The 121,896-nt window shown below is 50.9% G+C and overlaps 1 protein-coding gene across 3 annotated transcripts; it reads left to right on the forward strand.

The window, feature by feature from the left end:
* The first annotated feature begins 9,052 nt into the window (after window positions 1-9,052).
* Window positions 9,053-120,906, forward strand: GALNT9 (polypeptide N-acetylgalactosaminyltransferase 9). Of its 3 annotated transcripts, XR_007514888.1 has the most exons (12): window positions 9,053-9,333; window positions 31,949-32,129; window positions 52,463-52,629; window positions 53,681-53,855; window positions 57,101-57,298; window positions 69,564-69,681; window positions 100,717-100,902; window positions 106,871-107,008; window positions 108,007-108,102; window positions 108,691-108,858; window positions 119,560-119,647; window positions 120,862-120,906. XR_007514888.1 is itself a non-coding variant. In XM_049865881.1 (11 exons), exons 1-11 carry the CDS (start codon window positions 9,093-9,095, stop codon window positions 109,348-109,350), a joined length of 1,815 nt encoding a protein of 604 aa, XP_049721838.1. In that variant the 5' UTR covers window positions 9,053-9,092; the 3' UTR covers window positions 109,351-109,614. The 3 variants fall into 3 exon arrangements, 2 of the variants coding, with proteins under 2 accessions (XP_049721838.1, XP_049721839.1); XM_049865881.1 differs by lacking the exons at window positions 119,560-119,647; window positions 120,862-120,906 and adding an exon at window positions 109,204-109,614; XM_049865882.1 differs by lacking the exons at window positions 31,949-32,129; window positions 119,560-119,647; window positions 120,862-120,906 and adding an exon at window positions 109,204-109,614 and having other exon boundaries at window positions 9,272-9,333.
* The last annotated feature ends 990 nt before the right edge of the window (window positions 120,907-121,896 follow it).

Consider the following 121,896-nt stretch of genomic DNA (forward strand, 5'->3'; position numbering starts at 1 on the left):
AGCCTCGGCTTTGGAGTCATGCACCCCATCCTGCCAGTCGGGGGCCCCGGTGTTCTGGAGGAGTGGGGAGGAGTCTCCTGGGTGAGCCCTGCCTGACTGCAGATTCATGAGCTAAATGAGCGGGGGCTGCTGTTTGAGGTTGCTGTTGGCACTGGTCTCACAATTAACCAGGTCTGAGCATTTGTGCTGCAGAACAAGCTATCAGCATCAAAAGGGCGCAGGCCAGTAAGAAGCAAGAAAGCTAATCTTCAATATAATAAAAGAAAAGGTTTGTTTTAGGATCGTTCTACAGCTGCAGAGGCAGTTTAGGGCACAGGCGAAAGCTGGATTCTGGGCCTGAATCCCGGCTCCATTTCCTCACATCTGTGTGACTTTAGGCAAATTCCTTAACCTCTCTGTGCCTCTTGTCCTCGTTACACACGGGCATAACACAGCCTCATGGTGGCTAGGAGGGTTAAGCGAAGCACATTTGTACAGTACTCAGCACAGTGGCTGGTGTGTGGTAAATACTGTTGAAGTGCCTGGTGAATAAACGTAAAGTTAAAACCAAAGCCTCACGATGAGGTTTTGTTCTACGCAGGAGACCAGCAGGGACAGGCACTGGGACCTGATGACAACCACTCCTTGGGGGGACAAGGACATTCCCACAGTCACCACATTCTACAACCTTTCTAGAATGTTCTGCAGAGAAAAGATTGCAGAAACTGACACCCAGAGTCTTCATTCTGATTAATGTTCCCCCACCCCCACCGCTCTACCCAATTCTCTTCTCTCCCCTCCCCCCCCACTCTCTCTTCCCCTCTCCTGCCACCTTTCTCCTTCTCTTCTTCCTCCTCCTCCCCTCCCCTTCCTTTCTGTCCCTTCCTTCTCCTTCCTCCTCACTCTCACCCTCCCTACCTGGTTCTCCTTCTCCACTCCCCTCCCCCGCCCCTCCCCCCCATTCTCATTGGAACTCTCCATTGCTGCCCAGGGAGGGGGGAGGCAGGTGCTTGGTCGGTCTGAAGACCTGAACTTCCCTTGCCCCTCCTCTTTCGTGCAATGGGAGCCTTGTCATCTGCCTGGGGACTGATGTACCTGTCTGCAGAGCGAATGGTCCGCGGGCCTACCAGCTGTCACGGGACATGGAGAGTGGAACTGTGGCTGGTGAACAGACTGACACGAACATCTCTGCTGCCTTTTCAGAGGCCCCTAACATCCAATCTGTTCCCAGCTGCTTGGGTCTAAGCTGGGGGAAGTGCTGGGGGTTAATAGCCTGCACTCTGTCTCCCAGAGTGAACAGGAAGATGTCTATGGGTTTCTGCTGCTCAGTGCTCAGCATTTGGAGGTCAGTGACTCCGTCAGCACTGGCCTGCACAGCCCGCCCTGCCTCAGTGACTCTGCCAGCACTGGCCTGCACAGCCCGCCCTGCCCCAAGCCCCTCCAGCTAGGAATGTCCCCAAAGGAGGTGTCCCTTCCTGGTCACAGGCTGATGCCTACTCTCTCAGCATCTTGGCTCAGGGAAGGGAAGCCAGTGTCCAACAAAGAGGACCTCCAAGCAGCCAACAAACACGTGGAGAGATGCTCAAGATCACTGGTCCTCAGAGAGAAGCAAATCAAAACTATGATGAGATGGCATGATGAGATGGCATCTTACCCTGGCTAAAATGCCACTGGTCAGAAAACTACAAATGCTGGTGAGGTTGTGGGGAGACAGGAACCCTTATCCACATTGGTGGCATTATAAAATGGTACAACCACTGTGGAAAATGGTATGGCGCTTTCTCACAAAGCTGGAAATAGAGATACCTTATGATCCAGTGGCCCGCTCCTGGCTATAGACCCTAAAGATATAAGAGCAGTAACATGAATAGACGTATGCACACCTACATTCATTGTAGCATAGTTCACAACAGCAAAAAGATGGAAACAACCTAAGTGCCCATCAATGGACCAATGATAAACAAAATATGGAATACTATGCAGTTATACACAATAATGATGAATTCCCAAAACGTCTTGATAACACGGATGAATCTGGAGGACATGCTGAGTGAAATAAGTCAATCACAAAAGGACAAATATTGCCATGATCTCACTTTTTAAAAAAAGATAAGAATAGGTATACACACAGAGACCAATGTTCTTGGGTGGTTACCAGGGATGGGAGGGAGAAGGAGGGGAAATCACTTTCTAGATAGTGCTGTTGTTGTTTGGTGTCGTCGAGTCAGTTCTGACGTACAACTGAATGAAATATTGTCTGGTCTTGTGCCATCCTCACAATTGTTGCTATGTTTGAGCCATTGTTTCAGCCACTGTGCCAATCCATCTCATTGAGGGTCTCCCTCTTTTTCACTAACCCCCTACTTTACCAAGCATCATGTCCTTCTCCAGGAACTGGTCCCTCCTGATTACAGGTGAAAACACATGAGACAAAGCCTCACCATCCTCCCTTCTAAGGATCATTCTGACTGTACCTTTTCCAAGGCAGATCTGTCCATTCTTCTGGCAGCACATGGTATATTCAATATTCTTTGCCAACACCATAATTCCGTTCTAGATAGTAGATGCTCGTTATTTTTGGTGATGGGAAAAGCAATGCCAAATACAGGTGAAGTCAACACAACCTGACCAAGGTAAATGATGGCACTAAGAAGTGCACAAAAATAAGGGGCATTTTTAGTAAGTGCTATAATGTATACAATTTTGTAACCACAATAATAACCAAAAAGTTTGTGTGTGGTTACACAGGTAGATATGTATGCACGCATGTGTATAGGAAGGCAGGTGTGAGCAGATGCGTGTGCGCGTACAGGTGTATTGTAGGCACGTGCACATACATGCTTGTGTGTGCTGTATACTTAGTCATATATACAATAAAGCACCTAGGAGGCACAGTTACAGACACTCCCTAGACATAACCAAACACCTCGCGGGACCGGTTTACGTGGTTTGAAGGCTCGCGGAACAACTCAGTCAATGGGCACAACATAGCTCATGAAGGTAATGTTCTACCTCCTAGTTTGGTGAGCAGCGTCCGGGGTCTTAAAAGCCATTTGAGATACGACTATTGGTCTCTGCTTGTCTGGAACAAAAGAGAAAGAAGGAAACCAAAGATTCAAAGAAGAAACTACTCTACAGGACTAATAGCCCACATGAACCATGTCCTCGTTTATCCTGAGACCAGAAGAGCCAGATGGTGCCTGGCTACCACTACCGACTGTCCTGATCAGGGACACATTAGATGGTCTCGCAGAGAATGGAAGGAAAATGTAGAACAAACTCAAATTCTTAAAAAGAGCCAGATTTACTGGACCAGGAGAGACTAGAGAAACCCCCAAGACTGTCACCCTGAGATACCCTTTAAACTTGAAGATACCCTTTAAACTGAAACCACTCCTGGAGGTCACCTTTCAGCTAAATAACAAATTGGATCATAAAATAAACAATATCACTAGTGAGTACTGAGGTCTTTAAAAAAAAAAGCCATCTATATGAGACTATATGGTCAACATTTACCCTAAAGCAAAGATGAGAAGGTAAAGGGGCAGGGAGCTAGATTAACAGAAATGGAACAACCAGAATGAAAACGGAATGTTGACACATTGTGAAAAATGTAACAGATGTCACTGAATAATATATATACCCAAACCCAAAACAAACCCACTGCTGTCGAGTCAATTCCGACTCATAGCGACCCTATAGGACAGAGTAGAACCGCCCCATAGAGTTTCCAAGGGGTACCTGGTGGATTTGAACTGCCGATCTTTTGGTTAGCAGCCATAGCACTTAACCACTACGCCACCAGGGTTTCCGAACAATATATACAGAAATTGTTAAATGTGAACCTAATTTGCCATGTAAACTTTCACCAAAAACCAGTAAAATATTATATATATATAAAAGATCCAACCTCATCAGTGAATTTAGACTAAACTGAAGCTCACCCCTTAGTCATTCTTTGGTTTCGTCTTCTGTAAAATGGTTGCATTCCATTCCAGTCTGAAATACATCATGCACGGCTACCCTGAGGAGCATATGTTTGGGGGTGTGGTGAGTCTGGAATAAAATCCTGGTTTCTGGAAGGTTGCGGTGTCGATCCTGAATGTAGACGCATCTCCAGCTCTCCGCCTCCCAAGTACATGGCAGAGCATCACTCCCACCCCCTCTGCTTGAGCTTAAGAGACCAGTAAGTTGAGAGTGGAAATAGCAAGTATCACTTCTAGGCTGGGCACGTAATAGCCAGTATGAGCCTTCCACCTCCACCCGTCAGTCTGTTGTAGTGTGATGGCTTGTGTGTTGCTGTGATGCTGGAAGCTATGCCACTGGTATTCCAAACACCTGCACGACCACTCATGGACAGGTTTCAGTGGAGCTTCTAGACTAAGACAGGCTGGGAAGAAAGGCCTGGAGATCTACTTCCAAAAATCAGCCATTGAAAATCCTCTGATCACAACAGAACATTGTGTACATAGTGCTGGAAGGTGAGCCCCCTAGGTTGGGAGGCATTCAAAATACACAGCGGCTGCAACAATGGACTTGAGTACGCCGATCGTGAAGATGGCACATTCTGTTGTACGTGGGGTCTCCATGAGTCGGAGGCAACTCCACAGTAGCTAACAACAAGCGCACGAGACCCTCCCAAGATCTCCCTTTGGCACAGCACCTGGCACCATTCGAGGTGGTGGCTGCTCCATCAGTCTAGGCCCCAGAGTGACTGCAGTCGGACAGCCCGGCACAGAACACTGTGGGCACGCAGTCTGTGCACGAAATAACCCTGCACTGTAGACGCCATTCGGACGTGGAGGTGGTTTGTTACCACCACACCACTCAGCCTGCCCTGACTGACAGACGTAGACGTCACAGCACGGCATGCCGCATGCCCAGGCTGAACTTCCATGACGTAGAAGAAACCCCTTCTCTGACTCTTGAGCTTCTGTTTGTGTTTCCAGAACAAAGCAAGGCCCAGCTCAGGGTGAATTCTGATCAGATCTGTGTGGTCTCTCAAGTCTAAACTCCCAACAGAATTTGACTTCATTGACATTGAAGAACCCAGCATTCCCCTCGACGGCAGTGGTGGTTCAGTGGTGGAATTCCTGGCTTCCACGTGGGGGACCTGAGTTTAATCCCCGGCCGGTGCACCTCAGTCGAGCCACCACCCGTCTGTCATAGAGACTTGCGTGTTGATGCTGAACAGGTTTCAGATCACAACGGTCCAATCCACGACCAGGCGGCGTTTTGTTCCACTGAGCACGGGGCCACCATGAGTCGGGGCTGACTCGGTGTCAGCTAACGACAGCTTTCCCCTTAACAGGAGTCATCTTGAATTTCTGCTCCTCTGCCTTCTCATGGCCTCTGTCGACACGGTGCCCGATTCCTCAGGGCTTTCCAGCAAACGACCACATGCGAACATGGCTTGGCAGGGATGTCTGACCTCCTCCAACTTCACAAGGGGGAAGGAGAGTCAAGATCAACAGCCCAAGGCTGATACCTATGAGGCCGAGGTCAGACATGTGTCCACCCATCAACCTTTTTACCAAGTTTTTTTTTTTTTTACACCAGCTCTCTCCCCCATGGCACCCTCTCCTTCTCCGTTGGGTTCCATAATTCATTGCAATGGCCACATAGAACCCACAGACAATACTCATGACTATGGGGTTTATTAGGGAAGTAGCAGGTTACAATTCAGGTTCAGGAAGGACTCAGAATACTGTTCTTTGATCAGGACAGCCTCTTCTCAGCTGCACACACAGGCAGGCCTCTCTCTGGCCCTTGGGCCCTCGGCCCCCTGGGCCTCTTGGGCTGGTCTGGCCCCTGCCCTGCTCAGGCAGGTGTCACAAAGCTCTTTAGCTCCGTCATCCACCAATAAGCCTGAAGGTGCTCAGCTCTCACTCCGTGGGTGGGGAAGCCCACCTGGCCATCTCCTGCTGGTCTCCTGGTTCTGCTGTCTCAGCTGCCGCCATTTCTCTGCCACTGCTTCTCACCATCTTGCCGTCTTCTGTGTTGCAGCTCTCTCCGTCTCCTGAGTCTAGAAGGCTCTTAGCACAGGGACCCTGGGTCCAAAGGACACTCTCTACACCAAGCTCTACTTTCTTGATTTTAGTGAGGTCCCTCTTTCTGCCTCTGGGATGGCTCATGTTAAGCCTAGCAGATGGCAAAACTGACCAACTCCCTCACCAGGGTTCTATGCATCTCATTTGCATGGTCTTATCTCCACAGGGTTCCATGCGCCTTATTTACATTATTGGCAAGCTATCCAGTCCCCTGGGTGAGCCACAAGCATCTCATTTGAATAGTTTCACCCAGTCATTTGGTGGGAGTTACAAAAACTGGCTAGAAGGGTAATATTAAGTAATTCACTGCACCACACCACAATACTCCGTAGGCTCTCCCAATGCCTCCTAGGGAATTTCTGCAGTATGGGCAAGGATTTGCTCTCCATCAATAAATCAGCACTTGACCACAGGCATGTCCATGATTCTAAAGCGGGCGCCTCCCAGGGAGCCATTGGGAGGCCAGGGTTTGATCATCACAGAGGGACAACGGTGGTGGACAGGCATGTGTGTAGTATGCACACGTGGATCCTTAAGCATTGATGTCCCCAATAAGGTTTGCATCTCCATCCATGGGTGCTGCCTCACACCTCATGTTATTTGAGTATATCTAACAACTCACAATTGAGCATTCGGTGTACTGTAAAAATCAAATGACCACTCAGCCCCTGGGTGGTACAAAGAGTTGCATGTTCAGCAACTAACCAAAAGTTTGATGGTTACGGCCCACCCAGAGGTGTCTCAGAAGAAAGGCCCAGCAATCTGCTTCAGAAGACGCAGCCACTGTAAACCCTGTGGAGCACAGTTCTACTCTGACACGCATGGGGGTGCCATGAGTGGGAGTAGATGCGACAGAAAACTGGTTTACTCCCCCAAGGTTTCTCATGTCCCATGTGCTCGTATTTCAAATGAAATTTAGCTAAATATTGGTGCACGCTTAGATGGATGTATCATTTCCTACTAGATTTTAGAATGCAACAAAATGTATTTACATGAACAAAATAATGTTTTCTCCTGGAAAACCACTTTAACATCGCTTTCAATAAACATATAATGAAAAGTGCTTGGTTTTTTCCTTGAGCGACAGTGGCTAATAAATTTGATTCTGGAGCCCAACTGTCTGGGCTTGAATCCCAGATCCATGTCCTACCATCCATGTGACCTTGAGCAAAGGGCTCACCTGCTCTGTGCCTCTGTCTCCTCACAAGTAAAGCTGCGATGATATGAGTTTGTGTTTAATGTGGTTGCTGTTAGCACTGATGGGTCCATAGCCATAAGGGACATAGAACGGTGTTAGCACTGAATAACTGTTAGCTATTTGCATTATTATTCCAAAAGCTGTTTTCCTAAAATTGGGAAACAGCTTACAACCTGGCATTTTGTAAACAGAAAAATACAATATTTCTTAAGGAGAGAGATAGGAGTGGCTCTTTCTTTATCAAAAACAGACCCGTGTTGACCAGACTTGCTGCATCCTAAGGACCACCTGGAGCTGTGATTAAGCCAGCCTTCCTAGGACAAGTGACTCTTACAGGAAACACTAGATAGACAGCTGCCTGGGGCCCCAGTGGCTGGGTCTTTCCTGGTATGGTCTTCTGAAGTTCTTGTGACAGATGGCCTGAGAAAGCAAAGGAAGGGCCTTGCCTTATTCATATCTGTACATTCCAGCAAATGTTTATTAAGCATGAGCCATACGCAGGGCATTGTTTCAGGCGCGGGCTCATGGATGAACAGCACAGACGGAAACCTCTGCCTTTTTGGTGCTTAACCTGCAGGACTCAAAAGTCAGCAGTCACACTGGTCTCTCTTCTGTCTGGACACCAGTAAGCTCACCTATAAAATGCCATTTGGGGGCTAGGTCAGAGATTGGAGCAGTGGTTTTATTCAAGCCATACATCTCACCTAAAGTTCTCAGAATCAGTGACTCTAGGCTGTTGCATCCACGGCCCCTCTTTCTCCTCCTGGCAGGTGTCCAGGGCCCAGCCTGGTGGTTCTCTGAGATTGGATTGAATCTCAAGCTCACTCACCCCCAGCCCAGAGAGGGGGAAGGAGAGCGAGGCCCAGAGGAGATACAGCTTGGCTTCGAGAAGGGAGAGGTGGGCAGGAGACCACAAGGGGGGCTCCGATCCAGCCCCTGGCCTGACTCTGTCGCCCCCCTCTTACAGAGCCCCCCCCCGCCAATTCACGCAGACAACACAGCCTTGGCCAGGGCCCCGCCTCCCTCTAGTCAGGTTCAGGCTTCATTCTAACTGGCGGGGGCGGGGGGCCTGGGATCATGGGACCCTCGGCGTGCAGGGAAGGGGCGGAGAGGGGGATGGGGGCGGTCTGACCCGGCCGCGCCCTCCTGCGCTTGGCCGAGGTCCGCCCAGCCCTCCCGCGCAGGTTCCGACAGCTGTCCCCGCCCCGGCCTCGCCGGGGGGCTACCTGGGAGCCCCCAACCCCCGCGCCCCAGCCGGCGGGCGGGCGGGGCTGCGCGGCTGGGCGGTCCCTGAGGTGGAGGCTGCAGGGGGGCGGGGACGTGGGCTCGCCGCGTGCATGCTGATGAGTTTGGAGACCGCGTCACTCCGTACCGGCGCCGTGGCTGCGGGGCGGGCTGGAGCGGACAGCGGCAGCCGGAGCGCCCAGCCGGCCAGCCCGGCGCCTCCCTCGCGGTCTCCAGCGGTGCCCTGTGCTTCCGGCTCCTCCAGGCCCGCTCCCGCCGCTCCCCGAGACGCGGCCGCGCCCCCTCCCTCTGCGGAGGATGCCGGCCACCCCCCGCGCCCGCAGCCCGGAGCAGCCCCCGAGCGCTGGGAGACAGGGCAGCGGCGGCCGGGCGCGCTGAGCCGGGCCGGGGCCGCGCCAAGGGCGCGCGGAGCGCGGGTGGTGCTGAAGGGGACAGCTCCCGCCGCCCCGGGCGCCCGGTGGCGTGCTGGCTCTTCGCCCCCGCTGTCTCCGGCGGCCCCGCGACGAGGCCGGTGCTGGCTCATGGTCCCCGAAGTGGCGAGCCGGGCGGAGGCTCCTGCAGCCGCCGGGCCCACGGGGATGCCCCGCGGGTGAGGCAGCCCCCAGCTCCCAGCCGCGTTCATGGCGGTGGCCAGGAAGATCAAAACTTTGCTGACGGTCAACATCCTGGTTTTCGTGGGCATCATCCTCTTCTCCGTGTACTGCCGCCTGCAGGACCGCTCCGAGGAGCTAGTGCAGATCGTGCGCAGCGCCGACCGCCGGGTGCGCAGCCGGCACGCAAAGGTGGGCGCGCTGGTGGACCGGGAGGCCATCCTGCAACGGCTTGACCACCTGGAGGAGGTGGTCTACAACCAGCTGAATGGTGAGACCCACAGCGGTCCGCGCAGGACAAAGGGGCAGGCAGGGAGTGGGAGGAAGATTGTCCCCGGTGCTGGAGACACTCCACTTGGAGTCACTGGAACCGTGTTGAAGGGAAGCCCCTTGGGTGGAAGCGCCTTCTCTGTTACTTTGGGAGGAATGGGTAGGGGGCAGATAGAAAAGAGAAGGGCTCTTTGAGGGATCCAGGGCTTGACCTGGATGACCCATCATTCATTCTTTCCTTATCCAGTGGATACTTGAGAACATCCCTCCCCATTCCTCACCCTCGATGTCGCCAAACCTACTCTCTGAGACAACTTGAAAGAACTTCTCCAGAGCTCTGAGGACCCGCTCTAAGACCAGGCAATGCCCAGGTGTGAGGACGAGGGGCCAGTGGTACTTCTCCAGTAGTTGCAGGTGCCACGGCTTCAACTGGAGTTGCTCCCCTCCCCCCTGAAGTGGAGAGAGAATGGTTGCTGATATTGTGTCCTCAGCCTCTAAGGCTCCAGGTCATTAACCAATGCCATGGAGAAAGGATGCTGGCCTACAGCCACTCGGGTCTAGAGGGCTCCCGCCATGGGGACAGCCAGGGCCTGCTCTGCAAAGTTTTGTTGTGCGAGAAGTGTGAAGCCATGTGCTGGTGACTGTGGACAAATGCAGTGAAGGGCTTAGCCAAGGGTCTGACAGGAATCAATCACCAATGGACTTCAAGGGTAGTGTGACTGGGGCCTCGAGTCCTTGGAGGCATCTGCAGAAAGTCCAGCTCCTCAGCGGTGGGTGCTGGTGTGCGTCAGCCAGAGCCTGGGACCACAAGGGTCAGGGCCAGGAGCTGCAGCTGGGGGCTGGAGCACTCTTCCACTTTGGAGGCAGCAAGACAGGAAGAGGCAGCTATTGGAGAAGCACCACTGGCCTAGGCTTGCACTGCGCGGAGGTCCTGAGGAAGGAGGGGGAAAGTTTGTGTGCATTTACAAAATTAGTGGGATTTTTCTTTCTTGTCTGTGCCGACAGCCCTGGTTTCTGCATCGGCAGCACCAGCAAACCTCCTCCAGGAAGTATCAGTAACAGGCTCCAGTAGGGGGTGTGGGAGCTGGGCTATGCAGACAGCTCCTCAGGGTCTGCAGTCCTGCTGGGGTGTGTGTCAGGGCCCCTGAAGACAGGAGGGCAGTCATGGGGTCCCTGCCAGGAGGGGACATCATGGCAGGCCTTGGGCAGCAGCTCCCAGCCTGCGCCAGGCTGGGCTGCCCTGTGAGGACCTCCAAAGCCTTTGTTTAGTCTGCAGCACTGCTCCCTGCGCGGAGAGCAACCTCCTGGCCTCCCGGGCACCTCCTTGTCACCCACAGAACTCCCGATCTTCCCTGGAGATGCTGCTGACGAGCTTTATGGCTTTTCTGATCTCTTCTGGGCTGAAGCCACAGGGGAGAAAAGTTGAGTTCAAGTGGCTGCTTGGCCGTTCCGGTGGCGATTCGTTGCCTGGAAGGTGGCATGCCCTGTAATAGCACAGTGCTTTATGGAGGTGCATTTGCCACGGTGTTATGGTCTGTTTTATGGGGAGGACCCGAGGATTATATAAAAACGCTGGCAGCACGCGGGGTTGTGTAACCTCACAGCGGCCAGCTTTGGCTCTGTGAGGCCTTTCCTTGCCTCGCCCTTCAAGGTGAGAAGGAGCCAGGACCTTTGCTCTACCTCCCCGACACAACGGGGAGATAAGGGAGCTGTGCAAAAAGTGGGACACCCCCACCTGTCCCCTCTGTCTCCCTTCTGCTCTTCTGTCCTCTCTCCTCCTGGCTTCTTCCTCCTACCCCTCCCCCTTCCTTCTCTTCTCCTGCCCTCCTTCCTGGCCTTTTTCCTTTCCTTCCTTCTCTTTCTTCTCCATCCCCCCTTTCTAAGCTCCCTCCCCCTGCCTGTATCCTCCTCCTCCCTCCTCTCCATCCGCTGCTCTCTCTCTCTGTGGCTGTGTCTGTCCTCTTCCTCTTCCTTGCGCCCTCTCTGCCCTCTTCTGATGAGGCTGTACCACATCCCCTCTGTATTCCATGTGCCCAACATAGTGTGGAACCTGGTAGTCATTCACACTTGTCCCTGAACATGACAAGAGACACACAAAACCAATGCACATCCAGGTTGGCCCCCAAGGAGAGGGTAGTGCAGAAGTGGGGTTGGCATCTGTTCACACAGAACCGTCTGAAAACTGTACCCCCTCCAAATCTGTGCAGATCTCTTGTTGAAAGGTGCTAAGAAAAGCAGAGGGAGGCTTCCTGGAGGGGCAAGCCCTATCCCCCATGGCCTGTCCCCTCTCCCCATGGCCCAGTTCCCATGGCCTGCCCCCCATGGCCTGACTCTCTCCCCACGACCTGCTCTATCTTAGATCTGAAAAATGCAAAATTGATTCCTGGGAGTTTCCACCAGATACTAATTCTGCCGAGTTTAGAAAGGAGAGGGAGAAATCCAAAACTAAATTGATTTATCACTTGTGTTTTCTCTGCCCTGCCTGCCTCCTGGGCATATCCATCCTTTTTTGAAGGGCCTGGTGGGAAGAGCAGGGTGTCCCTGGAGGGGGAGAAGCCACATCCAGCTCTGAGAAGGCGAGACAGGGAGGTGCGCGGGTTGCGGGTTACGGGAGTGAGCCGGAGCAGGCAACACCCCGTGCCCTTTCTTCAGCTGGCCCAGTGACCTTTATTGGCGATGTCTTACTGACCTTGGCAAAGGACCATTAAGTGGCATGTGAGATTCAAATGCATAGGGCCTGGGGGTAGAGGGAGCGTGAAGCCAGTGTTCTGGTTGGACGTTCTTGCAGGAAGTACGGTGCAGTCACATCCTGTGTGGCCTGAGTGTGAGCCCCGAAATTCAGTGCTCAGGGCAAGACGAAAATGTTTATAGACGAAGTCATCCTTCTGAAAATCTCTTAAATTGCACACAGTGTTCAGCATTCTTATGAATACTCGGTTTGAGAACCAGTGAGCTAGACCAAAGGAGAAAGGAAAGAAATGTCTCCTGTGGATGTCTGGGTATTCGCAACCTCTGCCTTTATGAAGACTATCCAGTCCTTAGTGATGGGGGGGGGGGGTGCAGGAGCTTCTGAGGTGCTCCTGCTTGCTTGCAGAGTTTACCTCTCTGTGTTCCAATATTAAGCCTCTACAGATTTAAAACATGCTCATCCATTTTTGCTGTCCCATCATTAAACAGGTATAGGTAAGCACCTAGTATTAGGGTCTGGCACATCAAAAACAAACTAAAAAAACCAGTTAACTCTGACTTATGGTGACCCCATGTGTAACAGAGTAGAACTGTGCTCCATAGGGTCTTTGACGGCTGGTTTTTCAGGAGACTGCCAGGCCCTTCGTCCAAGGCACCTCTGGGTAGACTCTAACCTCCAGCCTTCTGATTAGCAGCCGAGTATGTTAACCATTTTTGCTTAGGGACTGGATCAGTCTAAATCTCCTCGATCAGCAGAGGGAAGAACTTGGCCCTCTCTGGCAGGCCCATTCTCCTCATGCCTTTGCCATGTCCTGAGGACCCCTCAGGAGGAATGAGCCCATGGAGCTGGGGGAGGGAAGGCGGGTTTGGTTTTGGCTTTGTGTTTGTTTGTTTTTTGAAGAAGGCTGTTTCTAAAGTCAGTGCATACATGCATAGCCCCCCTAACTGGACCACACAGCACAAGCTCACACAGCACCATGTTACCTTCAGAACGTCAGTGCTGTATGGGCTCTCGCTTTACAGGTGGGAAGGCCGGGAGGCAGCGAGACAGAATGACCTGGCCTACACCGTCTGGGAAGTCAGTAGTTGCCGCAGCTTAAAGCAGTACTTGCTTTAGAATGATTTACATTTCCACCGTTGTTGAAAAACCAAGAAGGTCCAATGGTAGAATAATGGGTGCTGACCAGCACATTCCCAGGGGTGCAGGCAGCCTTCTGGTACCTCTGCAAACACCAGTCCCCCTTGTTCCTCCCCCGGGGTGCTGGCTCCAAATCCTAGGCTGAAACTGCTCTCTCCCCAACTCCAGAAACTCACATACAACTTCCATAGTTTTCTCCTATTTATGCACAATGCCTGTACTGTTCTTTCCACTGAGGGTGAGAACGTTAGTTTGTTTTGTCATGGCTATGACCTCCAAGACAGTGAAATAGTCAGAGCTCCATAAATACTTTTTGAATGAACAAATGAGTGGACTTTCCTCTAAACAATTCACCACTTTTGCTTAAATGAATTTATCTTAGAGGAAGACTGTGTATCACCACCATGCCCATAAGTAGAAAGTGACTATACAGATGAAGGTAATGGAGTCCAGTGAGACACTGTTGCCACTGGACGGCCCTGAGCCCATAGCCTGCTCTTCCCTCATCAAAAAGGGAGACTAACAAGTGCAAGGGGCGTGTGGGAGCCCTATTAGTGCCAGACTAAGACCATCTACTTGAAGAAGTCAGAAGGCTGAAACAGACTTGAAAAGGGAACGTGTTTCTCATGGTGTGATTTGGTGTTGTTTTTAGTGCTGTGTCCATTACCCACCCCAAGTCACCTCTGCACGCTGGTCCTATCAGATCCCATACTCTGGGAAAACCTGGTTTGAGGGGGTGTCACTGTTGGGGGACTTCGGGGATAGGGTAGGAGGAATCGGGGGAATGAGTTGTCAGGTTACTACAAGGGGTGCACGTCCCCAAGCCTGCCCCGACCAGATGGGTTCTTAGGTATCTGATCAGGAGGCCGAAATCCAACCCGTAGTCTCAGCTCCATCAGTTATGAACAAGCAAGATTCCTGCTGATCTAGGACTGAAGTCCCAGAGGGAGGTGAGAAAGGAGGGAACGGGGAAAGAATAACACACTTTCCCAAAAGGTGCCTTGGACCCAAAAGGGCAAACATCTAGGTATGAAGATGTGTTCCTGCACCCGAGTGGAAAGTAATGATGTTTGCTTGAGTGTTAGGCAGACATCACAGCTGAGAGGCAAATGTGGGGTCCCAAAGGAATCTATCCAAAGATTCCTCACCCCAAATGGGCAGTAGGCCCCTGGTCTCTCCACCCCATGAACAGCCTCTTGCTCACTCAAGTTTTCAAACACGGCCCTGGAACATAAGTTCCAAGAGGACAGCGAACTTGTTCCTCCTGCTTGTCACCTCCAGCACAGAAGGGATGCCTGTCAACACTGTTTCAGTGGATAAAGGGTTGGGTGAAGTGTGAAGTGTGTTGTGGAGAAGGGAATAGCTGTCTGAGAAGAGGGTCCCAGCATTCCTAGAAGGCGTCTGGTTGCTCTGATGGCTCCATCTTTGAGCATTTATTGGCCTACACTGTGTGCCTGTCCTGGTGTCTTCATCCCCACGAGCCTCCTGTGTGTGGATAAGACATTAGTTTCTAGAAAAGGGATTCCAAGTTCCCATTACACATAAGCAATTCCATTTTGGAAATGCGTTCAAATATTCTACTAGTTAGTGAATGTGATTTCCTCCAGAAAGCTTCGCCCAGTAATTTGTAAGTTTCATTTCCAAAAATGGCCCACCGCTGGCTTCAGGGGCTTTCCAGCTTGAGTCTAGCACTTGTTACCCTTTCCTGTATTACTTTATGAGTTATAACATCCCTACATTGCTATTCAAAACAGTCAGCATTGTGGGGGCCAGAAAAAATGACCATGATCCATTCAACACTTTAATGGTGCATCCTGAAGTCTTGTTTTAAAATGCCGTCCACATTTATGCAAGTGAAAGCTGGACAATGAATAAGAAAGACCGAAGAAGAATTGATGCCTTTGCATTGTGGTGTTCGCGAAGAATAGTGAATATACCGTGGACTGCCAAAAGAATGAACAAATCTGTCTTGGAGGAAGTACAACCAGGATGCTCCTTAGAAGCGAGGATGGCGAGACTGTGTCTTACATACTTTGGACATGTTGTCAGGAGGGATCAGTCCCTGGAGAAGGACATCATGCTTGGCAGAGTACGGGGTCAGCGGAAAAGAGGAAGACCCTCAACGAAGTGGATTGACACAACAATGAGCTCAAGCATAACAATGATTGTAAGGATGGCGCAGGACCGGGCAGTGTTTCATTCCGTGGTGCGCAGGGTCGCTGTGAGTCAGAACCGACTCTACGGCACCTAACGACAACATCCCCAGTATCAGATTCATCAGCTTCACAGCTCACTCATTGTACTCATTTACTACAAAGAGTGAGAAAATAATGAACATCCCCAATGGGAGCACAGTCTCTCCCACCAGTGGTGAGGGCGGGTCGGGGGCTGTGTTGCAGTGATTCCCTCGTCTGTCTTCTCCATTGTCCTGTGTCCGTGGCCCTCAGAGGCGCCTGTGGTTACGTTTTGTTCCCACTGAGAAGAGGAAGAGCTTTCTGGTTTTGTATCTTTCCTCTCCTCTTTAAGGTGCTCCTATCTGTATCTTCTCTCCTCTTTAAGGTGCTCCTATTTGTATGTTTCCTCTCCTCTTTAAGTGTGCTCCTATTTGTGTCTTTCCTCTCCTCTTTAAGCATGCTCCTATTTGTATCTTTTCTCTCCTCTCTAAGTGTGCTCCTATTTGTATCTTCCCTCCTCTTTAAGTGTGCTCCTATTTGTGTCTTTCCTCTCCTCTTTAAGCGTGCTCCTACCCCGACTTCTTCTTGTGAGACCCTTTAGACCACAGATCTATAAGAACGTGTGGATCCGTCCTTCATGTGCAGACCTGGACAATGGACAGTTGCGGTGTGGGGTGAGATGCAGTGACACCGCACCCCTTGACAAAGGCCTCTCACGTCATTCCCATTGGTGGGGAGCCGGCCTCCAGGCCTGCCTTTGTCCTCAGCTTGTGTACAGGTCTAGTGGGCCAGCATTTCTGGGAATAATTCATGCCGGCAGTGACTCCGGCTTGCGGGGGCCAGTGATTGCATTTACAATTCAGCTCAGCAATCTGCATATTTCAGAGGCTGGGAACTATTTTCTGAAAGGACAGTAGATCCTTCACTGGCTGGAAATGCGACAAAAACACATCTCTATAAATTTCCATATCAGATGTCCCACTGAAGACATCCCAGGATAGGATCCAAGTCTGAAGCTCATTCTGGGCAGCATCTTCGTTCTGCTCTCACAAAGCACAGGCACCTTTGTGGGGGGAGGAGATGGAGAAGCCCGTGGCTGCGGGAAGGAGAGGTGAGGCAGGCCCATGGCTGGATGGTCCCGTGATACGCCCTCAGGGAGCCCATTTCCCTCGTGAACCCCCGTAGGTAGACCGTCTTTCCAACCACACCACTGGGTGATTGGGTGGTTGTCAGTGTCAGCTCAAGTCTGACAATCTTCCCCATTAATTGCCACCCACAGAAAGTAGGAACTCATTTCTGGGTTCTTTAAAAGGTACTTAAGAACTGCATTATCTCACAGTGTGGTAGTGAGAGGGGGGCAGAGCAATATGGACTGTCGCAGGCCCTGGTCTCCAAGAGTTCTTGCTTCTTATTCTGGGTCCTCCTGCTGGTTATTCCTGCTGGGGCTGGGGGCAGCAGGGGTGTCTCTCACACCCTCAGGTCATTCCCACCATTTGGACCCAGGAGGGGGCGTATTACAAAGATGGGGTTGGAAGGAGGAGGGAGGAAGCTGCCTCTTCCTTAGGCACAGTCTGCCTCCTCCTGGGAGGGTTTCTGGTGGGAGCTCAGTGACTGGGACCGGGGCCCTTCCTGGGCTGGGATGAATGTCCATGGGCTCGACATTCACAGAAGGAAGGTCCCTCTCCACCCCATTTATCCAGGGGTCCCTCCGTTCCTGAGGATGCTCTTGATACTGTATCATGGAGGGTTCCTCATGAATGCGGCAGATAAGCTCCTGCCTCTGGGGCTGATGCCAGTGAGGAGGACAAGTGGCAAAAACAGGGTCATTTCAGATGAGACGCATGCTGGGAGAACAACAGTGATGGAGGGTAACAGGGGTCAGGGCGATCTTCAGATGGGAATCAGGCTCCTCTCTGACAATATTTGGACAGAGCCTTGGATGGAGAGAGGAGCCAGCTATGAGAAGGCTGAAGGACAGCATGCAGGTGGGGGCAGCAGGCATCCTCACAGCAGGACAGAGTCCCAGGTTCTGGAGAGGGGGCTCAGGGAGAGTGTCGGGGGAGATGGCCTTGGGGGTTGGCAGGACAAAATGCTCTTAGCCCGGGGGCCCTGGACAAGGCATTGAGTATCCTGTAGGTGTTGGGATGTAGTTGTAGGTTCTTGAGCAGGGCTGTCTGATGCATGCATCTGTATCCCAGGAACAGTCATATTCCATTTATGGTGGGAACAGCAATGTGTCTCTGTCAGTCCTTAAAGCCCGTTCATGATTCCACTCGGACCTGTTATTGTTAGTTGTCATCCACTTGGTTCTGACTCATGGCGGCCCCATGCACAACAGAATGAAACATTGCCTAGTCCTGCGCCATCTTCATGATCACTGGTGTGCTCGAGTCCATTGCTGCAGCCACTGTGTATTCTGAGTGCCTTCCAACCTAGTGGGCTCATCTTCTAGCACCGTGTTGGACAACGTTCTATTGTGATTCATAGGGTTTTCAATGGCCGATTTTCGGAAGTAGATTGCCAGGCCTTCCTTCTGGGTGGGGCCTCTGGGTGGACTCAAACCTCCAACCTTACGGTCAGCAGCTGCATCCATTCACCATTTGCACCACCCAGGGATTCTGTATCTCTTCTTGGGAGCCAGGAAACCTTCTGAAGGTGCACTCTCATCAGCAAAAGGTACACCCTAGCCTGACCCATCACAGGTGAGGAGGGCAGGGCCACCCTACTGGGCAGGCCCAGTCATGACCCTCCCTCTAGGGTGGGGCGGAGGCGGGGCCTGCTCACCACTAGCGTATAGAAGAGGGTGGATATCTGGACAAAATTGGGGATCTGCCTGGGAATTAGAAGCGCATGCGGCACAGCTTTGGGGTTGGCAGCCCAGGTGACTGCTGTGGGCTTGATGCCATAAATAAGCCTACTAAAGCCACATGGGAGACAGGTCACAGTGCAAATTCCCAGCATCCATCCCAGTAGGTCTGGGTGGGGCCCGGGAAGCTGCTTTTACCAGGCTCCCTGTGTGGCCCTAAAGTTGAAGGCCTTTAAGCTCAGCAGGGGTCCAAGTACAGTATCACATACATCAGCTGGATGTCAGGTTTGTATGCCTGGTGGTCTGCGGTCACAGGGCTGGGGCTTGGACCCAAAAGGCCCAGGCAGAGGGGCCTGTGACTATGTGCAGCCCTGCCTCCCTGCTCTAAGAAAGCTCCCCCTCACCACCACCTTGCCTGTCTTTCTGGGTCAGTCACCTGGGCCCTGCCCCCACTGGGACACCCTGACCGTGCCCGCCTGGCCTCAGCTCCTGCCCAGGGGGACCTGCTTAGATGCCTTGTTAAGTCAAGAAGCCAACTATGAATGTTCTTTAAAATGCCATCCAGGTATTGGCTGCCTGCCAGGGAAGTAATGAGATGGACGAGGTGCCAGGCTGTGGCAAGTCTTGGCCCTGGACATTTGTGAAGTGTTGTTGGTTGTCCCAGTAACTGTGGGTGCCCTGCATTAAGCAGAGTGGGCCCCAGTGAAACCTGCCTCCCACCTGCAGGCCCCCCAAATGGACGTGTGTTCAAGGGGAGCCAGTAAGTGATCGTCTGGGCTTGAAGGCCACCTCTATGGGTCACTCACAGGCAGAGCTGCACACGTGAGTGGATATAGGGGCTGGGAGAAGTCTCTCTGATTCTCACTTTCCCCAGGGAGGCAGGAAACGGGGTCAGCAGTGGAGGCTGAGAATTACAAATCGCTTTTCTTGTATTGCTCCTTCTTATACAGTCAGCTTCAAATGGATTTCTTGAAGTCATACGTTTAGTTATCTAGGGCCTGTGCTTCATTTTAGAATGTGGGATATCACAAAATGGGTGTTGTAAACAGGGACATTAGATCTGGGTGGGCTGAGGACCCCGGTCTGTGACATGGAGCTGATGGTCAGTGTGTGCCGGGGAGGGGGGCCCCTGCAGAGCCGGAGGGAGAGGCGGCTGGGTGAGGGAGGCACACTCACACATCCAGTCTGAATGGTGACCTACGAAGTCGATCATCTGTGTAGCTCCATCCTACCAATGAGGGGACAGGGCTGAGTGAAGCCAGGCACTCGGGGATGGCACAGGTAGAAGCTGGACCCAGGCATGTCCGAGCCAGGGTAACCCTGCATCTGGACACCGTCTTGTACCACCTCTCGAAGAAACCTGTGGGATCAGTGGCTGCAGCATTACACGCCACCTTGAACAGCTCTTATTTTTAGCAGAGTTCCTCAGTCAAACCACCCAACATGCAGCCCCAGCCTAAACCTCAGCAAGCCTTCATTTAATTTTGAGTAAGAAAATAGCAGAATGAAACAGGGTTTGACAAGGGGCTATTTCCACAGTATTTTGAGAAAATTGTGAAAAACGCCTGTTAATAGTCCACATGCCTGAGCACTTAGCAGTGGACACCTGGGGACACAGATACACTTAGCTTAATTGGTAGGAATAGAGCACCGCGGTTGAAGCGATGGGCTTTGGAGCCAGACTGCTGGGGTCAGAAACTGCCTACCCTGGTATCGCTGTGGTCAGTTTACTCCTCTGCCTGCAGTTTCTTCATCTGTGAAATGGGGACATTATAGCACTTATTTCTTGGGGCTACTGTGAGGATTAAGTGAAGGCAGTGCTGGCCCATGGTCAGTGCTCAGCAATAATGACTGAGTGGGCTTTGGTAAACAACAACCCACGTCGTCTGCCCCGAAGGCAGCAAGTTGTCACTGATGCAGGAAACCCAAAGGAGCACAGAGGGCTGTTTGGACAGGGGACGAGAAAGGCTCCGTGGACGAAGAGCCATTGGAGCTGCACATTGTGGTGGACAGGTCAGAGTCCAGATCCCACCTGAGTGGCCTTGGCAAGTCACTCCCCCTCTGAGACACATCAAAGCACAGTGAGGCTAGTCTGTGAAGGCAAGTCACTCCCCCTCTGAGACACATCAAAGCACAGCATGGCTAGTCTGCAAAGGCCTAGGTGCCTCCCATGGGACAAGTGTCCCAGGGGATGCCAGAGTCAGGGTTTGGGCAAGGAACTGAGCCTGATGGAGCCATGGAACACATCTGCCATCAGAGGACACCATACGGCGTGGGGAGGGGCTGGGGACGCAGCCATTCTGCCCTGCAGCAGCCTCACAAGGTGGGGGCCCAAGTGACAGGGCACCCAACTGTCCCATCCTTGCTCCCCAGCAATAATGAGAACCAAATATGGGGCAGGCAGCATTTATTACTGCAGGAGCAGGCTTCGTGATATCACGTGCACACACACACATACACACACCCCGTCTGCTTCACAGAGTGAAAGAAAGAAAAGCCAGGAAATCCATTTTGCCGGAGATTTCCAGCCATTTCTTATCTCCCTGGCTTTGGCCCCATAAATATTCATATTAGTTGAACACAAGTATTATGTATGAAGATTTATCAAACATTGTTAGTCTCAGTGAGAATATATTTTACAGGTATTGCCATGTCCTGCAAAATATTCATGACTTCATAGTTTCAGAAGGGTAGTCAGTCTTTTTGCTATTGACAATATGTTATTAGTTTGGGTCCCCAGGGAATCTTAAAAGACCTGCCCGTAATGAAATTAGCTGTTGTATTTGGAGTGAGTGGATAAAATTGAAGCTGGGAGAGAGAGATATTATCTGCAAAGGCAAACCAGGGTCTCTCTTTTTATCTTTGCTCTGTAATTATCAGAATTAATAGCCAGCCATGTTAAATCGGTCTAAATTTTTATAGGGTGAAGAAAGGGAGGGACAAGGGAACTGGCAGGATTTTCTGCTTGCTACTGTTCCCACCCTTCTCTCTCCACCCAACACCCCCCATGACACAGAGCACCAAGGTCACAGGCACAGGAAGGACGCTGTACCTGGAGCCCTGGTAGGTAATTTCTCCACTGCAAACAGAATGGATTCCACTTGCTGAACAAAGGTTAGGAGTGCAGGACTGATAGTATTTGGGGGACCCAGGGGTAGGGGGAAGACCCACCATCCAACAGCAGCTCCCCTAGTTTGTGTTGGTTGTTTCTCTTAGTTCTTGTTCATAGTGTCTTGTTACATTCAACTATGTGCTAGTCATTATTGGTTTGTAGCCATAATCTGAGGCCTTGGATGAAGGTACTTTCTTCCAGGGAGGATTTGCATTTGCTTCTCCCAGCTCCTGGGGGTGCTGTCAGAGTAGTCCACACTAACCCAAGTTCTTGGTGTGAGGATCACTCAGGCCAGGCCACTGGCTGCAAATCCACACATGGGGGGCGGTGGTCCCTGGTGGCTCACTCTTGCTCCAAGGACACAGCCCTTTGGAGCCCCACTTTTGGAGGAAGAGTTTCCTGTTTGACTCCTTTGATTTCTTTCCCTTAAAAATTTCAGATTTGCAGTAGTCAGAACACTTTCTTGGGATAAAAGCAACTCATCTCTCCAGGTTTCCATTTTTCCTTTGCTTTTGGTTTAGTAATTTCTTGCCATTTTATCAGATATTTATTGCTTTTTAAAAGTTGATGTTGTTGTTGTTTTTTAAAAACCTAACACTGTCAGTTCTCAGTGGGTGGTGGGTTGGCTGACAAACCTAGCCTGCCATTATGGGAAACCCAGGCTGGCTCTGAGTCCCCTTCTTGTGGCTGACTGTTCCCAGGGAGGGTGCACGTCCTGAAAGACAGGAGCATGGGGAGGCCAGAATTCCAAAGATGGGGGAAAGCTGCGTTTGAGCTGTTTAAGCTTTAGCTCACGTCCCCGATTGACTTTGCTTGTGAGGACAGCATCCCACCCATCCTTCCGGAAGGCTCCTCCACTTTGCCTCTTCCTCTCAGATTAGCTTGTGACCGGCAGCCTCTCCATTTGGGCTGTCTCTTTTCTCGGAATATTGGCTTAAGTTGCTGTGACAGATGGAAATCACCGACTCAGAGAGAAGCTGGGAGCTGGAAAGCCACACTTCCTTCCAAGTTGAAAAATCGCAGCCGCCCACACATCCAGGTACTATGTGCTGGGAGGGTGGTGGGCTGACCAAGTGTGAAATGGCTCTTCTGGGGCAGGGGAGTTTGAAGGGATTGCACAGTCCCTGGCAGCTTGTTGGCTTCCTGCAGGGCTCTTGGCTCCCAGCTGAGCTCTTCTCAGGGGGTGCCGCTCCATGGCAAAGGGAGCCTGGCTTTTCTCCTCCTTCTTATACTCACCCGTTTGCTTTTCCAGGGGGAGAACTCAGGGTCCCTGACAACCAGGGCCTCTATGTGACTCTGTTCCCCTACCAGGGAGGACTAAAGTCAACAAAGTGATTAAAAAAAAAAAAAACCAACTAAAGTGGATAAACTGCAGCGTGGTTAATTTTTTCATGTAGCATGAAATCCAGAGGACTGGTAGAAGTCCTCAAGGGCACCATTGGACTTCCAGCTCCCTGCTCCTGCTGTGAGGCATTCAACCTCATGCTCACACAATGCCTGCATTACCCCCAGGCTTTGAGCCCTGGTTCCAGGTAGGAAAAAAGGAAAGGACTATGGATAAAAGGCAGAAGACACATACTAACTGAGCCTGTCTCTTTTAAATACATTTCCCAGAAACCCCACCCAGCAAATTCCTCTTAAATCCCATCGGCCGGATCTTGCTCTCCTGCCACCTCAGGCTGAGCTTGTTGTCTTCCAGAACTTACGAATGTTCACAGTTGTTCAAGGGCTAGGGAGGACCACAAACTTGTATTGTGTTTGAACAAATATACATTAAACCAAAAAGAAAAAACAGCTGTCACAGATTCAGCCCAGACTCATGGTGACCCCATGTTTGTCAGAGCAGAACTCTGCTCCATAGGGTTTTCAGTGGCTGATTTTTCAAGAGTAGATTACCAGACTTTTCTTCCAAGGAGCCTCTGGGTGGACTCAAACCTCCGACATTTCAGTTAGAGCTGAGCGCTTAATCTTTTGCAACACCCATTGGGAGCCGGCTTGTTATCGAACCTTACCTCTCCTGATTAACACAAACACAATACAGACCCAATATGTTTGTTAGCTTAATGCTGTTTTCTTTTCCAAAACATGCATTCATTGCCTATATCTAAAGCTACAAATCTTTACTGCTACTGCTGCCTTTTCTTGAAAGTTTGGAAGTTCTGGCATCTCTGGACCTGAAAGCCTGTCTGCCCCCATTTCCCCCAGTCTCCACCACTCCCTATTGCCCACCTCTGGTCACAGACTGACAGTTTCAATGTATCACTGCACTTCTGTTGTCATTTTTCTCAGGGTGTGTTCCGAGGAAAACGTCTGGGAAAAGGAATCCAAATCACTCATCACGTTTGAGTTACCTTTCCTTGACGTTCTGCTCCCAACCTCTGAGTCAGTCTCCTTCGTGTAAATAGTATCTCACGCCCACTCTCTGATATAGCTGATTCCTCCCCTGTGATGTCTCCCAAATTATCTCTTGTAATTAGAAAAGTGCCTTCCCTCAGGTCATGGGAAAGAACTTCAGATGATTATTCCATAAAAGCAGAATTACTGTGGGCATTAGGCGGCCTTTCGCATAAGTGAGCGATCTTTCCCAATTACAGCAATGATGATGAATTTGCAGAGGGGAGGGAGCCGTGGGTACAGCCTGACTCAAGTGGAGCTGCTTTCCTCACTCCAGTCAGATCACTGTCTCTTCTTCCACCGAAGAGGGCACTCAAAGAGGTTGGCACTCAAATGATCTGGAAGAAGTGGTGTCCCTGATGGATCCTCTATAGACACGGGTGGTGGGGGATGGACCTTCTATAGACAGGAGCTGGTGAGGGATGGACATTCTATAAGCAGGGGTGGTGAAGGATGGACCTTCTATGGACGGGGGTGGTGGGTATGGATCTTTTATGGACAGGGGTGGTGAGGGATGGACCTTCTATAGACAGGGGTGGTGGGTATGGATCTTCTATAGACGGGGTGGTGAGGGATGGATCTTCTATAGGCAGGGGTGGTGGGTATGGATCTTCTATAGACGGGGTGGTGAGGGACAGAACTTCTATAGACAGGGGTGGTGGGGGATGGACCTTCTAGAGATGGGGTGGTGAGGGATGGACCTTCTATAGACAGGAGCTGGTGGGGATGGACCTTCTATAGACAGGTGTGGTGGGGGATGGACCTTCTATAGACAGGGGTGGTGAAGGATGGACCTTCTATAGACAGGGGTGGTGGGTATGGATCTTCTATAGACAGGGGTGGTGAGGGATGGACCTTCTATAGACAGGGGTGATGGGGATGGACCTTCTATAGACAGGGGTGGTGAGGGATGGACCTTCTATAGACAGGAGCTGGTGGGGATGGACCTTCTATAGACAGGGATGGTGAAGGATGGACCTTCTATAGACAGGGGTGGTGGGTATGGATCTTCTATAGACAGGGGTGGTGGGTATGGATCTTCTATAGACAGGGGTGGTGGGTATGGATCTTCTATAGACAGGGGTGGTGAAGGATGGACCTTCTATAGACAGGAGCTGGTGGGGATGGACCTTCTATAGACAGGGGTGGTGAAGGATGGACCTTCTATAGACAGGGGTGGTGGGTATGGATCTTCTATAGACAGGGGTGGTGGGTATGGATCTTCTATAGACAGGGGTGGTGAAGGATGGACCTTCTATAGATAGGAGCTGGTGGGGATGGACCTTCTATAGACAGGGATGGTGAAGGATGGACCTTCTATAGACAGGGGTGGTGGGTATGGATCTTCTATAGACAGGGGTGGTGAGGGATGGACCTTCTATAGACAGGGGTGGTGAAGGATGGACCTTCTATAGATAGGAGCTGGTGGGGATGGACCTTCTATAGACAGGGGTGGTGAGGGATGGACCTTCTATAGACAGGAGCTGGTGGGGATGGACCTTCTATAGACAGGGATGGTGAAGGATGGACCTTCTATAGACAGGGGTGGTGGGTATGGATCTTCTATAGACGGGTGGTGGGTATGGATCTTCTATAGACAGGGGTGGTGGGTATGGATCTTCTATAGACAGGGGTGGTGGGGGATGGACCTTCTATAGACAGGGGTGGTGGGGGATGGACCTTCTATAGACAGGAGCTGGTGGGAATGGACCTTCCATAGATGGTGGTGGTGAGAGATGGATCTTCTATAGACAGGGGATGGTGGGGTATGGAAATATTTCCTTTATTTTGAGAGTACATCCTTCCTATTTTTTTTAATAGTGAAATGTTTTTTTGTTTTATGAAATAGTACTGATAGGAAATAGTTTAATCATTGTAATATGTAATTATTAAATTACTTATTTAATTAGCATCCTTGCTTGGCAAAATAAGTTAGTGGCTTTTATTTGTTTTTGTTAGTTTCCACTGAGTCGGCTCTGGTTCTTTGCCATCCTCACGATTGTTGGTATGTTTGGGTACTTGGTTGCGGCTATTGCATCAATCCATCTCATTGAGGGTTTCCCTCGTTTTTGCCGACCCTCTGCTGTACCAAACATGATGTCCTTTCTAGCGATTGGTGTGTCCTGATAATTTGCCAAAGTAACCATGCCGAAGTCTTGCCATCCTCTCTCTAAGGAACATTCTGGTCATAATTCTTCTAAGACCAATTTGTTTGGTATAGTCAATATCCTTTGCCAACAGCACCCATGTGAAAGTCTCTGTGAGGTGTTTTGAAGTTTAGAGCACAGTTGTTAGGAGGGAGGGATGGTTTCACCATTTGCTGACTCTGTGGCCATGGGCAGGTTGTGGAACCTTGTGGAGCCTCAGTTTCCTCATCTGTTAAATGGAGTAATAGTACCTGGCTTAGACACTGATTGTGGTGATTAAAGGAGCCAACAACAACAGCCACAACAGCACATGCGGTCAGTGCAACAAAAGTCAGGGGCCATGACCAGTCCGAGACCTTCCGAGGTCTGTAGGGTCATGGGTGGAGGTCACGGGTAGAGGTCACGGGTGGAGGTCACTGGCCGCAGTGTGTGCAGGGAAGAGGTGCCGGTCAGCCATTTCAAAGGCTGAGCTCATGCATGCAAATGTCCCATCGTTCTAAAGCTGCACTCCATTTGAGGATGAAGTGACAAGCTTACTGACTCCCAGGAAGTCAAGGATTTCAAATAAGAGGAGTGATTCGTCTTTACTTCACCAAGGGAGCCCTGTGCGCTTGGAACAGATGACCCTGTGAGGCCAGACTGGTCCCTGGCCATTGGGTGTGGATGTCTCAGATGGAGACAGACCCGCTGTGGTCACGGTATGTGGCTTGGACGATGTGTGCCTCACGCACGTGATTCCTCCTGCTGTCCAGAGCATCAGTTTCCCGGGACAAGGCAGATGGAGGCACATGCTATCCCTGCAGGCAGATGCTCAGGAAAGCTGGGGCCCCAGGTGATTGCAAGGCCAAGGCAAACTCCCCCAGCCCCACTTGCCAAGGTCTCCTTCCTCTCACGGCCACTGGAGGCGTGGCAGATTTGGTCCACTTAGTGAAATATGGCCTCAGAACTGTGTGGGCACGGCAGGGCTGTCTTTATATCTTTACAAGTTTTTCTCTTTCCATTTGTCCTCAGTTCCCAGTGGGATCAAGTAGTCCCACTTCTTTAGAAGGGAGTCTTTGTGGGAAAAGATAGGGGCCAGGGTGGGATGAGACAAGAGGTAGGAAGATGAGAGCCCCAGGTCTTACGGGGGAGCCCGACATGCAAAATCAAATCTTTGGTTTCAGTCGGTGGAGCTGTAACAGATCTTCCAGCTTCAGGGCCCACAGCACACAGCTCTGACCCTGCTCCCCTCCCGGCGTCAGCTCCTTAGGACTGCCCCAGCCTTCAAGGGACAGGTGGTGGCCCTGGGCCAGGGGCGAGGGCATCCCTGCACAGCCCCCCTCCCAGCCCACTCCTGCGTCTTCTCACCACCCTCCCTGCTCCACAGGAGACGCGCCTCAGGTCCAGCCCAAAGCTCTCCAGGGGGCCCTGGACCTGCAGCACCAGCACCACCTAGGAGCTTTCTCGAAAACCGGTTCTCCCGCACAGCCCTGGCCTGGCTGAGGCAGAAGCTCAGGGTGGGACAGGCCTCTGTTTTAACAAGTAACATAGCTCAGACGTGAGAACGAACCACTGCTCTGAGGGAAGAGATCCCTGGGTGTGAAACAATTCATGTGCTCAGGTGCTCACAGAAAGGTTGGAGGTTCAAGTCCACCCACAAGTGCCCAAAAAACCAGCCACTGGAAACCCTATGGAGCACGGTTCTGCTCAGACATATGTGGGGCACCAGGAGTCGGGGTCAACTCCACAGCAGATGGCGTTTTGGTGGAAGGGAAGATGTTTGTCATAGAGCCTCCCCCACACCAGGGTCTAATGTCAGCAGGTCTCTGGTGCAGCCCCAATCTGACTAGGGGGCTGCTCGCTGCCACTTCCTCTGTTGCCCCCATTCAATCATTCCCCACTCACTCACTCATCTGCTCACCTTTACCCCAGGTGCTGTTTCGGGGCTGGAAGAATGACAGTGAGCAAAGCAGACGAGGCTCCTGGGACAATGGCTTCAGGGAGGGCAGGGCTCACCCATACGTCCATGCATGTGCTAAAATGGTGGCGTATTTTGCTAAGTGACTCAGATCACAGAAGGGAAGAGTCTCTGAGCTGCAAATCTAGAAGCTTCCATTCTACCTCTGCCTTTCCCATGGACCAGCAGGGAGATGGTGGTGAGATGCTCCCTGCTCTGACCTCCATCTTCACCTGTAAATGGGCCCCACCTTCACAGAGTCACGGAGAGCGCTCGATGGGGACATGGCCAGAGCTCTTCAACCATTCCGCACAGTTGCTTCTGTCTGCTCCTTCACCAGCACCACACTGCCTTCACCTCTGTGGCTTCCCGGTGCATCTCGGAGCTGGGTCCTGGTCCTCCTACTGCACTCACCAGCACAGCGCTGGTTATTCTGGGTCGCTGGCCTTTGCACACATGCTGTAGAATCAGTTTGCTGATATCCACAAAGTAGCTTGCTGGGATTTTGATCAGGGTTCCGTTGAACCTGTAGACCAAGTTGGGAAGAACTGGCATCTTAATAGCACCAAGGGTTCCTATCCGTGAGCGTGGAATAGCTCTGCGTTTCCGCGTTGGCTGTTGGTCACAGGCTGGTCTTTGCTCCTGGAGCCTGCTCACATTTCTGCATTCCTTCTGGTGCTGCCCATGTGCCCCTCAGCAACCGCGGGTGGAGTCCTTCCCACCATTCAAGCTCTCTGGCTTCTCCTTCTGCCACATCACCACTGCTCCTGCCAAAGAGACTTCTCTGCTTTTAAGGGCTCACGTGGTCAGATGGGTCCCCTGTATAATCCTGTACAATCTCCCTACCTTAAGGTCCACAACCGTAATGCCATTCAGCCATGTAAGGTACCACAAGCGCAGGCTCCAGGGATTAGAAAGTGCACGGCTCCGGGGGGCCATTCTGCCTAGCACATAAAGTAACATCAGTTTCCAACAGTAAATAATATTTATACAATCATAATCTGGTAAGTGTTGGTTCATTTTTTCATTTTAGAATCAAACCATAGACAAATCCTATGGAAAGCTTAGTTCCAGTCACTGAACAAAATGTAGAGGCTGTAAGTGGCCTCTGACCATATAAAGGCAGTGGTGCCACAAGGCAGGGAGGGGCCAAGGGCACTATTTCTCATTTCACATGGTAGGGAGGCAACAGATGATAGCCAAAGTTGGTGTTTCCAGAAATAGAGCCTTATGTGTTTATTTTAAACTCACAAAGGTAACCACCAGAATAACCCCAAATAATAAAACAGTAGGGAAAATTGAGGGAAGAAGGCGAGGGGGAAGGGACGTAGGTGGTGCTGAAAATGTAGGAAAGGCCTTGTCTTTCATGCCCAGAAGCTGACGGGGACTGTTGCTGACGAAGCAGAACTAGATCTACGAGCTTATCACTCACATGTGTGGACAAAATGAAAAGAGCTAGAACCAGAAATCAGTTCCTCTGCAGAGTGGGCTTCGCAGGAGGAAGAAACAGCAGCTTGCTGGACTGTTTGGATTTTCAGCATATGCACAGTTGACTTTTACAGGTGAGACGGTTAAGTGAAAAATGCCCAGCGAGTTTCCAGAGCATGGCTGCGGCCGGGTCCTAAAATCCCGATCTGCTCCTCCCCTGCAGTCTCCCCTTGGGTCTGAAGCCCAGCACCAGTGCTGGCCACTCACTCTGGACTGTCCCCAACCACGCTCTGGCAGGATCCACTCCGGGGGGCCCCAAGCCACGCCTCTGCACTCCTCCTGAGCCTGGAAGTCCCCACGCTTCTGCCTCTGGGAGACGCCTATTTACAGACGCTTCAAGGTGGAAAATGCAAGTGTAATACAGATGTTCAAAGCGGGGCAGTTGTGTTTTCTGCAATATTAAATAAAATAAGAAGTGGAAGTGACTGCCATGTCAGTTTTCGTTTCTACACCAAGGGTGTGTCCTTCGATCCTACATAAATACCAGCGCCGTGTTTGCCCATTTAAGACAGAATCCCAGAAAACGCACAGGGAGCCTCCGCGCCTTGGTGCTGGTGAGCTGAAAGCCCACTGGGCTGATTGAGGATGGAAGACCTGCTCTGCAGCTGCAGCCCTTGGCTGGGATCGTCTGAAAGCACCAGTCCTTCCCGCCCCAGAGCAGGAATCCTATGGACCCTCTCTGGTGGGTCCTGAGGACGGGGTGGGCATTGCGAGGGCAGAACCTCCCCTCGGTGTGGGGGATTTGTGTAACGTCAATTCTGGATATTTCCCATCGTTGGCATTTCTGGTGGTCTGAGATAGAGCCTGGGCTCTTCGGGGCAGTGGTGATGCAGTGGTAGAATTCTCACCTTCCATGTGGAAGACCGGAAACCCTGGTGGCATAGTGGTTAAGTGCTACAGCTGCTAACCAAGAGGTCGGCAGTTCAGATCCGCCAGGTGCTCCTTGGAAACTCTATTGGGCAGTTCTACTCTGTCCTATAGGGTCGCTATGAGTCGGCATCGACTTGATGGCAGTGGGTCTGGTTTGGTTTTTGGATGTGGAAGACCCAGGTTCGAATCCTGACCAACGCATTTCATGTGCAGCCGCCACCCATCACGGAAGCTTATGTGTTGCTCTGATGCTAAACAGATTTCAGAGGAGCTCCCAGACTAAGATGAACTAGGAAAAAGGCCTGGTGGTCTCCTTCTGAAATCAGCCAATGAAAACCCTGTGAATCACGACAGAACATCGTCTGCTAAAGTGCTGGAAGACGAGCCCCTAGGTTGGAAGGCTGCAACAGTGGCTGCAAGAATAGACTGCAGCTCTCCAACAATTGTGAGGGTGGTACAGGACCAGGCAGTGTTTTGTCCTGTTGTACACGGGTCGCCATGAGTCAGAACCAACCCCACGGCAGCTAACGACAACAGAGATAGAACCAGAGACCTGTCCACCAATAAAAGGCACGCTGGGGACAAGAGTCCTGTCTCACCTTTTTCAGCTTAAAGCACTGTTCCCTGGGGCTCCACTCCGGAAGACAAGACGCCCCCAGAGCCTCCTTCTCAGAGGGAGCGTGGTTGATGCTGCTGTCTCCACCTGGAATGCAGTCCCGATGTCTGATTCCTCTCCTGGCACTGCAGGTCCAACAGCACAGCACCCGGCGGCCCTCCTCTGGCCCTGCGTGTACTCACGCGCTCCCCGGCTCCACCGCCCCTGATCAAGATGGCGGACCTCTTGGCCAATCAGAAAGTTCCATGGGCTCCATTCCAGTCAGTGCCACCCCCACCCTCAGAGCTAGCCCCCATTCTCACCCCTGGCACTTTGGGTTACTTTTGTCTGTTCTTGAACTTTATACAGACAGAATCTGTCTTAGTCTCCCAGTGCTGTTGTAACACAGACTCCACAGTGGGCAGCTTTAAAGAATAGAAATTTATCATCTCACAGTTATGGAGGCTCAAAGTCCAAATCAGGGTCTCTGCAGCATTGACTCCAGGTGATCCTTGGTTCCTTGGCTTGCAGCTGACCCTCACGTGGTACCGTGGTACCGTCTTTCCTGTGTCTGTGTCAACTCTGCTCTTTCTATGCCTCAGGAGGGATTAGGTTCAGGACCCACCCTACTCTGTTCTGACCTCATTCACATAACAAAGAAAACCCATGTTTCCAAAATAGAAAAAAACCCACTGCAGCTGAGTTGATTCCAACCCTACAGGACAGAGTAGAACTGCCCCATAGAGTTTCAAAGGAGCACCTGGTGGGTTCGAACTGCCAATCTTTGGGTTAGCAGCCCAACCGTTAACCACTACGCCACCAGGGTTTCCCCTTGCTTCCAGTCAAAGTCATATTTACAGGTACAGGGGTTAGGATTTCAACACATATTTTCAATCCATAACAGACTCATACAGTGTGTTTTCTTTTGAGATTGGCGTCTCTGGCTCAACGTAAGGCGTCTGAGATTCACCCACATGGTCGCATGTCAATAGTTTGTTCCTTTTCGTGGCCGGGTAGCATCCCGTTATATGGACGGACAGCTAGTCTGAGTCGTAAAGGTTGCCACAGTGGCGTGGCTGAGGATGGGGAGCAACTGCTCTGCACTGATTTTTTTTAAAAGAACAGAATGTGCTGAGCTTGCACCAGAAGGAAAGGGTTGGGGGGGGCCAGGGAGGGAGGAGCCAGCAAGCTGGACAGAGGCTGGCGGGTGGCGAGGACACCAGTGGTCCTGGGACCTGCCTGAATGCCCTTTTCTCGTTTCCTGCCAGGCCTCGCCAAGCCGATAGGTCTGGTGGAAGGGCCGGGGGGCCTGGGCCAGGGTGGCATGGCTGCCACGCTGCGGGACGACAGCCAGGAGACAGAGGGCAAATATGAGGAGTACGGCTACAACGCCCAGCTCAGCGACCGCATCTCCCTGGACAGGAGCATCCCCGACTACAGGCCCAAAAAGTGAGTACACAGCGGGTGTCACACCACAGGCTGAGGCTCTGGGACAAAGAAGTTCACACTCCTCCTGTGAGGGAGACTCCTAAGGAAGGGGGCCCTGGGCACAGCGAGCTTCTCCCTCCCTGGTCCCCACTTGCCTCGTGGCGTGGGCAGTTGCAGGATGAGGCGTCCCCCTGCTGACTGATGTAGCAGTGTGCAGCACCTGTGGAGCTGGGCTCCCCAGCAGAAGCTCAGTGTTGCCACTGACACACAAATGCCCTCACGTGATAGGCGTCGGCTCTCCTAAGGCTCGGTCCCAGGTGCTTTCCGTTAGCTCATACTGCAGTGGTGGGCGTGCTCACCATGTTGCTGTTGTTAAAAAACAAAAACAAACAAACCTGTTGCTGTCCAGTGGATTCTGACTCATAGCGACCCTACCAGGCTGAGTAGAACTGCCCCATAGAGTTTCCAAGGAGCGTATGGTGGATTCAAACTGCTGACCTTTTGGTTAGCAGCCATAGCTCTTAACTGCTACACCACCAGGGTTTCCTTGTTGTAGGTGCTGTCAAGTAGGTTCCAGCTCATAGTGCCCCCATGTACAACAGAACAAAACACTGCCTGGTCCTGTGCCACACTCACAATCATTGTTATGCTTGAGCCCACTGTTGCAGCCACTTTGTCAATCCATCTCCTTGAGGGTCTTTCTGACAACCTTCTCCAGGGACTGATCCTTCCTGATAACATGTCCAAAGTAAGTGAGACAAAGTCTTGCCATCCTTGTTTCTAAGGAGCATTCTGATTGTACTTCTTCCAAGACAGATTTGTTCGTTCTTCTGGCAGTTCATGGTATGTTCAATATTCTTTGCCGACACCACAATTCAAAGGCGTCAATTCTTCTTTGGTCTTCCTTATTCACTGTCCAGCTTTCACATGCATATGAGGGGATTGAAAATACCATGGGTTGGGTCAGGCGCACCTTAGTGTTCAGGGTGACATCTTTGCTTTTCAACACTTTAAAGAGGTCCTTTGCAGCAGATTTGCCCAGTGCAATACGTTGTTTGATTTCCTGACTGCTGCTTCTATGGGTGTTGGTTGTGGATCCAAGTAAAATGAAATCCTTCACAACTTCAATCTTTTCTCTCTTTATCATGATGTTGTTTATTGGTCCAGCTGTGAGGATTTTTGTGTTCTTTATGTTGAGGTGTAATCCACACTGAAGGGTGTGGTCTTCAAGCTTTGTCAGTAAGTACTTCAAGTCCTCTTCACTCCTCAGAAAAGTGACAAGTCTGGTCCCTCATGGCTGAGGTGTCTGGGGCCTCGTTGTCACCACTTAGGGTTGAACCCTGGTCTCTGATAATAGGATATTATATTTTTATATTTGTATTTACAGGGTGTATATAAATTCATATTGTATGATTATATTTATATTTATGTACTCACTAATTAATTAATTGTTAATAATAAATTAACCACTGCACCACCAGGGCTGCAATTAATAAATTATGTATTTATAAAAATATATTTAAATGTAATTATACATACAATAATTGTTGTTGTTAGTTGTGTGGAGTCGATGCCCACTCACAGGGTCATGCGTGCAGAGTAGAACAGCCCCATAGGGTTTTCAAGGCTGTGCCTTTTTGAAAGCAGATCACCAGGCCTGTCTTCTGAGGTGCCTCAAGGTGGCTCTGAACTGCTGATCTTTTGGCTAGTAGTCCAGTGCTTAGCCATTTGTGCCGCCCCCCCAAAAAAACAAACCCATTACCATCGAGTCAATTCTGACTCATAGTGACCCTACAGGACAGAGCAGAACTGCCCCATAGGGTTTCCAAGGAGCGCCTGATAGATTTGAACGGCCAACCTTTTGGCTAACAGCTGTAGCACTCAACCACTACACCTAGGGTTTCCTTATGCCACCCAGGACCTATAATTATACATGATATGGTTATGCATAATTATAAAGGAGCCCCGGTGGCACAATGGTTAAGTGCTAGGCTGTTACCTAAAAGGTTGGCGGTTCAAAGCCGCCCAATGGCTCTGAGAGAGAAAGACCTGGCGATCTGCTCCTGTAAAGATCATAGCTTAGGAAACCCTATGGGGCAGTTCTACTGTGTCACACGGGGTGGCTATGAGTCGGAATCGACTCAACGGCATACAGCAACTCTCAACTCTCACGGGCTGAGACCTCTTGGTAAATGAGCCTCAGAAGGGCTCCAAGCCTCACTGTAGCTCAGTCCTGACTTGGCCAGGACCTCCTCAGGGTCCTGACTTGCCCCGTCCAGAGTCCCCGTCTATCTTATGAGGATTAGAGGTCATGCAGAGGCAATGCCCAGGAGCCTCTAGAAGATTCTATAGAGAAACACAAATGATGGATTTAGTGTAGAAATGAGTGCCCAAGACCTGGGTTTTTTCTTCATGACAACAGTGCTGTGTACTGAAACACGCAGGGAAGGGCAGACAGCCACCCTCTTACTACTTCTGATCCTCTCCTCACAGACCCAAGCTGCTTCTGGGTCATAGTAAGGAGTGCTGTGACCAGCAGAGGCTGGCCTGGGCAGGTAGGAGACGTCTGGGGCCACACATTTGCCAACTCTGCTGTGGTGTTTCCATTATCACCATGGCTGCCTGGAGGCTCAGAGACAGGAGCAGAGCCCAAACTCAGCAGCTATACTAATCCTGATGCTTAACTTTAGGCCATCCTCCTGAGTTCAGGATACCCTGAGGGCACATGTTAAAAAATGTACAGTTCCCATTTCTCTCTCATTTTCCATCTGGGAATCCAACCCCTCCCCCCTCCCCCCAATTCATTTCCAGCCCGGGCAGCAGGGCAGAACACATAACCTATCTAAGCCAATCAGAACATGACAATCCACAAGCCCCAGGATTGGTTCAGGTGTTATCACATGATCTAAACCAGTCCGATTAGAGCGAGTTTTAGAATTAACTTGTGGCCATCAGTGTAAGAAATCAGGCTCTTTCCCACAAAGTGAAACTGCAAGGTTGGGAGTCTGGGGCAGCTGCAGCCATTCTATCATCAAGAGGGGAGAGCATGAAGCTCCCAGGGCCCATTTGTGAAACCTGAGAAAGAAAGAACTCAGTGTAGTAGTGGCAGAGGTGAGAGGTAGAGGGAACTGAGCCCCAGTGCCACAGTATGACACCTGGATCCAGTTGTTCCTGAAGCCAGCCCATCTGTGCTTTGCGATAAATTAGTGTTATTTGTTTTTTTTGATTTATGTATATAACAGAGCCCTGGGGACATAGTGGTTAAGAGCTCAGCTGCTAACCAAAAGGTTGGCAGTTCAAATCCACCAGCTACTCCTTGGAAACACTATGGGGCAGTTCTACTCTGTCCTACGGGGACATCATGAGTCGGAACTGGCTCAACAGCACCTAAAAACAACAACAAATATATATTTTTCTCAAGCAGATTTAGACCGGATCTCCTGCTTCTCAAAGCTGAAAGAGTAAAAGTCCACCTGATTCACTTAACGTGTCACAGCACAACCTCTTTACCCAGGTGCCCCATCCACCTGGGGCCTTGCTGGGCTGGCTTTGCCTGTGTGGCCAGAGTCCACCTTGGGGAAGCAGCTCCACCCTCCTTCCCTCACACTGCAAGTGCCCCCCTCCTCCTTAAGAAACCCCAATCTGCCAAAATAAAAACTGACAAAAGAGATCAACTCTGGTTGTCATTTTAATGTTAAAAAAGAATACCTTTTAAATAACCAATGTTTAAAATAGGCCTTAATGGATAGTGACCTGACTTACAGACACTCTGACTTGAAGGGGTACAGCTCTCTCCTCCCCGAATTAGCAAATGCGGGTTGTGTTTACTTATTTGCACATTTACCTATGTCCCCTTTCTTCTGACAAAGCACACGAGGCAGTTTTGACGTCAGCGACACACACAATATGGACAATAAGCTAGGATAGGAAAGAGGCCTTTCTGCTCCCTCCCACACCAGCGGAGTGGACCAATGGAGTGGCTCACGGACTTCATTCCTGTGTGGGGACAGCCTCAGGTGCATATTGTTTAGAACACGGAGCCCAGCTAGGCACTGGGTCCTCGTTCCTCATCCCAGGGACAGCTTTCAGTAAAGGAAGTCAGGCTGAGAAACCAGCAGTTCCGCAGGGGGACAACAGAACAGTGTGGCCAGCAGGTTGCCATGGTGCCAGCATCTCTCCCTGTAGAGTGCCTCCTACAGGTCAGATGCCTAATTCCCACAACAAGCCTTTGAGTGAGGACCACTATTGTACCCACTTTACAGAGGAGGAAACGGAGGCAGGGAAGGGTTTAAGTTTCTGGATTGAGGTCACGCAGTGAGTATGTAGCAGAGGTGGGATTCAAACCCAGGCATCCAGAGAAACACGACCACAGGAAAGAGCACTGAGCCAGTCATTCTAAAGGAAAGTGGGAGAGGAGGCTCCTCTCTCCTAAGAGATGGCGGAGGGCTGGGGGGCTGGGTGGTCTGCCTGCGGGTGCTGCACCCAGAGTCTCTCCTCTGCCTTGGACCAGCTCTTGTCCCACTTTATCCCTCCTGCAAGCTTCAAGAATTAGCAGCTCTTTCTCCCTCTGCCACCACCCACTCTCCACGCACACCTCCCTCTCCAGGCTCCATGATGAGCACATGCAGCCTCCTTCTTCCTCACTGAAACATCCACACAAACACTTTGGAGCATTTTGCTTCAGAAACAGATGGCGTGATTGAAGAAGTGGCAAAGAGTGAGTGAGTTCTATTCATTAGAAGCCTCAGCATCTCCAGGCCACAGGGGTACCTGGCACACCTACGCTGTGTGGGGGTCTCCTTGTGGGCATCTCCTCCCCCTCAGGTATCCAGTGTCCTGGGAGACAAAACGACATCTGCATAGACTCTCATGATGCTGACCCTCCTGGTGGCTGAGTGGTAGGACAAAACCCAGTTTAAACTGGTCTCAGCAAAAAGAGGATGTTGGCTTGGGAAACTGAAAAGTATATGACTGCGTGTGTGTGCATGTGTGTATGTGTGTGCATGTGTGTATGTGTGTGCGTGCATGCCTGTGAACGTGTGTGTGTGTGCATGTGTGAGCATGTGCGTGTAAGCATGTGTATGTACTCCACCAGTGGGCAGCCCCATCCGCTCTCCACCCGCAGTCCTCACTCCCCTTCCATCAGATGCGTTATTGATTTCTCTTTGTCTAGAGGTAGATAGCTTTTCTAATTAAGCAGTGGCTTTAATTATGCCACAACGCACATAACATCGATCTTGATTATTAAGACTGGCCCATGGGATGTGAGAGGAAGGCTGGCAAATCCAAATTAAACAGGATCATAAAAATGAATGACCTTATCTGAGAACCACCCTACATTCCACTGCAGTAATTTCCCCCTTGTTACATGTTTGCAAAGTCTTCATGCATATTCATTGTTGAAGCTGCCAACAGCTTGGCTGTCAGCTCTAACAAGGGGGGATTTAGTGGATGGTGGATATGAGGAGGTGGGAACAGGTACCTTGTGCCCAATTCAGGCTCTGGAAGTAGGTGATCCATCTAACCCCTCTAGGGTAGGGTCTGGGATGTGGAGGCAGGTGTCTCAATGAGGATAGGAAAACAAGGCTGTCAGCAGCTTCCTCCACGGGACAGGTGCCTTTCCCTACCAGGTGTGGAGGTGACAGCCAGCAAAGCCCTTTCCTGGCTGGGCAGTAAATTCCTCACCGTGGACGCCCTTCCCACCCACCTGGCCCCACCTCTGAGCCCGGGAAGGAAGGAAGAGACTCCAGGAGGTAGGAAGAGGCCCCAGGCGAGCCACCTTTGCTCTGAGATGGTCACCAGAGGGGAGGAGCTCCCACTGGCCTGTGGGCATCGTTAAAAGTGGTCTCCTGGCCCTCCCCAACGGCCTCTCAAAGCCAGGCTCACCCTGGCAGCAGTGGAAGGTTAGTGAGAGCCAGAGAGAGGGGCTGAGGCCACCTGCCCTGAGGGTGACTCAGATGTGGCTTCAGTGGGATTTGTGGGGCAGAGCCCACTTAATACGGCCCTGCAGGGACACAGACCCCAAGTCCCATATAAAGGTGCCTTGCTCCGTCAGCTTGGCGTCCAGCTCCAGTCACATGGCCACTCCCAGTGTCCACCAAGCATACCTCTGGGGAGAGATGTTTGTACTGCCAGGTGCAGTGTGGGGGTCTGTGTGTATCTCCTGAGTCCACAGGGATTTGGGTCTCTGCCTGTGGGTTACCTGCGCACAATCTTCACTTGTGAACATGTACCCTATGCAAATGCAAATGCCTCAGCAGGCCATCACTGTCTCAGTCTGAGGACAGTGTCTCCATTGGCGTGTGCCTGGCACAAATGTGCACACATAACCTGTGGTTATATGTGTATGCAAGTATCACATGCTTGTGTGTACATGTTTATGTGTGTGCGTGCACATGTGTGGCTGTATGTGTGCGTGTGTGCATGCATGTGGGTGTATGTCCATGCATGTGCATGGTTGTATGTGTGTGTGCATGAGTGTAGGTGTGTGTGCCTGTGTGTGGGTGTACATCCATGCATGTGCACGTGTGTGGCTGTGTGTACATGTGCATGTGTGTACACGAGTGTAGATGTGTGTGTGGGTGTTCCACGCATGTGCACAAGTGAGGCGGTGTGTAGATGTGCTTGTGTGTACATGAGTGTGTGCATGTAGGTCTATGTCCATGCATGTGCACGTGTGTGGGTATGGCTGTATGTGTGTGTACCTGAGTGTAGATGTGAGTGTGCGTGTGGGTGTGTGTTCATGCATGTGCACATGTGTGCACGGCTGTATGTGTGTGTACCTGAGTGTAGATGTATGTGTGCATGTGAGTGTGTGTTCATGCATGTGCACACATGTGCACTGGATGAATGGATGGACTCAGTCATGGAAAGACAGGGGCATGGAGCAGAAGGCTTGGCATCTCGTCTGTGTTTGCATCCTCCCCAAGTCCACATGCTGGTGTCCCTGGGGCTGGCTCTGCCTCCATGTGTGCCCCCAGCATCCTGCCTTTGCCCTCCACTGCCCAAGCCAGCAGGAAGCCCAGAACTGCCAGAGTCCTTGCTCATGCCAAATTCTGAGCTTGCCCTGGTGTTCCCAAGAGCAGGAGCATGTCGCACACACAGGCAGATGCTGCTACCAGGGGACATCTGTAGAGCATGTGAGGCAGGCACCACCGTGATGTGCCTTCCAGGAACCTCTCTGTGAGCACTTCCCAGAAGCATTGTTCACAGCCTCGAAGGCCTGGAGAGCCGCTGGTCTCCTCTGCAGGAGATCTGTGTGCGTCCTGTCATCACAAAGCCGCGCCTGTTCTCCCGGAGGGACCTGCCACTCCATCCCCTTCCCAGTGGCACAAAGGGCATGGCCATAAATCTCCATTAGTGTCTATCACTGAGGCCCTGTTTCCCGTTGGAGGCGGTGGGGATACCACCTACCATGCATTCTGAGACCTTGGAAGTGGCCCTGAGAGCCCGCTAACAGCATCTGCTCTCTCTCAGAAATGTGTTTGTGGTCAAGGCTGTCCTGTCCCCCTTTGGCTCTGTGTGGGGAATGAAAGTCCTAGGCAGATCTCTCTGCCCCCTGTACCTGGCCCAGCTCCCTCTCCAGGAGCACAAACCGAACCTGAGCTAACCTTTTCTGCCCTGGCTGTAACATGTGTGCATTAATCAGCTGGTCTGCAGGAAGCACAAGCGATGCGCCCACCACTGTGTGGGGACACCGTGTGTCCACGGAAAAGACAGAGAGGCCAGGCTTTGGGGAACGCACCTGTGCCAGCTACTGTTGCTGCTTAACAAATTAGCCCAGAATCCAGCAGCAGTTTGGGCACTTAGTGATCATGGACTCAGAGGGCCAGGAATTTGGACATGGTGCAGAAGGTACGGCTTCCCTCTGCAGGACTGTCTGGCCCTTGGCTGGGGAGGAGGACCAGCAGGAGCACACAACAGCTGAGGGGCTGGGCAGCTGGGCCGGAACCGTCTCGGGGTATCTTCACTTACGTGTCTGGCAGATGGGGCTACCCTGGCTGGCTGCTTGGTGGGAGCTGTCCACAGTGCTCACGCGTGGCCTCTTCATGTGCTCCCAGACCATGGTGGGCCAGCCCAGGCCCTTCTGCCTTCCCACCCGCCCGTCACAGGCTGGACACACTGCTCGATGAGCTGTGCTCTTGTTAAACTTTAACTCTTTCCAAATGCCATAAGCTTGGTTTATTTTGTCTGACAAAAATGGTGCTATTTAAGCTGGTAGAAGAACCCCGTGGTTCCACTTAACCTGAGTTATTCCAGGACTACAGTGTAACAGCTGGTTTTCACTTCCTCTGTCCCACTGAAGTCCTTTCCTTCCTTTCCACTGAAGACCCCTACCTGCCGGGAGGCCACTTCCTCCCAGAGCAGGAGCATAGGTCACCTGGCTGTCAGCTGGGAGCCAGGCCGGGCATCAGGGGAGGGGAGTGCCGTGTGGCATCGAAACAGAACAACAAATTCTGGGACAGAGGGAAGCCGGGCAGAGAACTTCACAGCAGCACTTGAGATAATAAGAACTGGGCATGGCCGTGATGTCCACCACGAGGAAAATAACATGTTTACACAGCCAATCACCATACGACAGGGAAGAAACCCCAGGATCCTAATTTTGTCCGTGAAGTTGTCAATGATTTCATTCTGCTTGGATCAGCAATCAACACCCATGGGAGCAGCAATCTGCGGCAAGAGACCTCTTTGAAGAAAAGATGTCGCCTTGATGACTAAGGTGCACCTGACCCAAACCATGGTCTTTCCAATCACCTTATGCGCATGCAAAAGCTGGACAATGAAAAACAAGACAGAAGAAGAAATAATGCCTTTGAATTGTAGTGCTGGCAAAGAATATTGACTATACTGTGGACTTCCAGGGAAACAAACAAATTAGTCTTTGAAGAAATACAACCAGAATGCTCCTTAGAAGTGAGGATGGTGAGACTTCAACTTGCTTACTTTGGACACGTCACCAGGAAAGACCAATTGCTATAAAAAGGACATCATGTTTGATAAAGTAGAGGGTCAGCAAAATGAGGGAAACCCTGAGTGACATGGACTGAAACAGCAGTTGCAACAGTGGACATAAACATACCAACAGTCACGAAGATGGTGCAGGACCAGCCAGCATTTTGTCCCGTTGTACATAAGGTCCCAACGAGTCGGAGCCGACGCGATGGCGACTAACAACAACGGGTGAAAAGGGCAAAATGCTAAAGAATGCATGAATTACGCTTCCAGTTACGTCGACTTCAGGACCCCGTGGGGGGCACAAACACTAAGCACTGGGCCACTAACCAAAACGCTGGCTTTTCGAATCCACCCAGAGGGGCCTCGGAAGAAAGGTCTATTGACCTGCTTTCAAAAACCAGCTATTGAAAACCCTGTGGAGCACAGCTCTGCTCTGACACACGTAGGGTTGCCATGAATCAGTCAACCCAAGGGCAGCTGGTTTGGTTTTTTTGGTTCATACCAGTTTTAGAAATACACAACATGGAGTAGCATGTTACTGGGAATGCAAACGTGTGCTAAAACTGCAAAGAAAAGCACAGGAATTATGACACAGTTCAGGGTAACAACTACTGCAGAAGGAGGCAAGAAGATGGGGTTGGTGCCACACACACTGGGCGTTGGGGTAATGATAACGTTCTTTTCTATTGTGGCAAAATACATATAACTGAACATTTGCCATTTCAATCATTTTAACACAAGTCGGTGACATTTGTGTTCACCATGTTGTACGATCTCCACCACTATCTGTTCCCGAGTTTTTCCTGATATTCTTTTTCTTAAACAGAGTTTTAGGTACAAGGATTTTTATTGCTTCATTCATCTTGCTACCTTACATATGTGTGAGAAATCTGCCTTTCTACCTACTCAATATTCAATAAAAATAATTTTTAAAAAAATCGAGAAGGGAATTATGTTATATATAAAAGATTATACGCATGCAAATTAGTGCTGGGCAAAACCACACCGTATACACTGCACTATTTCCAATGTAGACAACAGTCCGTGAGCTGCAAGTGTCCATAATGAGTGTAACTTGTTAAACGTGCATTAAAGGAAGAGAGCAGGACCCAGTACTACCCTTTGGAAAGCAGAGGAAGAGAAGGAAGGAGATGCACAGTCTCTGAGACCTGACCAGGGTGCGCCTGCAGCCCTGTGTGGTGGCGACAGCCTGTGACTGCTCTCAGCATCCGCCAGCAGGCCATGGCTAAGTCAGCTGGGACGCTTTATGGGGCACAATCTTTCACAGTGGACAAGGAGTTGGGCAGGGCCGTGCTTCCTGTGTCCCCTCTAGGAGAAGACTCTCCCCATTTCTTCCAGTGTCTGGTAGCGCTGGTGTTTGTGGGTGCTCCATGGCTCCTAGATGCACCCTCACATGCCTGCCTTTCCCTTGTCCGTGACTCTGTCTCCCCTGTCAAGAAGAGGGGGTGGCCCTTTATCAGACACCACTCAGAAGGAACCAGGCCCCTCCCTACTCTGGTATGACTTTGTTAACTGATGATATCTGCAAAGAAAAACCCTATTTCCAAATAGGGTCATGTTCACAGGTACAGGGGTTAGAAATTCCATGAACCTCTTTGGGAGACACAATTCCATCCATAACACATATGATTAAAAAATCAAATACTGCAAAGAAGGTACAAGGAAAGGTGGCCCCTCTCAGCACTCCTGATGTTCCCTGCACTGACCTGCGGGGTTCAGCTTTACCTTGACTCACACGAGCCCCCAAGCGTGGCCCCCACACACCCCTGGGAGTCCCAACCTCCACTTCCCTGCAGTTTGATATACCTTCCAGCCTCTTTCTGCTGGATCTCCTGCCACTCCAGGGACCCTCAGGACAGAACCTGAGGTAACCCTAATGGCACTTGCTGGTGAGTGGCCACACTGGGTCCCCATGAACATGCCTGAGTGATTAATGGGGATGGCATGGGGATGGCCCCCTACGAGCCTCTGTCCTGCTCAGTGCCCCTCACCACTAGCCTCTCAGGGGAGTCAGGCTCTGTCTCCTCATCTCACTCAAACTGCCCACAAGTGGACACCTGAAGCCATTCCCTGCATCCGGAGGGGAGAGCGGTCTCCCTCAGCCCCTCCCCACAAGGAAGACAATCGTGTTACTGAACCCGGGAAGGTGGGTCCTTGTCTGGCACACTCAGACTTGCCAGTGATCTGGACACTGGTCTTTGAGAAACAGAAAGTAACTGTACACAATGCAGTAAAGGGAAGAAGTTCCTTGAATCCGACTCCCCGAGCTACAGGGAAGCAGGACTTACATGTGATTCAGGTACCAAGATGGTGGCCGCTCAGGGGTGCTGAGGAGGGAAAAATTCTAGGAGCCAGCCGGGAAACAGGAGCTGACGTGGTTCTTGTAGGACCTCTTGCTTTGGAACAGGATCCGGGTGATGATTTTTCTGCTTCATGCCACCTGTTGCTGTGTCCGCTGTTGAGGCCAATCAGCGGCCACAGCTGGCCCTTCTGTGCATGTGGGGTGGGCCAAATCTGGCTTGGGCTAGTTTAAGGATGGTTGGAAATTTACTGGCATTCGTAGGGTCAGGTTATAGTAGGGGTGCATCCACAGCCCACTCTCTCAAGAAGATCCTCTTCCTGTCTCCAACCCCTCTCGGACCGTAGCCCTCCAGTTTGAGAAGTCTCCTCTTGATTTCTGCGTGGGGTCTAATACCTCTTTTTGGATTATGAGTAGTTGGCTGCATCTTCTGAGGCTGGAGTGTCTGAGGTGGCTTTTTCACTCATATGTTTGGCATCTGGCCTGGGATGGCTGGAAAGCTAGTGCTCACCCCACATTTCTCCATGTGGGCTCTTCATGTGGCTTGGGCTTCCTCACAACATGGCGGTCTCAGGGCAATCAGACTTCCTACACGATGGCTGGCTTCCCCCAGAACTGGTGTTCCTAGAGACTGGGTCAGTGTTTCAAGACTTTTTATAACCTGTCCTCGGAGTCCCAGGACACCACATCTGCTGCATTCTTTTGCTCAAACAAGCCACTAAGGCCAGATTCCAAAGGAGAGAATTAGACTCCTCCTCTCAGTGAAGGGCCAGCAAAGAACTTACGGCCATCTTTAATGTATTTCCAGAAGTTAGCTATGAGGATGATGAAGGGATTTTCTGCCATAAGTTCTCTAAGAAGGGGACAGTTTGTTTTTTACTTGGAGCAGGAAAACGGATTAGGCTTCCTCTGCAGTAGAGGGACTCTACTGTCCTGGTGAGAGGAAGCTATTCTGAGATCAAAAAGGGGGAGGCTGTATAAATGAAAATAACTTGGTCAATGATTTAAATGCTTTTTTACTTCAAGAAACTTGGTACTGTAGTCAGCCATTACCCAGACACACCTTGATGTTACCATTCACTGTGGGGAAACCCCATGCATGGGAGATGAGGGTAGTTTCCTTCTCATGGAGTTGTTTCTTCCTTTCTCTCTCCTTCCGCCTCAGTATACATGCCGTTCCCTTGGGCTCTCTACCTCTGGGCTTTATCTGGTGTCCTTGCAGGGCAGTGGTGGTTCCACGGTAGAATTCTCACCTCCCATGCAGGAGACCCGGGTTTAATTCCTGGCCTATACGCCTCACTCCAGCCACCACCCATCTGTCAGTGGAAGCTTGCGTGTTGCTATGATGCAGTGGACAGACTAGGAAGAAAAGCCTGGTGATCTATTCCCCAAAATCAGCCACTGAAAACCCTGTGGATCACAACGGCCTGACCTGCAACCAATCATGGGGATGGCACAGCACCGGGCAGTGCTTCATTCCATTGTGCAGATTGGGCCCAGTCAGTGACAGCTAACAGGGCACACACTAACCTGCCTGCTGGTTATTCCCTACAAGCCACCTGGCTGTTCCACCATCTGGTCCAGGCTCTGTGAGGCTCTAGAGATTCTGCACTTGCCTTTGCTTTCAAGAGGGGTCCTTCATGATCCTGTTTCAGAGAGATGCTGGCTTTGGCTTGCTTTTCAGCCCACTGGTCCCATCCATGACAACGCAGTTTCTGTCACTCAGATCCAGAATTAGAACTGCTTGTTGTGTGCCAAGCTTTGTATTCGTCTATCCATATTTCACAATTGTCTTGACTATAATCAATGGGCTATTCTTACAAAACGTCTGCACAGCGCTGCATCCTATAACAGATGTGACCCTAAATGGGGCATGTTCTTGTGGGAAGAACTGAGTGAGCGCAATCTCAGGAGACAGTGTTACTTCACATGAAGGATTTCTTCCAGACCATGGCTCCTGAGGCAGAGACAGAAACACGGAGAAATTGCCCAGAGAATACCACCAGTCCAGATGGCCCATTCATGTAATCCAGGCACTCAGAACTAAGTGTGTAAAGTCGATGGAGCTGAAATTACCCAGATAACTGGCTTAATGTGGCATATACATATTTCTAGCTCCTCACAGGTTGGCCGTGTGCTGAGGAGGAAGACCAACCTGCTTTGTCAGAAAGCCTGAGGTTGAATTCCTGTACTGACTGCCTAAGACCAGCCCCTGTGTGCTCATCACAGACTGTTTGCCATGATCCCTGCCCTGGGGCACACAGCAGCAGCCACAGAACTGGCCACCAAGCAGTGTAACTGGACACCTGCTTTCTTTTCAGTCCCTTCTGGTGTCTGAGCAGAAACCACACCTGTCCCACCAGCCCCTGCACACCCCTCTGCCTTCGTGCTTGTCACAGCTCCTGGCTGAGGCCAAGCCCTCCGCTGGGCACTGGGACCCGTCCCCACTCTCCTACTCAAGGATGCCACTCAAACAACCTCTCCTCTGCCTCCAGCGCCATCTCAGCTACAAATGTGACGTAACCTCTCTCACTTACAAATAATCTTTGGGTCCCATGGCCCGTTCTAGCCACCACCCATTTCTCTGATCTGCCTGGAAATAGCTGTCTTTGGCCACCATCCCCCCATGCCTGTCTCCCTTTCTCTTTGTTGTCTCCGCTTGGGTTCCATGTCCACCATGCCACTGCAATTGTCCTTGTTAAGGTCACCAGTGACCCTCACTGACCAACCTCAGTGGCAGATCCTCTGCTGGAGTCTCACGGCCACTCACCAGCATTTGCTGCAGGTCAGCCCTCCCTCCTCTGGACGCCCTTTCCTAACTTGGCTGCCTGACCCCACGCTCTTGGTTTTCTTCCCACCTCACAGGCCATTCCCTCCTGGTCTCTCTCCTTGTTCAGATGTCTCAGTGTTGGCACACCCCAGGGATCAATCTTTGTACCTCTTTTCTTTACGTCTACACTCATTCTAGGAGCCCTAGTCGCACACTGGTTAAGTGCTCGGCTGCTAACCAGAAAGTTGGCGGTTCAAACTCACTTAGCAGCTCTGTTGGAGAAAGACCTGGAGATCTGCTTCCATGAAGATCGCAGACTAGAAACCCTGTGGGGCAGTTCTACTCTGTCCTACAGGGTCGCTATGAGTTGGAATCGACTTGACAGCAATGGGTTTGGTTTGGTTTTTGTTTCTGATGACTAATGGGAGCCCTGGTGGCAGAGTGGTTCACAGCTCGGCTGCTAGCCAAAAGGTCAGCAGTTCAAATCCACCATCTACTCCTTGGAAACCTTATGGGGCAATTCGACCCTGTCACATAGGATCGCTATGTGTCGACTCAATAGCAACAGGTTTGGTTTTTGGGATCTTGTCTGGTGAAGTGTCTGTTCAAACCCAAGGATTTTAAAATTGGATTGTTTTCATATTTATTTTTATCAGATATATGCTTTGAAAATATTCTCTCCCAGTCAATAATACGTCTTTTCATTTTCTTACCAGTGTTTGCCACTTGCTGCCTGGTGAGCAGTGAGTGTAGTAATACAGAGATAAACGTTGTTCTTGGTGTCGTTAGCCGCCATCAAGCTGGCTCCAACACGGCTACCCTATTTATAACAGAATGAAACGTTGCCCGGTCCTGCACCATCTTCGTGATGATCCACGGGGTTTTCAGTGGCTGATTTTTGGAAGTGGATTGACAGGCCTTTCCTCTTAGTCTTCCTTAGTCTGGAAGCTGCACTGAAACTTGTCCACCATGGGTGATCCTGCTGGTATTTGAAACATCGGTAGCATAGCTTCCAGCGTCAAGGCAACGTTCACGCCACCATAGTATGACACTCTGACAGATGGATGGTGGAGGGAAAAATACTTAATGCTCCTGAGTGTTTGTGGTTACCCGCATGATCTCACTTATGCTTTACACAATCCTATAAGGCAGGGACAATTACGACCCCATCGTACAGGGGAGAACTCAGGCTCAGGAGGCCTATCTCTCCCACTGATGTGGGGGGACCTGGATTTGGAAGCAGATCTGGCTGACTCGTGCTGTTTTCCTGCCCCAATGGGCATTTGTTGACCATTGGTCTCCCACCACCCATTCATTCTACTCCTAGTTCTTGGTCCTGTGGTCTTGGTGATGTCTTACTCCCATAATTCCACAGTCAGGAATGACATAATCCAAGTACAAGCCAATCAGTGCCTCCCATTTCCCTTGGCCACAGTGATTGGTTCAGGGAAGGGCACATCATCCAATCAGAGCTAGTGATGCAGTGAGAAGCAGCATGTCCTAGACAGAGACTTGTTCTTCCTGGACTTGAGCCCTGAAGGGTCTACATGGGATGAGGACAGAGTGCCCGTGAGATTAAACCCAATCCGTAAGACATGGAGCCGAGAGGAGAAGAAAGAGGCTCATCTTCTGCTGACGTGATTGGAACCCTGATCAAACCGGGCCTGAAATCAAATACACCCCTGGACTTTTCATGTATGTAAGCAAAAAACAAACAAACCCTTTCTGTGGAGGCCAGTTTGGGATGCCCTTTCAATCACTCACAGCAGAGACTAGGGGCTTATCTGGAAGATCTAATGCTCTACTAGCTCCTGGGAGCCTCGTGCTCTCCCCCAGTGGTCAGTAGCCCAGGGAGCTCCATGTCTGTCTCATGGACCACAGTGACCGTGAGCTGCAGAAAACACAACTTTGGGTCAATGGAGGCAGCGTTTTTATAAAGCGGGTGCCGCTGAGGCCAGTAAATCAAAGGTGATCAATATCTGGGTATGACCAGATGACCCGGAACTAACGTCTAAATCAAATGGAAGGTCGTGATGGTGCTGCAAGGAGGGTGAGGAGTGAGGCTTCTCTGCCCCTCCCGGAATCGGGGAGGCCCCAGCTTTCCTCTGCGCTGCCATAAATAAGTACGCGGGGACTCCAAGAGTGTGAAGTGGCCCAGGCTGCCCCACCCGCTCCCTCTGCCAATGCTCTGGGGACATCGGGCAGGGCTCAGGTGCTGCTCTCACAGAAGGTGGGAAGTGGACAGTCCTCGACCACTGCCAGCACCTTGCCACCAAGATGGGGAGAGCCTTAGCCTGACCCCAATCACACATCCCACCCCACCCTGGGTCGCCTCCTCGTGGATTCTCCCTGGAGCAGTTGTCCCCCAAAGCACTCTCTACCCCATCACCCACTTCATCAACATCACAGCCCTTATCCCTCTCTGAAATGACCTTATTTGTTGGTTTGCTTGCTTATTATCTATGCTCTTTCACAAAACGGGAACTGTGAGAGCAGGCTCTGTCTTGCAGACCTCTCTTCCACCTTGTGGACCCTTCTCTGTCTGTCTTGCAGACCCTCCTCTGTCTTGTGGACCCTTCTTCCATCTTGGTGGATGCCTCCAACATCTTATAGAGCCTTCTTCTGTCTCATAGACCCCTCCTTCATCTTGAAAACCCCTCCCCTGTCTTGTGAACCCCTCCTCCGTCTTGTGGAATGCTCCTCTGTCTTGTAGATATGGAGTCTCTAGCACTTGGAGCAATGCCTTATGATTGCATATCTCCTAGAGATATCTGTTGGTTGTCGAATGACTTCTTGACCACAGGTAGCAAGGATTTGTTCTTGGTAGGTGGTGGTGCTTTAGAACAGGGCAGTAGCACAGTGACCAAGCCCAAGAGGTCCCTTGTCCCCTCACCCAGGAAAAGCGGGAGAAAAAAGGGATGGAACTCCATCGATGCCTGAAACAGCCACTAGCTTCATCAGCAAGACGTTGGGTTCGTGTTAGCTGTCGGGGTGGCTGCGTGGTTAGGGCCGGGAGCTGGTTACGGCAGTGCTGGAGGGAGTATTGAATCTCATTCACCCTTTCATTTATCAAATACTTATTAGGCACCTAGTGTATGCCAGGCATTGCACCAGGGTCTTGGATGCGGCAGTGAGCAAGATAAATAGGGACTGTCCCCCTCCACCCTCTGTGATAGCAGCTTGTGCTCTGGATGGGGGAGAGAGGCCCTGAAGAAGCCAGCAGGTAAAGGAGGCGATGTGTGAGGGAGAGGAGTTGGTGGGAGAAGACGCAGCCCCCTGCCCAGGGCTCCAGGAGCAGCTCCCTCTGTGACCCTTTCCTCTCCTGCACACAGCTGCTCCTGCAGTCGGTTCTGAAGTTCGGGTCTGAGGTGTGTTTCATCCCCTTGGGTTTTTCTCTTTCTGTTTTACACACTCTGCAAGCTCGTGAAAATCGTGCACCCAACTCTTCTCCACAGACAAGCGGAGCGAAGTCCCCACATCAGCAAACATCTCTCCGACGGCTGAACTCCTCCAGCCTGCTTGCCGCGTCAGCACAGGGACAGATGCTGTGTGCAGTCCCACACTGACGGGTCTTGGTGGCCCGAATCCAAGGGGGAAGTGTGCGCTGGGGCTGCAGGATGGAGGGCCCTTTCCTTAGTGGGCGTGGAGGGGGGCGGGGCGGCAGAGGGCTTGGCTGAAATCCTAGCCCCACTAGTTAAGGGGAAAGTTACCTGCCTGGGCCTCAGGGTCCTCGTCTTTAAAATGGGAATAATAACTGGTTGCCTTTAGGGTTTCTGTGAGGGTTAAATGAGTTGATACGTGCAGAGCACGTGACGAGTGCAATGTAACCGTTAATAATAATTGTAATTCAAAGGTCCGTAGGTGGCACAACAGGAGCCCTGGTGGCGCAGTGGTTAAAGTGCTCGGCTGCTAACCGAAAGGTCGGCGGTTTCAACCCACCTGTTGTTCCGAGGGAGGAAGATGTGGCAGCTAGCTTCTGTAAAGATTCCAGCCTTGGAAACCCTATGGGAGTGTTCTACTCTGTCCTGTAGGGTCTCCAGGAGTTGGAAGTGGCTCTATGGCAATGGGTTTGATCTTGTTTGGTTTAGGTGGCACGAAGAGTTTACCCTTGGCTGCTAACCTAAAAAAGGCTGGCAGTTCAAACCCACCCAGAGGTCCCACAGAAGAAAGATCCGCTGATCTGTTTCCGTAAAGATCACAGTCAAGAAAACCTTGTGAAGCACAGTTAGACCCTGACACACATGGGGTCACCACGAGTCTGAATTCACTCGGCGGCAATGGGTCCGTATTAGGCTGTGATGAGAGACTGTCGCCTCTAAACAGGACGGGCTGCATAATTCATAGGACCCAGTGCAAACTGAAAACGCGGAGCCCCTTGTTCAAAAGACGGGGGAAAGTGCTGCTAAAGGTACTCAGATACAAAGCTGTTTACCTTCTCTCGCCTTTCCCCCTGCTCACTCCCACTCTCTGTGGTCCCACTGGACTTTACTTATACAACACCAGGTCAGAGATAAAGTACAGTGAAACCTGAGAAAGCCGGAACCCCTGTAAGGTGGAAACCTGTCAGAGACAGAAAGCACACAGTTTCCACTAATAGAAAGCGACAGAAGACTGCACTCTGTCAAAAGAGAGACCCAGTAAAACAAGGCAGTCCCGTAGAGCTCCGGGTCCCACAGGTCCACTGCAGAGCATTAAGAATCCCGAGACAGTGGGTGTGGGCCTGTGACCCCACTGGTCACTCCGTGTGAGGCCGGCCTGGAGGAAAGGTCCCTGCTCTCTAAAACGTGCAAATACGTGATCACTTTCTGTAAATGTTCTACGGCACGTGAACAAAATATATTTTCCCCAAAGGAATTAGGGGATACATCTGGTAATTCCTTCATGATCCTACTGTTTAGGGCTGCCAGATTCTGAAAATGAGGCTTACTCGTCGTTTCATCCAGCTGTCCTTAAGTTTCTAGCCCTTTTTCTTTACATTCTTAGCTTCAGGTCGCTTTATGCGTAAAGGCTGATAACTTTTCTCCATCTAAAGAGCCCTCTGTATCAAGTTTAACACGTTAACGTGAAGTTCCACCTTATGGTATTTATGCTGCACTCCTGGTTTTTGGTGGTGGCCTTTGCCTGCTATCGCTTTTCCCATTTCATTATTTTAAAGCTTTCTTTATCACCATATTTTAACCATGCTTATTTTAAAAACACAAATAGCAAAACTGTGTGTGTGGGTGGTGAGTTTTTGTGGTGTGGTGCATGTGTGTGGTGTGTGTGTCTGTGTTGTGTGGTATGTGTGTCTGTGTGTGTGTGGTGTAGAGATGTGTGTGGTGTGTGTGTCTGTTGTGTGGTGTGTGTGTCTGTGTGAGTGTGTGTGGTGTACAGATGTGTGTGTCTGTGTGTATGAGAGTGTGTGTGGTGTTGGAATGTGTGTGCATGTGTGTTTTAATTAAATGGCATCTGCCATTTCAAAAGAAAGTTTAGTTCATTTCCATTCACTGTAGCAACTGAGACTCGATCCCTTCTATCTTGCTTTATCTTATTATTTCCTTGAAGTTTTGTTTCCTCTTTTTCTCTCTATTTTTGGTGGTTTTATCGAGTTGCTATTGGTTTCCCTTTCCCCCTTGTGAATTTACTACATCATACTAATACTACCTGTGCCTTCCTCCGACTCAGGAGCAAATACACGTTTCTTAACGGCCTTTTGAAAAGACAACACTGATCATCACCCCCAGGCCCTCTCCACTTCCCACACCGCAGTTCTCAGGTGTATTCCTTTTCCTGCCCCACCCTGCACCCGCTCCTCTCAGTTCTAGGTCGCTGAGGCCTAGGAGGCACTGCTGGCTCTGGTGAGCTCTCCTATTTGAGTTCCCTCATCTGATGGGTGTGTCCCATGTTTCTGAGCAGCCCACCCTGCCTGCTTGGATCTGACTCCAGGTGATGATGCCGGAGGGCACAGAACAGGAGGCAGGGGCTGAGGGAACCGCCCCCCACTGCACCTCGGGTAGGCGGTCTCACTCCCTTGCAGCTTTCACCAGCCATCTGGAAGCCTGGGGGAAACGCTCCATGCAGTGCCCACAGGACTGTAACGCCTCACCCACGCAAGCCTGTCTGCCCTCCTGGCAGGGAGAGAGCCAGGCTGGCACAGCACGTGGAAGACCAGCTTCCAAAACGAGTGCAACAGCTTAGTTTTCTCTCACTGCTCTTGTGGTTCCCTTTTCACTTGTGGTGGGATGAAGGCTGCACGGGTCAGCCTCTTTCAGGGGCTCCCATACCCCTCACGTCCTAGCCTGACCCCGGCCCCTCCTGTCCCAACAGGTGCAGACAGATGACCTACTCTGAGAGCCTGCCCCAGATCTCCGTGGTCTTCATCTTTGTCAACGAAGCCCTCTCGGTCATCCTGCGCTCAGTGCACAGCGTGGTCAACCACACCCCCTCTCAGCTCCTCAAGGAAGTCATCCTGGTGGACGACAACAGTGACAACGGTGAGAGCGGCTGGGGCTGGGGGCTGGACACCAGGGCAGGGAGAACTGCTGGTTTAAACCTTCCTGAGGCCCCTCAGGAGCCCCGGTGGCACAATGGCTAAGAGCTCTGCTGTTAACCAAAAGGTCAGCAGTTTGAGTCCACCAGCCGCTCCTTGGAAACCCTATGGAGTTCTATTCTGTCCTACAGGGTCACTATGAGTTGGAATTGACTCAACAGCAGTGGGTTTTTACGGGAGGCCCCTTGTGGCATCCCTGGATGGTGCAGAAAGTAAACACACTCAGCTGCTAACCGAAACATTGGAGGTTCAAGTGCACCCAGAAATACCTCAGAAGAAAGGCCCGGCAATCTGCTTCTGTAAAGACTGTTATTGCTGTTCAGTGCCATCGAGTCGATTCCAACTCACAGCGACCCTACAGGACAGAGCAGAACTGCCCCATAAGGTTTCCAAGGAATGGCTGGTGGATTCGAACCGCTGAATTTTTGGTGAGCAGCCGAGCTCAACTGCTGCGCCACCAGGGCCAAGAAAAGCCTGTGGAGCAGTTCTACTCTGTAACACATGGGGGCACCATGAGTCAGGTCAACTCAGCAGCAGCTGGTGAGCCCCTCATTGCCATCCCCCGGACCCGTCTCCTCCCGCCCCCTCCCTCTGTTTTTGGAACGCCTGTTGGCTCCAGTCTCAGGACTCAGCCTTCTCTTCCTGCACCTGTAACTCTCCGCCCCCTCACCTGCCCAACGACCCACAGATGCTCCCACAAGTGCCCACACTTGTCCCCTCCCTGGGTCTCTGCAGCGCTGCTGCTCTCTGAGTCCATCCTGTGCGTGTGTGTTCTTGCTTGTTGCCTCTCCCTCAAGAACATGGACTTCCTGAGGGCCAGGGTCTTGTCTCTGCGGCTCCTGGGCCTTGAACCATGTCCAGCCTCACTAGGTCCCCCGGGGGACATTTATGGGGTACCAACCTGGGCCCTGCACACACATGCCCACGTGCCTACCTGCCCACGGTGACCTGGCAGAGGCCGGCTCGCTGAGATGCTGCTCTGCCTCTCTCCCCAGTTGAGCTCAAGTTCAACCTGGACCAGTACGTCCACAAGAGGTATCCTGGCCTTGTAAAGATCGTCCGCAACAGCAAGCGCGAAGGCCTGATCCGAGCCCGGCTGCAGGGCTGGAAGGCAGCCACCGCCCCTGTCGTCGGCTTCTTCGACGCCCACGTGGAGTTCAACACAGGCTGGTGAGGGCCAGGGTGGGCTGGGGGCACAACCGGTATCCCTGGCGGGTGGGGGTCTACAAGTGCCTGCTTTGTGGGATCCAGGGAAAAAGGATGGGGAAGCATGAGTAGGGCCCCTTCAGGGGTTCCTTGGAGGTTCTAGGACAGAGAGGGTAGCCTCGGAGACCAGGAGTCATTGAGTCCACTCCCTAAGTGTAGAGAGCCTTCACGGGGCAGGGCTTCTGGCGTCCTGGACAGCACTGTGCAGAAGTTCTGATGTGCACATTTGAGAACTGACCTGCCCCCTGTCCTGTTCCCAGGAGAATTTGCATTGGCTGCTGATCACAGAGGCTGCGGCCAGAGGACATCCGTGTGAGGGGACTTCAGGTGGGGGGTCACATTCGGGTGGTGAGAGGTCACTGCGTAGACATACGGTCTACACGGCCCTGGTCCTCACTTGGGGAGCTCTGAGTGCCCCAGGGGCCTTAGCACTTTGGCTCGAGTTGGAAGCCTCTTCTCATCCTTATGGAAGATTCTAGATCAATGGTCCACGTGTTTCCTGTCCCCTGCCATGCTCGGGGAGAAGTAGGCTGGAATAGGACACCTGGAGGAGGGTGTGTCGGGGGGTGACTCAGAGGAGCCCTCTCCAGCAGAGGGCCCAGCCTCGTCCTGGGGTTGCCCCAAGCGGCGGGGGGCTTGTCACCCCCGAAACCAAAAGTACAGTCCACAGACCTCGGCGCTGGCTGGGACGCAGAGCCCTCGTGAGTCAGAAGTGGGGGCGGGAATCGTGTTTTATGAGCTCCCCCGCCCAGGGCTCTTAGCCACCCTTTAGTCAGGGAAGCCCTGCCCGACTCTGGGGGACAGCATCCTTCTCTGAGGCAGCGAGTGTCGCCTTAAGGGCAGGGTCACTAGTCCATCAAGCGTCGACTGACCCAGTGGTTCCCTGGTGTTGCCTGGGTGCTGCTGCGGAGCAGCTGTTCTCACAGCAGGAGCAGCCCAGGGAGCAGAGGGTGCATCCATGGAACAGCGGGGGTTTGGCTCCAAGTCCCCTGAAAGCAGCTCCCTGGGCGGGCTCTTAAATGCTTCCTCAACGTCCTCCTGGGAGCTCCACCTGGGAATATCCCCTGAGCCTGTGCTCCATGCTAGGAGAGAAGGGCACAGTCCTTCGAGGTGGGCAGGGTGTTATCACACTGAATCCCTCCACACAAATCCTATCCGGATGTGGCGTCACTGAGCAGCCTGCAGAAACAGCGCGTGGCGCAGGGATGCAAGCTCCATTTCCTGTCCGTGGAGGGGGATACTATGGAGCCCACATCCCAGGGCTGCTGTGAGGGTTCACAGAGTCCATGTGCGTAAAGCATGGTACACATGCATGTCGAATAACTAAGTCACCAGAATTACACAGCAGGAAGCCAGGAATGGCGGGGGTGGGGCACAGGAAGCGAGCGTCCTAGAAGACGCTGCTCGTCTTGGGCAAAAGCTGTGAGGGCTGAGAGCCAAGAGTGTGTCCTGAGGGTTGGCTGCATCCAGGCCACATCTGATTGGTCTTCTCTGACTCCCCACTCTCACGAGGCAGCTCTTATTTCCTGCGACACCTGTCACCCCAATATATCACATCACTTATATATTATCGCCTACCCCTGCCCAGGGCCACCGCACACTGTTGTCTAGGCTGTGCACTGCACAGCTGTACTTGGCAGCCTGTCTGTCCCTCCCAGAGATCTGGAGGGCGTCTGGGAGAGCCATGAGCCTGTCATGTCAGATACAATTTTAAGCTGGTGTGACTTCAGTTTTCACTACTGGAGACCGAGTTATCCGTCTGCAAATAGCCCTCCCCTCCCCAAGCTGTTGCCACAAAAGATTCCACCTTCTCAGCAGACGTAGCATCTGCAGAGAGTGTCTCGTCTCTGAAGTACTTTGCTGACATTAATTAATTAATCCTCCTCGCCAGGCTGAAAGGCAGGTAAATAGCAGCGCTCTGGTTTGGAAGGAGGGAGCGTGAGGTCGGGTGTGTGGCTCCTGCCACGCAGGAGCCCAGGATGCGCCTCCCCAGGTGTCCCTGCCTGGGCCTGTCCCCCTCCCCAGGTCTGCTCTGGGCGGCCCACAGGTCTTCCCCACCTTGCTGTAGCATTTGTGCCACCCAGCCCCATGTGGGGAATGCCCATGCCCCCCAGGAATTCCAGCCAGGCGGTGGGGTGTGTGTGGCACCTCATCCTTGCAGTGACAAGGGACGCCCCTGGGAGGCCCTGCACAGAGAAACAAGTCAGCAGTGTGAGCTGATACCCCCTCGAGGGCACCAAGTTGGCACGGACTCCTGGTGACGCCATGTGTGTCAGAGCAGAGCCGCACTCCACAGGGTTTTCAGTGGCTCAGTTTTCAGAAGATCGTCAGGCCTTTCTCCTGAGGTGCCTCTGGATGGGCTCCAACATTTCAGTTAGCAGCCGAGCGTGTTAACCATCTGCACCACCCAGGGGCTCTGAGGTCGCGGTCACAGTAGAAAGTCCATACCCTCTGGTCACTACGTGATCTGCCCTCACTTTTCTCGCTGGCCTCACCGCCTACCAGTCCTTCATTTCTCTGCTCCAGCCACCTGGCCTCCGGGCTGTTCCCCAGATTCATGCCCAGGGTCTCTTCCTGAAAGCCCACCTCAGCTGCCCACCTGCTTCTCCTACCTGTCCCTCCGGTCTCCACTCAGTGCAGCCTACACTGTGAGCCTACTGAAAACTGCAACTCCTAAGCACCCTTGGAGCCCTGCTGGCGCAGTGGTTAAGAGTTCGGCTGCTAAACAAAAGATCAGCAGTTCAAATCCACCAGCCGCTCCTTGGAAACCCTACTCTATCCTATAGGGTCGCTGTGAGTTGGAATCGACTCAACAGCAGTAGGTTTTTTAAGCGCGCTTACCTCGTGCTCTTTATTTCCCCCAATATCTACCACCTTCTAACGCGTTACATCACTTACGCAGTATTGTGCACCCCCCAGCAGGGGCGCCACATACTGTTGTCTATTTTGTGCACTGGACAAGTTTCACGAAGACAGAGTTCTCGCCTCTTTTCCTCCCTGCTCCATTGCAGTGCCTGCAACAGGGCCAGCAAGTAGTTGGCACTCAATAAATACTTCTGAGGACCCGAGGGAAGTGGGACTTCTGGAGGCTGAGCCGCTGGGCTGGGCTCACAGCAGCTGGCGTCAGAGCTGGTCTCACATCCGGGATGGGTCCTCCCTGGCGGGTGGGGTCCCGGGCTCAGCCCCCTGACACCCCGTGTGCCCTGCAGGGCAGAGCCCGCGCTGACCAGGATCCGGGAGGACCGTCGACGCATCATTCTGCCAGCCATCGACAACATCAAGTACAACACGTTTGAGGTGCAGCAGTACGCCAACGCGGCCCACGGGTACAACTGGGGGCTCTGGTGCATGTACATCGTCCCACCCCAGGACTGGCTGGACCGCGGTGATGAGTCGGCACCCATCAGGTGAGTGGGGCACCCGCAGGGCCACAGACGGGCGCAGCATGGGGCACAAGGGCTGGAGCCAGGGTGTCCCCCTGCAGAAGGCTACAGCCCGCGTGGCAGCTGAGCCGCCCAGAAATGGAGCTAAAACCACAGTGGTGCAGGCCACACGGGGGGCTGCCCAGGAGTGAGGTGGGATATGTGGTGAGGTGAAGAGGGCCCAGCAGTGCTGGTTCTGACGTGGGACTGGACAGCATGAACAGACCAGCTGGGGATGAGCAAGAGAGATGGAGACGGTGGGTGGTGGTGGGGGGGGGGGCTCACAGAAAGAAAGGGGGATAGAGAGAGGGGAGAGAGAGAGAGGGGCGAGGCGGGGGGAGAGACAGAGAGAGGTGAGGCGGGGGGGAGACAGAGGGATGAGGCAGGGGAGAGACAGAGAGGGGGAGAGGGATGGAGGGAGAGTCAGGGGACAGAAAGAGGGTGGGAGGGGGGAGGCAGGAGAGATAGAGGAGAAGAGAGACAGGGGAAGGGGGAGTGGGGACAACACAGAGGAACAGAGATGGAGGGGGGAGCATGAGCAGACAGAGGGAGGGGGAGTGGGGACAACACAGAGGCAACGACAAGAAAAGTCAGAAACGTGGGCAGAGAGCAGAGGGCTGGAGACAGTGAGACTGACAATGGTGAGTGCTAAGACAGAAGCCACGGCCCCAACAGCTTGTCCTGCAAAGCTGTTTTCCAAACATAAAAATCGAAATATTTCACATTTTTAAAAATACACAATTCTAGCATCTTTTGAGAAATTGCAAGGTCTGGCAGCCCTGGGTCCATGTGCTCACGGGCAACACTGGCTGGAGCTGAGAACAGCTTCCTCTTTAGACAGGACGCGTGGGCTCCAGTTTGCTGCAGTCCCCACCACTCGCCGTAGTCTCCCTGACACTGCAGCATCATACTTGCACTGTTATTTTCTTATCCCTGGCTTGCTTTATTCATTCCCACCGTCAGCTGGGCTCCTGCAGTCATCTCAGCTTCCGAGACCTCCCTAGTCTTCGAATTAAAATCTGAGAAATCAACACATCAAGACCCAGCCCCCCCTTTACTTTCTTCTGGGGATCCAGCAGGATGGAGGCTTTTTTCCCTCTTTCCTAGAATGAATGTGCGTGTCCTGAATCTGCTGACCCCTGGAACCTTTCCCAACACTGCCAGGTCTCCCCAGTGGCCTTATTGGGGTTGGTGCCACCCAGTGTGGTAACTCATGATGTCACCCCCACTCCATGGACCTTCTCCCGTACCAGGCCATACAGAATCCTTAGTCATGTTTTTCGTACTAATGTTTTTTTTTCCTCCTTTTCCTTTAATTACCACATCATTCTCAAAAAAATTATTGATATAGGTTCACAAATACTAACTGCCACAATATTGCAACTAAAACACCAGAAAAATTGACAAAGTCAGCAACTATAAAAACACAGGCAGCAACGAAAGCAACAGCTCGTGCTTACAGCCTTTGCAGACGAAAACGTGATTGGAAGCGTCGTTGTAATTAGGCAACAAGGACGGCTCTGACCATACGCGTTAGAAGGTTCAAAAAGTAAATCAACATAGAGTTTTAGCCTTGTAGGTACACTGACACATGTAAGCTTTGCTATGTAAAATATTTTTGTTATTATAACTAACTACAGGAATACTTTTATCAAAAAATAACCAATTGCTGCTGAAACACTGCACAAAAACTTTATAGACAGTCATTTTGGCGTTACCCCCTCTGACGGTGTCACCCAGTACAGTTTGCACCCCCTGTACCCCACTAGTGACATAGGTATCCCCACGGTGATTTTGAATTCCAAGGGCTTGGGCTGGGACCCCCTCGCTGACTTATCTGCACAGAGTGCTGGTCCTGCTGACACACCCCTGAGAGAAGCTTTTTCCTCACGAGTGCCTGAGACCGGTCCGGGCAGGAGGGTGTCTCACCTGGGAAGCCTGTGTCCAGCCTGGGGCTGCCCCATGGGGCTCACGGCCTGCGTGCACACCTGCCCTGCCTGACAGAACTCCATGCGGTGATAAACCCGCGTCCGAGGGTCTGGATGCTCAGCAGTGAGGGTAGTGGGCTTTGGCAATGAAGTTTCTTGTCTCACACTTTACAGATTTATTTCTAGGAGGCACAAAGCACTGCCCTGACAGGTTTGCTCAAGCACATAAGACTAAGGAGAGGCCCCCAGCTGAAAGGGGCAGCTCCCCCAGGGCCTCGCTCTGGCCCTCAGGGACGGGGCTCCGGAAGCTTTCGAGAGGCAGCTGCATGGCAGTCAGCTTGAGGGAACAGGTGCTGGACCTTCCCGGGCTTTGCAGTCATACTGTGGTCCAGAGCTCATCCGTTTTGAAGAGGCAGAGCGATGGGTCCCCGGGGCCCACTGGGGGCAGGCAGCAGTGGTTCGTGGGCTATTTTTCTTCATTCAGAATGCACTTGATAATCCCCAATTAGCGGCAAAGCAGATGCCTAGTGCGCAACATGTGAGGCGTCGGTGAAATGCAGACTCACAGTGGGAGGCGCCCCCACACCTTTCACAGGCTCCAGATACCCGAGCTGTGACGTGAACGCGGGTCCCCTAACCCAACGTCTTGTCGGGCTTGTTGGGCAGCGGTTCCTGGACTTGCCCCTTATTGGCATCAGTGGGGAGCCTTAAAAAGCCCTGATGCCAACAACCCCACTGAAAAACAGGCCAAAGACTTGAACAGATACTTCAGCACGGAAGACAGACAAAGGGCCGCCAAGTTCATGAAAAGGTGCTCAGCACGGTTAGTCATCAGGAAAAGGCACAGAAATCACAATGAGGTACTAAAACTAGTCCCTCTGAGTGGCGTCTTATAAAGAGAAGTACAGACACACACACGGGAAGGACAGATGCCATGTGAGGATGGAGATGAACCTACAAGGCCAGGGATGCCAAGTACTGCCAGCAGCTGGAAGAGAAGGAAGGGCCCTCCCTTAGAGCCAGCACCCCGATTTTGGACTTCTGGCCCCCAGCACTGGGTGAGAGTGGGTTTCTGCTGCTTAAAAGCTGCTTAGAGCCACTCAATTATGGTGACTTGTTCTAGTGCCCCAGGAAACTCACCCACAGGGCAGCCAAAAATGACAAATGTCAAGTGCAGGCCCCTCCGGCGAGCCCTCCAAGGCCGGGAGACCGGGTCTGCTGGGGCATCTGGACAGAAGGTGGGGCCGAGCAGCACCTCCCTCCCTGGGGACAGAGCCAAGGGCAGCCATCTGAGAACAGACCACATTGGGAGGTGGGACAGCTCCCAAGGTCGACTCTGAGTCTAAAACTTGCAGAGACTCCTCGTGTCCACAAAGCTTAGCTAACCATGGCCAGCCCCCAGATGCATGTCCTTGATATGCCTGAGTGCAGCTCCCCTGGGAAGTCGAAGGCCAGAAAGTCCACCAGGGGGACTGTGTGGGTCTGGTGGTGACAGGGCTGATGCGATGGTTTAGCATTGCTCTGGAAAGGTCCCTGGGAATCAGGGGGAGAGGGAGCCAGCCATCAGCCCCACGAAGACCTCACCAGGATGCAGAGGAGGCCTTCTCTACACTGACAGTGCTAGCCCACCCCAATGCTTGTGGGTTTCTCAAGGAGGGGCTCCGCGGACCCCCAGCCACTCTTCCTGGGGAGATGAACAAGGGCTCTCGTATCTCCCGTTTTGAGTCAATCCTGTACCCATCGCCTGCGCGCAGACGACCATCAAGTCTCCCAGGAAAAGGCTGCATCTGTGACACAAATCTGCTTGATTTGCTTGTACCATATACATATTCTTAAATATGAACTAATGTTTAAATATGAGGAGATGTCACGTGAAAATGATTTACTGTATCTCCCTGTCAATGGGGAGAAAACCAGGCTCGCGTCCCTGCGTGGTCAGTTTTACCTGGAGCTGAGCTGCTGCCAGGACGTGCCACAGCCGCCACCACTCCCCAAGGACCCCCATACGCAGCCGTCTGTCAGCTGTGTGTCACTGGTCTCCCCTCAATGCAGAGAACAATTTCCCAGACCCAATTCTTCATTGAAAACGGGAGACCAGAACTAGACAGAGTGGACTGAGTATTTTCAAGAAAACGGAGAGACGTCTTAATTCCTTCATGCTCAGCATGTCACATGAGCTCATGTCCTGGGTCTGCTGGCCCCTGGAGATATTTAAGTTTGCAGAATCCCCACTGAAGGGTCTCAGAGTCATGGGCAAATGCCCAGTTATGAGATCACTCTTCTAGTGCTGTAGGATCCACATGGAGCCCCTCGAATGAAGGGAAAGCCAGGCCCCCTTGTGGAAGGACCCTCTAAACAGCCAAAATGTCTTCTACTCACCTTCCTCCTAGCCATCCACATGGGCACCAGCGTTTATCATTTATCAGCACCATTGTGCCCTGGGGAGGGGAACAACCAGACTTTCTGGGGATTGCTGGACACTGGCTCTGAACCAACGCCAATTCCCAGAGACCCAAAGCGATACTTGGTCCACCAGTCAGAGGTGGGGCACGTGGGCCAGGGCCTCGCAGAGTCTGGGCTCGGATCCACCTCCGTTGGGCCAAGTGGGTCCCAAGCCCACCCTGTGGTTACCCCTGAGTTCCAAATGGATAACTGGAAGAGAATACTGGAACAGGCTATTCTGCAACTGGGAGAATCACCAAAAGGGAGATGAGTGGGCCCGGTGGGGCTCCGTGAGGTACCTGCAGGCAGAGAAAGTCAGGCACACCTGAGCACAGAGGAGCACCCTGCCTGGCTCCCAGGTGGCAGAGCGTAGGGACGGGCTGCTGTCATTTTCTGATGGGCCCAGGAAGGCTGACCGCACAGACTGAGCCAAGGCAGCAAGCGGTGATACAGACCTTTCCCCGAGAAGAAGCTAATTAAATCCTTAGCGAGACGGACTGCCCCACGTTTAACTGGTGCTGCGTGGCCACGTCTGGAAAGTTCTTCCCATCGAGAGTACAGCAATGGCAAATCCTTCAAAATAAACATTTGCACCCAGCCTCACTGCGTCGAGGCCTCTTCACAACCCTCTAACCTAATTCCCTCATTGTACAGACTATGAGAAGCTAAACCCTGGGTAGAAAATTGCTTGACAAAGATCAGTCCCCGGGTCAGTGCAAGGTGGCTGGAAATTGCTCTTTGATTTCTTATCTGCGCCTCCAGCCTTGGCAGCAGCAGTAGCCTTGAGTGACAGTGGGTTTACCTGGAGGGCAGACAGAAGGAACCACTGTCCTTCCCTTGAAGGACGCAGCTTGAGTGTTGAGGTCCAGCTGGGGAAATTATTCCACACCGGGAGATGCTGACACTTGAAGATTTACTTTAGGAAATCTTCTTGCCATTCATTATACTCGGAGGCATAAGGAAGAAAAAAACAAGAAGAAATGACAAGGCTTCGGCTTCTGGGCGGAAAGTATTTCACTGCTGGCAGGAAGGAGAAAGATGTCTTCCCTTTCTGCGTCTGATGTTTGGAGAAGGAACACTGACGGGGTTGGTTCTAGGTTATGCCCGGTACTGGCTCTGTCCTGGCTGTGGTCCAGTGTCAGGTCTGCAGGGGTCTGTGGCATGTGGTCACCTCTCGGGAGGTGCTAGAACCATTGGGGTCCCCTCAGGGACCTGGCTGGCGTGCAGGATTTCATTTGAAATGGAAATACTCTGGTGTTTTGAAGGAAGCCAAATTGGACAAGAAGGATCCGTGCCTGTCCACTGACCCTCCAGCTCCATGTTGCACACACCGTGGAGCAGGGTGAGGGGGCACCCCTCCTCCAGGCCCCCACCCCTGCCCTGGGCCCTCTGGGCGATTAGCTGTAGCTGGTGTGTCCTAACCCAGACGCAGCTGCTGGCTGGCTCGGAGACCAGCAGCCCCACGAGAAGTGTTTGGCTCCTGCCCCCAACAGGAGTTCAGAGCCGATATCTCTGATGGGCTGGGTGAGCACTGCTGAGTATGCTAGGCTTCATGGTAGGGCAGGAATACCATCAAGTCAACTCCAACATTTTATGTTTATAAAAAACGCCGTTGCCGCTGCTGTCGGTCACTCCTGACTCCCTGAGACGCTGTGCACAACAGAAGGAAACGTTGCCTGGTCCTGCCCTTCCTCAGGACAGGCTGTGGATCACATCCTGATCCACAGGGTTTTCACTGGCTGACTTTCAGGGTAGATCAGCAGGCCTTTCTTCCTAGTCTGTCTTAGTCCTGACACTTTGCTGAAACCCGTTCAGCATCACAGCACCCCGTGAGTCTCCACTGACAGCAGAGTGCAGTGGCTGGGAATGGAACCGGTGTCTCCCTCACAGAAGGTGAGAACCCTGCCACTGAGCCACCAATGTCCCCGTGTAAAACTTACATTAGGTAAATATATACCAATATCTATATATCTATACACAATATATACACAGTAAATATCCAGTGTAACTATGTGTGCCTTCACACACACAACACACACTTATGCTCACACACTCACTCACTCCCAGGCTTGTGCCCACACGTACTCACACACACATATCTGTTTCTCTAGTTGTGGTGGTACAATAGGGACGCTTTACTCTCTGACTTTGCCACCTAACGTTTTCTGAGCATCACTTCCAGTGGCTGTGCCTGGCCTCCAGCATCATAATGCTTAAAATGACTACGTAATGTTCCGCCAAGGGACAGCTCAAAATCCACCTGGCCATTTCTACATGGAGGGACACTGGGCTCATTTCCCTTTTTGCCACTATAACTCCTGTTGAATTCAGTTTTCTGCAAAAGGCTTTTGGGTCAGTTTCCCCAAGAAAAATGCCAGCAGTGGAGTTAGGGGGCAGAATAATAATAGCAGACAGTTCCCGTGCTCGGACCCTCTCACAGGCCCTCTGCACACATTAACACTAAATTCTCGCAGCAGCCATTCGAGGGAGGCACTGTTGTGATGCTCGCAGGGCAGAGGCTCAGAGAGGTTAAGCCAGGTGTCCAAGGCCACACAGCTAGTGAGTAGCAGGGTGTCACACTACAGAGTCTGGCTCTAAAATCCCACTGTCCATCATTAAACTGAACGGCCTCTCGCAGGGAACTCAACGATTCCTGGCCCTTTATTCTCAGTTTCAGGAACCCTGGTGGTGCAACAGTTAAGTGCTCACCTGCTAACCGAAATGTTGGCGGTTTGAACCCACCCAGCAACTCCACTGGAGAAGGACCTGGTGATCTGCTCCCGTAAAGATTATAGCCTAGAAAACCCTATGGGGCATTTCTGCTCTGTCGCATGGTGTCACCACAGGTTGAAAATCAACTTGAGAGCACCCAACAACAACAACATTCGTGGATTCGAACTTCTCCAAGAGAGCCACACAAGTTAACACTGCCTCAACACTGGGCCGTTTCACAACCTTGCCTGGTATTCAGTGTGGGCCACGGTGGGAAAATGGCCCAGTGCGATCCCCAGGGAGGCTGGGTCTCCCTGTGCTCTTGTATGCCCGCTGCCTGCACCTGCCGTCATCCGATTCGAATTGGACAAATGGCCTGATGGTGTTGTCGAGATGCATTCTTCTTTCAGATCCCAGGCACACTCAAGTGTTGTACACCTTGTCAGTCTACCACAGCTTAAGGGAAATGCCTAGGATCCTCACTTTTATCCATTTCCCAATTTATATTGTCTCTAGGAAGTACCTGAGCACTCACATTCACACACACACACACACACACACACTCACTCACTCACTCACACTCACACATACTCACACACAGACACACACCCTTAGGTGCAAAACAAAAAAACCAAACCCGTTGGTGTCGAGTCAGTTCCGACTCATAGCAACCCTATAGGACAGACCAGAACCGTCCCACAGAGTTTCCAAGGCTATAATCTTTACAGAGTTGGACTGCCCCATCTTTCTCCTGAGGAGCGGCTGGTGGGTTGAAACCACCCACCTTTCAGTTAGCAGCTAAGCACTTAACCACTGCATCACCAGGGCTCCTCTGTTAGGTGCGAGGGGCCTCGAATTGTTAAGCAGAGCTCCTCCCTGGCACGTCCAGGACCAGAAAATGCAATCTGCAACTCGAAGGCTGCGATTCCGGCAGCGTTGCCTGTAGGGTCTGGGGAGGGTTTTGACTCTGGGCCTGTGTACACCGCACACACCCACTGTCTGGCATGGAAGGTGATCTGTGGGTGTGTGTAGGTACCTGCTGGGCCATTCAGAGCCAGGTACTGCTGGTCGTGTCTCCCTGAGGGCCCTGGAGGGGGCCCAGGTACAGGACTCAGAAATCTCTTGTTCTTCTTGAAGGTGGTGCAGGCCCCCTCAGTCCTCAGTGCCAGGGATCACTTAATGAGCACTGGAACAGACACCCACATTTCAAAATGCAAGTCTTCCACATATGGAGGTGCTGGTGGCTGGAAGGATGCCTGGGGTTTGCTTTAAAACCTTCCAGAAAAAGTGAAATTAGGAGGGTAAGGATGCTGATGGTTACTGGCCCTGAGTGGTGGGTGCGTGCTGTTCTCTCTACTCTCGTGCATGTTTGGAAATTCCTGTAACTGAAAGTCAGTGAGTACAGAAAAGCAGGAGAGGGTGCGTTCCTGGGATACAGCAAGCGTCAGCAAACTATGGCCCATGAGCATGTTTCTGTAAATAAAGCTTTATTGGCACACAACCACGCCCATTTGTTTACAGACTGTGGCTGCTTCTGCCTGCAACAGCTGAGGTGAGTAGCTGCAATGGAGCGGCATAGCTGCAAAGCCTAAAATATTTGCCATTTGGCTCTTTCCAGAAAAAGCTTGCTGACTCCTGCTATGGGGGCCTATTTATATGATCTCCTTGGGAATGGAATGTCAGTCTGAAACTGAATTTTCAGATAAGTATCTCATCATTAAATACCGAGCCTTATTTTTTGGATAAAAAAAAAAAAATGTAGATCATATTGCATGTTTTTCTGCCTTTTTAGAAACAATTTTAAAATAACTTAAAATGTCAGTCTCCAAGGGTCAGTGCCAGAGTGGACACAGGCAGATGGGGGGTCCGCTCAGCTCAGATGACACATGGGCAGGTGTTAGCTCAGTTAGGCAGTGGGGGGAGATGCCCAGTGGGACGTCTGGGTCCATCCGCATAGGCGGAATCACAGACTGTGTGGGTTTTGCGTCTGGCATCCTCCCTTAGCGTGACGTTTCCAGGTTCACCGTGTGTCAGGGCTTCATTCCTTGCTGTGGCTGAATAAAGCCCCACTGTATGGCTATGTTTTGTTTGTCCCTTCATCTGTTGGTGGACATTTGGGTTGTTTCCATTTTTAATGGATCCTTTTAAAGCATTAAAGCGATGACATCAAGGGTGATGGAAACATTTGGGGCGGATGATGACACGGTTACACTACATGACGAACAGAGTCAACGCCATTGAACTGTACATGTGGGGAACGCTGGGATGGTCAATGTTCGGTCACACACATCTACCACAATAAAAAAACGCAGACAAAAAACTACTTCACTAGTACCACAGATAACACAACGCCACGGTTACAAATAAACCCCCAAACCAGGTGCCATCAAGTCAGCCCCGATGCACGGCGACCCTACATGTGTCACCGGGGTTTCAGTGGCTGATTTTCTCAGAAGCGGATCACCAGGTTTTTCTTTCAGACGCCTCTGGGTGGATTTGAACCATTAACCTCTCAGTTAGTAGCCAAGCACTTCACCTCTGTGCTACCCAGGAACTATGGTTACAAATGTAGGCTCTGAGTTCAGATGAATTCTGGAATCTCCTCTGTCACTTACCAACCATGAGATCTGTGGCAAGTAGATTAACTTCTCCATTAAAAACAAAAAACTAAACAATAACACTGACAACAGGAGCCTGACTGAACTTGAAGGGCCCAGGAGACAAGTGCCAGAAGCTTGGGGCATTGGGAGAGGCAGCTCTACAGAGCAGGACCTCGCGATCAGGGCCTGTGCCATGACCACTGTTCCCCCTTATGCTTAGAGCAGGACCTCGGGACCAGGGCCTATGCCATGGACCACCGTCCCCCCTCATGCTCAGAGCAAGACCTCGGGATCAGGGCCTGTGCTGTAACCACTGTTCCCCCTCATGCTTAGAGCAGGACCTTGGGACCAGGGCCCATGCCATGGACCACCGTCCCTCCTCATGCTCAGAGCAAGACCTCGGGATCAGGGCCTGTGCCGTGACCACCGTTCCCCCTCATGCTTAGAGCAGGACCTCGGGACCAGGGCCCATGCCATGGACCACCGTCCCTCCTCATGCTCAGAGCGAGACCTCGGGACCAGGGCCTGTGCCGTGACCACCGTTCCCCCTCATGCTTAGAGCAGGACCTTGGGACTAGGGCCCATGCCATGGACCACCGTCCCTCCTCATGCTCAGAGCAAGACCTCGGGATCAGGGCCTGTGCTGTAACCACTGTTCCCCCTCATGCTCAGAGCAAGACCTCGGGATCAGGGCCTGTGCCGTGACCACCGTCCCCCCTCATGCTTAGAGCAGGACCTCGGGACCAGGACCCGTGCCGTGACCACCGTCCCCCCTCATGCTTAGAGCAGGACCTCGGGACCAGGACCCGTGCCGTGACCACTGTCCCTCCCATGCTCAGAACAGGCCAGATGTTAATACTGTCCCTGTGATGACAAGGGCCCCCCACCCCGGAACCTGAGAACCCCTGGGCCACAGTGTCCCTCAGCCCTCGCTGTTTCTGTCATCACAGTAGGAATTTTTCATGCAAATAAATTCACCGCCAGCTGATTGTGCTACCGTTACCTTACAAGCTTATTTTAAGTTTATCTTGGAACTCTGAGCAATAATAAAAAAAATCAGTGCCAGCTGTAATAGATTTGGCAGGGAATGCCACACTTCAGTTCATCTGCGAGCACCCTGAGATCTTTTTTAAGGAAATGAGAGAGATACCCGTTGTATGTTGATGAACTACAACTTAACCAGTACAGTGCTTGCTGTTAAAAACCAAAAATGGTATTAAAATTTCGTCACTGTGTGGTTTGTGGCCAGAATCTAATGACAGAACGAACTGGATCTTTGCAGAAATACAAGGGTGATCACTTTTTAATGTGCGTGTTATTCTCAGACAATTGACGGGCATTTGCTTCTGACCTCCCAGTCACTGGAGCAGAAATACTGCTTTTAAATTATGATTGAGACCAATTTTGGGCTGTTGTTTTTATTGAAGACAGATTTAAAACCTGGAGGAGGGGTGGGAGAGCTTCTCAAGGAGGGGCACGGCTTCAACCTTCATTCCCAGGCCTCCTGGGCTGCCTGGGTGGTTGGAAACCACGTGAAGCTTTGCTAATTACTGCTGAGCTCTGAAGGCCTTGGAAGAAACTAAACCCCACCGTAGGAGTGAATCGTCTCTGTTTTGAATCACAGCCTTTTATCAGAGCTTAGAAGCTCCTGCTTTCCTACAGCACAGATGGCGTCTGCATCTTGCGGGAGTCACGCTTTTCCTTTCTTCATCTTTTTTATTTCTCCACAGCACCTAGTAGGCATCAGCACATCCTGAACCCGGGAATGAACGAGGGAGTGAGTGAATGAATGAGTGAGGGCTGTGAACGATGACACCGCCCGTTTACTCCCTGCCCCTCTGTCTCCTCCAGGCGAGCTTTCCTACCGCTGCCCTCTGAAATGACTTCCTGGGGAACTCATGCTTGGGTGGACTTTTAATGTACATTAGAAAAAAATATAACTAGCACATTGACTCATGACTTCACAGATACAACGGCCTGGGACAAGGCCGAATTTACTGATATGTCTTAAAGGTTTAGATACGATTACAGAAGTGACTACAGACATGATAGCACTGCCGCAGGCCACTGTGTACAGTTGCTCAGGCTGTGCACTCCACAACTTCAGGGGTGTCATCCAGAGAGCCTGATGTGAATGGGATTCCACAGAGTTGAGCAGTGCACAACCTACACAGCTGCCCCTGCAGCCCCAACTGCAGATACAGCACATAGGACCAAACAATGCAGGAGGCAAGCAGGTGACTCAAGCTTGGGGAATGGTGTTCAACCCAACAACCCATGGGGTGCACTGATGTGTTTTCAACCCCACACTAAGCTGCCTGAACTGATGCTCGCTGGTCGCCTGTGGCAGTTACTCAACGAGCATTTGCACTCTGGTCACGCTGGGTGATTTTCCAGGCTCAGAGGGAGGGAGAGGGACACCTGAGGCAGCCCCTCTTGTGTCCCTGGGCATAGGGACTGACTGGGGCCGACCACACGAGGGGTGAGATGGGGGTCGGTGGAGAGAAGCTGAGGGTGCTTGGGCCCCTTTGCCTGCTGCGTGCTCATCTGCCATCTCTGTTCCCCCAGGACCCCCGCCATGATCGGCTGCTCGTTCGTGGTGGACCGGGAGTATTTCGGGGACATCGGCCTGCTGGACCCAGGCATGGAGGTGTACGGTGGGGAGAACATTGAGCTGGGCATGCGGGTGAGTGGGGCTGTGATGGAGTTCGTACCTGGTGGGGTCGCACCAGGGGCTGCCCCTGGCTTGGTGGCACCAACCTCCCTCAAGAATGGCTTTAAGGAGGACTTGTTGCTGGATCGCAAGCTGTCAAGGATGAGGCAGTCCCCAAACTGAGAGCCGATGTTAGCAACTTTTACAGCAACACAGCTGACACACTGAATGTAATAACTAAATGCAGGCCTTTTCTGTGAGTTTATTGTATTTTCCGGACTTCACCTTTGTGGATTATACAAAGGACTATTTGGTGGAACCAGGTGTAAGTTATCCACAGGCAGGGTGGCTTAGTGAGTTTTGCCTGAGTGTGTGAACAGCTGTCTCCAGGGGAACCTCTGGCTGATCCTGGAGTGGGTCCGGAGGGTGAGACAGTTGAGCTGCAATGGCTTCGGGAGCAGGAATTAACCACTCTTCCTAATGGGCTGTGTTTGGGATGAGGCTGCTAGTGGCTTTGACCTGAGGGGTCGTGAGAACTCCCATGTCGTCACCTCTGACCCCACTCCTGACCCGCGTGGACAGGAGCCTGCAGAGGCGTCCTGGCCCCTCTCTTCAGGGGCGGCAGGGTGGGCTGTGAACTTGTGGAGACCTGAGCTGCCCACCCAACCACCACAGGAAATAAAGCAAGAGGAGGTCAGTTTGTGTACTGACTTCCCGGTCTGTAAAACATCACTGGGCAGGAGCTCACAGTTAGCCATGATGCTGAGCTGAGGCCCCCAGTACACCCGGGGGAGGACCGCTGGGCTGGTTACAGGGCTGGGGCAGGGGGAGGTGAGAGGCAGGGTCCTGAACTAGCTGGGGAGTGCCGTGCAGGAGGCAGCAGGGCCCCGAGGTGAGAGACGTCTTCTGGGAGCATCTCTGGGCTGTCCTTGTGGTGGAAAGCCATAGCACAAGGAAAATCGAGGCCAAAATTATTCTTGAGTCCATTTTCTGAAAGTGCGATGATTTAGCTGAAAGTGGAGCAAAACAGCCCCGCCACCAGGTTTCCACGGTGGGAGGCTTAGCTTGGAGGACTCTGTGCCAGCCATGGAGCCCTAAAGACACTGATGGCTGATTCATTCTTTTTTTATTGTGTTTACTGAGCACCTATACGCCCCAGGGCTGTGCTGGGTAGTGGGATATGGTGGTGAGCAAGACAGCGCCTGCCTTGTGGGACTGCGTGACGACTTAAAAGGCAAAGGCACGCATTAGGGCTCAGATGGCTTTGGGGACAAGGTGAAGGATCTCATGTGTGCATGAACTTGGCAGGCCAAGGGGGCACTGGATGCCCCGTGAGTGCTCCTGAGGGGGGAACTGCCATGGGGGTGGCAGGATTGAGACCTCAGTGTCAGCCGTTGGCCTGTCAGGTCAGCCCTGTTACTATCTACCTGCATGTGCAGGCCCATATCAGCTGTCACCCGTCAGGACGGCCCAGAGGTCAGCCCTGTTACTATCTACCTGCATGTGCAGGCCCATATCAGCTGTCACCCGTCAGGACGGCCCAGAGGTCAGCCCTGTTACTATCCTCATTTCAGAGATGTGGAAACTAAGGCACAGATCCAAACAGGGTCACGTTCCTCGTACCAGGGTCAGGATGTGAACATATCTTTTGGGGGCACAACCCCTCCACGACAGCATCCTCCTGGGTAAGTGGACTGAGTACTACCCCACATTCCTTTTCTCCTGCTGGCCCCAGGGTCTGTGCTCGGCCCGGGGTCTGCGCGGGGCCGGGGTCTGCGCGCGGCCCCAGGGTCTGTGCTCGGCCCTGGGTTTGTGCGGGGCCCGGGGTCTGTGCGTGGTCCGGGGTCTGCGCTCGGCCGGGGGTCTGCACGTGGCCCGGGGTCTGCGTGTGGCCCGGGGTCTGTGCGTGGCCCTGGGGCCTGTGCACAGGGCCATGAAAACAACAGCAACAATAACTAACTCCTGCGGCCACTGCCCTGAGTGTGGCGTCTTGTTTCACCTGCATAAGGACCCCATTGCCACCCCAACTGTACCAATGAGGAAACTGAGGCACCAGGAGGTCCCTGACTGTCCCACCCACACAGCCATTAGTGGAAGCACTGGCATTCAGACCCAGGTTTCCTGACCCCAAAGCCTGCGGTACTTCCACGTATGGACCCTGACTCCCTGGAGCACAGCAAACATCTGGAACAGTCTAGTCTAAGGCACCGGCCCTCCTGAAGCCCGAGTCTGCTCACCGCTGGTCTCCCCAGTAGACTGTGCCCTCCCTGAGTCCAGAAGACTATGAGCTCTGCTATGCACAGGTGCCTAGTGAACACGGGCGGCATGAGAGCACGCAGTAACCCCTCCCCTGGGGCTCCCCAGCACAGCTGGTGCCACCTCTGTGGGGCTTTTCTGTGGTGCTCCAGGACCCTCCCCCACCAGCAGGCTGTGTCTACGCCAGCATGTGAGGTCACTAGGAAACCCAAGGCACAAAGGCGAAGCCGGAAGATCAGTGAAGGCAGCAGGTTATAATGTGTGCTCTCTTCTCCTCGAGGCACAGCTCCTCGTTTAGATCAGGAAAATGCAGATACAGCTGGACAGTGAATCCAGCAGGAAGGCATGCAGGGTGAGCCTGAACTGTCCAGAAATCCAGAGCGAGGACGTGCATGCACCCGGGAACTTGGTTCAGCGCACCACGTGGTACGGAGCCGGGACCTCAGCCCTCGCCGAGCAAAACCCACTGAAGGTCTACTGTGTGCCGAACCAAAAGCCATACCTACTGATGGCCTACTATGAGCCAAACCAAAAGCCATACCTACTGATGGCCTACTATGAGCCAAACCCAAAGCCAAACCCATTGCCATCGAGTCAATTCCAACTCACAGCGATTCTACAGGACAGAGTAGAGCTGTCCCATAGGGTTTCCAAGGAGCAGCTGGTGGATTTGAACTGCCAACCTCTTGGTCAACAGCCGAGCTCTTAACCACTGTGCCACCAGGGCACCTACGGTATGCCAGGCACTTACAAGTCCTGTGTCAAGTTCTCTGGGAGCCATCTGGCTTAGTGGGCTCCCCTCTGCATAGCCAGAAATTAGGACCAGCTAGGGCCAGGGGGGTCCCTGGTGGTACAAGCAATTAACATGCTCTGCTGCTAACCAAAAGGTAGGAGGTGGTTCAAACCCACCCAGAGGTACCTCAGAAGAAAGGCCTGGCAACCTATTTTCAAAAAATCAGCCATTGGAAATCCTGTGAAGCTTCAAATGGGCACCAAACACATGACAAGACTCTCAGTGTCCTCAGCCGTCAGAGAGATGAAATCAGAGCCACAACGAGGTACTGCGTCAGCTCAGCTGCTCACCAAAAGGTCGGCAGTTAGAATTGCCAGCCACTCCTTGGAAACCCTATGGGGCAGTTCTGTTCTGTTCTGTTCTGTCCTGTAGGGTCGCTATGAGTCGGAATCAACTCGACAGCAACGGGTGTGGTATGGTATAGTATACAATGGCTAAGATTAAAAAAAAAGAGAAAATAACAAATCTTAGCAAGGATGTAGGAAATTGGAACCCTTATCTGTTGCTGGTGGGAATGCAAAATGGTACCGCTGTGGTGGAAGACAGTGGGGTGGTTCCTCAAAAAACTAAAAATAGAACCATATGACCCAGCAATTCCACTTTTAGGTATAAACCCAAAAGACATGAAAGCTGAGACTCAGAGGCCTGTACACCAGTGTCCCCTGGAGCACTATTCAAATAGCCAACAGGTGAAAACAAGCCCGTCGGCAGAGGAATGGATAACCGAAGCGTGGTACAGACATGCAATGCAATCCTGATCAGCCAACAGGGGAAATGAAGCCTTGACACTGGCTATGTGGATGGAGCTGGGAGCCGTTACGCTGAGTGAAATACAAACCCACTGCCACTGAGTGAATTCCAGCTCACAGTGACCAATCGCAAAAGGACAAATATTATATAAACTCACTTATATAAAAAGACAAGAAAAGGCAAATGTATAGGGAACGAAGTTTATTAGTGGTTACTAGGGGCGCGAGGGAGGGAGAAAGGGAGCTAATGATAGAAACGTCACATTGATTAAGGGTAGGGCCGCACAGCTGATGATTATAACTGCTGTCAGTAAGTTGTACACCTGCAAAAAGTTGAACTGGCAAAAAATAAACAAACAGATAATCAGGTTATCCCTAAAACAACTCCTTTTCTGCTTTAGAAGTGACACTAATATAGGTTTATCCTAAAAGCTTGCATGCAAAACAAGCTAATAAAAAGATCTGACTTTTAAAAAAACAAAAAGAAAACCCTGTGGAGCACAGCTCTACTCTGACAACCATGGGGTCACCGTGAGTTGGGGTTGACTGGCAACTGGTTTTCTCCCACCCCTCTAGTCCCTTATCCAGCTTTATTGTTCTTCTTTTTTTTACAGACTTTATTTTTTTAGAGCAGTTTTAAGTTTACAGAAAAACTATGCAGAAAATACAGATCCACCTGCCCACTGTTACACTGTTTTTACTATTGATACCTGTGTGATATATTTGTTGGTAATTGAAAACCATTGCCGATACATTGTTACTGACTAGCTTTACTGTTCTCTGCAGCACTGCTGACATACATGTGTCTGTGTGTGGTGGTTTTCTGTCTCTGGGAAGGTGGGGACTGTGCCTGTTCTGTTCACTGACTGCTAGCCAGTGACTGGGGCTTAGTCAGCGCTCAGTAAGTACCTGTTGGCGGAAGAGCTGATGAAACAGTCGGAGGGTTCTCTAGTCAAACTGTGTTGATGTGAACGTTTGGGGTTTTTGAGTGTTTCATTTCCTTTTCTTTTTTGCCTGTGGGTGTTTATTCACAGAAAAGATTATTTAAGACCAGTTTTTTTAAATTTATATATAATTTATTAAAGTTACATGTTTCAAAATCTGTTCTAAGCCTTTAAGTGAAGCTTAGAAATGCTATTATTATGGTCACAAATCTAATAAAATGAGAACAATCGTCTCCTCTCTGATTAATTCACGTTGAGCAGATTAAATGCCATAAACAACCTGTTGCATTTACACCTTTAATTAAATTCCCTTGAACCTTTTTCAATGTTACTTATAAATGTAAGATATTTTCTTTTTAAGCAGTTCGAATGCCTGATATCATGGCAAAAATGCCTACAAGTGCTTTAAAAAGTCTGGTATAGATAATAAATTAAACTTACACCAAATCGCAAATTCTCTTAAGCATTTCAGGATTATTTGCAAATTATGAAATTCTCTAACACTGTCTAATTTAAAATCACAAATTTAGAATCAATTCCTCAAATTTTAAATGGAATCAGGAGGTTAATCGGACAGATTCTCTTAACGTCCGACTTCTCTAAACGTTTTGACCATTAAATACCAAACCTTTCTGAATCATCCCTGAACTTCTAAGATAAAAGTATCAGTTCTGTGTTTCATGTACCTCTTCACCCCCACAGTGGAGTCCAACCCTCCCAGGTGCAGTTGTATATATGCAGAAACAAATACCAAGACAGTACATTATAAACAAGCAAGAGGAGCGAACACAGGAGACTACAGGCAGGGAGGCAGGCAGAAGCGGATAAATGCCCCGCAGAATCTCCTGAAGGGGACCGTGGGCCTAATGGGACAGTTCTCCAGCAGGGTCTCCATACGCACTGGGACCCACATGGCCGAGAGGTGGGAAAGGAGCAAAACTGTGGCCCCTCAGACCTATGCTGTAGGATGGCAACCCACACTGACCATCCTGCTTTAAACTGTAGTTGTCTTGTGCCGTTGAGTCGATTCTGACTAATGACAACCCTATGTGTTACAAAGAAGAACTGTGCTCCACAGGGTTTTCTTGGCTGTAATCTTTCTGAAGCAGATGGCCAGGCCTTTCTCCCTTGGCACCATTGGGTGGGTTCGAATCACCCACGTTTCATTTCCAGCCGAGTGCAAACTGTATGCGCCACCAGGAACCTCGGTCTAGACTTGTTGTTAGATGCCGTCAAGTTGGTTCTGACTCATAGCGACCTTATGTACAACAGAACAAAACACTACCTGGACCTGCACTACCTTCACAATCGTTGTCATGCTTGAGCCCGTTGTTGCAGCCACTGTGTGAATCCATCTCGTTGAGGGTCTTCCTCTTTTTTGCTGACCCTCTACTTCATCAAGCATGATGTTCTTCTCCAGGGACTGATCCCTCCTGACAACAGGTCCAAAGTACGTGAGTAGTAATCGTAGTTTCACATTCCTTGCTTCTAAGGAGCACTCTGGCTGTACTTCTTCCAAGACAGATTTGTTCATTCTTCTGGCAGTCCATGGTATATTCAATATTCTTCACCAACACGATTCAAAGGCGTCAATTCTTCTTCGGTCTTCCTTATTCGTCATCTAGCTTTTGCAAGCATATGAGATGATTGAAAATACCATGGCTTGGGTCAGGCTCACCTTAGTCTTCAAGGTGATATCTTTGCTTTTTAACATATTAAAGGGGTCTTTTGCAGCAAATTTGCCCAACACAATGTGTCATCTGATTTCTTGACTGCTATTTCCATGGGTGTTGATTGTGGATCCGAGTAAAATGAAACCCTTGACAACTTCAATCTTTTCTCCATTTATCATGATGTTGCTTATTGGTCCAGTTGTGAGGATTTTTCTTTTCTTTATGTTGAGATGTAATCCATACTGAAGCCTATAATCTTCGGTCTTCGTCAGTAAGTACTTCAAGTCCTCTTCACTTTCAGCAAGCAAGGTTGTGTCATCTACATATCGCAGGTTGTTAATGAGTCTTCCTCCAATCCTGATGCCCCATTCTTCTTCATATAGCTCAGCTTCTCAAATTATTTGCTCAACATACAGATTGAATAAGTATGGTGAAAGGATACAACCTTGACACACATCTTTCCTGACTTTAAACCATGCAGTTTCCCCTTGTTCTGTTCGAATGACTGCCACTTGATCTATGTACGGGTTCCTTATGAGCATAATTAAGTGTTCTGGAATTCCCATTCTTCGCAATGTTATCCATAATTTGTTAGGATCCTCATATTCGAATGCCTTTGCATAGTCAATAAAACATAAGTAAACATCTTTCTGGTATTCTCTGCTTTCAGCCAGGATCCGTCTGACTTCCCTCATTTCAAGTCCTCTTCCAAATTCACCTTGAATTTCTGGCAATTCCCTGTTGATGTACGGCTGCAGCTGCTTTCGAATGATCTTAGCAAAATTTTACTTGCATGTGATATTAATGATATTGTTCAGTAATTTCTGCGTTTAGTTGGATCACCTTTTTGGGGAACAGGCATAAATATGATCTCTTCCAGTCGGCTGGCCGGGTAGCTGTTTTCCAAATTTCTTGGCATTGATGAGTGAGTACTTCCAGCGCTGCATCCATTTGTTGAAACATCTCAATTGACATTCCATCAATTCCTGGAGTCTTATTTTTCTCCAATGCCTTCAGGAACTTGGACCTCTTCCTTCAGTACCATCGGTTCCTGATCATAAGCTACTTCCTGAAATGTTTGAAAGTTGACCAGTCCTTTTTGGTATAGTGACTCTGTGTATTCCTTCCATCTTCTTTTGATGCTTCCCGCGTCATTTAGTACTTTCCCTGTAGAATCCTTCAATGTTGCAACTCAAGGCTTGAATCTTTTTTCAGTTCTTTCAGCTTGAGAAGTGCTGAGCGTGCTCTTTCATTTCCTTTTCTAACTCCAGGTCTTTGCACATGTCATTATAATACTTTGTCTTCTCAAGCTGCCCTTTGAAATCTTCTGTCCAGCTCTTTTATTTCATCATTTCTTCTGTTCACTTGATGTTCAAGAGCAACTTTCAAAGTCTCTTCTGACATCCATTTTGGTCTTTTCTTTCTTTCCTGCCTTTTAAAAGATCTCTTGCTTTCTTCACACATGATGTCCTTAATGTCATTCCAGAACTCATCTGGTCTTTGGTCATTAGTGTTCAATATGTCAAATCTATTCTTGAGATAGATTCTAAATTCAGGTGGGATATACTCAAGGTCGTACTTCAGCTCTCGTCAAATTTTTCTAATTTTCTTTAGCTTCAACTTGAACTTGCATATAAGCAAGTTCAACAGTCCGCCACAGTCTGCCCTGGCCTTGTTCTGACTGATGATATTGAGCTTTTCTATCATCTCTTTCCACAGATGTAGTTGATTTGATTCTTCTGTATTCCATCTGGTAAGGTCCATATGTATAGTCACCATTTATATTGTTGAAAAAAGGCATTTGTAATGAAGAAGTCGTTTGTCCTGGAAATTTCTATCATGCAATCTCTGGCATCGTTTCTATCACCAAGGCCATATTTTCCAATTACCAATCCTGCTTATTTGTTTCTAACTTTCAAATTCCAACCATCAGTAATTATCAGTGCATTCTGATTGTATGTTCAATCAATTTCAGACTGCTGAAGTTGGTGAAAATCTTCAATTTCTTCATTTTTGTCCTCAGTGGTTGGTGGATAAAACTGAATAACAGCCATATTAATTGGTCATCCTCGTAGGCACATGGATATTATCCTATCACTGACAGAGCTGGACTTCAGGATAGATCTTCAAATGTTCTTTTTGGAGATAAACATGATGCCATTCCTCTTCAAGCTGTCATTCCCGGGATAGTAGACCATATGACTATCTGATTCAAAATGGCCAATACCAGTCCGCTTCAGCTCACTAAAGCCTAAGATATCGATGTTTATGTGTTCCATTTCATTTTTGATAATTTTCAATTTTCCTAGATTCATACTTGGCACATTCCATGTTCCAATTATTAATGGATGTTTGCAGCTATTTCTTCTCATTTTGAGCCATGCCACATCAACAAATGAAGGTCCCTAAAGCTTGACTCCATCCACGTCATTTGGTCCACTCTACTTTGAGGAGGCAGCTCTTCCCCAGTTGGGTTCTGAGTGCCTTCCAACCTGCAAGGGCTCATCTTCTGGCACTGTATCAGACAATGTTCCACAGCTATTCATAAGGTTTTCACTGGCTAATTCTTTTTTAGAAGTAGACCACCTGGTCCTTCTTTACAATCTAGTCTTCTTCTTACCTAGACTTGGATGAGGCTTATTTCCAGCACCCCTCCCTCAGTGTTCTCAGCAGAGGAACCATTTAATATCAAGCACAGTGATAGAGGTTGCACATCCTGGAGTGAGGCTGTTCTAGACATCCAAAGGGAATTTTACTGTCTCTAGAGAGCTCTGTCCAACCCTGCTCCAGGGCAGAGGACAGGAGGAGTGGTGTATTTCTCCTCTTCTCTCACCTTGGGCAGGTGCTGCCCTAGGCTGCTGCCTCCTGAGCCTGACTGGCTTCTTAGCCCTTTCAGGAGCTATTAACCATTCCCTGCATCACAATCCCTCTCTCAGTCAGAGAAGGCATCTCTCCATCCTCTGGGACCAGAGCAGCCTTGAGCTCAGTGAGAAGGAAGAGCAGAAACATCCAGCAGAGAAAGGACTTCGAGAAAATTCCATGGTGGTTGTGGTAGGTGCCTTCAAGTCACCTCTGACTCATGGCATCCCATGTGCAACAGAAGGAAATGTTGGCCGGTCCTGTTTGTCTTCATTATCACTGGTGTGCTCAAGTCCATTGCTGTGGACACTGTGTACTTTGAGTGCCTTCCAACCTAGGGGACTCATCTTCCGGCCTATATAGGACAATGCTCTATTGTGATCCATAGGGTCTTCACGGGCTGATTTTTAGATGTAGATCCCTGGTCTTTCTTCCTAGTCTGTCTTAGTCTGGAAGCTCTGCTGAGACCTGTTCACCATGGGTGACCCTGCTTGAATTTGAAATATTGGTAGCATAGCTCCCATGTCACGGCAACACACGAGCCACCACAGTACAACAGACAGATGTTTCCAATAGAGCGTTTGGAAAAATTAAGATTTGCAGTGGATAACAGATAAGACACGAGAAAAAGAAAAACTGCAGAAGGAAATGAAAGCTGTACAATACAGAAATGCAATCACAGTGCACTATGTAATATTTACATAGTCTTACTAATGTCAACATTGGTTACTGATTGAACAAAAATCAAGAGAGAACCAAATTTGGGATGCTGGGGAAGGTAAAGAGGACTGATATCAACCACATAAATCATTACCCATCATAAAAGGAAGTAAACAGATAATCTCTAAGATTGAGGCATCCTGAAATGAGTGTAGCACGTAATTTAGGCGTATGAGGAAACTGTCGGAGGTGCAGTTAAAAGGGTTCAAGGTAAACTGTGAAACCTTGGAAATTGGGGGTGAGGAGAGGTGGGCAGGGGCTTTCCTCATGTCGTTTGGTTTTCTTCGCTTCTGTTAACCATGTGTGTATAATGTTGGACACTTATTTTTCTTAAAAATATATCAAGTTGCTGTTTGGAACTTGAAGAAAAGCACAGAGGGAAGGAGAGAAGGAAAGAGGGGAAAGGAAGGAAGGGAGGACAGGGGTGCTAGTGGGTGTGTACCCATGTTGTAGAGACCACAGAGCCTGGCACATCCCTCACACACAGCGGTGACCCACGCCCTTTGCTGAGTGCTGCCCCCTGCTCCCCCACCCCCATCCCAGCCCCCTACCCCCACCCCAGCCCCCGCCCCGTCCCAGCCCCCCCGCCCCCGTCCCAGCCCCCCCGCCCCGTCCCAGCCCCCCCGCCCCGTCCCAGCCCCCCCGCCCCCGTCCCAGCCCCCCCGCCCCGTCCCAGCCCCCCCGCCCCGTCCCAGCCCCCCCGCCCCCGTCCCAGCTCCCCCACCCCCATCCCAGCTCCAGCTTGACCTCCCCACTCCCGCTGTTCTTGATCTGCCATTAGCACAGGTGACCTGTGTAGCCTTTCTGACTTTCTGATCGATGTTACCCGATTAGAGGATCATTCTGTGGTCTCGGGGTGAATTTACATTTGTGTGGTTGTAGAAATGCCTACAGCTCATCCCCTAATGAGGAAACTCCTGCAGCCAATTAAGTGAAAATGAATCCGTCTAGGTCGAGATGAAACCTGGCAGTGAAAGTCCTGCTTAGAAAGCCCTCTGAAGGACAGAAATTGGAATTTTGCTTCTCTCTCTGAAAGCCTTCAGACTCACTGCCCCTAAATGGTGTCATAGGAAAATCCTCTCCCATAGGAAGGCAATTACTGTGCCTTCCATACCCCTGACTTGGAAGGAATGCTTTAGTATTCCAACACTGGGGCCCTGGGTGGCGTCTCTTTTCCAGCTCCCCCAAGAGTGCATTTATACAAGATCTTGTTGATACATCCAGCCTTGCCAGAGGAAGAGAAATGACGTCCTTCCTCCCTGCAGGGGATAGTGAGGTGTCCCCATGGCTGCCCCACTGCCCATACTGGGGACAGGGAATCCCAGCAAGATCTAACATGGGAGGGACAGAAAGGAAGCGGTCCCCAGGCTGATCCTAGACCTTCCTTTCAGCGGTGGGCTGAAGGGAGAGGGTGGCGGAGGACTGTGAAGTGCTGCTTTGTTTTGTAGTGCTGGCTTCAGGGAGAGCTTGCTCTAGCCCTCCTGAGGCCACAAGTGGAGACTTCAGAGCCCAAAGACAAGGCTACCACCCGATGGTGAGCCTCCTCACTTGCCCAGCCAACACCTGCTCAGCCTGAGCAGATGAACTAAGCCGCCAAGTTGTGAGGAGCTATTGCTTGGGAGAGGGAAAAAGCCTTCTACTTCAACGTCTTTGTGGAGGATGCCCTGCTCGCTGCACACGTGGGTCTTTCGAAGACCCCTTGAGATGTGCATTTGGAGCCGCCTCTCCGTCTGGGGGGGGCTCGTGAAAGCCCCTGCCTCTCTCTGAGCCTCAGTTTCCCCGTCTGTCACTGAGAAGCATGACAGGACTTAACTTACAGGGCTGTTTGAGAATTAATGAGATGGAAAGCTGGAACGTAATATAGATAGCTGCCGTTGACTGTAACTCATAGAGACCCCATAAACAGAACAAAACGTTCCCTAGTCCTGCACCATCCTCAGGATCAACAGCACATTCAACTCCATTGTCGTGGTTGTCGTGCCAGTCCGTCTCACCGAGGACCTCCCGGGGCCTTGCCAGCCCTCTACTTCACCAATCACGAAGTCCTCCTCCAGCGACTGATCCCTCCTGATGACATGTCCAAAGCAAGCACGTCAGATAACGTTCTGTTGTGATCTGTAGGGTTTACATAGGCTAGTTTTCAGAAGTAGATTGCCAGGCCTTTCTTCCTAGTCTTAGTCTGGAAGTTCTCCTGAAACATGTGTACCATGGGGGAGCCTGCTGGTTTTGAAAAACCAATACTGCTGAACCCAGAAAGGTCGGTTCTTGTCTGGTGTGTTCAGGCTTGCCGATTATCTAGACACCAGTCTTTGAGAAAGAGAAAGTAACTTTATTGCAATGGGCAGAGCAAGGAGCTGGAGGAAGTTCCTCAGATCTGACTCCCTGAGCTACCAGGAAGCAGGGCTTCTATGTGATTTGGGTAGCAAGGTGGTGACCATGAAGGCGCACTGGGGAGGGAAGGTTCTAGAAGGCAGCCAGGATACAGGAGGTGACGTGGTTCTTGTCGGACCTCTTGCTGTGGAATAGGGTCCAGATGCTGGTTTTCCTTGTGATTCATTTCACCTGTTGCCGCTTCTGCTTTGAAGTCAATTAGTGTTCACAGCTGGCCCTTCTGCGCATGTGGGGTGGGCCAAATCTGGCTTGGGCTGGTTTAAGGACTAATGTAAATTTACTGGCTCCCAGCAACATGCAAGCCACCACAGTACAACAAACTGGCAGACGAGTGGTGGGGTCTATAACACGGATGCCGTAAATGCTCATTATTATTATGTGTAGATATTACATACCATTTTCCTTCCTTTGTAAGAAACTTTTTGTTATAAGCACATTGGAGATAAATAGGACAAAATAAAAATCACCCACAATTCTGTCTCTGCCAATGCTGAGATGTACATCCTTCCAGAGCTTTCCTGCCCATATCCACACGTGTGTGTACATGTATGTGCATATAGGCATACATAATACATAGGCATATTTTGTTGTCTTCATGCATTTCTTGCTAAGCTGGGGCCCCCCTGCATCCTTTCTATAACCTGCCCTGCCTGTTACTGGGTTGAGGACACCTTCTCAGGACTGTAAATGCCCTCCGCCCACACACTGGATGGCAGCACAGTATCCAACTGCAGTGTGGCCCCTGGAGCCCTGTTGTTGGGCCCTGAGACCATTTCAGAGGCCCTCTCGAACACCACGCTGAAATGAATCCTCTTGTACCTGAACCTTTCCTCATGCTTCAGTCAGTTCTTCAGGACAAATTTCTAGAAATGGAATTGCTGTATCTGAGGAAATACGTTTTTATGGCTTTTGATAAAATTTGCCAAATCCATCTCTCTTCTCCAAAAACAAAAGGCTGTGCCTCACTTGTGGTTCATGCAGGAGGCAGTTTCCCAGGCCCTGCAATGCGTGGGGTCCCATCAAATATGACTTTTACTTTTTGCAAATATGTCAGACGCAAAGGAGATGTCTTTGTTGGGTGAGTTTGCATTTCTCCAGTTGCCAACAAGCTCGAACGACTTCCTGTGTGTGTTAGCCATATGCTCTTCTTCCTCTGCCAACTCTTCCTTGTGCCGTTCCTGTCTTCTGGTTGGTTGTAAGAGCTCTTTATGCATCGGGGGTGTTAACTCCTTGTCGCATGATGCTGCAGCGTTCCCTGTGTGTCACGTGGCTCTCGCTGTTGGACACTGGGTGTTTTATACACAGCAATTATTTTAACATAAGTGTATCTATCTTTTTTCTTTGTTGTCATCCTTAGAAAGGCGTATCTGACCAACTATTTGACTGTTCAAATATCTTCTGATGGTTTTACAGCTCTTTTTTCACATTAAATATATATATATATTTAAGCAAGGTAGCGATCTTTATATTGTTAGTAAACTAAGTTCTCACACCATTCTCCGAGTATCTCATCCTTCTTCACTATTGAGAAATGCCACTTTTACTATATCCTAAGTGCCTATACAGGAGTAAGACGTGGCAGTCTGCTTCCGTAAAGATTACAGCCTTGGAAACCCTATGGGGCAGTTCTAGTCTGTCCTACAGGGTCTCTATGAGTTGGAATTGACTTGACAGCAACAGGTTTATATATACATGGAGCCCTGGTGGCGCAGTGTTTAAGAGCTTGGTTGCTAACCAAAAGGTCAGCAGTTCGAATCCATCAGCCGCTTCTCGGAAACTGTGTGGGGAAGTTCTAGGACTCAACTTGATGGCAGTGTATTTGGTTTTGTTTTATATATAATACATATACACAAATATATGTATCTGTATCTATTTGAGCTTTCTACTTTCAGCCATCACCTCACTGCTTTAGAAAATACCTTAATGTCTAGTAATTGCATAATTCCCCAGTATTACTTGAGAGTTTTCTTGGCTATTCTCTTGCTTTTACTCTTCTGTAAGAACTTTAGAAACATTTAACCAAAATTCTGGGCGGGGGCTATTCCATTTGCACATGGGTAGAGTTTATATAATGTCACACTGCAGCAAGACACAGAGTGGACTGTGCTAGGTGTTGGGCTGCTCAACGCCTCTCACCACAGGCTGTGATGTTTCGTGGGTTCTTTTCCCTTTATCTTCTTGGTCTTGGCATACAGCATCATCTAAGACTTCAGGCCTTCTTACAAATCCGGAAAATGCCGTTTCTCTGTACGTACCTTCACGCCACCTGGAAATTCCATTAAGTATCTGAGGGAGTTTCTCAGTCCTCTAGGTCCGTGAATATCTCTTCCGTATTTCCCACCTCTTTACTGTTGTGTGATGTGTTTCTGGGCAGGTTCCTTGGTTCTGTATTACCAATAACTAATTCTCCCTTCAGCTGTGTCCACATGGCTCTTTAAGCCACTTATTTAGCTTTGGTTTTTAACTGTATTGACTCTGTTGTATATTATATGAAACTTATTTTGAAAGGTACTTTTCATATCTATTTGTTCTCAAAGAACTGTCTATTCTGATTCATAACTCCCTGTTCTCGTTTGATGACTGCTTTTCCCTCCTTCTTTCATCTTGAAGATTCTTAACACGCTCCTTTTATTTATTTTTTTAATTGAACTTTAGATGAAGGTTTACAGAACAAACTAGTTTCTCATCAGTTAGTATACACATTGTTGTGTGACACTGGTTAACAATCCCATGACATGTCAACACTCTCCCTTCTTAACCCTGGGTTCCCTATTATCAGCTTTCCTGTTCCCTCCTACTTTCCATTCCCCACCCCAGTGCTGGTGCGCCCCTTTAGTCTTGTTTTGTTCCATGGGCCTGTTCAATCTTGGGCTGAAGGGTGAACCTCAGGAGTGGCCTCATTACTGAGCTGAAAGGGTGTCTGGGGGCCATACTCTCAGGGTTTCTCCAGTCTCCGTCAGGCCAGCAAGTCTGGTCTTTCTTTCTGAGTCAGAATTTTGTTCTACATTTTTCTCCAGCTCTGTCCAGGACGTCTATAGTGATCCCTGTCAGCAGTCAGTGGCGGTAGCCAGGCACCATCTCATTGTACTGGACTCAGTCTGGTAGAGGCCGTAACACGCTCCTTTTAAAGTCTTTTCCAACTTTTTTTTCTCTTTCCTTGGGTTTAAATTCACCTCTGATTGGATTGGATGGCTATCCTCACAGAATTGAATTTTGTGTGCTTTTCGTGACAGATTACCCAATAAGCAAGGTATAAAAAAAAAATATATATATATATATTTTTGCATGGGTTTAATTGTGTTTACTTACTAATCTGTAGCATACAGTTAAGCCCGTGTGCACCTGATGTGGTGAAACCCATGTGAAACAGTGCACTACAGGTTAGTAAGTGAACACAATTAGGCCCGTGTGTACTGTGTTTACTGCAAGGTGGCGTGTACTGTGCTTACTGGTCAGTCCACCCCCGTGTGCTTTGTAATTTCTTTTTGGGAGCTCATTTTTCAGGGGGTTGTATTTTCCCTCCACTCTCACCCATCCCTCCTGGAAGGGAACTTTCGGATGATCTCATCCAGCTTCTCGGGATCCTTGGCTCAGAATTTAGCACCTTACCTTTCACCCTAAGATGTCCCGGCTCCACTTCTCAAGCATCGGCCCAGTCCCAGGTGCTGCGTGTCTTGGCTTCCTCTCTCCACAGATTGTTCTGGCTGCAGCCCCAGGGATCAATCGGAGCTGGTTCAGCTTCTATCAACAGTTCAGGGCGCCTGGTCCCAGCCCAGGATTTGTGCAAGGATCTCAGCTATACGTCCCATTTCTGCCCCCTACTCCCCAGTGGGGATGAGATGCCTGTGCCTCATAGCTCAGCCCACTCCCCACAGAGGGTCTCTGCTCGTCCAGAACCCCAGAGAACGTCAGCTTCTTGTCTAGTACGGCTACGTGCTCTCAGCTTTAAATTAGTCTGTCACTTTTATACACTTGGAGCAGACTAGGCATCTTCTTTCTCACTTCAAATGTCAAGTCCACCCTCCTGGCTACAGGGGGTTTGTGCTCTGTGGAAATCATGACCTAAATCTGCCTTTCCAAGGCCTCAGTTGAGGACAGAACCACACTGCAGAAAAAAAAAAACGACAACGACGACGTGGTTCTGCCATCAAGTAGGTGCTCAAGGAGCAAAGCTTCAGAGCGAAGTTCATGCTGGGAGGTAGTAAGGAGCCCTGGTGGTGCAGCGATTAAGCACTCAGCTGCTAACGGAAAGGTCAGCAGTTCGAATCCACCAGCTGTTCCCTGGGAAAAAGAGGTGGCGATCTGCTCCCGTAAAGATTACAGTCTAGGAAAGCCTATGGAGTAGTTCTACTCTGTCCTATAGGGCTTCTCCGGGTGGGTATTAGTGGAGAGGTGGGTGGGCTAAGGGGGTGAGGAGCCCAGAGCACTTTGTAGAGTGGTTGTCAAATGTCAGCAGACCTCAGAGTCCCTGGGGGTGGGGGAAGGGGGCTTGTTAAAATGCAGATTGCTGGGCCCCACCCCCAGAGCTGATTTCGCAGGTCTGAAGTGGGGCCTGAGAACTTGCATTTCTAACAAGTTCCAGGTGAGGCTGCTGATGCTGCTGGTCCCTGGCCCACACTTTGACAGCCACTCATTTACAAGAAAAGAAAAAAAATTCATTTGTTTGAGATGTTCCCAATATTCCGTGAAGCAAACGGGAGGCTCTGAAAGGAAAGCTTGCTCAGAAGTTTCTGTGGCTCCAAGAACAGAAACACGGGAACAGCTGTTTTTGTAGCACACCGTGTGTACATACAGGCTCAAACAGTCCAGGAAGAGATGTTTTCTTGTCAAAAATTTATGAATTGAGCCCAACGGAGCCCTGGGAAATGGGATTTGCCTTTCCAAAGCTAAATCCAGTCAAACTCTGCCTCTGAGAGCAATGGCTCTTGCAGAGTGAGGCTTGATGAGACAGGAGGGCGGCATCAGCCTTGCTCCTTGGAGGAGTTATTGTTTACTGAAATTGGCCTGGGCTGGGCTGCGATGGGGAGGGACGGGGAGCAGGTCATCAATCTTTTTTTAAATCAGGTTCAGATGTGGGATCTCTAAAAATAACACGCACAGCTTTCTCCAAAGTGAACAGGAAGCCTGTCTTTTTGTTAAAGGTGGAAAAGGAAGATGCTGGTTGGATGCTTCTTGGTTTTGTACCAAGATACCTGCGTGTCTGTCTGCACTCTGGTCCAGACAGTCTTCGGCTGGAGACCTGAGCTAGGAATACTGGTCTTCCTTGCCTCTCAGTTTGCTTTCTGCGTCTTGATTATAAGGCGTCACAGTGCCCAGATAGTCATATTGTTGTTGTACAGGCTATGATGATGGATGGATACATCCATGAGTGGATGGCGGGTGGGTGGATTGGCGGATGAATGAATGGATGGATGGATGGATAGGTGGATGGCTATCTGGGTGTGTGGGTGGATAGGTGGAAAGATGGATGGATAGGTAGGTGGATCTGGTGTGTGAGCAGGTGGCTGGAGGAGGGCAGGATCATCTGATCAGTTATTGGATCAGGGATTGATCATTACCAAGGGAAAAGGAGAAAGGCAGACTTAGGGAAAGCCTGGCCATAACTTGAGGAGTGAAGCCCCATCCTCACTATTTTCAAGATGAAACTGACCTTTCCATGCTCAGTGGATCCAACTCCAGAAACAAACATGCAGAGTCCATCTCACACCTAAACCTGTGAGTCAAGCGTGAACCAAACGATCTCCAAATTGTCCTCACCATTTCCAAGGGCAGGTGACCCCCAAAGACCCAGAAAGATGCTTGCTCGCCTCATGAGTCACTGGCACCAGGTCTTTTTTAATAGCCCTAACCTCAGAGCAAGGAGTCCAGCTGGCACAGTGGTTAAGCGCTGAAAGGTAGGCAGTTTGAACCTACCAGCTGCTCCTCGGGAGAACGATGTGGCAGTCTGCTTCTGTAAACATCATAGTCTAGGACGCATCCCCTTCAGGCCTCTCACAGGCTGGCTCTCTCACCTTCCTTTTCCTGCTGTCTGTCTCTCTCCATCTCTGCCTCTCTGATTCTCTCCCGATCTTCTCTCTCCTTGTTTCTCCTCTCTCTATCAAGAACGGCAGAGCCACTGTGTGTTCATTGAGCCCCATGTCTTCCCTTCATGTTCCCAGCCACCTTCCTGTTGGGTGTGGGGGAGTCCTGGATGATGGAGGGGAGTGGGTGTGCTGTGCGTCCCTTGCAGACCTGGCCCATAAACCCTTGCACCCTCTCCTCCACCAGGAGTTCAGGTCCTAGGAGAACACAGAGCCACTGGGTAGAAGGTGCCTGCTGACCGCTTTGCGCTGTGATGTGAGCACTAACTTGCATTGTGCTAATCCAGGGAAATGACTGATTATTAGAACAAGTGGCCCCTCACGACAGACATGGCAAAGGGACTGCCCTTCAACACAGGTCTCAGGCTCAGGAGGAATGGGCATTCTCCTCAGAGGAGCTTGTTGCATGCTCCCCATCAAGGAGCCTGCCCAGGAAACAGCTGCCATCTAGGTCTTCCTGGGCCTGGCCTGCTTCATGGGGGTGCAGTAGGAGCGTGAGCCTGGCCTCCACTGGGATCAGGGCTGTGCAGCGGCAGATGGGCTGATAGAATCCCAGCACAGTGTGTGAACAAGTGTCTTTGTCACTGGAAGCTCTGCTGTGTCACCTGCAAACTGCATGCGGAAGAGCCCAGGACCCCTGGCAGGATGCTGATGATATCTAATTACTGCTGCTCTGCCCAAGTGGCCAAGGAGCCGCTGCCAAGCCTGACTCAAGGCTGAAACTTCAAAAGGCCTAAGTGTGGCACTTCCTCCCAAGGTGCAGTGTTTACGCAGGCAGGACAGAGAACTCTGACAAGCCAATTAGAGCCAGTCCAGCCAGGTGCTCAGAAGTAGCTGCATCTCCACTCTCAGTCTCACGCTAACTTCATGTCCACCAGAGTCTTTCCCCCACTCAGCCCTGGAGGAATAACGGGCGACCTCTGTGAGATGATGGTGTGGAGGTGGGAGTCTATCCCCATCCTGCTGACACAGATCTAGACCCCCTGAGGCCACAGAGCCCCTCTTTTCTGCTCACTTTCCAGCCCCGACCTCTGGTAGGAGCAGCACAGCACCCCCTGCAATCTGCCTGAGGTCCCTGCAGCCCCAGGGCCCACCATCTGCAAGAACCACTCTTGTGGATGTTTGCACCAGAAACCCCAGAATCCAGCCTCCCTTTTCCAAATGCCTTTCAGGGCAATCCTCAAGCCACCAGCCACAGACTCAAACTGCTCCATAGGAGGTTGTTGCCATTAGTAGCCATCGAGTTGGCTCCAGCTCAGGGCAACCCCAGTCCTGCGCCATCTTCACGATCCTTGATATGCGCAAGTCCACTGTTGTGTTTTTCTGAGTGCCTTTCAATCTAGGGGGCTCATCTTCCAGCACTATATCAGACAGTGTTCTGTTGTGATCTGTAGGGTTTTCATTGGCTGGTTTTCTGAAGTAGATGACCAGGCCTTTGTCCCTAGTCTGTCCTAGTCTGGAAAGTCCACTGAAACCTGTCCACCAGGGGTGACCCTGCTGGTATTTGAAATACTGCTGGCACAGCTTCCCACATCACAGTGAAACACAAGCTTCTGCACTATGACAGACTGACAGATGGGGGCGGGGGGTTGTGGTGGGAGGTAGTGTCAGCTTTCACCACGGGGCCATGGGGGCCAGAACCTCCCTCTCCAAGGCAGGGCTCGGGCTTGGCTGAGCAGGGTCCCTGAGAGTGCAGCAAATGAAGGAAGGACATGCAGGCATTTGGAGAGGGGTCTGAAGTCCCAATTGCGCCCGCGTCTCCTTGGGGTCATTACTTTGCAGGGGACCGCTTGGTGCCCAGGAAGACAGAAGGGTTATGAGCAGCCCAGGCGCGTTGGGGATGGCTCCATGCCTTGCCCTGCAGGGAGGCTGTGTGACAAAATTAAATGAACTCAGAGCCAGGAGACCTCCTCCATAAAAATGATGTACCACCACATCCGTTCCCGCTGCCTCACAGACGGCGGGCAGCGCCATGCGGCCCATAATTGTTTTCCACTCTCCGGCTCATTCCGCAGGAGGCACCGGCTTTTTAATAGCGGAGGCACTCTAGAAAAATGTCGTTTTGATCATCGCGGCAGCATGGAAAAATAGGGCGAGAGCAGGAGAAATGGTGACTGGTTCCAGGATCAACATGGACGCACACAGCTGTGAAGGGGAGGGTGAGCTGCTGGGCTGGGCTCTGGAGGGCACCACGGGGTCCCAGGCACAAGTCAGTGTGGCATTGGGGTGCAAGGGTGCCTCCAAATCTACACCCCCTTACAAAGAACAGGCCACACAGGGTAGTATTAATGTGTAGACCTTTGTTTTATTTTTGGGCTATAAAAGCAAAGCATTCTCTATTAAAATTCAAATACTGCAGGAATAGAGCATAGGAGGGAGTCCTGTGGTGCAAATGGCCAGACACTCAGCTGCTAACTGAAAGGCTGGAGGGTTCAAGTCCACCCAGAGACACCTTGGAAGAAAGGCCTGGCAATCTACTTCCAAAAACATCAGTCACTGAAGACCCTGTGGGACACAGTTCTACTCTGACACATATGAGGTCACCGTGAGTCGGGGTCAACTCAACGGCCCCTGGTTTGGTTTGATTTTTTAGCTCATAGGAAACAAGCTTCTCTCAACCTGCTAACCTTGCACCAGTACCGACTTCGTGCTGAGGGGGATTATCTCAGGTGTGTTAACATCCAGGTCTTGTCTGTAAAGTCAGGCAGCTTGGAACCCCACCCTTCAGAGTCAGCAGTTTCCCATCCTTGGCTCTGCCGGGCCACACTGACTTGCTGGAGCAGGGGTCTGGGTGGAGCCTCCCTGCTCACTGAGAGTCCCAGGGCCTCCACTCTTGGTCCACGGTCACGCACAGTCCTGAACTCCCACGAGCAGCCCACACTGGAGGCAGCCCCCGGACCCGATCCTCTCCAGCAGCTGCCTGTCCCAACCGACACCCGTTCCTCTCCCTTCCTGTTTGCTGTTTCTGTCTGGGTGGCAATTAACCTTTGATTGAGATAATTAGTGACTGAGACATGGGGTGGGTGTGGCAGCAACACTGAGATCCTGTGACTTCCACTCGACAACACCTCCACAGCTCTGAGTGAAGAACCAACTTCAGGGCTTGGCTAGATGGTTGGGGCTCTGAGCCCCACAGTCTTGGGTTCCACCTGCCCACCATGTAGCACCTGGTGCGTGATGCTGACTGTGTGCTACCCACCTCGCACAGACGATTCCAGTGCTTAGTCCACAGAGCAGGGGTGAATTTAGATCTGACAGCTTCAGCAGCTCCTTCAAACACCACGGAGGCACCCTCCCCTTTTCTTCACCCAAGACTCCCAATCCTGCCAGGGCTCCTTATTGGGACCCAGGCCCCAGGCCGGCAGGGATGGGCCCCAGGGGCATGACAGGATGGCTGGTCTTCCTATCACTGACCTCCCCAGTTAGTGACAGCCCCTTGGCTTTCAATCCACTTCACTCAAGTCTTTCTAGAACTTCCTAGAACTCAGATATTACTAAGGCGACCATATGACTTGTCCAAACCAGGACACTTTGGAGAGTTAGGGGAGATGCTGTTAATAGTTACCCCAGACAAGGGGCGTGAACTATGGCTGTCCTGGGCAGGTGGGGACGCAGGCACCCTAGACCTCACCAGTCTTCACTAGGATCTGCCACATGTAGGGAAGCCCAGGAGCGAGGGTCACGACCAATCGCATTTGCTGAAACAACCTGTATCATTTAGCTCTTGGCTGCGTAACAAACCACTCTAAAACGTTGTGGCTTAAAACCACCATTTACTTGGCCCACGATTCTGTGGGTAGGTCACATGGGCTGAGCTGAGCTGGGTGGCTCTGGTCTCTGCTGGGCTCATCGGACCTCTGGGACCAGCTGCTGGGTTGGCTGTGGGTTGGCTGGTCTGGAGGGCAGGCTCAGGTGGGAAGGCTCATCTCTGTTCCATGTGGTCTTTCATCCTCCAGCAACTCACCCAGGCCTGTCCTCATGTTACAGGGAAGAAAGCAGAAGTGAACAAGGTCTCCCAGGGCCAGACTCAGACCTGGCCTGGGCCTGTTCTGCCCCATTCTGTCAGTCCCAGCAAATCACAGACCAGCCCAGATTCAAGGGATAGGGGAATAGCCTGCACCTCTGATGAAGAACCTGCAAAGACACCTGGCAGGTCCCAGCTCAGCCCAGGGGTCCCCAGGCTGTTCCCTCAGCCTTAGCTACCACTCGCTCATGCCAAAGAGTTCCATGCCAGTCTCTGGAGATCTTCCACCAGATTTTCTGTGGGGGCTCCAGAAGGGAAGAGCCCCCTAGGAACTGGACCCACGCCTTTGGCTCCTGCAGGAGGGTTTTGCTCTGAGTCCTGATCCTGAGAGTCTGGGGTGTTGGTCTTCTCCAGCCTGTGGAACAGAGAATTTACTGCCAATATTTGCCTGGAATTTATAGGGGGGTTAAACTGTTTCCTTTAAAGCTGCGATTCTAGAGCCTTTTAAATTCTTGCTTGTGCATAAGCATCAATCTCCCAGGGAACGCAGCAGGAAATAATTCTGCCAGTCAGATAATGTATTGGTCCCTCGTATCAAAATACGTAAAAAATTACAAGGTCATTAACTCTCATGTACGAGAGAAAAATGCCCCTGGAGCAGGGCTGCTACATGTAGATCCAATCGCCTGGCCTGCAGCGGGAATGCTGCCTGGAGACCGGCCACTCTGAGGATCTGCTGGGTTGAGTGTGCTGCCATGCTGCTCCTGCCGTTTTGCCAGGAGTTGAACAGTAGGGATGCTTGTGGAGTGAGCAGGAATCCCACTTCATAATTCTTGAGCTAATGGTACCCCTAAACACCCAAGCTGGCTGCACGTGGGCCACCCAGTAGGTTAGGGAATATTCCAGACCCTCCACTTGAGCCTCAGGCATCTGGGGCCCTAGCTCCTGAGATGGAGCATTGCTATGGTGCTCCAGCCCCTCTCACATCAACGCCAACCCGAACTCCTGCTGTCTGGGAATGTTTGCCCTTGTCTCCCCACTGAGGAGGAGAACGGGGGTAACTTTGGTTCCCTCTGGAGATGAGGGTGTGGACCCAAGAGCCACGATGCCGGTGGATGTGTTTTACCAAAGAAGGGGGTGAGATTCTAAAGATAGGCTAAAGGGAAAAATCCCTTACCTCATCCTCAGATCTCAGCATACAGGCTTGTGTCTCACGATCCTCATACACACTAAAGCTGGAAGAAAGACCCCTGGACCAGGCCCAGGAAGACCCTCAGACCTCTCCAACTGTGCCGTCCAATGCAGTAACTACTAGCCACACGTGGCTGTGCAAGATTAAATGCAAGTAAATAAAATGAAAACTTCAGCCCCTTGGTGGCACTAACCACGTTTCAAGTGCTCAATGACTATGTGTGGCCACGGCTACCATATTGGACAGAACAGATCTAGAACATTCCATCATTGCAGAAAGTTCTGTAGGACTGTGCTGGTCTGTAAGATCGCTATCAAATTCCCAAAAGTGATTCCTTCATTTGACCATTTGTCAAGCGCCCACTCTATGCCAGGTGTGGGTCTGGCCCTGGGGATTGGGCTGTGAAGGAAAGTGAAAAAACCTCGCCCTCCTGGAGCTTACATGCTAGTGGGGGTAAGAGACAATGTGGAATACATGAGTAATTTATGTCAGAGGTTGTTGTTGTTATTGCTGTTGGCGGCTGTCGAGTTGGCCTCTGACTCACGATGACCCTATGCACAATGGGACAAAACACTTCCCTGTCCTGCACCATCCCCATGATTGGTTGTGGGTTGGATGGTTGTGACCCACAGGGCCTTCACTGGCTGATTTTCGGAAGTAGATCACCAGGCCTTCATTCCTAGTCCATCTCAGTCTGGAAGCTCCGCTGTAGCCTGTTTACCATCATAGCAACACGTAAGCCTCCATGGACAGACAGGTGGTGGCTGCGCGTGCATTGGCCAGGAATCAAACCTGTGTCTCCCTTTTGGAAGGTGAGAACTCTGCCACTGAGCCACCAGTGCCTCATGTCACTCATGGCTGTTAGGCTACTTTACTTGCATCAAGTGTTTCCCAAAGCAAAGGCTAAGTTATCTTTGCTTGTTCTCAGTATTGCTTGACCCGGGACAGGGATCGGTGCTGGATTCAGCTCTCATGAGAGACCTAAATGCCAAGACCTCAGCAGGAGAAGGTTGAAGAGGGCCTCCAGATCAAAGGGCAGGATTTGGGTTTGGGTTTCTCCCTGCCCATCTCCTGATAATGTCCCTCCTCCAGTGTCCCTGTGCACCCCTAGAGTCTATCAGGTAGTGACAGAAAGCCCAGCCCTAACTCTTGGGACTAACGGGGAGCAGATTAGCTCAGGTCACTGGAAAATCCAGTGACAGCCAGTAGGCAAGGCTGGTCCCAGGCGTGGTCCAGGACCTGCTTTCTTCCCCCAGAGTCTGAGTCAGCTTCTACGATGGTAGCTCCACCCTCAGCCAGGCTGCCCCATCGTGAAAACAAGATGGCAGATAGCACCCGACTTCCACCCAGGGAGGAGACAGTGGGAAAGAGCCAGCTCCTCTTCCAGGGATACAGAAGGTCTATGGAAGTAAATTTCTCCCCAGATGCCACTGAACCCGAGGTCCTTCACAGTCCCCCTGAGGGTCTTGGAGTCCTGCTGAGCTGGCCAGAGCTCTGTGCCTGGGGAGGGAAGGGCCAGGGGTGACTGCACAGGGAAAGGGAGACTTGGGCTGGCAGCCTGCCGTGTCAATCTGTCTCAGCAAGCCGAGAGATGGAATGAACAACTTCCCTTTCACGTCCAGGGAGTATGACTTGCTCAAAACATGATTTGTTGTCCTAGCCATGGGTTGTGTCAGGAGATGCCATAAACAGCTGGGAGATATCTCCCAGCTCCTTGCCTCCTGTGGGGGACTGGGCGTTCTGAAGGCTGAGAGGAGGACAGAGGGAGGATGCAGGACCCACGTCACGTTCCCCAGAAATGAGAGGTTTGGCTCCTGTTGTGGGCTGAGTGGTGGCCCCCCAAAGATCCGTCCCCTGGGAACCTGTGAACATGACCTTGTTTGGAATCCTGAGACGAGGTCATCCTGTCTGAGGGTGGGCTCTGCATCCAACAATGAGTGTCCTTACAAGAGGAAGGAGAGGGAGGTTTGATCTGCTACACAGAGGGAAGTCATGTAAGTACAGAGACAGAGAAGGAGTGACTCGGTCACAGCCCAGGATGCCTGGGATCACCAGAAACTGGGAGAGGCAAGGAAGGATCCCCTTCTAGGGCCCCCAGAGAGAGCATGGTCTTGTGGACACCCTGATATCCGACTTCTGGCCTCCAGGGCTGAGAGAGTGAGTCTATTGTTTCAGGCCGCCCAGTGTGTGGGACTTTGTTCTGGCAGTTCTGGAACAGTCTGACAGCCTCTGATAATGTGCGCTATAGAGGCCCACCTCCTATGCCTCCCCACAAACCCAGGGTTCTAGAAATCAGGGTTGGAGCCCCAAGTACAGCAGTCACCACCCCATGGCCACTGTCAAGAAAGACCAGTGTTTGATGAAGCAGGCAGGACCGAAATTAGGCATGTTGTTGTTGTTAGGTGTCATCAAGTCAGCTCTGACTCATAGTCACCCTTTGTACAACAGAACAAAACATTGCTTGGTCCTGAGCCATCCTCGCAATCCTTGCTATGTTTGAGTCCATTGTTGCAGCCACTGTGTCAATCTACCTCATTGAGAATCTGCCTCTTTTTCACTGACCTTCTACTTTACCAAGCATGATGTCCTTCTCTAGGGACTGATCCCTCCTGACAAGTCCAAAGTATGTGAGATGAAGTCTCACGATCCTTGCTTCTAATGAGCATTCTAGCTGTACTTCTTCCAAGATGTGGTAGTCCATGGTATAGTCAATATTCTTCACCAACATCATAATTCAAAGGCATCAGTTCTTCTTCAGTCTTCCTTATTCATTGTCCAGCTTTCACATGCGTATATGAGGTGACTGAGAACACCTCGGAGTGGGTCAGGTGCACCTTAGTCCTTAAAGTGACGTCTTTCCTTTTTAACACTTTAAAGAGACCTTTTGCAGCAGATTTGCCCAGTGCAATGCATCATCTGATTTCTTGACTGCTGGGCGTTGATTGTGGACCCAAGTAAAATGAAATCCTTAATAACTTCAATCTTTTCCCCGTCCATCAGGCTGTTATTACTGGTCCAGTTGTGAGAATTGTTGTTTTATGTTGAGGTATAATCCATACTGAAGGCTATAGTCTTTGATCTTCATCAGTAATAGCTTCAAGTCCTCTTCACTTTCAGCAAGCAAGGTTGTGTCATCTGCATAACACAGGCTGTTAAATGAGACTTCCTCCAATCCTTCTTCATATAGTCCAGTTTCTCTGATTATTTGCTCAGCATACAGATTGAATAGGTATGGTGAAAGGATACAACTATGCTGCGCACCTTTCCTGACTTTAAGTCATGCAGTATCTGCCTCTTGGTCTAAGTACAGGTTCCTCATGAGCACAATTAAGTGTTCCAGAATTCTCATTCTTTGAAATGTTACCCGTAATTTGTTCTTAGGATTCACACAATCCAATGCCTTTGCATAGTCAATAAAACACAGGTAAACATCTTTCTGTTGTTCTCTGCTTTCAGCCAGGATCCGTCTGACATCAGCAATGATATTCCTTGTTTCACATCCTCTTCTGAATCCAGTTTGAATTTCTGGCAGTTCCTTGTCGATATACTGCTGCAGACGCTTTTGAATAATCTTCAGCAAAATTTTTCTTGCATGTGTTATTAATGATATTGTTTGATAATTTCCTCATACTGTTGCATCATCTTCCTGGGGAATAGGCATAAATATGGATCTCTTCCAGTCGGTTGGCCAGGTAGCTGTCTTCCCAATTTCTTGGCATAGATGAGTAGGCACCTCCAGCGCTGCATTCATTTGTTGAAATATCTTAATTGGTATTCCGTCAATTCCTGGAGCCTTGTTTTTTCCCAATGCCTTCAGTGCAGATTGGACTTCTTCCTTCAATACCGTCAGTTTTTAATCATATGCTACCTCCTGAAATGACTGGACATCGACCAATTCTTTTTGGTAAAATGACCCTGTATTCCTCCCATCTTCTTTTGATGCCACCTACGTTGTTCAATATTTTGCCCATAGAATCCTTCAATACTGCAAATCGAGGCTTGAATTTTTTCTTCAATTCTTTCCAACTGAGAAATGTTGAACATGTTCTTCCTTTTGGCTTTTTAACTCCAGGTCTTTGCACATTTCATTATAGTACTTTACTTTGTCTTCTCAAGCCATCCTTTGAAATCTTCTGTTCAGCTCTTTTACCTCATCATTTCTTCCATTTGCTTTAGCTACTCTGCATTCAAGAGCAAGTTTCAGAGTCTCTTCTAACACCATTTTGGTCTTTTCTTTCTTTCCTGTCTTTTCAGTGACCTCTTGCTTTCTTCATGTATGATATCCTTAATGTCATCCCACAACTCATCTAGTCTTTGGTCATTAGTGTTCAATATATCAAATCCATTTTTGAGATGGTCTCTAAATTCAGGTGGGATATACTCAAGGTCATATTTGGTTCTTGTGGACTTGTTTTAATTTTCTTCAGCTTCAACTTGAACTTGCATATGAGCAATGATGGTCTGTTCTGCAATCAGTCGCTGGCTTTGTTCTGACTGATGATACTGAGTTCTTCTATCATCTCTTTTCACTGATGTAGTCAGTTTGCTTCCTGTGTTTTCCATCAGGTGAGGTCCACACAATTTATGTTGTTGAAAAAAGGTATTTGCAATGAATAAGTCGTTGGTCTTACAAAATTCTATCATGCGATTTCAGGCTTAGTTTCTATCACTAAGGCCATATTTTCCAACAACCAATCCTTCTTTGTTTCCGACTTTTGTATTCCAATCACCAGTAATTATCAGTGTATCTCAATTGCATGTTTGATTTCAGACTACAGAAGTTCGTAAAAATTTTCAATTTCTTTATCTTTGGCATTAATGGTTGGTGCGTAAATTTGAACAATAGTCGTATTAACTGGTCATCCTTGTAGGTGTATGGCTATTATCCTATCACTAATAGAGCTGTACTTCAGGATAGATCTTGAAATGTTCTTTTTGACGATGAACATGACACCATTCCTCTTCAAGCTGTCATTCCTGGCATGGTAGACCATATATGATCGTCTGATTCATAATGGCTAATACCAGTCCATTTCAGCTTACTAATGCCTAGGATATCAATGTTTATGAGTTCCGTTTCATTTTTCGCAACTTCCAATTTTCCTAGATTCATACTTTGTACATTCCACGTTCCTATTATTAATGGATGTTTGCAGCTGTTTCTTCTCATTGTGAGTTGTACCACCTCAGCAAATGAAGGTCCTGAAAGTTTGACTCCATCCGTGTCATTAAGGTTGACTCTACTTTCAGGAGGCAGCTCTTCTCCAGTCAAATTCTGAGTGTGTTCCAACCTGAGGGGCTCATCTTCTGGCACTATATCAGACAATGTTCTGCTGCTATTCATAAGGTTTTCACTGGTCAATTTTTTCAGAGGGAGACCTCCAGGTCCTTCTTCCTAGTTGTAGTCTGGAAGCTCCCCTGAAACCTGTCTACTCTGGGTGACCCTGCTGGTATTTCAAATACTGGCGGCATGGCTTCCAGCATCACAGTAACACATACAAGCCATCATAGTACAACAAATGGACAGATGAGTGGTGGGTTCTTGGGCATAGGGAAAGACTTTCTGGCTATGAAGAATACCCAGCAAGAGACCAGAGAGCCCCAAGAGTGTAAAATTCATTTTCCAATAGCAGGAAACCACCTGTGATATTTGTCAGGAAGATTGTGGTTTAACGTACTCAGTGCCTGTGAAGTTACGGCCAAACATCATCCCAAGTAAAGTTTTAAATGTTTACTGCACCATTGTTCTTTTTTTTTTTATAATAATTTTTATTGAGCTTTAAGTGAACGCTTACAAATCAAGTCAGTCTGTCACATATAAGCTTATATACACCTTACTCCTTACTCCCACTTACTCTCCCCCTAATGAGTCAGCCCTTCCAGTCTCTCCTTTCGTGACAATTTTGCCAGTTTCTAACCCTCTCTACCCTCCTATCTCCCCTGCAGACAGGAGATGCCAACACAGTCTCAAGTGTCCACCTGTTACAAGTAGCTCAGTCTTCGTCAGCATCTCTCTCCAACCCATTGTCCAGTCCCTTCCATGTCTGATGAGTTGTCTTCAGGAATGGTTCCTGTCCTGGGCCAACAGAAGGTTTGGGGACCATGACCGCCAGGATTCCTCTAGTCTCAGTCAGACCATTAAGTCTGGTCTCTTTATGCACCGTTATTCTTAATAGTGAAAAAACTAAATAGAGGAAAATCCAAGTGTCTAATAACTGGGCAATAATTAAGGAAATTAATGCTCATCTATTAGTAATAAAAAATTACCACTATTAACTATTTGACACCATGGATTCTCGTTTCTGAGCTGATCTGTGTTTGTAGCAGGTGTACTGTGGTTCGCTACAAAAGATGGCAGTTCCAGAGGACAGGGTCTGCAAGAGGAAGGGCAATAGTGCAGCACTGACATGGAGAGGCTTTGGGATAAGACAGGCTGGTCAGACCCAGCTCTGCTTCAACCATGCTGTGTGACCTTGGGCAACTGGCTTAACCTTCCTGACCCTCAGTTTCTTCCTCTGAAAAGTGGGGAAAATGATGCTTGCGGTACGTGCCTAACCCTGGGTTGTGGTGGGGAACTAGTGAGATGAGGCAGGTAGCACATGGTTGGTACACTTACTGGGCTCCCAAAATGTCTAAATTAGGAGGAATTTAGGGGCAAAGAGCTGATTGGAAGGGAAGGATTGAACCACGTTTATCAGACCCACTTGTTCTCGGTGAAACTAACCTGGTGGATCACACTAGCACTTTTTCAGTGGGAGGGGAGGGGGAGGAAGGGGGTGGGATGGCAGGTATGGATGGAGTAACAAAAACCATGCATAGTAAGGTTAAGTATTGTTTACGTGGCACAGTATAGAGGTAAGTATGTAGAAAAGGACAGGATGGTGCAAAATTTATTTCCACTGTGGGTGGTGGTTCAGAAGGTTAGGAGACTTCTCTGGAGTTTTATTGCAGAGGGAGCAAGCTGTGTAGACTGGGATTGCACGTTTATTTGGGGTGGCTCGAAGCTATGTTTGTATAACAAATGTACTTTTTTCCCTTTGATTGTAAGTTTATTTAGAGCCATTTGGAGAGTGTTTGCATAGCAAACACTCATTTTTTAAATCAGATGTTAGGTTTGTTCGGGATGGCTGGAGGTAGTAGAGTGGCTGGTGATGGAGATGAACCCTTTCTGGCTCTCCCGCCACCCTGCAGAGAGGGGCTGCTCAGTGGGGTAGATGGGGTGGCTATGGTGGGAACTCTCTTCCCCTGAAACGTGTCCACAGGAACTAAAGCCACCAGGAACTCCCTACACCACTTCCAGAACAGGGTACCAGGGAAGGTGGAACAAGGGATGGTTTCCTGGTCACTTATTGGTATCTCCAAAGACAGCCCTTCTCCTTGTGTCCGTGGCTCCCTGGTGGGCAGGCCAGGTCCCTGGGTGCCCCCTGCCAGCCACTTCTCCCCATAGGTGTGGCAGTGCGGTGGCAGCATGGAGGTGCTGCCCTGCTCCCGCGTGGCCCACATTGAGCGCACCAAGAAGCCCTACAACAATGATATCGATTACTACGCAAAGCGCAACGCCCTTCGGGCAGCGGAGGTGTGGATGGATGACTTTAAGTCCCACGTGTACATGGCCTGGAACATCCCCATGACTGTGAGTCATGCTGGGGGCTGGGGGGGGCAGGTAAGGGAGGCTGGGGGGCTGGAGGGACCCAGCTGGACCTCTGGGTGGGAATCACGAGAGGCGAGTAATGAGGGTCGATCGGCCAGGGTGGACACTGCCCCCAGGGACAGTCTCAGGGTCACATTCCAGGGACAGCCTCAGGGTCACCCTTAGGGACAGCCTTGGGGCATCACCCTTGGAAACACCCTTGAGCACAGCCTGGTAGTCACACCCCAGAAGCAGCCTCAGGGTCACCCTTAGGGCCAGCCTCAGGCCTGCTTGCCTATTGGGCCCCTTGGGAAAGCACTCCATTACCCACTGACCCAGCTGCCCGTGGTCACAGGGAGTGTGGTTTATCACTGCCCACATCACGGTTCTTGTTCTCTGTCTACACAAGGTGCGGAGGGCTTCCAAACATGTCTGCTGGGACATAATCCTTGAATATCAGGGTCGCTGTTGACTAAAACACCTTCCCTCCACCAATGAGAATGCCATTAAACACTCTCGACCATCATCAGCACAGACTCGGGGGGTGCTGCAGCTGTGGGCTGAGGGGGTTGTGGGGTGGCCATAAAGTGACAACAGCCTCCTTCACTGAGTGTCAACTCCATACACATGGCCCCCTCTACGCTGAGAGTGTAAACTCTACACGCATGTCCCCTCTAGGCTGAGCGTGTAAACTCCACACACACGTTCCCTCTAGGCTGAGAGTGTAAACTCCACACACGTGGCCCCCTCTCTAGGCTGAGTGTGTAAACGCCAAACACACACCCCCTCTAGGCTGACAGTGTAAACTCCACACACACGGCCCCCTGTAGGCTGACAGTGTAAACTCCACACACACGAACCCTTCCAGGCTGAGCGTGTAAACTCCACACACACAGCCCCCTCTAGGCTGAGTGTGTAAACTCCACACACATGGTCCCCTCTAGGCTGAGAGTGTAAACTCCACACACACAGCCCCCTCTAGGCTGAGAGTGTAAACTCCACACACGGCCCCCTCTAGGCTGAGAGTGTAAACTCCACACACACTTCCCCTCTAGGCTGACAGTGTAAACTCCACACACATGGCCCCCTCTAGGCTGAGAGTATAAACCCCACACACATGGCCCCCTCTAGGCTGAGAGTGTAAACTCCACACACACGGCCCCCTCTAGGCTGAGAGTGTAAACCCCACACACACTCCCCCTCTAGGCTGAGAGTGTAAACCCCACACACACTCCCCCTCTAGGCTGAGAGTGTAAACTCCACACACACGGCCCCCTCTAGGCTGAGAGTATAAACTCCACACACACTAGCTGCACCATCATAGCCACAGTAACTATAATCATGAGGATGGTGAGCTAATGTGCACAGAGCACTCACAACGATCCTATTGCTTCCCCCCTTAATGACAGGGAAACTGAGGCACAGAATGGTCAAGTAAACCACCCAAGGACACACAGCTGATAAGTGGCAGGCAAGACATAACTAGCTGCTCTGAGGAATCCCATACCGAGAAAGGTCTTTTGGTGGCTGATTTTTGGAAGTAGATCCCCCTTTTTCAAGGCACTTGTGGGTGGACTCCAACCTCCAACCTTTAGCAGCTGAGAAAGGTGACCATCTTCACCACCTGGGAACTCCATCAACGCATGGAGATTTGATTTATAATAAAAAGGTTATGTAAACAATTACTGTTAGGTACCGTTGGGTTGGTTCTGACTCATGGCAACCCTACGTACAACAGAATGCAAACAGTTCCTATTCTTGTTATGTGCAGTAGACTCTGATGTTTTGGACAAACTATCCGTGCAGCCTCCTACATGATGTCACTGCCCACGAGTAGTTCATGCCCCAGCCTTTGAATAGCAATGTCTGCAGGGACCTGGCTGGACCCTTCGCTTGTACCACTCCACTGAGCAGGAAGGTCAGGGACAGCCACTAAAACCCTCCCTCCTCCACCCCCCAGAAGGCTCTGCTGGCAGTGTGGAGCCAAACTGGTAAGGAAAGCCTACCGAAGTGTGCACTCATATGTTAGGACGAAAAAAGGGCACATCGCCCCTTGTAAAACCTTGCTTTCCATCAAATGAACCAACTCGGAAAATGTGCAACATGACAACGTACCTGCCAATACCTGAAGGGTGCTTAGGGTATCACAGCAGCCAAGCATGTTGTCAATGTGTGGAGGACTTATCGGCCTGAGCCACGTGGCTTAGCCAGGCTGCAGGCCTGTGAACATCCTTCCATGTGTTGATTTTACTCAGGTACTATTGAAAGCCCTTCACACCTACTGAGCTATTCAGTCCTCATAACAAGGAGATTTCTATTACTATCGTCCCACACTGCAGGTCAGGACACTGAGGCATCAAGAGGTTAAGGCCACACATGATGAGTGGTGGGATTCGATTCCACACAGTTATCCCACATCACTGCCCTCCGCCACCCAGCTCTGCTGCCAACTGTGCAGAACAAGGGCCCAGATCAAAGTTGTGGTGGGAGCTGTTGTCACACCACACCTCATGTCCCCAAAGGGCTTGGTGCCTGTTACAGGGGGGTGGGGGTCCCAAGGCCACTCTTAGGTTTGACAAGCTCCTAGGAGAACTCACAGGCCTCAGAAATGCCATTATGCTAACAGTTATGGTTCACTACAGGAAAAGATGCTCACAGTTATGGTTCATTACAGGAAAAAGTGCTCAAGGTTATGGTTCACTACAGGAAAAGGTGCTCACAGTTACGGTTCATTACAGGAAAAGGTGCTCACGGTTTTGGTTCACTACAGGAAAAGGTGCTCACAGTTATGGTTCACTACAGGAAAAGGTGCTCACAGTTATGGTTCACTACAGGAAAAGATGCTCACAGTTACAGTTTATTACAGGAAAAGGTGCTCACGGTTATGGTTCATTACAGGAAAAGATGCTCACAGTTACAGTTTATTACAGGAAAAGGTGCTCACAGTTATGGTTCATTACAGGAAAAGGTGCTCACAGTTACAGTTTATTACAGGAAAAGGTGCTCACAGTTACGGTTCACTGCAGGAAAAGGTGCTCACAGTTACGGTTCACTGCAGGAAAAGGTGCTCACAGTTACGGTTCATTACAGGAAAAAGTGCTCAAGGTTATGGTTCACTACAGGAAAAGGTGCTCACAGTTACGGTTCATTACAGGCAAAGGTGCTCACAGTTACATTTTATTACAGAAAAAGGTGCTCACAGTTATGGTTCATTACAGGAAAAGGTGCTCACAGTTACAGTTTATTACAGGAAAAGGTGCTCACAGTTATGGTTCACTACAGGAAAAGGTGCTCACAGTTACGGTTCATTACAGGAAAAGGTGCTCACAGTTACGGTTTATTACAGGAAAAGGTGCTCATGGTTATGGTTCATTACAGGAAGAGGTGCTCACAGTTATGGTTTACTACAGGAAAAGGTGCTCACAGTTATGGTTCATTACTGGAAAAGATGCTCACGGTTATGGTTCGCTGCAGGAAAAGGTGCTCACAGTTACAGTTTATTACAGGAAAAGGTGCTCACGGTTACGGTTCACTACAGGAAAAGGTGCTCACGGTTGTGGTTCACTACAGGAAAAGGTGCTCACGGTTGTGGTTCATTACAGGAAAAGGTGCACACAGTTACAGTTTATTACAGGAAAAGGTGCTCACAGTTACGGTTCACTGCAGGAAAAGGTGCTCACAGTTACGGTTCACTGCAGGAAAAGGTGCTCACAGTTACGGTTCATTACAGGAAAAAGTGCTCAAGGTTATGGTTCACTACAGGAAAAGGTGCTCACAGTTATGGTTCATTACAGGCAAAGGTGCTCACAGTTACATTTTATTACAGAAAAAGGTGCTCACAGTTATGGTTCATTACAGGAAAAGGTGCTCACAGTTACAGTTTATTACAGGAAAAGGTGCTCACAGTTACGGTTCACTACAGGAAAAGGTGCTCACAGTTACGGTTCATTACAGGAAAAGGTGCTCACAGTTACGGTTCATTACAGGAAAAGGTGCTCATGGTTATGGTTCATTACAGGAAGAGGTGCTCACAGTTATGGTTTACTACAGGAAAAGGTGCTCACAGTTATGGTTCATTACTGGAAAAGATGCTCACGGTTATGGTTCACTGCAGGAAAAGGTGCTCACAGTTACAGTTTATTACAGGAAAAGGTGCTCACGGTTACGGTTCACTACAGGAAAAGGTGCTCACGGTTGTGGTTCACTACAGGAAAAGGTGCTCACGGTTGTGGTTCACTACAGGAAAAGGTGCTCACAGTTGTGGCTCACTACAGGAAAAGGTGCTCACGGTTGTGGTTCACTACAGGAAAAGGTGCTCACGGTTACGGTTCATTACAGGAAAAGGTGCTCACGGTTGTGGTTCATTACAGGAAAATATGCTCACTGTTATGGTTCACTATAGGAAAAGGTGCTTACAGTTGTGGTTCACTACAGGAAAAGGTGCTCACAGTTACGGTTCATTACAGGAAAAGGTACTCACAGTTATGGTTCATTACAGGAAAAGGTGCTCAGAGTTATGGCTTATTACAGGAAAAGGTGTGCACAGTCATGGTTCACTACAGGAAAAGGTGCTCACAGTTACAGTTCATTACAGGAAAAGGTGCTCACAGTTATGGTTCATTACAGGAAAAGGTGCTCACAGTTACGGTTCATTACAGGAAAAGGTACTCACAGTTATGGTTCATTACAGGAAAAGGTGCTCAGAGTTATGGTTTATTACAGGAAAAGGTGTGCACAGTCATGGTTCACTACAGGAAAAGGTGCTCACAGTTACAGTTCATTACAGGAAAAGGTGCTCACAGTTATGGTTCACTACAGGAAAAGGTGCTCACAGTTATGGTTCACTACAGGAAAAGGTGCACACAGTTACAGTTTATTACAGGAAAAGGTGCTCACAGTTATGGTTCACTACAGGAAAAGATGCTCACAGTTACAGTTTATTACAGGAAAAGGTGCTCACAGTTATGGTTCACTACAGGAAAAGGTGCACACAGTTACAGTTTATTACAGGAAAAGGTGCTCACAGTTATGGTTTATTACAGGAAAAGGTGCTCACAGTTATGGTTCATTACAGGAAAAGGTGCTCACAGTTACGGTTTATTACAGGAAAAGGTGCACAGTCATGGTTCACTACAGGAAAAGGTGCTCACAGTTATGGTTTACTACAAGAAAAGTTGCTCACAGTTTATTGCAGGAAAAGGTGCAGGTTAAAATCAGCTGAGGGAAGAGGCTCTTGAGTGGGGTAGGGTCCGGGGAAGCCAGGCACAGTGTCCAGGTGTCCTCTCCAAGTGGGGTAGTGGGCAGCACTTACTTATCCCAGCCACCATGTGTGACAGATTGCTGCCCACCAGGGAAGCTCCCCCGAGCCTAGTGTCAGGCTTTATTTATACTGGGGGTCAGTCATATACGGAGCACCTGCATTGCTGACCTTAGTCTCCAGCCCCTCTCCAGGTCAAGCTGATATTGCATGGCCCAAGGCCCCCACCATGAGCCCCACTGTTGGCATAGACTATCCTACGTGGTCCAAGGGCCCAACCATGAATCCTGTTGTTGACTTAGATTTATCTGGCTTGGCCCAAGGATCCCACCGTAAACACATTGTTGGCAAAGACTATCTGGGGTGGCCCAAGGCCCCAGGTAAACAAGGACACTCTTATCAGGCAGGACATTCCAAGGGCCTAGTAGTTACTCCCAGGAGCCAGTCAAAGCTAGTCTTTTGTTTGGAATGTGCAGGGTTTGGCCAACCCAGGCTTGCTGAGTTAGCCCTTCACTGCACTCCAGGCAATGGCCCGGTCTCCCCAGCAGCAGACAGGCTGGAAACGCCAGGCTCCTGTTCTGAAGGGGCTGCCCTCAACGTCCTGGGGGTCCTGCGCAGAGGTAGGGGTGATATGAGCACCCATAATGAAAAGAGGCCTGGGTCATGGACTCTGGCCCATCATGCACCCCTCCTGCCTTGCTTCTGGCTTTGCAGAACCCTGGCGTGGACTTCGGGGACGTGTCTGAGCGGCTGGCCCTACGTCAGAGGCTGAAATGCCGCAGCTTCAAGTGGTACCTGGAGAACGTGTACCCAGAGATGAGGGTCTACAACGACACCCTCACGTACGGAGAGGTACCACTCTGTCCAACAGCACCTGCTTGGGTCAGGCAGGCTCCCCACGCCCCCAAGCTCCCAACCCCTGCCCCCACACTCCTGGATAACAGGAGAAACTTTGCTGCAACCTTCTTAAATGTCTGAGTTCAGGCTTGTACCACCTCGTGGGGTAGCAGTGCTATCTCAGTTAGCCAGGAATCCAAAACGAACCACCCTGAAGGGCAGGGGCCTAAATAACAAGCATCGATTATTCTTACGAGTCTGGGGGTTCACGGGCAGGCCTGCCGCTCTGGGTCAGGCTGGGCTGGTCTCGGCGGAGCTTGCCACACGTCTGTCGTCCACTCTAGGCCCGCTAGGACTAGCTCCCTTGCTGTCTGCAGGCTGACTGGCTGGCTGTTGGCTGGGCACACGGTGTCTCGTCCTCCAGCAGGCTGGCCTGGGCTTGTTCTCCAAGTGGTGGAAGCTGCAAGGTCCCCTGAGGCTGGGAGCTGGCACAAAGAGCAGTCATTTCTGCTGCATCCTCTTGGCTAAAGCTCAGGCCACCCAGATCCCGAGGCTAGGGCACAGCCTGCACTTCTTGATGAGGGAAGCCGCAAAGTCATGTGCAAGGGATGTGGACCCAGGGAGGCCGTTCATCATTGCTAGTCGTGTGCGACCAGTCCCCAGAAGGCCCCAAGGCTAGCACTCATTGGCAAACTTCCGTGTTGAGTGACAGTCAAGTTCTGTCTGCATCCTACCCCCAACAGTGCCATCCCTTTGGAGGATGCCTCCCAACCAGCACCCCAGACAGAGGCCCTGCTTTCCCTCCTGTCCCCTGTCCAGGGCGGCCTCTGAGCCCCACGGGTAGCCTTGGCTGAGCCCCACTCCTGGGGAGGATCCCAGGCATCAGGCTCAGGCCTTTCTGGTGACAAAGAAGATCACTCTCTGCCCCTGAGTGGGAGGGGAGGGTAAAGATCCCTCCAGCCTCGCCTCAGGCCCCTGGATGACCTGGGCTTGCTCTGTGGCTCTGGTCATAGGTGAGAAACAGCAAGGCCAGCGGCTACTGCTTGGACCAGGGGGCTGAAGATGATGACCGAGCCATCCTATACCCCTGCCATGGGATGTCCTCCCAGGTAGGAGCACCGCCGCCCCTGGTGGTGCTCTGTGGTGCTCTTGGTGGAAGCACAGAGCTTGAGGGCAGCAGAGGTGGGCACCCCCACCCACCCGGCCCTCAGGCCCCATGGGCCCGCTGGGAATCCTGGGACTCCAAGGACCATGCTGCTAGGGCCTGAGTTCAGGCACCCGGAGCAGAACAGGGCCCCCCATTGGATCTCTCCTCACCCTAAAGTGCAACATAATGCAGTAGATTGAGAGCAAGGCCCGTGGCATCCAACAGGCCTCGGTTTGAACAGACCTTGAGCAAATCACCGAACGTCCCTGTGCCTCAGTTTCCTCACCCATAAAATGGTTTCATAAGTGGCACCTACCACTCAGGGTGATGTGATTACTAAACTGGGAATGTGGGGCTCCAAGCAAAGTTCCCTCTGAAAAGGAATGTTTAAGGCAGGTCCTGACTGGGGCCTCTGTGGAGGTGCTGAGACAGGCTGGTGGTGGCCAGGGCACAGCATGTACAGGGATCTTCATTCCTGGCCCAGGCAGGGAGGGGGACCTTGGCATCCCTGGCCCCTCACACCCAGCCCTCATGCCATCCCCCCAACCAGCTGGTGCGGTACAGTGCTGAGGGCCTCTTGCAGCTGGGCCCCCTGGGCTCCACTGCCTTCCTGCCTGACTCCAAGTGTCTGGTGGACGACGGTAAGGGCCGCACGCCCACCCTGAAGAAGTGCGAGGATGTGGCCAGGCCAGCCCAGCGGCTGTGGGACTTCACACAGGTCAGCAGGCGGGGGCTGAGACCACTGGGCCGGGCCCCACCCCGACACCCTCTCCTACCCACACCTCCCTAACGCCCTGCCCCACTTCCTCCCCTTCTGTCTCTCTGTTTCTCTCTGTCTCTTCCCCACAACATGTCAGGGAGCTGAGGAGGGCACCTCAGGGAAAAGTCCATCTTGGGCCCTGGGTTCCATCATCTGGGCACCTCTTTGTACCCAGGAAGCAAGATGGGTTGGTGAGATGGGTAGAACAGGTCGGGGGGCAGGGAGAACTTGGTCTTCACAGGCAATCGGCATGGGGCCCGGACACAGAAAGGCCGAGGCCTCCTTGACCGGCTCCCCTCGTAGGGCGGCCCCATCATCAGCCGGGACACAGGCCGGTGCCTAGAAGTGGAGATGGTCAAGGATGCCCACTTCGGGCTGCGGCTGGTGGTGCAGCGGTGCTCGGGACAGAAGTGGGCCATCAGGAACTGGGTCAAGCATGGGCGCCACTGACCACGCCCACCCTCTGCTCAGCACAAACTCCTGACCTTGGAGGCATGGCAGAGCCCCTGGGCTGGAGGCCGCAGGGACCCAGAGCAGCCAGGCTTGTCTAGGCCTCGTGTGGCTCCTGGGATGTCAGGCCCAGCCGGCGCCCTGGATGTTGGGAACCAGCGCTGCGTCCTGGGCACCGGCTGCCATTGCCTCCGACCCAGAACCACGTGCCTTTTCCACGGTGTCTCCTGCCCAGCTGACCGGATGGCACCACTCTGCACGTACAAGCCCTGTACATACCGCCCCCACTGAAGCGAACCACCCGCTGCCCCAGGAGAGGAGGCTGGGGTCTCAGAGCCCCCACACCTCCTCTGTAGAACTGAGGTCCCTCAGCCGGCTGCCCTGGCTTGGCCCTTGCTTGGCTGTTTTTGAGATGACCTAAGTCAAAGAGGGCAGGAATGGAGCCCAGAGCCCTGCCACAGTCTGGAGAGGGGATAAGAAGTGGACAGCCATGGCCACCCAGAGACACCCAGACCAGGAGACTGACCCACCTGTCTCATGGAGACCAAATAAAGAGTAGCTGGAGCCCACAGATACATCTCCTCCATAGAGGTCTGAGCCACCGGTTCCTAGGTGGGGTCCCTCCAGGGCCCAGGCCCTGGCTAGCTTGTTGCCTGGCCAACCGCTGAGAAGGGTCAGCAAACTGCCTGTGGCTGCAACCTGTCTGTAAATAAAGTTTTATGGGCACACAGCCACACCTATTTGTTTACAGATGGTATGCAGCTATATTGCGCCACAATGTCAGGGAAGAGAAATTGCAACACAGACCCCATCCCCTCCCCATGTGTCCTACAAAACCAGAAACGGATACTATCTGGAATCTTGGGGTGGTACAAACAGTTAACCGCTTGGCTGCCAACTGGAAAGTTGGAGGTTCGAGTTCACCCAGAGGCACCCTGGAAGAAAGGCCTGGCGATCTTCTTCCAAAAGGTCATGGCCTTGAAGACTCTGATACACAAGAGTCGCCATGAGTCAGAGTCAACTCAAAGGCATTTATGAGAAAGTCTGCCAGCCTGTGTGTCCTTGTTCTCGTGGTCCTAGATGGCTGACCCTACCGTGTCCACGTCCTGGCACCATGGGGGGGGCAGGTTGCTGTCACAGGGCACACTTAGCTGGGAGGGGGTTGGGAAAGGGAGCCTCTAACTGCAGCCGCAGCCCACCTGAGACCCAGATCCTGTGCTAGAAGGAAGAGGTGGACACTGGTCATCCTCAGGAGGCTACACCTCTCCTGAGATCTGTGGGCAGGAGGTCCCCAGGAGCCATCCCCGAGGCCTCCTCTGTCCCTTGTGGCCCATCCCCACAGTGCTCTCACAGCCAGGAAGCGTGGACATCCACTGGAGGGGGCAGTGGCAGTCAAGGAACCTAGGGTACCTGGGGAGAGGGCTACCAGCCCATGACATGGTACTGAGATATATGCACAGCACCAAGACCCCATCTGCCGTGCTGAGACCTATCTGCCCGTGAAGCCAAGATGCTGTCTGCATGTTGAGATCCTGTCTGTGTGCCGAGCCCCTGCCCCTGCCCACAGTGCAGGCTCAGCACACCCTCAGAGCTGTTGGTGGGTGGGGGCTGCCAACACTCACTCTCTGAGCGAGAGGTGCCGTATATCTGCAGTGAGACCACATCACAGGACATGGGGAGAAGATGGCAGAATGGGTTCACCTCTCCCTGTCCTTGTTAGCCTGATGCGCTGCTGACTTCTGCCCCTGCCAGAGGTGGACACATCTACTGTCCAGGCCATCAGGGCCGCAGAGTCAGCCTGGCTCCCTTGGCGTGGGAATGGAGAACAGACAGACGCCAGGCTCCCACAAACCGAGCCAGCCACCTTCCTCCCAGAGGCAGACTGGGCGTTGGCAGTGCCTTCCAGTCTGCTGTTTCCCACGTGGTAACTGGAGAGCAGGCGGCAGCGTTTCCAACCCTGGGCCCCAAGGCAGCAGTTTGCAGGCCTCGCCGGTCTCTTCCCTTGCTGCAGCAGGTGGCCTATTCTGTGGGGGAGGCCGGAGTGCCTGGGCACCATTTAAAGACATGCTGTGGCAACCATCATCAGCCCCAGAGAGTCTTGTTTGGGGTGAGGGGTGTGGGGGGTGAGGTAGTACTGCCTGGCAGTGCCAGGAAGGCCCCTGAGGGAAATGTTTCCAAGATCAGGAAGCAGTGACTGCTCTATGCCCTCTTAGCCAGTGGATGAGACGAATGAAGCAGACAGACATGGCGAATCCGCAAGGGCAGGCCTGAGTCTCTGGGGGTAGGTGCGCTCTGGCCTAACTTTAGGGGTCAGACACCCGGGCATGTTGGGACACACTCTCCCCTCTCCTGCCTGGGGGAGAAGCAGCAGGTCCACACTTCAGGGTCCTCCCTCCCAAGTCCAGTTCTCTGCCAGCTGGGTACCCCCACCACAGAGCTCCTCTCCTCACCTCCTTCCTTGGGGTCCCGGCCTTATCCCCCCCAGTACCCTGCTCTCTGTTGCTGGAAGAAGTTCTCAAGAGTCCCAATGCCTCCATTCTCGACAGAATTCCAGCAGCCCCAACACAGATCTCAAACAACCCTCTTTCTATCCCAGACCTTTCCCCAAATATTCAGAGGATGGAGGCAAAGGCTGGCAGGGGGTGAGGCCCCAAACATCAGTCACTAGCCAAGGACTGGCCCCGGTCCCCAGGAACCCAGAAGTTTCCCAGATGAAGTCACGCTATCTGGCATCCATTAGCATGTAAAATGTGTTGCTTAAAATAGAAACTATCACAGGTTCGACTTAGGAGTCTCGCCTGTGTTACAATTCATTACGCAAATTGACAGTCGAGTCAAAGCCTGCAGGCTGAAGCCACACAGGATCTCATAGGAAACCTGACACCTAGAAAATTACTTCTCAGAACCTTGACAAACTTCCCATCCTCTTGGTGCCCTCCTGTTTTGGAAACATCCCTGAGCCTGTTCTGTGATACTGTCAAGCTCTTTCTTCCAGGTGGTTCCTGTCCCCTCCCCTGACATGGCCTGAGGCCTTCATCTGTAATAACCAGGATGTAACAAATGGCCAGCTTCATGAAATAAGGTCATGGAGCTCTCTCATTTTCCTAATTCTTCACTTGCGTTCTCACCTGCTGTTGTGCATTGAGTTATTTCTCCCTAAATTAGGAGAATCCTAACCCCTGTATCTACAAATACAACTCTGTGTGAAAATAGGGGTTTCCTTTTGTTATGTTAATGAGGTCATACCAGAGTAGGGTGGGCCCTAAACCTAATCCCTTCTGAGTAACCCAGTGCCTTCGAGTCAATTCTGACTCATAGCGACCCTATAGGACAGAGTAGAATTGCCCCATAGAGCTTCCAAGGAGCGCCTGGCAGACTTGAACTACCGAACTTTCGGTTAGCAGTTGTGGCAGTTAACCACTACACCACCAGGGTTTCTATCTAATCTTGTAGCTCTCATCAACATAAAAACAACATAACTGCGGCTAATCCATCTCATTAACATCATAGAGGTAGGATTTACAACACACAGGAAAATCACACTGGATGACAAAATGGTGGACAGTCACACAATACTGGGAATCATGGCCTAGCCAAGTTGATACATCTGTTTTTAGGGGACACAGTTCAATCCACGACACAGGGGAAAGACAGCTGCCATATGAGGAACCATCTACAAGCCAAGGAACTTGGGGGAGGAGAGAGGGAGAGAGAAATGAACTTGCATTTAGGGTTGTTCTAGAAATCTTAGCCAGTGCGGTAAGGTAAGGAAAGGAAACGAAAGGCAGGTATGCTGGGAAGGAACATTAAAACCAGCATTATTTAAATATGACATGACTATGTCATTTTTTTTTTTTTATGTATACAGAACAGCCTAAGGAATAAAAAAAGAGAAAGAAAGAAAGCTACTAGAACAAATAAATGCATTTAGAAAGGTTGCAGTTTGCATAGGAAGGAAAGAAGAAACAAAGAATTTATAAATGCAAAATGTTAATCTCATTTAATTCTTCAAACAACCCTAAGTAGTATTGAGAGCAGAGGCTCAGGGGAGTGAAATGACTTGGCAAAGACACACCCTTTGTGTGGGTCTGATCTGTGGGGGTGGTTCATACCCAGATCTGCTGGACCCCAAACCTGTGTTCCTTCCACTCGCCTTGCTGCCTGGTATATTTTCCTTTTTAAACAACAGTTCACGTTTTAAATGGCAAAGATACAAGCAAACAGAATTTAATGAAACTTAACAGCTCGCTCGCTTCTTTCATTAATTCAATTATAAATTGGCTCTGGCACAAATTTGGAAAAATCCACGCCGTTTGTTTAAAACGGCTCATTTGTAACCAAACCTAATAACTGGGGCTCTGGGAGAGGCTGTTAACAGAGCAGATGCTCCTGGTGAAAAGCAGGAAACGTGCTGGGCTTTTCTTTTTTTTTTTTTCCTTTTCTCATTCTTGATAGAGATAATGCGCATCAGAATTTAATTTTGCCTAATAAAAATGCTCATTACTCTGATGAATCTCCAGTTATAGCTCAGACTGCCTGCCTGAGTCGTTCCAGTGGGAAGGTGCCGTGCCGCGGGGCTGGCCCAGGGAATGAGTTCCCGGGGGCAGGGAAGCCCCCCACACCTGGGTACAAGTGGGCAAGGCAGCCCCACAGGGCCCCGGGCTAGGACACGGCCTGGCTGGTTCTGGCCAGGGTCCAGCAGCACCAAGGGTGATTTCTGAGAGGGTGGGGAACAGCCCCTCCTCATTGGTGAGCAACATTAACTCAGGTGGAAGCTCAGGTGATGCACGAACACCCACGGAGGGAACTGCCGCTCACGGGGACTAGGGGAGAGCTCCGGGCCTGGCCACCTTTGAGAGGCAGCCCCTCGCCCTACAGAAGGAACCTGGCAGACTTGCCTGGATTCCTCACGCTGCCGGCCACTTACCTGCCGTGTGGCTTTGAGGAAATCACTTTCCCTGTCTGAACCTTGTCTCCTCATTTATGAAAGCCGAACCAAAGGCAGTTGCCATCAAGTTGACTGCGATTCATGGTGACCCCACGTGTCTCAGAGTAGAGCTGTGCGCCACAGGTTTCAATGGCTGATTTTTGGGAAACAGGTTGCCAGGCCTTTCTTCCACGGCCTCTTTGGGTTGGACTCGAACCTCCAACGTTTCAGTTAGCAGCAAGCATTTAACCACTTGCACCAAGAGCTCCTCTTTTATGAAAAGGAAGTAACCACACCTGTCTCAGTGTTTCTTCTGAGGGTTAGGGGAAAACAGACAACAGCCGCTGTCTCTGGGTGATTTTGATTATGGTTTTATTTTTTTAATTTTCTTCTTTTTGGTTACCTAAATTTTCTGCAAAAAAAAAATTTGTTTGCAATGAACAAAAATTTCATTATGAATTTCATTCATAGTGCCCTGGTGGCATAGTGATTAAGTGCTATGTCTGCTAACCAAAAAGTCAGCAGTTCAAATCCACCAGGTGCTCCTTGGAAACCCTATGGGGCTACTCTGTCCTATAGGGTCGCTATGAGTCGGAACCGACAGCAGTGGGTTGGGTATATGAATTTCATTCATAAATATTTACTATTTACACGGCAGGCCCTGTTCCTGGGGCTGAGGACGCAGTAGCCAACTAAAACAAATAAAATCCCTGCCATGGGGAAGCCGACACTCAGAGCCTTCACCGCTCCCACCCCCGGACTCCTAAAACCTTCTCTGAGTTTCCCCTCCAACAGCGAGGGACAAATTACCACCCATCTCTGCTTTGATCATTCATTCACTCGTTCATTCATTGATTCAACAAACATTTATTGAGCACACTGGCCAAGAGTGGGGCGTCAAGGAAAAAGCCACAGGGGTACCCACCCTCCACCTCTGTGTAGCCAGGCGGCCTCCAAACTGTGTCTTCTACCACACTGCCCTCCCCCTCCGCCGCCGTTCCAGAAAGTCGGATGCAGGAAGGATGGGCATCCTCAGCTGATGAATTACGGGCTCTGTCTCAACAAAGGTCTGTATGGAACCTTATTTACAATGTGGAGTCCTGGAACGCATTGGCAACACGGGCTGGCTTCTTATCAACCAGCTGCTCTGGTTTCCAGCCCCCGAAAACAGCAAGGGGCAGGAAAGGGGTCAGTTGCCAGTTGGCAAGCACTGACTTAGCACCTACTGCGTACCCACGTCCCTGGGGAAACTCTGTGGATCCTTGCAGCTGAGTGTGACAGGCCTCTGGAGAGGAACTGTCCTTCCGTCTCGGTGCTCAGGGGTCATTTCCACGGCTGTCCCCAGGTACCATCATCCTCACCACGCCTCGTGCCCACAGCAGTGGGAGCACAGCTGAAAACATGCCACCCATTAAAAAAAAAAACTAAACAAGGATGTTGGAGGTGAGCAATGCTACGCTGGCTACCAGGTCCCCAAGGGGCTGTTGTGTTCTGGAGTCTTCTGGGGTCTCTCAAAGGAAATAGATGATGCCCTATTGGAGGCTCCAGAATGATCAGAGATTATCACCAAACAAGTTACAGTGACGATTCGCCATCATCATCTATCATGGCATTCTGGGATCACTTAAAATCTGCCTGGGAGAGGATCCCACAGCACCCCTAAGATTTGGAAAATGGAAGACCCTCCTGGTTCTCAGGTTCCTATAGCGTCACAATCATTATTTGCCCCTCTGCCTACAAAATACTGCTGCTTTATGATACAAGGATGCAGCTTCTCCCCCACCCCATGTCTCTTAAAAAGAGATGAAAGGCTGTGCTCATTGAAAAGCAGAGGCAAATCAATATCTTCTCTTTGAAAACGCCATATGTCTTCTGTGGTTGGCAGCAGAGAATTAAAAATGAGGACATAAATCGTCACAGTCCCACAGGATGTTCTGGGGAGAATGGCCAGGGGAGAATCATTCTTTCCACATCTTGGCCTTTCCCAGGCAGATAAGGACGGCAGCCAGGTCTGCGTTTGTGCTGAGCCTCCTGGACTAGATATCCTGGGGGCTCCAAGTGAACATCAAGGACAAGACCCCTTTCTCAAAGTCCAAGAAAGCATCTTTGACAGCTTCAAGAAATCACTGGGCCTCTTGCAGAGAAAGGGGACTGCTCAAGGCCACAGACTGAGTCAGGGACAGAGAACCCAGTTCTCGTGACCCCCTATGCATCACTGAGCTCCTTGTGGGCACAGAAAAAAAAAAAAAAAACCAAACCCATTGCCATCAAGTCGATTCAGACTCGTAGCAACCCTACAGGACAGAGTAGAGCTGCCCCATAGGGTTTGCAAGGAGTGGCTGGTGGATTCGAACTGCTGACCTTTTGGTTACCAGCTGTAACTGTTAACCCCTGAGCCACCAGGGCTCCCTGCAAACACAAGGTCTTATTAATAATAATAAACCATGTTTCCTGCTCTCTCCTGGACTCTCTCACACTGTCTCCCCAGCCCCTTCCGAGTGAACCCCTGTGTATCAGCCAGGGTTCCATCACGGGAACAGACACTGTTCTAGGAACCTTGATCAGGAAGGGCTTTAATACAGGCAATTAGAGACTCACAAACCTACAAGGAGAGTCAAGTGAGCAAAGATCAGGGAGCCACCACTGGTGTTCAGAAAATCAGGGTGCATGACGATTTCAGCACCTGTAACACCTTAGCTTCTGACTCACGTGACACCTGGAAGCCACTGGCAAAACCTCGAGTCTGCTGATCATGCCCAAGCCAGGCTCCGGCTCACCGCGGCAGCAGGAGCCACAACAGCCTCTGCTGCTCCTTGTCCACCTCCCAAACCTCACACCAGGGTTTAGAAGCGTGGTTGCCAGATGTCCAGCCCCTGTGATACAGAGAAAGCATAAAAGAGGACACTGGCGTTAAATTGCTGAGAGTCCCATGAGGCGGTCACCGGGCTCACGGCCAGCTTGTGAGATGCCCTCGTACATGCCACATCCTCCTCTCCTGCTCGGGACGCCAGCTTTCCAGGCTGTGAGTCTCTGAGAGGCTTGGTCCTGAATGCACAGACCTCTTGGGAGGGCTTTCCTCTGCAGCTTCCTGCTGATGGCCCCAGTGCTGTCGTCCTCATTAATGAGTTATCAGCAAGTCTTAAATTATCATCCTCATGTCTCTTGGCAGCTGGATCAGGAGACAAAGCAGGCTGCAAAATATTCCAGTCACTTCTCAGGTTTTAGACACACATAATGGATGCAGCAAGGCTTCTGAGCCAAGCTCCTGAGGAGGGTGGGGAGGAGCGCAAGTCAGAGGGGCATCCATCAGGATAAACCTCCGCCTCACCTCTCAGTTCTGGGCTGGGCAGCCTGGACAGAGAGGCTCCCGGGCCCCTGGTCCCCCACCCCTCAGCTCTCAGTCCTGGGCTGGGCAGCCTGGACAGAGAGGCTCCCCGGGCCCCCGGTCCCCTACTCCTCAGCTCTCAGTTCTGGGCTGGGCAGCCTGGACAGAGAGGCTCCCCGGGCCCCTGGTCCCCCACCCCTCAGCTCTCAGTCCTGGGCTGGGCAGCCTGGACAGAGGCTCCCCGGGCCCCTGGTCCCCCACCCCTCAGCTCTCAGTCCTGGGCTGGGCAGCCTGGACAGAGAGGCTCCCCGGGCCCCTGGTCCCCCACCCCTCAGCTCTCAGTCCTGGGCTGCGCAGCCTGGACAGAGAGGCTCCCGGGCCCCTGGTCCTCTACCGACCTGCCACAGGGATCAGCACCCCAACTGCCTCTTCCTGGCAATGGTAGCAAGGAGCTCCGCCTGAACAACGCGAGTGATGAGCTTTATATGTGTCTCCTGGAGCTACTGTCTCCACTAAGCAAGTGAGGAGACCAGGGCTGAGAAACAGGAGGGCTTGCCCCAGGCCACTGTGTCTATCAGGGTCCTCTAGAGAAAGAGAACCAAGAGGAGATGGAAGGGTGGGTGGGTCAGTAGGTAGGAGGTTGGTAGAGAGAGAGATAAATAAGATAGAGATTTTAAGGGCATTGGCTCATGCGATTACGGCCTGGCAAGTCTGAAATCCGTAGGGCAGGCCACAGGCTGGAAACTTGGCAAGATTTTGTATGTCACAGACTTGAGGCAGAATTCCTTCTTCTCAGGGAAACTGGCGGTGTTTGCTCTTATGGCTTTCACCTGATTGGGTGAACCCCACCCAGGTGAGGGTGATCTCCTTCACATAAAGTCAACTGATTGTAGATGTCAACCACATAAACTGCAACACCTACATCAGTGTTTGACTGAATCCCTGGGGACTGTAAGCCTCATGAAGGGGACACATCACATTAACCCCTGAGCCCACACTGGGGGACGATGAGCGATCCCAGGGCTCGTCGTCACCTTTAGGTCCATCAATGAACTCATGCTTCCTGCGAGCAGGCTTTCCCAGACAGCCTCCCACTGGCATTCTGGGAAGTGCCCAGGCAGCTGTAGACACCTGCTCCAGGCCTGTGTTTGCTCGTCCCAAGGCCAGCACTGAGGGAAGTACGACACCCTCACAGGGGCATAAGACAGACAGATAGACAGGTGAACAAACACCCGCAAGCAGATAACAGGCAGACAAGAGAACGCAGGCGGGCAGGCTCAGCAGATGGACAGGGTAGGCCCTGCTCAGCAGAGGCCCTGTGAAATGCTGTCTGACCTTATGGTTACGGGGAAAACGCCAGGATAGGAATGGTTTTGGTGCTCAGCCCCACTGAGCGGGGAGGCAGTCAGGGGAGCAGAAAGTGTGACTTCCAGCCACTTTCCCGTAAAGGGCATGGTGATGAATCCCATCTGTGCCCAGCAACAATGTTTAAGACGAGTACGGAGGTAAGTTGGGAGAATTGATTTCTTCTCTTTTTTGCTTTTTTCTGGGATAAAGTGGAATGAGATATTAAACTCTGCCTGGCCTCTAAGGGTATGTTTGGAATCAGGATGGAGGTATGGTGAAGTACCGGAGGAAAGGAGAGGCTGGGGCAGAAGACAACCTCCCCAGACAAACTGGCACGTCCTGGGCTGGAAGACAGTGGGGCCTGTCTGTGCAAAAGGGCCTGGGGCCGCCCAAGTGGACAGCGCCATCCTCCTTCCCTTCCCCTCACCCTTTTTCTCTTCCTCCTTCCCGGTCCTCTCTCCTTGCCCTGTTCTCCTCCTCCTTCCCCTGCTCCTCCCCAGCCCGGTTGTAACTGCCTACTGACGTTTACTGTTTTAGGACACAGGAGAGTTTGGTAAGTTGGAATCGCAGGTGGGCTGATGTGTTAGCTCACTGCTGTTCTTGTTGTTAGGTGCCGTCAGGTTGGCTCTGACCCACAGCAACCCTGTGTATAACAGGATGAAACTTTGCCTGGTCCTGTGCCAGCCTCACAATAGTAGGTATGTTTGAGCTGATTGCTGCAGCCACTTTGTCAATCTATCTCACTGAGGGTCTTCCTCTTTTATGCTGGCTCTCTACCAAGCATGACGTCCTTCTCCAGGGTCTGGTCCCTCCTGAAAACATGCCCAAAGTATGTGAAACGAGTCAAGGAGCATTCCGGCTGTACTTCTTCCAAGACAGATTCGTTCGCTTTTCTGGTAGTCCATGGTATATTCAATATTCTTCACCAACACCGTAATTCAAACGCATCATTTCTTCTTTGGTCTTCCCCATCCGTTGTCCAGCTTTCACACGCACATGAGGCAGTTGAAAACACCACGGCTTAGGTCAGGCGCAACTTAGTCCTCAAATTGACATCTTTATTTTTTAACACTTTAAAGAGAGTTTTGCAGCAGATTTGCCCAATGCAATATGTCGTCTGATTTCTTGACTGCTAATTCTGTGGCCATTGATCATGGATCCAAGTAAAATGAAATCCTTGACAACTTTTATTTATTTATTATTTTGCTATTGCCGTGAAATACCAGTTAAGGTCGGGTAAATTCCAGCTCATGGCAACCCCATGTGTGTCAGAGAAGAACTGCATTCCACAGAGTTTTCTGAAGTAGATTGCCGGGCCTTTCTTCCGAGGTGCTGGATGAACTAAAACCTTCAACCTTTCTGTTATCAGCCAAGCATGTTAACCGTATGCATCACCCAGGGACTCCTTATGTAATATAATTTTCTTAAAATGTTGTCGACACAGTTTTGGGGCCCTAACTGGAGGCCAGTTCTTTCTCCTTCATGAGCAGCTGATGAAGTCCACTCTCCAACTGACCCCTTATTAGGCTCTCACATTCCTAGGCCACTATGCACCCATCCCAATCGCCAGATCCCCAATACGTAGGGACAGTTCCTATCCCCTCTAAGCCTGCAGAATTACTCAATAGGCCCAATCCCCAGGAAGCTCAACACTTAGCTCACCTCACCAGCTTGCCATATGTCATAGATTGGATTGTATCCTTCCAAAATCTGTGTCAGCTTGGCTAGGCTGATTCCCAGTATTGTGTGGCTGTCCTCTACTTTGTGATCTGATGTGATTATCCTCCGTTCTGTGATGTGCTGTAAACCCTAACCTCTGTATGTTAACGAGGCAGGATCAGCGTGGGTGTATCTTAAATCACAACCTTACTCAAGTCACAACCTTATTTGAGTCACACCTTTTACCTCACAGAGATAAATGGAGAGAGAAGTAAACAGAGAGGAGAGAAGCCTCACCAACACCAAGAAAGAAGAGCCTGGAGTAGAGTGTGTCCTTCGGACCCAGGGTCCCTGTGCTGAGAACTTCCTAAACCCGGGGGAAGATTGACTCCAAGACACAGAGAGATCCACAAGGAATGCCAAGCCCAGGGATGCTGAAAGAAGACAAGGACCTTCCTCCAGAGCCAACAGAGAGAAAGCCTTCCCCTAGAGCTGGCACTCTGAATTCGTACTTCTAGTCTCCTAAACTGTGAGAGAATACATCCCTGTTTGTTAGAGCCATCCACTTGTACTATCTCTTGGTATTTCTGCTATAGCAGCACTGGATAACTAAGACACATATGTAAGCGTCTCCTACAATTCTGGCTTATTGTTACCTTGTCCCTGGGTGCAAGGCTCTGTGTGGCTCTGTGTCACGGCGTGCTTGCTTCCCTGTCTCTGGGACCTGTGAATGCAGTAAACCTGAGACTTTCCACAGCTGCCCTGACTTCTCTTCCCCGTGTTGCACCCGACTTACCATCCATGAATTTGTTAGAGCAGCTTGTAACGGAAGACTCTAGATTTCGCTGGAGATAAAGAAAACAAAGATGTGACTTTCCCATCCACATTCACAGGCCCTACGGCTTATGGTAGACACGCACCACACTGACAGCGCCATTTTCTCGTGCTCCCAGGAGCGGTGGCCACATGTCATCGTCTCTGCCACACCACGTGGGGCTGTTGGAGCTCAGACCCTGGGAAGCGCCAAGGAGGCTCCCGGAATGGACTGCAACGCGTTTCCACCACTCTGCAGCATGGGTCCTCAAAAGTTAAGAGGGGTTATAATGCAACGAAGGCCTTAGTGGCACAAACGGTTAAGCGCTCAGCTGTTAACTGAAAGACTGGTGGTTTGAATCCACCCAGAGGTACCTCGGAAGAAAGGCCTGCTGATCTACTTTCAAAAAATCAGCCCCAAGAACTCGACGGGGCAGTTCTACCTGGACGCACATAGGTCACCTCTCGTTGGAGC

Source organism: Elephas maximus, chromosome 22, assembly GCF_024166365.1.
Source record: "Elephas maximus indicus isolate mEleMax1 chromosome 22, mEleMax1 primary haplotype, whole genome shotgun sequence".
Taxonomy (NCBI): domain Eukaryota; kingdom Metazoa; phylum Chordata; class Mammalia; order Proboscidea; family Elephantidae; genus Elephas; species Elephas maximus.

Coding starts and splice junctions, on each gene's coding strand:
- GALNT9 (XM_049865881.1), top strand. CDS start 9,093: ATGGCGGTGGCCAGGAAGATCAAAACTTTGCTGACGGTCAACATCCTG. Junction 32,130..52,462: donor CCCGACTACAGGCCCAAAAA/GTGAGTACACAG, acceptor CTGTCCCAACAG/GTGCAGACAGATGACCTACT. Junction 100,903..106,870: donor CCTGGAACATCCCCATGACT/GTGAGTCATGCT, acceptor CTGGCTTTGCAG/AACCCTGGCGTGGACTTCGG.